Source organism: Diceros bicornis, chromosome 22 (genome assembly GCF_020826845.1).
Source record: "Diceros bicornis minor isolate mBicDic1 chromosome 22, mDicBic1.mat.cur, whole genome shotgun sequence".
NCBI classification, from domain to species: Eukaryota; Metazoa; Chordata; class Mammalia; order Perissodactyla; family Rhinocerotidae; genus Diceros; species Diceros bicornis.
Window position 1 is genome coordinate 58933736 of NC_080761.1, and position 101040 is coordinate 59034775.

At 51.7% G+C, this 101040-nt stretch overlaps 1 protein-coding gene across 3 annotated transcripts; it reads left to right on the top strand.

Moving 5' to 3' along the window:
* The first annotated feature begins 35770 nt into the window (after positions 1-35770).
* On the top strand, positions 35771-91069 carry BICD2 (BICD cargo adaptor 2). Of its 3 annotated transcripts, XM_058566087.1 has the most exons (8): positions 35771-36065; positions 70223-70435; positions 81438-81590; positions 83168-83602; positions 84203-85210; positions 85428-85579; positions 86989-87199; positions 89005-91069. In XM_058566087.1, exons 1-8 carry the CDS (start codon positions 35826-35828, stop codon positions 89008-89010), a joined length of 2418 nt encoding a protein of 805 aa, XP_058422070.1. In that variant the 5' UTR covers positions 35771-35825; the 3' UTR covers positions 89011-91069. The 3 variants fall into 3 exon arrangements, with proteins under 3 accessions (XP_058422070.1, XP_058422069.1, XP_058422071.1); XM_058566086.1 differs by having other exon boundaries at positions 86989-91069; XM_058566088.1 differs by lacking the exon at positions 70223-70435 and having other exon boundaries at positions 86989-91069.
* The last annotated feature ends 9971 nt before the right edge of the window (positions 91070-101040 follow it).

Here is a 101040-nt window from a genome sequence, read left to right on the forward strand (position 1 = left end):
AATTAAAATCAAGACAGGGTGGTATCAGCATAGGCATAGAGAAATAGATCGATGGAGCAGACAGAGAGTCCAGAAAAGGACTCACATTCACACAGTCAGTTGATTTTCAGCCCACGCGCCAACGTGCGTCCATGGGAGAGGAGAGCCATCACAGGAAGTGTGCTGGAACCAGTGGACACGCACACGGAAAGCGAACCCTGACCACCACTCCACCACACACGTAAAAATAACTGGAAATGAATCACAGTCTCAACCTCGAATGCTGAAACTATAAAGCTTCTAAGAACACACAAGCAACAACACTCATGCACTCGAGGCAGGCGAAGATTCCTCGGAAAGGGCACAAGCCACGGAAGAAAAACTCGATAAACTGAACCTCATCAACACGAAAAACCTGCGCTCACCAAAAGGCCCATTAAGAAAATGAAAACACAAGCCACAGACTGGGAGGAAATATTTGTAATATATCCAACTGACAAAGGACTTGTTCCAGAATATATAAAGAATTCCTACAAATCAACAAGAAAAACGATAAATGATCAGTAAAAAAAATTTGAGGAAAAGACTAGACCGGGCACTTGACTAAGAAAGGTTATCTAAAGGGACAGTGAGGGCCGGCCCCACGGCTTAGCGGTTAAGTGCGCGCGCTCCGCTACTGGCGGCCCGGGTTCGGATCCCGGGCGCGCACCAAGGCACCGCTTCTCCGGCCATGCTGAGGCCACGTCCCACATACAGCAACTAGAAGGACGTGCAACTATGACATACAACTATCTACTGGGGCTTTGGGGGGCGGAAAACAAAGGAGGAGGATTGGCAATAGATGTTAGCTCAGAGCCGGTCTTCCTCAGCAAAAAGAGGAGGATTAGCATGGATGTTAGCTCAGGGGCTGATCTTCCTCACAAAAAAAATAAAATAAAAAAAATAAAGGGACAGTGAGCACATGGGAAGGTGCTCAACTTCACCCATCATCGGGGACATGCAAACTGAAGCCACCGAGAGGTCTCCCCACGCCCCATCAGAGCAGCTACAGTGGAAAAGACTGACAACCACGTGCTGGCGGGAAGCAGAGCAAACAGAACTCTCCTGCGTGCCGGCGGAAGCAGAAATCCTACAACTGCTCGGCATTTCCCATGAAGGTCCACACACCCCTGCCCTATGACCCAGCCACTCCTCTCCTAGGGTTCTACCCAACAGAACAGAAAACACCCAGGCACACAAACGTCTGCAGCAGCCTCATTCGTAACAACTCAAAACCAGAACAGCCCAAACTCCGCCCACTGGAGAACGAATAAGCAAAGTGCAGTGTGGCCATGATAAGGAACATGACCCAGCAACAGAAAGAGGTGAACTACTGATACACCAACAACATGGGTAGATCCCAAAAGAAGTCAGAAACAGAAGACTGCATTCTGTGACCTTCAACGAGTTTGCCGACTAGCTGAAGCAGGACCAGCTCGCGGCGTCGGAGCGGTGGTGCCTCTGGGCTCTGGAGGGGTTAGTCTGCTCAGGCTGCCGCAACAAAACACAACAGAAACAACAGACACTTCTAGTCTCACAGCCCTGGAGGCTGCAGTCCAAGATCAAGGTGAGGGCAGGGCTGGTTCCTCCTGAGGCCTCTCTCCTGGGCATGTAGACGTCATCTCCTCCCTGTGTCCTCACACAGTCGTCCCTCTGTGCGTTTCTGTGTCCTAACCTCCTCTTCCTATAGGGACACCAGTCACACTGGATTCGAACCCACCCATATGACCTCATGTTAACTTAATCACCCCTTTAAAGATCCTTCCCCAAATACTGTCACATTCTGGGGGACTTGGAGGTAGGACTTCAACAGAGGAATCTGGGGGGCACAGTTCAGCCCATCACACCCCCTAAGAATGGAAACAAGGCAGGGATGCCTGCTCACGGTTCTTACCCTTCAGCGTGGTGAGGTTCCGGCCAGCGCAGTCAGGCAAGGAACGACGTGCCTACAGAGTGGAACGGAAGAAGCGGACGTCTCCATTCTGTAGTTGACGTGTCTACAAAGAAATCCAAGAATCCACAAAAACACTGCAAGAACTAGTAAGTGAGTCCAGCAGTTCACGGATACAAGATCAATTCAAAATCACTTGAATTCTTTATGCTGGAAATGAAGGTGCAGACACCAAAATTTAAAAAGACAACGCTATTTACACTAAAAAAACCCAAACAAACCTCAAATGTAAATCTAACAAAACATGTACCAAGCTTGTATGCTGAAAACTAAAAAATGTTGATGAAAGATCTAAAAACAAGGCATATTGTGTCCCTGGATTCATGATACAACCTAGTAAAAATGTCAGTTCTCCCCAAATTGATCTGTGGGTTTAATGCAAGTCCTATCAAAACCCCAAGAATGTTTGTGGTAGATGTAGGTAGGTCATTCTAAGCTTTTTGTGGGAAAGCACAGGCCCCAGGCAGCTAAGGTAACTTGGGAAAGAAGGAAGCAGTGGGAGGAGCCACTCTCCCGACATCGAGGCCCCCCTGTGGCCACAGGGGAGAGACAGTGTGGTGCTGGTGGGGGACAACCCAGAGATCAACGGGTCAGAACAGAGAACCAGGAGGAGACCCAGCAAGTACGGCCAATGGTTTTGACCAAAGTGCAAGAGCAGGTCGACGGAGGAAGGAGAGCCTGTCAACAAGTGGTGCTGGGGCGACTGGACGTCCACAAACAGAACGGTGAGCCTCCACCTAAACCACACAGCTTCTACAGAAATGAACTCCAGTGGATCACAGGTGGAAATGTAAAATGAAGACTATAAAACTTAAAGGAAAAAATAGGAGAGAACCCTTGAGATCTAGACTAGTGTAAGGCTTCTTAGACTTGACACCAAAAGCATGATCCGTAAAAGGAAAAATTGACAAATTGGAGTTCCTCACAATTTCAAGCTTCTGCTCTGTGCAAGACCTTGATAAGCAGATGAGGAGTCAAGCCACAGACCCGGAGGAAATGCTTGCAAACCACATGTCCAATAATGGACTAGTTTACAAAGTATGTAAAGAACTCGCAAAGCTCAACAGGAAAACAAAAGAAACAATCCAATCAGAAAATGGGCAAAAGACACTGAGACATCCCACCAAAGAGGATCCAGGGACGACGCAGGCGCACGTGACAGCCAGTCCTCGTCAGCAGCCATCGGGGAAGCGCCGATTAAACGCACAAGGGAGGTCTCTGCACGTGGCTCATAACGGCTGAAGTGAGAAATAGGGACAGCACCAGACGCTGGACAGGATGTGTCAAAATCGGGCCGCGCACTGCTGGCGGGAACGCAAGAGGGGACAGCCGCGCTGGAAGACAGTTGGGCAGATTCTTTAAAAGGAAACATGCGACCCAGCAGCCCCGCCCCCGGACGTTTGTGCCGCAGGGACCGGAGGCCGCGCTCACACGGAGGCCGCGCTCACACGGGGCCCGCGCTCACACGGAGGCCGCGCTCACACGGAGGCCGCGCTCACACGGAGGCCGCGCTCACAGGGGGCCCGCGCTCACACGGGGCCCGCGCTCACAGGGGGCCCGCGCTCACAGGGGGCCCGCGCTCACAGGGGGCCCGCGCTCACACGGGGCCCGCGCTCACACGGAGGCCGCGCTCACACGGGGCCCGCGCTCACACGGGGCCCGCGCTCACAGGGGGCCCGCGCTCACACGGGGCCCGCGCTCACACGGGGCCCGCGCTCACACGGGGCCCGCGCTCACACGGAGGCCGCGCTCACACGGAGGCCGCGCTCACACGGGGCCCGCGCTCACAGGGGGCCCGCGCTCACACGGAGGCCGCGCTCACACGGAGGCCGCGCTCACACGGAGGCCGCGCTCACAGGGGGCCCGCGCTCACACGGGGCCCGCGCTCACACGGAGGCCGCGCTCACACGGGGCCCGCGCTCACAGGGGGCCCGCGCTCACACGGAGGCCGCGCTCACACGGAGGCCGCGCTCACAGGGGGCCCGCGCTCACACGGGGCCCGCGCTCACAGGGGGCCCGCGCTCACACGGGGCCCGCGCTCACACGGGGCCTGCGCTCACACGGAGGCTGCCCACGAGGGTGTCAGAGCAGCTTCGTTCTCAACAGCCCTGACATCACCCCAGATGTCCTCCACAGGGTTCGTGACTGAACCGTGGCCCCTCCACACCACCGACACTGCCCCAAGGTAGAAAGGACGGGCCCCTGATGCCACAGCCTGGGTGAACCCTCAGCGAGCGCTGAGTGACAAAGCCAATTCGGAAGGTTCCATCCTGCAGGAGTCCACTGAGAGAGCCTTCTTGAAATCACAAGATGACAAGCACCAAGAACAGGCCAGAGGGTGTCAGGGAAGGTGGGAATTCGGGGTGCATCTAAGGGCATCAGGGGGATCCCTGGGTGGGGGACGGTTCTGCACCTCCGCCGTGTGGTGCCAACATCCTGGCTGTGACGCGGCACGCCACACTCTGCAAGGTGCTACGGCTGGAGGAGGCTTTACAAAGGGAGCATGGGCTCCCTGCGTGACTTCTTACAGGGGATGTGAACGTACCAGTATTTCAAATAAAAGGTTTAGTTTAGAGAAAGGGCTACTGAGCCCCTTGGCTCTTGGGAGAAATGAGATACGGAGTGAAACACAGCAGTTCCCAGAATCTTTCACGTAACAAGAGATGAAGGCCGAACCCAAGGCCCTTCTGAGCCCCGCCTGCCTCCCAGGCCTGCCCTGGCACCCCCGCGTGACCCGCACCCCCGTGTTACCCAGCACCGTGCCCTGCCTTGCGCGGGCCTGCCCTCTCAGGCCTTTTCCCTCTGCTACTAGGCCACTGGCCAGTCCTCTCTCACCCACTCACACTCAGCTCAAGCGTCTGCGAGGCTGATCACTCCTGCCCTCCAGGCCAGCTCCCTTACCTTCCCCTGTGGCCATTTAGACCTGGTCACTCTCCAGCGGAGTGAGCCCTTGCAAACGCAGAGTGAACCAGGTGAACCTCTGAACCATCTTGCATTCACCATTTCCAGAAGGCAAGATGCAGCTCAGAAGGGGAAGTAACTACCACGGCCGCGTGGCTGGAGCCCTGCAAAGGAGGCAGCCAGGACAGCTGGCCACTAGGACACAGCTTGACGCGCAGAATCTCGGGGGGGTGAAAGCTCTGGAAGTAAGAGTCTTGTTACCAACGAAGAAACTGAGGTTCAGAGATGACAGATGGCTTCATTCAGCCAGTCAACAACCATTGCTGAGCAGGCGCCAGGTACAGAACATGTGGCAGGTTCTGAAAGCAGCTGCCAAAGAGGAAGGCATGTAGAGGCTGCCAGCTCCCCCGGCACAAGTCACCCTGAGCTCGTGCCCCTCTACTAACTGGACACAGGGGCCACATGCACACAGGGCACTGGGGCACCCGTCGGACCCCAAGGATGGGACAAGTGTCCAGGGCTCTCATTCTCTCCACAAGGCAGGTGAGAGCCACAGAAATGCCAAACCAGCTGGGCTGGGAGGCTGGGGTGGGGATCCATGGGCTCTGGCCAGGTGCATGTTTGGGGGCTTTCAGGCCCTGAGACAAATCCTGCTGAACGTCTCCCCTGGCAGCAGACAAGGCCCGGGAGGTGAAAGGGAACCTTTCCAGATGCCCGAGCTGCTGACCCTGCCTCTCCGGGGGGTGGCTTCTGGAAAGTCTCATTTTCCTCTCTGAGCGTCTCGGTCATATACAAATCTCTACAAAGAAGTTATTATATTTGCAATCGGGAGAAAAGCCAACCTTTTAAAAATTTAAAAGTAAGAATAAAAGCTCGACGGTCACTCATTTGAGAGCCCAAACCTGCAGCAATCACAGTCGGAGCCAGCCGTCTCCACGACTGTTTACAGACGGAAACCATAATTTCTACTTAGCTGTCCTCAATCTCTCTGAGCAAAACTGTGGTCAGAGACCGAAAAGAGGGAGGCCGAAGGTCGTTTTGCTTTCTGAAGACGCTCATGCAGAAAGTCCTCCCGGTTCCCTCAAACGGAAGCCGCATTTTGTTCAAAGACGGAAAACACTTCCCAAACGTCGGTGCTGCCTGGAACCCTGCCTGTCCTCAACCCCGGTCAGGCGGCTCGGAGGGCGGACAAGGCCGGACCTGCAGCCTGGAGGCCACGTGTGGCCAGGGGATGGCGGCAGCCCCTCGCTCCACACCGGGCTGCGGGGGATCCCCGGAAAGTGCAGTCAGATGCAGGGGTGAGCGGTGAGGGGCGGATTCATCCCCACTCACTTCACTGCCTTATTACCAAAAAAACACAAAAGTGGAATCTCCTTAAAAATATTTGACGTTTAGTCGTCTCACGAAAGGAGACTGGGAGTCGCACTGGAGAGGCAGGCGCGGCCTCAGACCCTCAGACGGAGTCCCCACGGGACAGGGCAGCCACGGAGGGCCCGGCCTGGGCGCGGACACAAGCCCCAAGTGGAGGCCGCCTCTCTACAGAGAGCCCGGACAGGCCGAGAGGAGTGCGTTGCGTCTGGGGTTTTAACCCCATAAGAAAACATCCCTGTGTAAACAGAGAGAGACATGTGAAAGCGAGGCAGCCAGGGGTGGCTGCGCCCTGCTCCTCAGGCCCGGGGGCCCGAACACAGGGCGACTCTGGCACGTTCTGCCAGCTGCCCGGCCTCGACCAGAGAGTGCAGCTCCCCGGGGAAGGCGGCGTTTGCACGGTCACCTGGATGCACCCTCTCCCGCTCAGACCCTCAGTCTCGGCTCCTGATTAACCCGGGGCTCTGAACTCAGCAGCTCCCTTACGTGGAGGGTGTCCCTTCAGGGCACTGCTGCGCCAGGGCCGCGGAGAGGACAGCGAGAGGACAGACCGAGTGCCCACAGCCACACCGTCCCAGCGGGAAAGGAGGGAGGAGGAGGAGCCTGAGTGTCCCTCCGCAGGGGTCTCAAGCGGGAGTGGGGGGGAGTGGGGAGGGTGGACAGTCTCACCAAGCAACAGCAGGCTCCGGAGAGGCTGCCAGCCCCCAAATAAATTATTTCTTAGGCAGCATAGTTTGTTTTGAAGACAAAATATTTTGGAATTTGGTTTAAAAAAAAAGTGCATGGGGAAGATCAGAGGACCAGAGGCCACCTTTGCCACAGAAGATCTTGGACTCAGATTGCACCTGCCCTGGACCCCACATGTTGGGGGAGTGCCTGCTCTGCAGCAGCTGCTGCCATTGGCCAGGCCGCGGTGTCCATGGTTTCCTGTGGACGCCCCCCTCCCCCGGGATGCACACGCACAGGGGTCGCAGGCCAGCTCCTCGTCCACTCCGAGGTTCCCCCACCAGTCACCCAGGACAAGAAGATAACAGCCACACTCCCCTAGACTCGGCCTCTGGAGAAGCAGCAGAGGCCACCAGAGTCACGGCCTGCTGACCAGGACGCCCCGAGCCCAGGTCTCAGAGACCAGCAGTTTTATCCAATTTGCAGCCACAGCAGCAGCTGCACGGGATCCTTCAGACACGGATGTTTCAAGGACTTAGAAGAGGGGAGTGGACAGAAATAACCCCACAGCTGCACGGGACAGCCGTTTATTACAGGATGTTACACGTTTGGAAAGATGCATTCAACAAAAAATTCTAGCCTCGTCCAGCTCGGTTCAGGTGGAATATTCCGAGACTTGAAACTCCTGTACGGGAGAAGACAGGCCAGGAACTGCTATAAATTAATTACGAGGAAACAAAAGGCCTTCCTCATTTATCCATGCAAGCACGTATCACCAGTAACTTTTCACTTTAAAACCTGCATTGAATCGCTAGAAAGCTGGTTGGAATTCGGTCTCACCCTACTAGACGTGGCCTCAGGGTCTTGGCCCTGGGGCACAGCCCTTACCTCCCAGCCAAGGTGGCGGGGGTGGGGGGGGGTGACGACAGACCTGTCCACCCCAGGGTGTCCCTCTCCCTTGTTCCTGCAGGGGATGAGGACGGACTCTCAGGGGCTGAGCTGCCGGACAGTAGTTGGGGGGTGGGGATGGTGGGGCTTGGGGTGAGCCGCTGCTTCCCCGCTGGAGAGGGAGGGCCCAGTCCCCGCCCTCTCTGCTCTCTCACCATGTGCCTCAGGCCCAGGGAGGGGCAGCACTGTCCCTGAGCCATCCCGAGGTCATTTAGGGGCTCCTGTTCCGCAGACTCCCTCTGTGTGGGCTCATGGGGTACGAGTCTGGGTTCCATTCTTTAGACTGAAGGTCACAGGTGCTCACAAGAGCCCAGCTGAGGGGGGTATGGGGCTCGGACTAAACTGGCCAACCTTGAGCACACAGGTGAGGAGCCCAGCCGTCCCCTGCCTCCTCCCAACAGGCTAGGCTCTTGGAAAGGTCGGCTCAAGCCCAGAACTCGGGCAGGGGCTTCACCGGCCCCCCCACAGGTTCTGTCTGGAAATACACCGGCTCTTACATTGTCCACCTGCCTCTCTTTATCCCGCACACTTCAGACTGAACCACATCCATCCTGGAACAAGATGGGAAGGGAGGAAGGAAGAGGAGGAAGGAGGAGGTTGGCCAGCTGGTTACTGGTTGGCTGGTCTTTAGCTGAGCCCTAACGAGGATTCTGCCTCTGGACCCCGGGGGCAGCGACGCCTGAGAGCCTCTTGGGAGCACGGCAGGAGGATGGGGCGACCACACCCCTTGGCTGCACATGCAGGGCAGCAGTGCACACACGGGGTGGTGCTGGCTTGGAGGGGACGGCCTCTCGGTCCTTCCTGGGCAGATGGCTGCAAACACAGGCACCTCGCCTCTCGCTGGACATAGTGGGCCCAGGCAGACGCACACGGGTTGACAGCCACTACCAGGAGGCCCCAGGTGGGCTGGGAACACTGAGCCACGATGGCAACTCAAACCCACCAGTTCCTGAAGGCCCCTGGGGGCCCCTCCTCCAATGTCCTGGAGAAGGCAGACACCCCTAAAGCTGACCTGAAGCTGCAGGACTGAGCAGAACAGGTGCCCACGAGCATGGGAAGGGTGTCACTGTAGCCAGGGCAGGCGCTTCAGTCGGACAGGCCGTGCGGGGTGCAGAGCAAACTGCTCAGCTCCTTCCCCTGAGCAACCCCACAGGATGGCTGGAGAAACTGAGGCACTGGCCCACGGTCATGCGGCAGGGGTGGGGCCGCCTTACCTCCATGGCAGGCAGGCATGTCCTACTCTGACCCACCAGACGTGTGTGAGCCAGTCTGTTCTTGGCGCCCAGAGCAAAGCCAGGCCCCACAGCGCAGGCTGAGGTGACCGAGCAAGCCCACAAGGGCCAAGAAGGAGCAGTCACGACCCCACGGTGCAGATGAGGGAACTGAGGACCCACCCAAGCTCTGCCCAGTGGTCTCTGTGCTGCGGACATGGCCCAGCCCACTTGCCTGTCACCCCATCACTAACCCTGGCCCTCAGGACCCTGGCCCGGCACAGAGAAGACCCTGTGTCCAAAGCCAGCTGGCCTGCAGCCGACCCACCCACTGGCCCAACACAGGCTGGAGGGAAAGCCACCCGCCGGACGTGTTCAACTTTTCTACAGATGGTAACCTCCCGTGACAGCCTCTGTCGTCTCAATAGTTTAGAAACTGCATCTGTGTGCGGGTGTATAGACACGGCACACACATTCCTTTTTACTCTAAGCTGATTCAGGCAACGATGCTGCTTGCCCCGGACACCCTGGAAATCCACACGTCGGCCAGGACGTTGTCACTGGCCACAGACTAGAGTGTCAGAAACATACTGCCAAGGATCCAGCGACCCAGGATGACCAAAGACCTGGAAGGCGCATCTGACAGCCTCTTTAAAGTAAAAGTCCCCCCACATTGCCGAGGGCTGGTTTCCCAGTGAACCTCTCTTCTACAGGCACCTTCTCCCTGGTTCATTTCCTCCGTGACAAGAGGCGACACTGAGGAGAAATGTTGAGCAGTACAGTAACCAAAGAAAAGAAAGAGAGAAAGACAATCCCAGAACCCTCAACGCACGTCACTGAGAGAAGCCAGCCTGAGGAGGTGACATGTGTGTAATTCCAACTCTGTGACGTTCTGGAAAAGTCAAAACTGTGGGGACAGTGAAAGGACCAGTGGCTGCAGGGAGCTGGGGGGGACTGGGTGGAGCAGAGAGGACTTCAGGGCAGTGGAACTACTCTGTGTGACATTACAGTGATGGGTACACGTCATCACACATCTGTCCAAACCCACGGGAGGTCCAACAGTGAGAGTGACTCATGTGACTGGATGTGGATGACAATGACATGTCACTGTGGGTTCATGGATTATAACAAATGCACCTCGGGTGGGGATGTTGACAGTGGGGGAGGCTGTACTTGGGGGTGGGGCAAGGAGTATATGGGAACTCTCTGTACCTTCTCCTCAGTTTTGCTGTGAACCTAGAACTCTCGAAAATAAGCTCCATTTTTAAAGGAAGACAATCCCGGCACGTGAAATGGAGTCCCCACTGTCAGGCAACCTCAGGCAGTGTATTTCTAAAGCACACACTCTCTCTCCTTCCCATCCATTTAGAAGACATGGGAAGAGGGGATGAGGGTGGGGAATCCAGAAGTAAACCAGGTCCCCTCACAATGCCCACAGAGTCCGTTTGTTCTCTGCATGTCCGGGGCAGTTCTGTTCAAGAGCAGGGCCAAGGTGTTCAGCCTAGACCCTGACCCTGAGGCTGGGGTGTGGAGCCGCCTGCTGGGGAAAACCTCCTCCCAAGTCACAGCAGGCCTCCCCACCACCGCCCTGGGAAGAGCAGGACAGCAGCCCACCCAGGATCTCCATGCCCCCTAGAAGAGGGCAGCCGCCCGGTCTCAGACACCAGCCTACTCACCGCAGTGCCCTGGGGAGGAGGACGATGAAACCCGTCAACAAGCAGAGCCAGGGGCTCCCCGTGGCCCTCTCGCCCGCCCGCTGGGACGGCGGGCGTCCTGGAGGAGGCCCCAGTGGGTCACAGGGGAGTGGGATGTGGCGGGCCTCCTCCCTCGGGCACCGCGGGTGGCTGGGAGCCTGGCTGGTGGTCCCGATGGCCCTGCTCCCGGTTGAGCCCTCCAGGCGCCCCTTTCTTCTCTGCCCCTCAGGCGGCGGCGGGAGACACAGCCTGACAAAGCCGTGGGTCCAGAGCCAGCAGGAGGCGGGAGCACAGCCCGGAGATGCCACTGTCGCCATGGCAACGCAGGCGGGGAGGGCGGGGTTGGGGACCGGAGCCCGGGGTCCCCACAGCCGCCCGGTGGGGCAGGCCGGGGGGCTTTGTTTATTGTTCTGTACACTCTGCTTCCTCCCTCCTCCCTCTGCTCACTTTTTAGAAGGTCCTGAGGCAGCAGAGCAGGCATTTGAAATACTCCACCTCCATGAGGCCCCTTTCGTCTGTGGCGGACGCTCATCACATGCCCGGGGAGGCGAACGGTGGGTACTGTGCGTGTGTGTGTATGAGATGGTGTGTGTGTGCGTGCCAGCATCCCTCACACTCAGGCTCGCTCCCGCACTCACACTTCACCCTCACACTTGCCTGCACCCCCCAGTTTCAGGGGTGCTGACTGACACTCGCATCCCCGGGGCACGTCCGCTCCCCCAGGCCCTGCGCTGAGCGCTGGCCACGGACTTACCTATTTACTCCCTGCCACACACCTGTAACGTGAGCGCTATTATTACTATTATCATACTATTACCATTACTATTTACTATTACTATTACTAATACTATTACTAAGGAAGCCAAGGAGATAAGTGTCCCCGAGGTCACCCCTGTGTAAGTGAGGATCCTGGACACACGGCCGTGTCACACGTTGATGTCAGTGCCAAGACCACAACCAGCGGGCATGGGCAGGCGGCAGGCGGTTCCCGGCCCACTGTCCGCAGGAACGAGCTGCAGGGCTCAGCTTCCCGAAGGGTCCGGAGCAGACTCTGAGTGTCGTCACCCACGTGTCCACCGCACTCCCAGTCTCACCAACTTCTTTGCAATTCAGGAAAACATCCGCAAGCCCCAACCGCCTCCAACCCCAAGACTCTCTCACTAGGGACCTGGTAGGACGCAGAGGGTCCCTAGGATCCTCGGAAGTCCCCACTCCTCACTCTGTATTTGTACACACACTCTGGCAGCATCCACACACCTGGCACAGAGAAGGCTCCAATATGTTGCTTATGAAATTAAGAGTAAACGCAATGAGGAGAAAATCTTCCAAAAGACGAAGACACTCCGCGTGCAGCAGAAATCAGGTTCATGTCTCAGGCCACCCCCACTGGCCGAGGGGCCCATCCCTCATCTGTAAAGTGGAGACTCTGCTGGTGGGGCCCCACCCGCATGGCCAGAGGATTCGTGGGGTCTGCTGCACGCACTTCCGTAAAGGCCCCCCTCACAGCACCTGTCCGCTGACGCCAACATCTTCACGAGCTTTCTGTCTTCCAACCAGAACCCACCACACGTTGTTTTAGAACATGGTTCCCTCACCCCACAATGTACTGCGAACGCTCCCCATCAGTAAATCTTCTCCCGTGGCCCTGTGATTCTTCCTGCTGGCCAGCGCTGCTTCCCTCGCTGAGCTGGTGGACGGCGACCGAGGGCGTCTCTGCCAGTGCTTCTCTACCCTCCGCCTCTGCAGCCCAACGGGGTGGAAATGGGTAGAAACCAGCAATCAAGCGATTTCTCCTTTTCCAGTGGCACCTCTGTCTCCCTCAGCCCCGAACCACAGACCCCACCCTGCCCTGACTGCTGTCCTAACACCGTGAACAATGACTCATTTTACACACTCACACGGACAGAGAAATTACTCCAAAGCCAGGGTACCACCCGCTGCCCAGACCACGTGGACCTAAAACCCTCTGGACCTCGGGGTTCTTCACCCACCCCCAGTCTGGGTCTGTCAGGCTGGACTCCCCATGTGCCCACGTTTCTGGTGTGTTCTTGGGAAGGACAGGCGGTGCAGCAGGCCGCCTGTGTGCAATTCCGCACCCCTGTGGCCGGATCGCCAGCCTCCCAAGGCCACTGTCACGGTCAGTGAGGGACACACGCACACGGGAGGCCCTTGTCGCCGGGAAATGCGTCTCCTCCTGTCCCCTGAAGACTGGTGGCTCCACATGTCCCCATGTGGCCTTTACTTTGCCCGGAAAATCTGTAAATAAAAGCACAGGCTTGTGGTCGAGGAGGAAAGCCGCTGTCTCACTAATGCTCATTCACTCATGGAGCGCTGAGGCTCGAGCATCAAATAACTAGCATCAAATAACTAGGAGGGTTGTGTAGCAACGTGAGGAAACCCCAGAGGAAAAAAGGCAGAGCCTCGAAGCCACAAGTCTGCAAACGAGGAGTCAGAGCCACAGGGCTCTGTGCAAACGTTCTTTTTTCCATGTTGTTGTGATGAAAAATGTGTGATAAACAAAAACCGGGAAAGAAGGGAATTTCCTGTTCTCTGGGTCCTTGTTAGGTCTCAGGCACTTTCCCTACGTGGCTTCATTTAACCATCCAAATCCATGTCTTTTCACCCAAAACTAATACTTGACTGCCTCTCAGAGGAAGTCTCCTTCACAATCTGAAACATGGAGAACCGCCGGCATGGCAACGTTTTCAGGATTCAGCCCCTAGTCCTGCCCAGAAGGAGCCCCTCGCCTGGAGGGGCCCCTGAGGGAGAGCCCGTCCAGGTGTCAGGAGGTGGCTCAGTCCCAGGGGTGGACCCACGTTTGGCATTTTTATTCAAAAACCTCAGCAAAGAAACGGTGTCTTTATTTGAGGGTTGAGCAGTGTGATTTTCCTCTGGCACGTAGAAAAGTGGCAGAAATACTCTAATTCCAAACATTTATCTACTGTGTTTTTTTTTTTTTCTGTGAGGAAGATCAGCCCTGAGCTAACATCCGTGCTAATCCTCCTCTTTTTGCTGAGGAAGACCGGCCCTGAGCTAACATCTATTGCCAATCCTCCTCTTTTTTCCCCCCAAAGCCCCAGTAGATAGTTGTATGTCATAGCTGCACATCCTTCTAGTTGCTGTATGTGGGACGCGGCCTCAGCATGGCTGGAGAAGCAGTGCGTCGGTGCACACCCGGGATCCAAACCCAGGGCGCCAGCAGCAGAGCGCGCGCACTTAACCGCTAAGCCACAGGGCCGGCCCCTCTACTGGGTTTAAAAATATCCAGGCACTGCCCCGTCAATGAACGTTTCTCCTGTGCCCCCAGGAGCACAAGTGGCAGAAGCGCCTGCTCCCTGGAAAGCTGGATGCCCTTTCTTCTCTTTGCGCCTTTGCCCCAACCTTCTGACATTTTATAGAAGCACGCATCGGAGCTTCCTGTCACCCAGCAGGCTTGATCTTGCACCCACTCCTGCCGGCCCCCACCGGGGGTCTGACCCTGGAGAAAAAAGAACAGCAGGTGGTACCAACGTGGTCCAGACTCCAGGGCTGCGCTGATGAGCCGGGACGAGGACACTGGCAGCCCCGGGCATCTCAGACCTACCAGGCCAACAGCCCAGAAAACAGCAGCCTCCCTCAGAAACGCTGAATCAACCTGCCCAGACACACACCGACTGCAATTAAACTATTATTCTATATTAAATAAATATTAAATAAGAACCACTTACTAAATATTGACATACTGAATACATAATGAACAAATCGTTTGAACACTTGGTGTGTGCCAGGCCCTGACGTAAGGACATCATCACTTGCCTCCTGGGAGGGGGGCATTATTAATTCTATTCACAGAAAAAGAAACTGCAAAGTGTGTAAAATGCCTCAGAAAGAGCGGTTCTGGCAGAGAGAGTGCAGCGCCTCCTGACACAGTAGCTCAGGCTCCCTCTGGGGTTCCCTGTCTCACTGACCTCGCACGCTGCCCGTGCGCTCAGGGCCAGCCCACCTGGGTGCCACAGAGGCTCCATCCCAACAGCAGGTGGGCGGGGCCACACCCACGCCCACACAAGTGCACACACACGTGCTCACGTACATGCACATGCTCACACACTTCGTGTGCACACGTGTGACACAAACATGCACACCCACACACACGTGCCCCCACACACTCCTCAATCTCTCACTTCCACCACAACACACCCAGAATTCTCTAAAGGATGGTCACCAGGAAGACAGGACAAACTGCTGGCCTGTCTTAGGCACAGAAGGTGGATGTGAGCCAAACCCATACAGAAACCTCGCCCAGAGGGGCCACAGCTTCCCCCAAAGCAGCAGGACAGACACAGCCCATGCACCTGACCCTAACAGCCCTGAAGTGAAGCCGGTCTCCTGCGTGGCTGGTGGAGGCCAGCATCTGGCCCCCTCCTACCCCGGCTGCAAGACTCAAGGCTGGTGGGTCCCAGGTGGGCAGGACCTGGTGAGCCCCTCTCTCCCAGGCAGGCTCAGGTGCAGCTGCTCACCCCGTCAGCCTGGGGCTTCGGAGACTCTGGGTGAGAGCCCTTCCCCAGATGGCCTCAGAAGCACCCCATACCTGGGGGCCTGGATCCCCCTTGACACGCTCCTGCTCCCTCCAGTGACGGTGGGCGCTGCAGTGGTGCTGAGACCCGAGGATGCGGCAGGATGGATGGATGTGGCCGCCACGGCCTGGGAAATGTTTGCCAAGGCCTCCTCCATAACATGGAAAGGATGCTTCACCGACACCCAGCATCGTCCTGAAAGTGCCTCAGTGGGAACGCCACACACACTTCACCAGAGTCTGTGAAGTTCAGATCTGTGCAGTGTCGCCCCAGGCCCTCCCTGCCCAGTGCCCAGCTCTGGCTATGCTCCAGCACTCTCGGAGGACACAGCCCAGATCTCTGATCCTCTCATTTCAAATTGAGCAGGGTAATCTTAAATCATATCCCACATTAAGCTAAAGAATTTAGGCTTGAAGGTTGGGAAGAAAGTAATCCGTGATAAGGGATCAGACAGAGGTCAAAGACAGAGAGAGCGTTGATCTGCAGGAGAGACGCAGAAGGGCCACTCACACAGAAAGCAGGGATGTGCGTGAGGCCTCAACACACGTTCATGGAACACGGGCCACACACAATGTGCCAAGTGAAGGAGATGCCGCTCTTCCCTCAACGGACTTCCTAACATGCTGTATTTATGACACAGAACCTATTTTCTCAGTGAATCTAAGAAAGAACTCTAATGAACTGATTTATTTCGTAACGATTCAAGGTGTTTGTTGATGCCATAAGACCAAATTCTACTGGTTGGAACTAAGAAAAAAAAAGTAAAGTCAGTACAAAAACCTAAATTCCAAGATGACTTTAACTCTCAGCAGTGTATGAAAAAAGGTCCTACTTCACCACTTGTTAGGAAAAGCCTAAACTCCTAAAGTTCTTACATCTGAATTTGGGGAGATGGCAGCCCTAAGGGTTCTACTTAAACATCCCGGCTTTTCAGATGGTACTGACAAGACTAGGCAAGCTACCAACGTAGATCTTGGTTTTCTAGTAGGTTCTATCAAGAGTTCTTATTGAACAAAATATCCAGCATCTGAATTAAATTTTGTTTGGCCCATGTGGTGCATTATTATTATTATCAATATTCAGCAAGTGGAGGGGCCGGCCCGGTGGCGCAAGCGGTTAAGTGCATGCGCTCCGCTTTGGCGGCCCAGGGTTCGCAGGTTCGGATCCCGGGCGTGCACCGACGCACCACTTAGTAAGCCGTGCTGTGGCGGCGTCCCATATAAAGTAGAAGAAGATGGGCATGGATGTTAGCTCAGGGCCAGTCTTCCTCAAGGAAAAAATGGGAGGATTGACATCAGATGTTAGCTCAGGGCTGGTCCTTCTCACAAAAAAAAAAAAAAAAAAATTCAGCAAGTGGAATGTCTTGATAGCTCCTTCCCAATTAGAAGTTTCGCCCTTCTTAATACTTTACAAATTCTAGACAGAAAAGACAACCTGTAAAACGTAAAACCTGAGTAACCAGAAGAGACCAAGAGAGACAAATAGAGAGACAGAGAGACAGAGAGAGACAGAGAGAGACAGAGAACACTACCTACCACCCTAAAATGTTAGGACAAAAACTGTTCCTTTGATTTATTTTTGTTTCCTTGTAATGTCTGTGGTCTTCAAAAATGAGTCACATATTAAAACCCACACTAAAACACGACATTTTATTTTAACTTAGAAGTAAACATGTGGTTTGGAGTTTTAAAGTAACACGGAACCACGTCTTACTTTCTCCCGGTCCAGTCCACTTCAAGGCCGTGGGTGCTGTGTCAGCACTCATGTGGGTCAGGCATCCACGAATCACGCAAACAAGCTTCACTATGGGAACACTAGAGAAACGGCAGTCAGTAAAAAGTGTGCATCTCAGAAGAAGGTCACAATACTACAGAATTTGCTTATAATTTTTTAATGGAAGTTAGAGGTCGAAAATGGAGTAATCTGTGGAAAGATAATTGTCCAACCTATGAATGCTCAAAGTTCATTTCCTAAATTAAGGTATGCCAAATCCTAATTAGATATTCCCCTCTTGTTGTCTTTAGGCATTTAAACAAAAATACTAAAGCTGTCAGATTTTTAAAACTGTACATAATTTTTAAACTATGCTCAGAATCTGGATCTCTATAAACACTTTTAAAAATAGAAATAGGAAACACTTTTGAAAAGTGATATAGAAATTAAAGTTAAAGTTAAATTAAAATTAAGTGTTTAAAGAATGATTTCCGCTTCCAAGATGTAGTAACACAAAAACAGATGAAGTCTATCACGGAAATTAGTAAAAGAAACCTTAACTAAACTGGGTGAGGAAGGCCTGCAGGGGGAGCCCTCACCCCCATCACACGTGATCAATTGCTCCAAACAGGAAGAGACAGACTTGCATGGCAGGCAGGAAGTACAACTACTTTACTACTGAAGGAAGACTTCTCTCCCCTCCTGGCAACAGCCCAGCCAATCAGACACACCACAGCTCAGCCAATGAGAAGCACAGCAGCTCAGCCAATCAGACACGCCACAGCTCAGCCAACGAGAAGCACAGCAGCTCAGCCAATCAGACACGCCACAGCTCAGCCAATGAGAAGCACAGCAGCTCAGCCAATCAGACACGCCACAGCTCAGCCAACGAGAAGCACAGCAGCTCAGCCAATCAGACACACCACAGCTCAGCCAATGAGAAGCACAGCAGCTCAGCCAATCAGACACGCCACAGCTCAGCCAACGAGAAGCACAGCAGCTCAGCCAATCAGACACGCCACAGCTCAGCCAATGAGAAGCCTTTGCCCCCTGAACTGTTACTCTCCCGTTTAGAACAGCCACTCCCTGCTCCCTCATTTTCTCTATAAAAGCAGCTCCCCACTTTTCTTTTCCAGATTTGCCTATGGTTTGCCACAGCACACACTTTGTGAATCGCAATTCTTTTGGCTATTCCTGAATAAACTCATCTTGAGATAAAATAACAGGCAAATTTGCTTTTTAAGTTGATGCCATGAAACTATTGTTTTCTGACATTGGCTCTCAGGGGTGAAGGACAATGACCCTTAAAAGGGGGAAGCAAGTAAGGGGAGACCTACGCCTGCCCACAGCTCACTGCCTGGAGAAAGCGGCCAGCTGCAGTGGGAGGAGGTGACCCCAAAGGGAGCAGGTGGTCCCCCTGAGTCAAGAAGGAGCTGGGAGCCTGGGGGGACCAAACCGCTAGAGTTCACAGGGCAGAGAGGAGAGCGCTGCACGGACAGAGAGCTCAGAATTCCAGAGGGTCCCCTTCGAGTCTTCAGCTGAGTACTGAGCAGTGTGTGAGCATAGGAAGGCCGCCCGAGGCTGGGGAAGGAACCACCAGAATGGAGCGCTCTCCTGAGAGTGAAGAACACTCTTCTGAGATCTGCAGGGCCGGGAGTAGCTCCTGCTCCACCAGTCAGAGCAGAAAACATTGTGATTCACAGGGTGTCAGATGGGGTCCTTGGAAGGGTCTCCTCGGTGGTGTGGTGAAATCAGCCCTGGAATGAAGGTTGCTCTGGTCCCACATAACATCTCCTAAGAGCAAGCCCTGAAAGATCAGACTGTTGCCCTGAACAATGCTCACTAACAGTCACAGGGGTCTAACAGTAGCCAGCACTCAACAGGGTAAAACTTACAGTGTCTGGCATGCAGAGAGACAGGAAAATATGACCCATAATGAGAAGAAAAAATCAATTAATGAAAATAAACCCATAAATGGCACAGATATTAGGAATTGCAGATAAGGACATGGAAAGAATTATCATAACTGTATTCCACATGTTCACAAAAGATTGAACATATTAGTAGGAATGGGGGAATATAAAAAAGACCCAGGTTGAACTATTAGAGATGAAAATACAATATCTGAGATGAAAAGTACACTGGATGGGGTTAACAGCAGATTAGACAACACAGAAGCAAAGACGGGTGAACTTGAAGAAATAGCTATAGAAGTTATCCAAAGTGAAACACACAGGAAAAAGACTGAAAAAAATTAATGGAGCCTCAGCGAGCTGTGGGACAAATTCAATCCGACTAATACACACATAGTTGGAGTCCCTGCAGGAGAGAGAGAGAAGGGCAACCTGATTGAAGAAATAACACTAAATTTTCCAAATCTGATGACAACTCGGAGCCACTAGTTCTCAACTGGGGGTGATTTTGCCCTCGAGGACATTTGGCCAAGTCTGGAGTCATTTCTGGTCATCACAACTGGGGGATCACCGCCGGAATCTAGTGGATAAAGGCCAGGGATGCTGCTAAACAACCTGCAATGCCCAGACAGCCCCCACCACACCCCGCAGTGCAGAGCCTGAGAAACCGCTCTACACCCGCAGGTCTGAGAAGCTCAATCAGCCCCAAGCAAAAATAGGGGAAGAAAGCAATGCCAAGGCCTGTCATAACCAGATTGCTTAAATCAGTGTAAAGAGAAACCTTCAAAGTAGCTGGAAGAAAGAGGCATATTACGTACAACAACAACGATAAGAATGACAACCAACTTCTCTGTAGAAGCAATGCAAGCCAGAGGCAATGCAGCAACACTTTTAAAGTATTGGGGGCTGTCAGCCTACACGTCTATAACTAGCAAAAATATTCTGAAAACTAAGGCAAAACAAAGACTTTTTCAGATATAGTGAAACTGAGAGAATTTATCACCAGCAGATCTGTAGTGTAGGACATATTTTTAAAAGTCCTTCAAGCAGAAGAAAATGACACGGGATTGAAATCTGCAAGGAAAAATAGACAAATGACAATGGTAATTAGAGATTCCAACACCTCCGTCTGGACAAGTGGAAGAATGAGCAGACAGAAAATCAGTAAGGACACAGAAGACTTGAACAATATTATCAATCGACTTGGCCTAAGTAGCATTTGTAAAATACTCCACACAATACCAGCAGACTATGTGCTGTTGTGAAGTGCACATGGAATATGTGCCAAGATAGACCATATTCTTGGCTATAAAACAAGTCTCAATAAAATTATTTTAATCAAAAAAATTATTTTAATTAATTTAAAATAATTTAAATTGTACCAAGTGTGTTCTCTGATCACAATAGAATTATGTTAGAAATATATATTAGAAAGATATCCAGAAAATCACCAAACACTTGGAAACTAAATCACACACTGCTAAATAACCTGTGGGTCAAAGAAGAAATCAAAAGGGAAGGTATAAAATATTTTGGACTGAGTGAAAAAACAAAAACCCAAAATATATACACACTTGGGGTATACAGTACTCAGCAGTGCTCCCAGAGAAGTTTATAGTAGTAGACTCTCATCACGAAAAGTAGGAGGTCCAAGTCAGCAACCTACTCAACTTCCACCTTAAGAAACTAGAAATAGAAGAGCAAATTAGCACTAACTAAGCAGAAGAAAGGAAATGATAAAAATCAGAAATTAATAAGACATAACACAATATAAAAAATAAATGAAGCCAAGAACTGTTTCTCTGAGAACAAAATTGAAAAACCTCTGGCCACACTGATTAGGAAAGAAAGAGGGAAGTGATAAATTACCAATATCAAGGATTGGAGAGGTGATATCCTTAGAGATTTTACAAATATTTTAAAATAAGAGAATAGTATGAAACACTTCATGTCAATATATCTGACAATTTATATGAAATAAAACTACCAAAGATTTCTCAAGCAGATGTAGATAATTGGAATAGCCCTATAGATATTAAAGAAATTGAATTTGTAGCTAGAAAACCTTCTCACAACAAACAGTGCAGGTCCAAAGGGCTTCAGTGTGGAATCCAACCACGTATTTAAGGAAGAAATAGTACCAATTCTTCACAAGCTCTTCTAGACATGTGAGCCAACTCATTCCACGAGACAAGCATTATTCTGACACCAAAACCATATAAAATCATTCCAAAGGAAGAAAACTACAGATCAATGCACAAAAATTTGTAACAAAATTTTAGAGAACCAAATCAATACAGTCACGCATCGCTTAACGACAAGGATACATTCTGAGAAATGGGTCATTAGGCGATTCGTCATTGTGTGACATCATAGAGTGTACTTATGCAAACCTAGATGGTATAGCCTACTACACACCTAGGCTATATGGTACTAATCTTATGGGACCACTGTCGTATATGCTGTGTGTCGTTAACCAAAATGTCATTTTATGGTGCATGACTGTAGTGTATAAAAAGATAATACATCTTGACCAAGTAGAATTTTGTTCTAAGGATACAAGATTGGTTAAACATTAAAAAATCAATCAATGTAATTCAGCACATGAACGAACTAGGAAATAAAAACTATATGATCATCACAATAGATACAGAAAAAGCATTTGGAAAAATTCATCACTAAAAATTAAAAATTCTTAGCAAACTAGAAATAAAAGGGAACTTCCTCAACCTGATAAAGAACATTGAGAAAAGTACAACTAATGTATTTAATGGTGAAAGTCTGAATGCTTTCTGACTAAGATCAGAAACAACGTGCGCATGTCTGCTCTCACTACTTCTACTCCACATAAAAGACATACATATTGGAAAGGAAGAAGTAAAACTAACTCTATTTGCAGTCAACGTTATTGTCTATTCAGAAAATCTTACATAATCTACCAAAAAAGTACTAGAACTAATAGTGAATTTAGCAAGGTAGTATGACACAAGATCAATATACAGACTTCAGTTGTTTATCTATATAATAGCAATGAAAATGAGAAATTCAAAATTTTAAAATACCATTTACAATAGTACCAAAAATATGAAATACGTAGGGATAAATCTGGCAAAAGATGAGCATGAATTGTGCACTACAAAACAATGCTCAGAAAAATTAACAAAGACCTAAATATTAAAGAGATACTGTGTTCATGGATCAGAAGAGTCAATTCTCCAAACTGATTTATGGTTCAACCCAATCCCAGTCAAAATCCCCGCAGAGCTTTCTGTAGAAACTAACAAGATGATTCTAAAATTCAAATGAATATATAAAGGACATAGAATAACAAAAACAGCCTTGAAAAATAATAACAGAGATGGAAGACTTATACTACCTGATTTTGAGACTTATAAAGTTAACATAATCAGGACAGTGTAGTGTTGGCGTCTTGGAACAGAATCAAGAATCCAGACATAGATCCACATATATATGGTCAACTGGTTTTCCACAAAGTTGCCAAGGCAATTCACTAGAGAAAAGATAGCCTTTCAACAAATTGTTCTCTGAGATAAATGCTTTATGATCAGTTTGTTCTTCTTTTTCTAATGTCTTATGGTGGATGCTTAGGTTGTTGTGTTGACACCTTTTTTGTTTTTTGATATAGGCATTGCAGGCTATAAATTCTCCTCTAAACACTGCATTCACTGAATCCCCTATATTCTGATTTGTTGTGTTTTTGTTTAAATTGAGTTAAATCTTTTAAATTTGAATCTTCTGATGTCTTCTTTGACCCATGGATTATTTACAAGTTCATAATTTAATTTCCAAATATTTGAGGTTTTCCCAGAATTCTTTTAGTTATCGATCTCTATTAATTCCACTGTGATCAGAGAACATACTTTGCATAATTTCTATCTGTTTCAACTCAGTGAGACTTGTTTTATGTCTCAACATATGGCCTATGCTGCAGAATGTTCCATGAATTCTTGAGCAGAATGTGTATTCTGCAGTTGTGTGTATGTTCCACAAATGTTACTCAGGTCAAATCGGTTGACAGTGTTGTTCAAATCTTCTTTACCGTTTCTGATTTGCTCTCTGGTTGGTCTTTCAATTATTGAGGGTAGTGTACTGAAATTTTCAACTATTATTTTTGAATTGTGTATTTCTCCTTTCAATTCTGTCAAGTTTTGCTTCATGTATTTTGGGACTCTGTTGTTAGGGGTGTGTGTGTATATATATATATATATATATATATATATATAGTGTGTGTATGTGTGTGTGTGTGTGTGTGAGGAAGTGTCTTGACATGAGTACAGCCATGTTTGGCTGCTCCATTGACCTACAGTCACCAGCGCAAAAAGAAATATAAAAGCTGCTTTCTGTGTGGTGGGAACTGGCCCTTCTCCCATGGAGATAGTTGCAATGTGTAAAAATTTCAAGGCCTTTCGGGTGCCGCAGCCTGGGGCAGACTGGCCATCTGTGCCGGGCTGGGAGGATAAGCAAGGTAAACAATGCACGTACACAACTACTGGGGTGGGACGACAGCCGGGGGGGGTGGTGGCTCAGTGCCCGTATGCCACTGATAACCATTTGTGCATGGGAACACTAGACGCTTGCTCTGAAAAAAGCTCTGTAACTGCTTACTCTGGAAATTATTGATGCTATAAAAAACTGCTGGAGACTGAGACCTGGTGAGAGTTCCACCTGCGGAAGGGACACCTTGCCCAGGACGTGTGATCCTTGCCCAGCCGTGTGGATTGACAGGACTCTCCCGGCAGTGGGGCGTGGATGTTGTGAGTAACTGATTTATTGTGAAGTAACTGATCTGATGTGTTCTCTTTTCGGTCAACCTGGTGTTTCTCTTTCCAGTTGATTTGTGTCATTTCCCTTCAGTCGATCTTGGTGTTTCCCTTTCCGATCGATCTGATGTTTTTCCCTCTCATTACATGATCTATTCAAATCTGCTGCTATCTCAGCCGATGTGGATGTTTTCCCTTTCCAGTCGAGCTGGTGTTTTTTCCCTCTTATTATTTGACCTATTCAGATCTGTTTGCAGACTATCGCCTTTACTATCCTCTGTATAATAAAATATACCTTCAGTCCATTTGTTTGGAGTGGAAAGTTTCTTTTACCTCTCCAATCGAATCCCTGAACCTCTCATAACAGGAAGATTGGCCCTAGGCTAACATCTGTTCCCATCTTCCTCTGTTTTGTATGTGGAATGCTGCCACAGCACAGCTTGATGAGCGGTGTGTAGGTCTGCGCCTGGGATCCGAACCTGCAAACCCCAGGCCACCAAAGCAGAGCATGTGAACTTAACCGCTATGCCATCGGGCCGGCCCCTAGGTGTGTATATTTTTAAATTTTTATATTTCCCCTGTGTATTGACCCTTATATGATAATGAAATAACTCTCTTTGACTCTAGTAATATTTGTTTCCTTAAAGTCTATTTTGTCTGATGTCAGGACCAACTGGAATATAGCCCTTCTAGTTCTCTTATGGTTATTGTTTGCCTGGTATATGTTTTTCCACACCTATTTATTTGAATCTAAGATGTGTCCCTTGTAGGAAGCAAAGGTCGGTCTTGATTTTCCATCCAGTCTCAGAATCTGTGCATTTTGAGTAGGATGTTTAGTACATTCACATTACTGTGACTATGGATACGGTTGGATTTACAGCTGTCAATTTGCTATTTGTTTTCTGTTTGTCTCATGTCTTTTTTGTTCCTATGTTTCTCCTTTACTGCCTTCTTTTGTTCTAAACAATATTTTTAGAGAACAGTCTTAATTCCTCTATTGATTTTTTTACTATATTTTTTAGTTATCTTATTAATGATTGCTCTAGGGTTACAATATGCATCTTATCACAACGTACTTCAGAATTATACTAACTGAAATATGGCAAAATAGAGAACGCCTGCTCAAATTGATCATCATTTCCTTCCCTGTCCTTTATATCATTATTGTCATATATATTTTACAAATCCAATAATACAGTGTTATAATTAATGCTTTATACAATGTTATGCATTTTAATTAAGAGAAGAAATTAGAAAAAATATGCCTAGGGAATGTTTGATATTTACTCATGTATTCCTTCATTTCTTCCTGTGTATTCAAGTAACTATCTGGTACCATTGCCTTCCAGCCTGGAGGACTTCTTTTAGTATTTCTTGTTATGCTAATATGCTAGCATCTCTTGATCTTTATTTATCTGGAAAAAGCTTATTTCGTCTTCACTTTTAAAGGACAGTTTTGCTGCATATAGAATTCTTGTTTGGCAATCTTCCTTGAGCATTTTAAATATCATTCCACACTTTTATGTTCTCCATTGTTTCTGATGCAAAGTCATCTGTTAATTGTGTTACATTTGAGCGTATGTCATTTTCTTCTTGCTTTCAACATTTTCGCTTTGTATATGGCTTTCAACTGTTTTGGTGATGAAGTGTCTATGTGTGGCTCTCTTTGTGTTTATCCTTCTTGGATCTGTAGATTAATGGTTTTCATCAAATTTCTGAAATTTGTCCCATTATATCTTCAAATATTTTTCTCTTTTTCCTCTCCTGTGAGATTCCCATTATACCTATGTTGGTACACTTGATGTTGTCTCACAGATGCCTGAGGCTGTCTTCATTTTTCCTTAATATTTTTTTCTCTTTATTTTCAGAGTGGACAATTTTTGTTGATCTATTAAGTTTGCCATTTCTTTATTTTGCCATCTTAAATCTGCTTTTGAGCCCCTTTAGTAAAAGTTTCATTTCAGTTATTGCACTTTTCCATTCCAGAATTTCCATTTGGTTCTTTTGTATAATTTCTATATATTTATTGAAATTCTCTATTTGTTGAGTCATTGCTGCAATGCATTCCTGTAGTTATTTAGTTCCTTTAGCTCTTTGAGCTCTTTAGTTGCTCTGAAGGCTTTGTCTGATAAATCCAATATCTGGGAGTAGTCAGAGCCAATTGCTATCGACTCCCTTTTTTTCTGAGTATGGGCCACACTTCCCTGTGCCTTTGCATGTCTTGTAATGTTTTCGTAAATATATAATGTATTGTAGCAACTCTGCATTCCAACTCCCCTCTCTCATCCATTATTATTGTTTTTCTTTTGTTTCTTTGTGAACTCTGCCTCCCCAGCAATGTATGGTTGCTGATGCATCTGCAGAGCTATTTGTTCTTATTTTTATGTTTGAGCCCTGCTTCCCAGGTTTTGTCCCTGTGACTGCCTAGCTTAGCATTCAGACAAGGGTTAGTCAGATTATGCTCAGAGCCAATGAAGCTTCCACCTTCTGCTGAGGGATCTGTGTGTGGGCAGGGAAGCACCTTATAACCTCAGGTGACTTTCAAGTCTGCCCTGGCTTTCACATTCCACTAGGCTCTTTTGCATCTTCTCTCCGTACAGAGCCATACTCTGTTGGTCAGGGATGTGTGAGTGTCTTCAGCCTGCTCTAGTCTTTCCACATATGTGCACACCCTCTGCTCAATCTGGGATATGTGGAGGGTTTATCAAGCCCCATATTGTTGTCCCACCTTTTGGAACTCCCTAGTAAATCTCCAGCTTTCCTTCTGGTCCATTGCTTGCACAAAACAGTCCTGAACTGTTTGCAGAGCTGCTGGCCTTCCCCGAGCACTTGCTGATGAGATCTACTTTGACTGACAAAACTCCAAATCAAGTGAGATCTCTCTGGCAGTGGAATTAATGATGATAGTTTTCTTGACCCGTCCCCATATTTATTAAACTACAGTGATGGGAGGTGATGGCAGCTTCCCCAACAAGAACATCACAGATTCTTGCTGTTTGTAGCTGAATTTCAGTAGTTTTCATAAATAAACACTTATCAGTTTCATGTGTGCATTTGGTGAATTTCCAAGGACTGAAATAGTTTTGGACTCTTTTGATAGTTTTCTCCAACTTTCATAGATGATTTTTGGGGAGAAGATTTGTAGACCTGCTCACTCTGTCATGTCAAAAAACCAAATAGCTTTTTTGTTGCAAGAATTCTCTTTTACCATTGCCATGCGAGACATTGTCTATTCTCACTCATAATCTACTTCTACAACATTTCTTCTCCCACTCCTTGTGCAAGGGCCAGAAGGCTAAAATCTACATTTCCCAGAGACCTCTGCTCTTTGGGTTCTAGATTGGTTGACTTGGGTTCTGCCAATGAGATATGATTGCATGAGATATGGAAAGCAGACGGGAGGAGGGTGCCATTCTCCTGGCAGTGGTGGCACATGATGTGCAGGCTCTGGCTGATATAAACTTTTGCAATGGCCTGATTCCATGTCCCACTGACTTTTCACTCAGTTCACGGGTCTGGGAAGCTGTGACCGTGGCGATGGTTTTCTGTAGCTTCTTGCTCTCTGGATTATAGCTGCTATGGCATGACTTTGAGTTCTAGTCGTAGTCCCGTTGACTTTGACTCTTTCAGTCCTTTCCATGATTTGCAAGCACTAATTCCCTGTATTAAATCCCTTTCTGTTTGAGACATCTAGAGTGATTTCTACTTCCTGCACTACAACTTCATCCACACAATTATACTTTGCAGATTTTGGGGTGATTAAAGTCTTCTTTTAGCCAATGATCACTGTCCCCTGAGGAGCTTTATGCAGACCTGACTGAGGTCACAAATCTCCCACACTTCCTGGGCTGGGATGCAGCAAATGGCTGAGACTTGAGTTGTCTCCTCTGGGCAGGGTTGGTATGTATTTTATGCAGGTATGGGTGTTATTTAAAGTGCGTATGTGGGAAAGGGGTGGTGAGAAGAGCTATTTGCTGTGAAAATCTCAAACATTTCAGCTCAAATGCCCAGACCCCAGCTGCACAGAGCCTGGGAGTGACAATCTGCTCCTTCTTTGGGCTTCAAAACTGGGAAGTCGACTCATCTTCCATCAAGACTCACATGATGGGGACTTCTCTCAGCACAGGAAAGGGTTCTGGTCCCTGGGGCCCAGAGATAGCACAGATCTTCACAGCAGCAGTTAGGGTGACAGCCTGGAAAGACAGGGAGCCCACATGGGGTGAGTTGCGTTTAACGCAGCCTTGGAAATCCAGCTGGAAATGCCATGTTGGCTGGGGATCCAGGAGGACCCAGGGTGAGGTAAGACATGAAGAACAGTTTAGGGGGCAGTAGGGTGATGATGAGTGGGGGTGCAGACTCCTCTCCCCACCTCCCAGAGCTCAGGGGTTCAAACCCATGGCCGTATCATTCTAACTCTGTATCTCGGTTTCTTCATCTGAAAAGTGAGGATAATAGCTAGCCCATAAGGCATTTGTGAAGATTAAATAAGATAAATGCTAGTAGTTTGGAGATAACTTAGAATGAAGTAGGTGCTCAATAAATGATAGCTAATTATTATGAAAATAACAATGGTAGTAAGGTGTCCGGTGTGTGTGGCCTATAGCGTGGAGTCAGTGTGAGCTAGAGTTAAACCACGCTGGCTGCAAGAGCCTGCTGTTAAATCTGCAGGAACGCTGGGGACTGTTGTTAAACTCGGCCTCCATTAAAGGTTCAATTATACACACTTGCAACTAAATAGATTATGGTAAATGCACGGTAAATACACAAGACTCGTCATCTCCTAATGACTTTGCTACGTTTTACTATCACTGTGCTCTCGAGGTTATTTGTGTGTATTTATCTGTGTGGGGAAACACATGTAATAGCTGCTTCTACACATCTCTTTCCAAGGCCATTCAGTGTAGCTCGAAATTGGCCGGGGGGAGTATGCAGAGTGCAGAAATCACAACATCTTGCAAATCAGGGATTTTAGTTTTAACAAGAGAGCAGGTGGTTAAGTATCTACCAGCACACCACCTGATATCTACTCTTCTTGTTGCTATGTACTGAAATGTGTTCCCCTAAAAGTCACATGTTGAGGCCGTAACTCCCAATGTGCCTGTAGAGGTGGGGCCTGTGAGGAGGTGATAAAGTTAAATGTGGTTCTTAGGGTGGGGCCCTAACCCCACAGGAAGAGGAAGAGACACCAGAGCTCTCTCTCCACCCTGTGAGGACACGGGGGAAGCTGGCTATCTACAAGCCAGGAAGAGAGCTCTCACCAGAACTCGACCGTGCTGGCACCTGATCTTGGACTTCCAGCCTCCTGGACTGGGAGAAGTAACTGCCTGTGTTTAAGCCGCCCAGTCTGTGGTATTTTGTCATGGCAGCCCAAGTGGACTAAGACACTTGGTGTGTTGGCCGTAACATTATTAAGTGCAGTGTTTGTACTGGAAGATTTCGCCTCCCTCCTCACCTCTCTCCTCCTCCTCCTTTCCGCTCCCCTCTCCCTCCTGACCCCCTCCTCCTCTAGTCCCCCCAAACGCGCCTACTCCTGCCCCCAGGGAAGAACCCTTCCCTCAAGGCCCTGCCCCAGGTGGGTCCTCCAGTGCAGAGCTGCGTGTGGCCAGCAGAGGGCACCATGCCACCGGCCTGAGAGCTGGGGTGACACCAGGGACTTGGAGGTTGACTTGCAAGTCAATCTGTGCTCAGAGAGTTCTGGATACTAGATCTTACCAGATATATAATTTGAAAATTTTTCTCCCATTCTGGTCTTAATATTGTCCTGTGAAGCACAAATTTTAAATTTGATAAAGTCCAATTTATTTTTTCTTGTTTCTTTTCTTTTTTGCTTGCACTTTTGGTGTCATATCTAAGAAACCATTGCTTAATCCAAGGTCACATAGATTTATGCATGTGTTTTCTTCTAAGAGAATCATAGCTTTACCTCTTCCATTTAGGTCTTTGATCCATTTTGAGTTAATTTTGCGTCTGGTGGGAGGTGGGGTTCCAGCTTCATTCTTCTGTGTGTGGATTTCCCATTGTCCCAGGAGCATTTGTTGAAAATCAACTCACCATAAAGATGTGGGTTGATTGCTGGACTCTCGATTCTATTCCATTGATCAATTTCTGCAAAAAAAAAAAAAAAAACTCAGCTAGAATTTTAATAAAGATTGTGTTGAATACATATATTAATTTGGGGAGTGTGTCAAAGCTTCAAAGGGCGAAAGGAGCCACGTGGAGGAGGAGAGATTCTTGCAGACAATTTTTTTTTCTGGTGAGAAAGATTGGCACTGAGCTACCATCTTCCTCCATTTTGTATGTGGGACACCTCCACAGCATGGCTTGATGAGTGGTGTAGGTCCACACAAGGGATCCGAAACCGTGAACCCTGGGCCGCTGAAGCAGAGCGCATGACCCCAACCACTATGCTCCCAGGCTAGCCCCATTTGCAGATAATTTTGAGTGCTGGACAATTGCCCTGATTAAATGCCCCCTCCAGAGCTGTCCTTGCCACTGGACACTGAGGACAGGGGTGAGATCTTGGCAGGAAAGCCCAAGGACAAAGGTGTGCATTCATCGGTCAGAAGCTGGATTAGGAAAGGCACCCAAATAGCTCCCATCTCAGCAGCTATATCACTGAACAGCTACGGCAATATTTGTTCAACAACTTAACTAACTGAAACGTCCCCCTTCCAGGAACAAGAGATTGTGCAAGCCTCAAAGAAGATGGGTAAGGATGCTTATTTCTGCACTGGTGTGGTTGTAAAAGGCCAGAAACAACCTAAAAGTCCATCAGTGGAGTGGAAGTACAACACACCTATACCATGGAGTACTGTGCAGTCTTAAAAATATATGCTGACAAGAAACAGTGATAAGAAACACAAAGACCATCACACATCACATGCTGATGGGAAATAGTGTGTACCGTACCGCCATCACACATCACGTGCTGATGGGGATCAGTGTGTACAGTACATTATTTTTTTAAATGAAAAGAAATATATTCTTGTATTTCTCCTCGTGGGGGGGTTTGCTTTTCTTTGTATATATTTTTTATGTGCAAATATGTATAGGCACCGGCCTGCTGGCATAGTAGTTAAGTTCATGTGCTCCAGCAGCCCGTGGTTCCTCAGGTTCGGATCCCTAGGGCACACCTACACACGGCTTACCAAGCCACACTGTGGCAGCATCTCACATACAAAACAGAGGAAGATTGGCACAGTTGTTAGCTCAGCGACAATCTTCCTCACCAAAAAAAAAAAAAAGTATAATTTTAATATTATTAGTTTCTTTTATCTCTGACAGAAATGAGCACTTTGGGTTAAAATCTTCCTCATCAAATTTTGGCACACCATATTTTCTCAGTTATATTTCTCGTAACTATCATCAAATATCACAACCGAGAAGCTGGTATTGACACAAGCCACCCTTCTAATTCAGATCCCATGAGGTTTATGTGTACTCCGTGTGTGTGTGTCAGTTCTGTGCAATTTTATTGCCAGCGTATATTCATGTTACATATCACAGCAAGACACAGAACATTTCCATGACCATAAGGGTCCCTCATGTTGCTCTTTTATACCCTCATACACCCTCCCCAACCCAACCCCTAGCCACCACTAAAGTGTTCTCCATCTTTTTAATTTTGTTCTTTCTGAAAGGCCATATGAATGGAATCATACATTGCGTAACCTTTGGGTATTGGCTTCTTTCACTCAGTATGATTCTCTGGAGATTCACTCAGGTGGTTGTATGTATCCATAGTTCATTCTTTTTATTGCTGAGTAGTATTTCATGGTACGGCTGTACCAGTTGGTTCCACCATTAACCCAATGAAAGACTTTTTGGGTTGTTTCCGATTTGTAGGTTTTATGAATAAAGCTGCTATGAATATTTGTATACAGGCTTTTATGTGAACACAAGTTCTCATTTCTCTGAGATAAATGCCCAGGAACGAAACTACTGAGTCCTGTGGTGATGGCATGTTTGGTTTTATAAGAAAAAGCCAAAGTTTTCCAGAGTAGCTACACCATTTTACCTTCCCCAAAGAGTATATGAGCCATCCCATTTCTCCACATCTTCGTCAACATTTGTTGCTGTCACTTTTGTTGATGGTTTTTGTTTTGTTTTTTTCTATTTTAGCCATTCTGATAGGTGTTGTGAAAATTAGTAAAGGAAACCTCAACTAAAATTGGAAACAGGAAGGCCTGTAGGGGGAGCTTGACGCCCTATCAATTACTCCAAACAGGGAGAGGTACACTTGCAACTGGGGCAGGAAGGTGTTTTCTTTTCTACTTGATTACCCAGCCGGAGGAAGATTTCTCTCCCCACCCAGCAACAGCCCAGCCAGTGAGAGACTGTAGCAACCCAACCAATGCCTCTACACTTTGGACTCCCAGTTTCCTCCAATGGATTCTTCGTTTATTACAGCCCCTCCCAATTCCCCCTTTTCCTCTATAAAGCAGGCTCCTTCCTTGTTCTCTGGATTTGTCTATGGTCTGCCATAGCATGCACATCCCTAGTTGCAATTCTTTTGGTTGTTCCCAAATAAACTAATTTTGCGAGTAAAACAACTGGCCAATTTACTTTTTGTGTGTGAGGAAGATTAGCCCTGAGCTAACATCTGTTGCCAATCCTCCTCTTTTTTGCTGAGGAAGATCAGCCCTGGGCTAACATCCATGCTCGTCTTCCTCTACTTTATATGGGATGCCCCCACAGCATGGCTTGACAAGCGGTGCACTAGTGCACACTCGGGATCCAAACTCTCACACCCCGAGCTGCCAAAGCAGAGTATGCGCACTTAACCACTGCACCACCGGGCCAGACCCCCAATTTACTTTTTAAGTTGGTGGTGTGTAGTTGTACGTTTCTTTAAACTGAAATTTTAATCATGTGCATATTACCTACAAACAATAACAGTATTTTAAAAAATAAAGTCATGTAAGCAGACACATGACAGCAACCAATAAAAGGGATACCAGTGGATATCCCTTAAAATAAGGAGTAGCTTGAAGCACGAGGTCAGAATTCATGCCCATTGGTCAGGCACCTAAAAGTCAAGTGGCACTCAGATGGCAGCCTCACACATTCAGAGCAGACAGGTAAATGATTTTTTTTTTTTTTTTGTCTTTTCAGGCTTTATGAAGATAGTGCCATTGCAACATTAAAACATTTGAAAATTTTTATTAAAAAAATTCCAAAATAGACCCAAAAGTCAAGAGCACAGTGTAGCAGTGTGTGCCCCCACCCAGCTTCAACTACCATCAACAACTACTGCTTGTTTCATTATCTCCATCTCTTTTTTCTGGAGTATTTTAAAACAAACGCCAAACATCATGTTCTCCACCTGTAAGTACCTCAGGATGTATTTATATCCAAAAAGGCATTTTCTTACATAATAACACCTAAAATTAACAATAAATCCTTAATTAAAAAATGTTCAAGGAAAAATAATTCCCTACACTCCCACCACCATTCAAACCTCAGTGATTCCACTTCTCCTCCTCCAGCTCTGCAGGAGTGTGCAAGGCCCGGTTCCAGAGCTGCAAGCACAAGGACTCTCCTCTGTTTCCTCCTCTTAACATCGTGTCATGTTCAGTTCCATGTAGCCCCATCATCTTAACCAAGGGAGTTGGATGACTTTCATATACCTTTAAAAATACATTCCTTACAGACCACTTATCCCTTATGAATATTGATGCAAAAATCCTTAACAAAATACTAGCCAACCAAAATCTGCTGCATATTAAAAGGATTACATATGGTGACCAAATAGGATTTAATCCCAGAATGTAAGGATGGTTCAACATATGAAACTCAACCAATGTAATGTTGATGTGTTAATGTGGTCATTGACAGAATGAAGAGGGAAAAAACCATATGATGACCTCAATTGATGCAAAAAACCATTTGACAAAGTCTAACACTCTTTCATGATAAAAACACTCAACAAACTAGGAATAGAAGGTAACCTCCTCAACATGTAAAGGCCATACGTGAAAAACCCACAGTGAACATCATACTCAATGGTGAAAGATGGACAACTGTCCCCCTAAGATCAGGAACAAGACAAGGATGCCTGTTTCTGCCGCTTCTGTTCAACATAGTATTGAAAGTCCTAACCAGAGCAATTAGGCAAGAAAAAGAAATAAAAGGCATCCAAATTGGAAAGGGAAAAGTAAAATTATCTTTGTCCATAGATGACATGATCTCATATGTAGAAACCACTACAGATTTCATGGCAAAAAAACTATTAGAGCTAATAAACAGTTTATTCAGCAAGGTTGTAGGATACAAAATCAACACACAAAAATCAGTTGCATTTCTATACACTAATGATAATCTGAAAAGGAAATTAAGAAAACAATTCCAGTTACAATAGCTTTAAAAAAAAATAGGAATTAACCAAGGAGGGAAAAGACTTGTATATGGAAAATTGCAAAACATTGCTGAAAGAAATTAAAGACGACATACACATGGAAAGACATTCTGTATAAATGGGACTGGAAGACAATATTGTTAAGACGACACTACTACTCAAAAACTTCTACAGATTCAATGCAATCTCTATCAAGATCCCAACAGCACTTTTCGCCAAATAGAAAAACCCATCCTATAACTCATATGGAATCTCAAGGGACCCTGAATAGCCAATAGCTCACCTGGTCCTTCTCCCCTCTTTTCCGAAGGATCTCTCCCACTTAGGCTGAAGGGTGTGCCCAGGCCTGAGCGCTTCCCAGGACTCTGGACTTTCAGTGCTAAAACCAGGACAGTCCCAGGCAAACCACAGTGCTTGGACAACCTACTCCTACTGTGGTTGAACGCCTTAAAAATTATTTTTTAATTTCACAAGTAAAATTATGACACATTCTCCTCATACATTAAACGACTAAACGTAATCAGGCTCCTTGGAGAAATGGTGATTCCAGGTCTGGGATACTGAGAGTATAAGAAGATCCTGGAACAACCGGTGCCAAAGAGCAAGGAAGTGCTAACAAATTATGACCTGCTGAAGGACACGGAGCCAGCTTGGTGGAGCTCCCACCGGCTCAATCTGCCACCATTTGAGCATCTAAGTAAATACGGAGAGTAATGGGTGGTAACTCATGGAGTAAAATAAGAATCGATGGATCCACACCGCTAATGAGTGGACTGTCTTCCCTAGAACGCAAAGCTAGTAAGTGGAGAAGGAATGATGGAAATAGAAAAAAAAAATAGTATGGTAATAATTCATTTAGTGAAGAAACACCAACGAAACCTAGTGGGTTCAGGTCTGAGGCACGACAGGATATTTGCATCGTCTCAAAGCGTCCTCTCGCGGGGTATCAGCCGCGGGAAACCCAGCAGCGACCTCGGGGAAGCAATCGCGCCTCTGCCCGGACGCCGGACGCAGCACCACCTGGCAGAGTCCCGCTCCGGCCGCGAGGACACACGAGTGCACGGCCCGGCCTGCGCGCGACGCGGGGGGCGAGAGGACACGCGGCCCCGCGAGCGTGACCCGGGCCGGACGCCATGTGGTCCTGAGTCGGGTCCCGGGACCCGCAGACCCGCAGGGAAACACGCCGGGCGCCTGTCGCATCCCACTGGCGGTCGTCCCCTGCGTGCCCGTTTCCCCGGATGCGGGTCCGCGCGCGTCCCTACTAGAACCCCACACCGCGCTCGACCATCGCTCCACCCCTACGTCCTGGGCTCCGCCCGCCCCGCCGTCCGAGTCGTCGTGCGCAGGCCGCGGGCGCCGGAAGGTAGCAGTGTTTCCGGCTCTGCGACGGCAGCGGCGCGGGCCAATCACGGCCGGGGACGGGCAGGCGCGAGGCACGACGGGCCTTGTAGTCGGCGAGCAGGCGGGACTACAGCCCCCACAATGCCCCAGGGGCGGGGGCGGGGCGATAGTGATGGGAGGGGCTGCCCAGCGCGGGGCGCGGGCCAATCACGGGCTGGGACGGGCGGGCGCGGGGCACGACGGGCCGTGTAGTCGCGCGGACCGGACCGCCGCCCCCAGAGTGCCCCGCGCGACGGGGAGCGTACTGCGGCTGCGCGGCGGCGGCCCGGGCGCCGTCGGGCTGGGCGGCGGCGGGGACGGGAGCCGGCCGGAGCCTCGGTGCGAGCTGCGCGAGCCGGGCCGCGGCCACCATGTCGGCGCCGTCGGAGGAGGAGGAGTACGCGCGGCTGGTGATGGAGGCGCAGCCCGAGTGGCTGCGCGCCGAAGTGAAGCGGCTGTCGCACGAGCTGGCCGAGACCACGCGCGAGAAGATCCAGGCGGCCGAGTACGGGCTGGCGGTGCTGGAGGAGAAGCACCAGCTCAAGCTGCAGTTCGAGGAGCTCGAGGTGGACTACGAGGCCGTCCGCGGCGAGATGGAGCAGCTCAAGGAGGTGAGGGGCAGGGCCGGCCGGCCGGACCGCGACCCGACCCCGACCCCGGGCCGGGCCGACCCCCGTAGCTGGGCCGAGCGGACCCCTCGCCGGGCCAGGCTGGCCAGCACCGGGCGCCCGGGGCCGGCGTGCCCGGCGGGCCCAGCTGTGGTGTGCAGCGGGCCGTGTCTCCCGCTCCGGCAGGCCTCGGGGCGGCGGTGCGTCCTCTGCGGTGTTGGTCTCCCGGTGGGATGGGGGCGTGGGATGGGTGCAGGTCAAGGCTAGGCCACGGCCGCATCATTTCTAGCAGGTCACCTCTCCTCCTGGGTGCAGCTGCCTTCAGCGGCCTCGATGAGCGCCCTGAGGCCGGGAGGGGTGCTGGCCCTGCATGTGGCCGTCCCCGCTGGCTGGGGTCCCTCAGTCCCCTCCCCAGGCTCAGCGCTGACCTGGGCGCCCTCCCCACGCCCGTAATTCCTTCTCTGGGATCTGTACTTCTCCCACCCACCTCTTGTCCCTGCCGCCCTCCCAGGCCCTTCCTTCTGGGCGGGTGACAGGTCTGTGGGTGTTTGTCGGGAGGGAGCCTTGTGTGGTTTCCACTCCGCAATGGGGAGGTCCGACCCCCGGCTGCTGGAGAGGCTGGCGGGGAGAAAGCCAGGCAGTCCTTCCTGAAGGAGTTCTCCTGGGTGACTTAACCACCCGCTCTCCCAGTCCTCCTGACTCCCCCGCTCTGTGGTAGGGGGTGGGGAGGGAGAAGTGGCTTTCTGGGTGGAACACCCAGGTTTGGACCAAGGCCTAGCCCCTTGCTGGTGATGTGGCTGTGGGCAGGGGCCTTAGCTTCTCTTTCTGCGGCATTGCCCACGCAGAAAGGGTTGGTCTGAGGGTCGTGTGTTTGAAAAGGCCCAGTGTGGTGTCAGGCACGTGGCCTGTCGGTTTCTTTGACAGCGTGCCCCTTCTCCACCTGACTCTTCCCTTGTCCAGGTGGGCTCTTGGCCATTGGTCTCAGGATCCACCATACTTGCTGTTTCTCCAACCGCCCACCTTCCGGCAACTCTGCTGCTAGTGGCTTGGGGCAAGTGCCTGGATTGTTCAGAGCCTCCATTTCTCACTGGAGGACCAGTAGGAACCCATTATGATAGTAAAGAGGAGAGAAAGAATTAATCCTCATAGGTGCCTAAATCCATGCCTGGCAGAGCAGGTGCTCTGTTAGTATCAATAAATGATTTGGCGGGAGTGGGGGCAGGTGGTGGCTCATCTGACCCACGACCCACGGTCCTGTCATCTGTTAGCACGGATTGGCGCCTTCTCTGAGCCAGGCTCTGCTGGTGTTGGATCTACAAGAGGAGTGACATGTGGTCCCTCCTGCAAGGATGTGTGTGGGGTGGGAGGATGCACCCACTGCAGAGGGAGGCCAGGGAGCTGTGAGCATAGGAAATAGCGCACGCTCGCCCCATTCTGGTCTCCTGGGATGGGGCTCACTCTCCGCAGCTCAGAGGCAGGCCCAGCCTTCGCCTTCTCCTCAGGGTTTCTCCTGAGCCCCTGCTGGCAGCGTGCACAGTCCCCTTGTGCATTCACAAGGTCTCATCCATGTCTGCTGTAAGAAGGGACTGTTGCAGATGGAACTCATCCCAGTTTAGGGATCTTTCAGTTGTCAGCTTTTGACTTTCACAAACACAAACATTTTGGCCAATGCAAGAATCTTGGCTCGGTTTTGTGGGATGTGTTTGGAGGGTGGGTCACGGGGAACCAGGAGGAGGCTGGAGTTCTTCAGGCACCTGCTTGCTTAGTTTGGTGTCACCTCCTGGCTCCTGCCCGCACTGGCCGTATGGCCTTGGACAGGTTGCCCCACCGTCCTGACCGTCAGTTTTCCCTGTTGTAGGTGAGGTGAGAACGGTTCACCTAGAAGTTGCGGCAGAAGCTGGAGGAGGTTGCATCGTCTCGGTAGACGTTGTCTGAAAGCTCGCACCAGTTCACTCACACTCAGGCCAGCTCAGGCTCTTGTCAACCTATTGGGTTTTGGCCAGTGTCATGCTTGAAAATGTTAATTCTTATTTTGAAAACCAAGACTTAAGGAGATGATATTCATTGGGTCTTTTCTTTTTTGTCCTGTGAAGTGAACCATCTTTATTCTTTTAAAACTTTATTTCTTGAACTGAAATGGGTCCAGTTACTTACAGTTTGTGCTACAAATGGAGGTGCTGTGCTCCTGCCGGCATTTGTAGATAATGCCTTTTCTGAGGGAGGGATGCTGGCTGGCTGGTCCCGGTTGAGTGGGGTCGTGCTGAGGAAGGTCCAGTGGTGGGCCAGTGGGTGGCAGAGCTGGCACTGCAGCCTTTCTCCCTTGGTGAGTATGTGTACGTCCTTGTCTGTGTCCTGCCAACACCATGGTGTGTGTTTGAGGGGCACCCGCTGGCCCGTTTTGCCTAATCATTTTGCTGGTGATTGAGCCTGGCTTAATAAGGGCCCCCTCTGTCCCAGGTCCCACTGTGCCACTCCCCGCCATGGTGGGGAAGAAAATCGGGTGGACCTTGGTCAGCCACGTGGTATTTCCTGTCCTGAGTGGCCGTGGGACACCCCGCTCTGTGTCCTCAGGTGCACCTTCAAGGGAACAGGTGTGCTGGGGTGGCAGCTCTTGCCTACAGGGCTGAGGCAGGTCCCAGGAGTGGGTGGTCTTTGTGGGTGGGGATGTGAGGGCTGGAGAGCATGCCTCAGGCCAGGAGTGGGGTCCTGGTGCAGTCTCAGCCCCACCCTCTCTGGGCTCCCCGAGAAAGCAGGAAGACCGGGTCTGGACGCCCTCGATGCTGTCTGTGTCACCTCGGGAACTGGTCTGTGCACTTAGGTCTGGGGAAGCAGTGAGTGGAGTTTGGTGAGCTGCAAGTGTCACAGGCTGGGCATGGGGCCCGGCACCCGGCAAGTGCTGACTCAGTAAGTGTCTGCTGGCTGGTGTCGTCGGCTCCTTGCCTCCACCTAACTTGGGCCTGGATCCCCTCCCGGCCGTCCCGGCGGCCACCTGGCCTCTGTTCCTTGTCCTGGCGTGGTCTGGAGCAGCCCTGCTGCCTCTCTCAGAGGGCGGCATGCACTGCTTCCCCTCCTCTGTTCCCTATCCCTGCTGCCTTTGCTGTTGTCACCCTTCTCCTGCCAGAGCTTCAAGGCCTGGACGCTTCTGTGAGCCTCCTCTGCCGCCTGTGGACTTGCCTGAGCCCAGCACCCAACTCCGGGGTGTCCCTTCCTTCCTGCAGGATGAAGGGCTGGGGCAGAGCTGGTGGGAGCAGCTGCTCTGTTCCCTTCGCTCCCTCCCTCTCCTCCCTCTTGTGATCTTCTCTCCCAGGGGATGAGGAAGCAGAGCTGGGGGTGTGTGGGAGTGACTGAGGAGGGCCCAGAGCCCAGACCAAGTTGGAAGGGGTCCTCGGGCACCAGGTTCTCATCCAAGTCCTTGTGTGGAAGTCATGGCTATGAGCCCGTTGAGTCCCACGGCCTCACCCCTGTAGGTGACCTGCTCCTGCTGTAGCCTCCCCACGCCCACTGACTCCTCCAGTCCACACACCAGCCCTCAGGGTCACCACCCCACCGATGCAGGCCAGGCACCTCACGCTTGACTTTTCTTTTTCTTTTTTAAAAAATTGGCGGAGTGCTGCCTTCAGCTGGTGCAAGGCCTGGCTTTTGCATTGTTGGGTCGTTGCCGCCCTCCAGTTCATTTGTTAGACCAGCCTTTGTTGTGTCTCCTCTGCCCGCCCAGGGGCTCATGGTCACCCATCCAGTGTGTCCTGACTGGGACGCCGAGAGGTGCATAGCTGTCTCTGAACCAGGAGGGAGAAGCTGTCCTGTCCCCGTTCCACAGGTGGAAATGCCAGGTCTCAGAGTGAGGGCTGTGTGTCAGCAAGGCATGATGTGACCCTGAGCAGTCCCCTCCCTGAAGCCCTGGCAGTGGAGCAGCTTCTCCCCTGGTGATGGCGTCAGGGTGGCCTGGGACCCCACTCTGCAGGCCCCTGTCATTGCTCCCTGGGCCGCCTGGGTGCTCTCCTCCCTCCTTCCCCTCACACCCTGTCTGGCATGCACTGCAGAGATCCCGGCTTGTCCCCCAGCCTGAGGGATTCCCTGGATGGTCAGAGAGGACACTGACCCCCGGAACGGGGTGCGCCAGGCGGGCTGTCTACAGCTGTGAACCTGCGGCCCTGCCTGCTGTCACCCGGTCGCCTGGTGCAGAGGCTGAGATTATGGACATTCCACCCAGTCAGGCGAGTGCAGACTCACGCAGCAGCTACGAGCAAGTCTGTGTTCTCGCCAGCACAGTGTCCTCCGACGGTCATCGTGGCCAGTGGTGAGGAGAAGTGCTGTCGCGTCCCTCGGGTCTGATTGATTTCTTCTTCTGTGAAGCAGTCTGTTCCGCCATAGCACTTGTTTTGAAGACGGGAGTTTGTTCCAGAGTGGTTGATGTTGGAGGGAACAGCGTGAGCATGAGAATTTAGCATTTGCTTCTGTGCCATTTAGTTCCCAGAAGACACTAGGCGAACACAGAACCTGCACCCTGCCACCCACCCACCTGCTTTCCGTCCAGTTTCAGACACCGCCTCCCCACCGGGACGCCACGCCCAGCGCCAGCCTCAGGGCTTTGTCAAGATAAAGTGCGTTGCAGCATTTTTGTGTTTTAACTATTTAACATGTGTAAAACTCTCCTCCCTTTTTTTGGTAACTTTTAAGAATAAGCTGCTTCAGAATGGTTTTAGATTTGCAGAAAAACTGTGAAGATAGTACAGAGTTCCTGTGTACCCGCGCCCGCTTGCCTGTGTGGACCGCCTTCCATCAGCATGGAACATTTGTTAACAGTCGATGAACCTCCGTCGATGCCGCTTTAGTAACCAGAGTCCATCCTTGATTCCTCTTTCCTGAGTTTTTACCTGCCCCAGGACCCCATCCAGATCCACGTGGCAGTTGGTCCTCATGTCTCCTCAGGCTCCTGCTGTTTCAAGTTTCTCAGACTCTCCTTGTTTTTGGTAACTTTGACAGTGTTGAGGACTAGTCAGGCATTTTGTCGAATGTCCCTCACTGGGATTTGTCGATATTTTTCTCATAATTAGAGTGGGACTGTGGTTTGGGGAGGAGGACCGGCGGTGAAGTGCCCTTCTCCTTGAGCCTGTCAGGGGTCCGTGGCTCGTCCCCGTTGACGTCGGCCTTGATTCCCTGGCTGAGGTGTGAGTTGGACGCCTCCACTGTCAGGGTGCTCTCCCCCTTCAGACTGCGCAGCCCCCACCCGAGGAGCAGGGGTCATGCTCCCTCCTCGAGGGCAGAATCTACATACGTTATTTGGAATTTTTCTGCATGGGAGGCTTGTCTCTTCCCGTTTACTTATTTAGTCTTCTGTTCATTTATATCGGTATGGATTCATGGATGTTTATTTTATATTTGGGTTATGATCTAATACTGCTTTATTTCGTTGCTCAACTTGTTCCAGCTGTGGGCCCTGGCAGCCCTTTCATTTGGCTGCTCTGCCTTTTGACGCACCATCATTGTGATTGTTCCCCTCTCTCCCTCCTCCCTTCTTTCCCTCCATCCCTTCCTTCCTTCTCTCCCTCCTTGCCTCCTTCCTTCCTCTCTCCCTCCTCCCTTCCTTCCCTCCGTCCCTCCCTTCCTTCTCTCCCTCCTTTCCTCCTTCCTTCCTTCTCTCCCTCCTTTCCTCCTTCCTTCCTCTCTCCCTCCTTCCCTCGTTCTTTCCTTCCTTCCTTCCTTCCCTCTTTCCCTCCTTCCCTCGTTCTTTCCTTCCTTCCTTCCTTCCTCTCCCTCCCCCTTCCCTTCATCCCTTTCTTTTTGAGCACCTCCTTACTTTCTGGCACCACGAGATGCTCCAGGCTCATCTGTGTGTTCCCTGCCCCTGGAATCAGCTGTTTCTCCAAGGATCCCTGGTTCCTTTACTGGAGAAAGGTGTTAGAAGCCAAGATGTGGGTGCTGGGTGTGCTCACTGCTGCTGGAGTGTCATTGCTGCTGGACCCTCTCAGCTGACAGAGCCAGGAGATAGATGTGTGTACACTAGCACGTGTTTACACACACATCCAGACCATTGCTAGATGCAGCCACCTCTACGTATACTAAGCTCAGCATGAGTTCACACTGATGCCTCCGGCTCTGATCCCTTCCCACGCGGATCGTTCCCTCCGCCTCCCCTTGCTCACCTCCCTCCAACAGGGAGACCACTAGCTCTCCACCTGCCACAGTCCCCTGACCGCTGCGTTCCAGCGCACCTCACAGTGGGGTCGGAACTGCTGACCTATACCCCTGGGAGCAGTTTCTCAGCTAGAGCGCAGTGCTCATGTGCAGTCCCTTTCGGCTTTGGTCTTAGGTACTCCACTTGTTTCCATGTAAGTTCCTCAAGAAGCACTTTGTTCTCACTCCCATCAGTGAGGTGGTTTCATCCATGGTAAAACAGTTAGATTGTTTTGCCACGTTTTGTTTTCCATTCTGGGATCCCCCGACCTTCTAGATGATTTTTTTTATTTGCATACATTAAGGTTCATTCTTTGTGCCATCAAGTTATCTGAGTTTTGACAAATGCATCGTGTCATTTATCTACCATTACAGTATCATGCAGAATTGATTCACTGCCCTAAAAAAATCCCCTGTGCTTCACCTATTCACCACCCCCCCCACCGTGAACCCCTGGCAGCCACTGATTTACTGTCCCCATAGTTTTGCCTTTATAGAATGTCACATAATTGGAATCATACAGCATGGGGCCCTTTCAGATTGGCTTTTTTGATTTAGAAATAGCGTTTAAGACTCATCTGGATCTTTTTGTGGTTTGATAGCTCTTTTTTCCTAAAGCACAGAATAACATTTTGTTCTCTGGCTGTAGCACAGTTTATCTATTCAAACTGGGCATCTGGATTGCTTCAGTTTTGGATAATTACTAATAAAGCTGTGATAAACATCCATGTGCAGGTGTTTGTGTGGACATAAGTTTTCAGCTCCTTTGGGTAAACACCAAGGAGCATGATTGCTGGATCGTAGGGTAAGAGTATGTTTAGTGTTATAAGAAACCACCGAACTGTCCTCCTCAGTGGCTGCACCACTTTGCGTTCCCACCAGTGAGAGTTCCTCTTGCTCCACAGCCTCGCCAGCATTTGGCAGCGTCATTGCTTTGGATTTGGCCATTCTCATAGGTGTGTAGTTGCATCTCATTGTGGTTTACTTTGCGGTTCCCTTATGACATATGATGTGGAGCATCTTTTCGTGTGCTTATTTGCTGTGTATATATCTTTGGTGAGGTGTCTGTTCTGTCTTTTGCTCATTTTAAAATTGAGTTGTTTTTTATTGTTGAGTTTTAAGAGTACTTTATCTATTTTGGATACACGTCTTATCTTGCAGGTATCTTCTCCCAGTCTGTGGCTTACCTTTTCCTTCTAACAGTGTCTTTCACAGAGCAGAATTTTTACTTTTAATGCCACTTTGCTTTCATGAATCACATTTTTGGTGTTAAGATCTTCATCACCAAACCCAAGATTACATAGATTCTTCTATGTTTTTATCTACAAGTTATGAGTTTTGCCTTTTACAGTTAGATGTATGGTTCATTTTGAGCTGGTTTTTGTGAAAGGTCTAAAGTCTGTGTCCAGATTCATTTTTTTGCATGTGGATGTAGTTGAAGAGACTGTCCTTTCTCTATGAAATTGCTTTTGCTGTTTTGTCAAAAATCAGTTGGTTGTATGTGTGTGGGCCTACTGGGTGCTCTGTTCTGTCCCATTGATCCATGCAGTTATCCTTTCGCCAGTACCCTACTGTCCTGATCGTGTGTTCTGGTTTTGTTAGGTTTCTAGCATTTTATGTGTCACTGATAAGTTTTTCCCTTAAGCCCTGTGGTTTGTGTTGTGTGATCTGCATGCCTGACCGGGGTCTGCTGGCTGGGTCTTCAGCCCTGGACTGGCAGGGTTGGTCCCAGTCACCATCAGTCAATGAGAGTCCCTTTTTTTTAATCTTGAGAAAAAGTAATAGAATGCACATGGTTGAAAAGAAAAATCACTGGTCAAGTTGGTTAGATTCTTTTTTTTTTTTTTTTTGGTGAGGAAGATTGGCCGTGAGCTAACATCTGTGCCCATCTTCCTCTACTTTGTATGTGGGATGCCGCCACAGCATGGCTTGTTGAGTGGTGCATAGGTCGGTGCCCAGGATCGGAACCTGCGAACCCCGGGCCGCCGAAGCGGAGCACATGAACTTAACCACTACACCACCAGGTTGGCCCCTAGATTCTTGACAAAAGATGAGTGTGCTTCTTCTGTGTCTTTGTGCCTTCGTGCTTTAAAGCCGTCCACGGGACCTCCATGTGGGCTCAGCTTGGTCAGTGTCGACCTGACTCCTGGTGAACCTCCTGGTGAGCTGCTTGGCTGACTAGCCTTGTGCATTTGACCCAGGCAGCACTTAGGGGCGGGGTGTGGAGTTAGCCACTGGTCAGACCTGGGGTCGAGTCCTGCTCGGGCGCTCACTAGCTTCTTGCCCCACAGGTCCCTCCGAAAGTGTGATAGGTGCGCCCTGTTTGGGTGTTGGGTGCCTCCGCTGTCATTTCAGGTGCCCACCACCCCCTTGGAGACCCTTTCCAGCCTGCCATGCCCCCAGATCTGGCCCCCCCCCGGGGTGCTAGGGCTGGACTTCACCCCGGAAATGCCCGCTGCTCCTCTTCGCCGGCTTCAGGACAGGCCTGCAGGACCCACTGGATTTATGGTTGGTGTGGGTGGTGCTCCACACGCCAGGCTGGCCAAGTCAGGGTCTCCTGCAGGCTCTCGCTGCCGAGCGCACCTCCTCCCCTGTGCTCTCTGGGCGTCAGTGTCTCGCCTCCGCTGTGGGATGCCCTCCGTGCCCACACCAGCTGAAGTCTGGAATGCCTGCCTGTTTTCAGGGCCCAGACGGAGCTGGAGCTGGAGCTGGAGCGCGCCTGTGCCAGAGGCACGTTCTTCAGCTGCAGTTCACAGGGTGACTGCTGCGACTTTAAGCGGTGCGGGTGCTGTGGGGATTGGGCTGCGATATGGCCCCAGGCGTCTGTATAAGAGGGCGTCCAGGATGCGTCAGGAGCGGTGGGTGGTCAGCCCTTGTGCCTGCGCCGAGACAGAGTGGACGTGTGCGCACGTGCCTGTCTGTATGTGCACATGCGTGGGTCACAGACAGCACAGGAAGGATCCCACAGGCCTCACTCCTCCAGGTGACCCCAAGGTGTGTGGGAGGAGGGGAGAGACCGGGAGACCAGACTCCCGGCTTCAGCACAGCATCTGGCCATCCCGCCCCAATCCTCAAGTTCTCACCTCTTCTCGTGGGCGGAGCAGAGTCCTTGGCTCCTCAGGGTGTGGGAACCCCTCATGGTGGGTGATACTGCATGGGTCCCTTGAGGCTCCTGGGGCTGACCCTGCTAGGGTGACTGTGACAGAACGTCAGACGTGGGGGCACTTGGCCCGAGACCCATTCTCTCACCCTGGCTGCAGCTGCTGACAGGCCCGACTGCCTTCAGAGCCTCTCTGGGCAGAGTGAGCATCGAGTCATCGTCACAGCCCACGCTCGCCTCTCACAGGCTCCTCTCCTGTCCCCACACCCGCAGAACTGTGGGTCCGTGCAGGGACACACTTGACTAAGAGTCCCTGGCCACTTGCTGACCGTGAGGCTTGCTGAGTGTCCCCTTCTAGAACGGGGCTGATGAGTGAGGAGATGTGCTGAGATGAGAGATGAGATGAGAACACCGGCTGCTCTCCTGGTGTTTCCAGCCCCTCGTCGTCCCGCTGGCTGTGCCTGCCGAGCTGTCCTGCACGGCCTGGGGCACATGGGGCGGACAGCTGCCGTGCTGCCCTGACTGCAGGCTGTGGAAGACGGGCTTGTCCTCAGGCGCCAGGACTGGCCTCTGTGTCCCCGGGTGGAGGAGCCAGGGCTCGTGGGGACAGCCGCCAGCCCCAGGACTCAGCTGGCCAGCAGCCTGTCTGCTGACACTGAGGCAATCAGGGTATAATCTTCTCTAAACGGCGCCTGATTCTGGCTAAATCCCTCCCGCCCAGGAGCGCATCCTAGTTTGTAAAGGCAGCTTAGTGCTTGGACGCTGCCCAGGGTGGCTGGGAAGCTCCGCGGGTGATGGGAAGGGCGTGGGGGCGGCGACAGCCACCACAGCCCCACTCTGTCCCTGTGCTGGCGCCGGAACTCAGGTCCCTTCTGCTGACCCTCACAGGAAACTGAGGCCAGAAGCCACACAGTGGGAAGGGTGGCTGGTGGAGGACAGATGTCACACACATGTGCCTGCCTGGGCCTGGGAGGGTCTGGGTGGGGGTGGGCTCCTGGTGTGCTGGGCTGATAGGTGAGGGTTGTCTGCTGGGCAGAGTGTGTGCAGGTGCACCTGCAGCCTCTGTCCTGACCCCGGTTCCCAGGAGGAGCCCCCAGTTCTCAGGAGGCCCCGCCCTCTCCTGCAGGGACCTGTGCAGCCTTCCCAGGCTCCTCCCTGCCCCTCTGCCAGGTGAGGCTGTCGGGGCTCCTTGGGCCCAGCTCCACCTCCAGCACACTCCACCCCTACCCCATCCCTTCCCCAGCACACTCCACCCCTCTCGGACACCCCAGCTATGGGAACCACTTTGCTACAAAGAAGAAAAGTGGTTTTTGAAGTGAGAAGCCCTGTGGTGCTCCTCAGGTGAACTCTCTGGCCTTGCTGATCCCTGGTCTGCTCACCTGTGAAATAAGTGATAAAGGTTTCTACTTTGCAGGCTGTTGTGGAGATCACATGAGGTTCACACCCGCCTCTGTCTCCTTGGGGTGGTAGCCAGCCTCCAAAAATGCCCAGGGGTCTGAGCTGCGCCCACCACCACCGTCTGCTTAGGAAACGCCCTCTGAGCAAGGATGAGGAGTGGGTCTGGGTCTGAGCAAGGATGAGGAGTGGGTTTGCACGGTTTTCTTGGACCCCGCCACCAGGTGGGAATGGGTATAAGAGCTGGCCAAGGGTGGTGAGCTGAGGTCTCATGGAGCACTCCCCGGGGGTCCCTTTGGGTGGTTGGCGGGTCCGTGAGAGCCTGGGTAGCGAACAGGTCTGTTTCCGGTTTCTGAGCTGACTTGGGTTCCAGTGCAAGCGTGTGTGGAGCCAGTGTGGGGCATCTGTTTCCTGAGGTCGCCTGGGAGCTTTCAGAAATTCCAGAGTGTGGGCCACACTCAAGATGGATGGAATCAGGAGCGGTCACGCTCCTGGAGGGATCCATGGGAAGAGGAGTTTGGGAACTTCATCCGGTTGCTGCAGCTAACGCGTGGGATCTGAACCTTCCCTGCCCACTTGAGTGGAGTGTCGCTTTGCTTATATCTGCATGGTTAGAATTTATCCACATCTCTCCACCTGGGTCCACAGTGGGGGCCCAGGAATGCTGCCGGCCCCCGTCCACGTGCTGATGGGTGGGCCCACCCTTGTGTCTGTGTCCCCTGGCTGGGTTGGGGGCCACCAGCCGCCCTGGGCTGGGCCTGGTGAGGACCCCTCTCTGAAGGTGTGTGTGAGCTGAGGGCAAATCCAGGTAGAGGGGGGAGCCTGCGAGCCATTGCTGCTGCCAAGTCACTGGGGGTGTGTCCCTGCTGGCTGGGGAAGAGAGGTAGGGAGGAGACACGTGCAGGGCCTGTTCCCCGGCTCCCTCAGCAGACGCCCAGCACCTGTCCCTTCCCTGGACCTGCTGTCCTGTCCACCCACTTGTGGTGTGGGCCCATTTCCCCCCTGCAGTGCCCCACGTCCTCCTGGTCCTCCAGTCCGTCCACAGGTATTTACTGAGCACCTGTTGCTTGCCAGGCGTGGGTTTGCCCACTCCAGCCCTGCACCTCACAGGAGGCGCACACTCGGTGCCAGGCGTGGGCTGCCCAGAGGCACCAGTACTGGCGTTCCCACACACCAGGCCCGCCCTCCCGTGTGAGAAGCCACCTCGCGCCACCACCCTGGCCCGCACTGAGTAGCTGGGGGTTTTGGCCCTGCCTTTCCCATCCACTCTCTGCATCTGTGAACTGAAATGGTGGCACGCTGGCCAAGGGTGGCGTTGGACTGAGGGAATTCTGCAGGGAAGGAAGAAGCTGCCTGAGTAGCCCCTGGTGCTTTCCCTGCCTGCCCCTGCTGTCCCTGGGGCTGACCACCTGAGCCCCTCTTCCAGTGGCGGGCTGCATTTTTCAGGGCTGCCTCTGACCTCGAGATACAGATGCTTCCGGAGCTACTCGGGCTGTTGCCCAGGTGATTCTGTCTTGTAAGCAGCTCTCATTTTTAACATTGGAGCGTAGTTTGCCTGTAAGAAGATGCAGAGTAGTCTGCGCTCGCAAGGCTGCCCCGTGGTGAGCGTCCCTCGCACGTGCCTTCCAGCCCACCCTGCCCAGGGGGGCCCTGCTGCCTGCCCCGCAGTGCTCAGGTTCTGGTCTAGACGTCTGTATTGATGGTGCAGGGCTGGAGTGGGCAAGCCCACGCCTGGCAAACAGCAGGGCTCAGTAAATACCTGTGGATGGACTGGCCAACCTCTGTCTGCCTTCTCTGAGGGGCATCAGAGTTGTGCGTGTCGATGGTTGGCCTTCTCTCTGAGCAGCGTGCCCGAGTCGTGGTGCCTGGGTCACCAACACCTCCCCTTGGTGGACATCGGAGTCACTGTGTCTGCCTCTTGGGAGCATGTCCGCTGGGAACAGCTGTGTGCAACGCTCTGTGTGGACCTGCGCTCTCACCTTTCTTGGTGATTCCTACGAGCGGAGCCCATCTCCCCTTGTCCCGGAGAGATACGCACAGATGACCACCGTGGTCCCCTGGTGAAAAGGCCAGGCCCTTCACGGGCTCTGCTGCTTCAGTTACCCACCACCCAGGGGCGGCGGGGCTGTGCTGGGAGGGGGATAATCTCTCTAAGTCCTGTGAAGTAGGGCTGGGGACCAGCATGAGCAGCCTCAGCCGGATCTGGGGATTAACAGGCACTGCCCCAGTAAGCCAGAACATTCCAGATTCCAAGGCCTGAGACCTGGAGACCCAGGGACCAGGAGGGGCTGACTGGCAGGTATGCCTGCACCTGCAGTGGGCGTTTCTGGCTCCTGGGTGATTCTGAGGCTCTGGCAGCTGAGCAGCGGGGCCATGGGTCCAGGTCCTGGTTCTGCCTCTGACTTCTTCTACCTCTCTCTTGCCTTTTCTTGCCGCCCCGCTAGTTCTCAGAGTTCAGTTGCTCATCTGTGAAAAGAGATCCCTCCCATGAACGCAGTGACGGGCTCACCTTGTGACGTGCACAGGCCTCGGGTTATTCTCCACCCCCAGCTGTTTCTGGTGGGAGGGCAGGGACTGGGGCACGGGCACAGAGCTGGCCCCGCCAAGCAAGACCATGGGCTGGGCCTCGGAGCTGCTCTGTTTCTGGGTGCTGCATGAGGCCCTGGATGCGTCCCGTTGATTGCTGGCTCTAGCCCGTCTCACACTCCTGTCCCCTGACGCCATCCCGTCAGGCAGTTGTTTCTCTCCAGCTGCCAGCAAGGCCATGCGCCCGTGTGGGGGGATCGGAGGCATATGGCCCGGGGGAACCTGCAGTCCATTTTTTGTCCCATTTCCTGACTGGACTTCCATTCTCATATCAGGTTTTTGCTGAAGTGCATTTATGGAAAGTTGGTCTTTCATTGCGTCTCTGATACCTTGCGTTTCATCTGTAATGAGTAGTTGGGGTCCCTGGGGTATGTGCAGACCTGGGGTACGTTTGGTCTGGGTTCTGTTCATCTCACGACTGATTCCGTGCAGTAGAGCACATGTGTGCACCGTCACTGGGCGCGCTTGCTCATCTGCTGTCTGTTCTCTGAGCGTCTCTCTCTCTAGTGTTGTGCGCTTGGATAACGTTTCAGATACTGTGTCCTTGTTGGGTTGCTTTGGATATTTTTTTTTTCTGAGCTAACATCTGTGCTGATCTTCCTCCATTTCGTACGTGGGTCGCCGCCTCAGCATGGCTGATGAGTGGTTTAGGTCCGTGCCGGGATCCGAACCCGCCAACCTGGGCTGCCGAAGTGGAGCACGGCTTCCGATGTTTTTTATAATGGTTTGATTCTGTTTCAGTATTCAGTTTCAGAAATCATTTTGTTTACTTTTTATTGAGATATAATTTACTTTATTTTTAAACCCTATTTATAGTAGTTTTGATGATTGTTATATTGCACTCTTTTTTTTATTAAAATGAGCTTTTATTGGAGTGTAAGAAAATATAGGAACTACACAAATCATAACTGCACAGCCCGATGCCCCCACGGCCCCGCAGAGGGAGACGCGGCGTGCTGTGAGTGTCCCAGGACTGTTGTCTGACGCCCATCCGGGGTGACGTCGGGCTCTGCCCTGTAGCCCGAGCCTGCTTGTCGTCCACTTACCGTCCACTTACCGACGACAGCCCCACAGCGCTTGGGTCGTGTGTTCACTTGGCTTTTTGTATTGTGGGGCGCCATTGCCTGAATTTGCAGATTGTTGGCACGCGTCACAGGTGGGGTTCCGTGTGGACACGTCATGCTTCCTCACCCGGGTTTGGGCTGTTGGGCCCCACGCGGCTGTGAACACGCGTGTGGATGGCATGGGTTCCTGCCGTGTGGGCGGGGGGCTTGCGCTCTCCAGGGTAGCTGCATCAGCAGTGGGGCACTGCTGCCTCTCGCCACCTGCCCGCTGGCACGGGGGCTGTCCGTGTTAAATCCTGGCCTTTCGGATCCCTGCGTCCTGGGCGCCATCCTGGTGCTGATGGCGTTTCCCCTGGACCTCTCCTGCTCACTGGCCCTTTGGAGGCCCTCTGGTGAAGAGCCTGTTCAGACCTTCACCATGTTTTCTGTGGGGAGTCTGCCTTTTTCTTCCTGATGTGTAGGGTTCTTATGTATTCCAGATACCCTCCTGCCTCCAGCAGTGGTTCTGACGCTCGTGCTGTGGAATGAGCTGGCACAAGGGGGTAGGGACAGCCCTGAGTTTCAGGTGTGCATCTGCCCAGGATAGCTGAGGCCTCGGCCTCTTGGAACCTTAGTTCTTTCCTCTGTAAAGTAGGAACATGAATTCTCCTGAGAACTCTTGAGATAGGCACTAAGGGAAGTAATATACTTATGGAGACTGATAAGAGTGGTAGCTGTTATTGTTACTAGTATGAATTTTTTTTAGTGGGAGGAGACCTCACACCCACTAGGATGGCTAAAATCAAAAGACAGACAATTGCAAGTGTTGACAAGGACGTGAGTGTTGGAACCCACATACCCCGCTGGTGGAGTGGAAAATGGCGCGGCCGCTTTGGCAGACAGTCTGGCAGTTCCTCTGCATGTTGAACACAGAGTTACCATGTGACCGGGCAGTTCACTCCTGTGTGTGTGCCCCAAGGAACTGAAGACATGTCCACATGGACACAGGTACATACGTGTCCACAGCAGCCCCGAGGTGGACACCACCCAAATGTCCGTCAGCAGATGAGTGGAGGGACAGACGTGGTCCGTCCCTACAACGGGATAGTGTTTGGCAATAAAAAGGAGAGAAGTGCTGGTTCACACTACAATGTGGATGAGTCTTGAAAACATGCTCTGTGGGAGACACAGAAGATCACATGTTATGTGGTCCCCTTTTTATGAAATGTCCTAAATAAATAGGCAAATCCATAGAGAAAGAAAGTACCCTGGTGGGTTTCAGGGTCTGGGGGCAGGGAGCTAGGGAGTGATTGCTAATGGGGACAGGTTGTCTTTTTGGGGTGATGAAAATGTGGAGTTAGATTGTGGTGATGGTCGCACAACCCTCTGAATATACTAAAAACCACTGAATTGTGTATGTTAAAAAGATGAATGTTATGGTATGTGAATTATATCTTCAAAAAATTTTCAGTGGAGGAAAAGGCAGTCTTGTTGCTTGCTAAGTGGTCTAGATAAATTTTCTGTGGCTCTGAGCAGTCCCAGAGGGTTTGGGGCAGCTTCCTTCAGTGTCCAGGGTTTTTTGACGTTGAGTTTGTAAATGTAATTGCTGGTAGTTTACTATGTATTCCCTAAGCTGACAGAATTTCTTTTGGAGGGATTGGAGATCTCTAAATGACCTTTCTGGAGGTGCTTCTTAGTGCCCTTTCTAGATAAAGTCACCACCTGCAAACCACATGGACTCCACGTGTCCTCCTCGGCTCTAGTGTGGGGAGAGGCTCTCGCCTCGTTCAGTAGAGGGGCGACTCCAGCGCTTCTCTGCTGTGGATTACTGCTTTGCTAGTGTTTGCCCTCGCTTTACGTCTGTCTAGGGAGCTTTGCTGTAGCTTCGGTGACATTGAGAAAGAAAGTTACGCCACCGTGTTTCTGGAGCTTCAGGTGAGAGGCGAGGCCCGGTCACAGTGAGCGCGTCTGCGTCTTGTGCTCGGTTCTCAACATTAGTCTGTCTGTGGCAAGGGCATCGGTGGCTCGCCTTCTGACACAGCGCATGGTTACCTGCTTGCTCATCCGGATCCCCAGCAGGTGCCAAGTCAGTGTTTTTAGAATGGAATTGAACGGTGCTCCTGGTTTGTGTTCCTGGGCAAGTGAATGCTTCTCAAGGGGAACTGTTGCTCCTGCCTGCTGAGGTCTCCCCGAGCGTGTGCATGCACAGTCTGCAGTGTCCCGAGCCCCCCTTTGAAGGAGAGTTTGGGGCGCTCCTGTACGGTCCTGGCGTGCCCCTTGAGCCTGTGGTGACTGCCCCCACCCCGTCCTGTCTCGTGGACATGGTGTGGACAGGGAACATCTGGGGCCCACCCTGGCCCTGCCACAGTGAGCACCTCTGGCCCCCAGCGCAGGGACGACGGCCCTGGGTGTGTGGGGGCCCAGCCTGCCGTTCTGGGGTTAGGAGCAGGTGCTTCACACCGACGATCAGCCTGGTTAAAATCATTATCAGGTCAAGAAAATACGCTAAATTTGCTTTGCTTTTCCCTTTTTGTTTTGTATTGGGGGTTTTGTTGAGTCACTTCCCTTTGTGAGATTTGTGCCTCGTTACCATGTTCAGTTTCGTGTCTCTTTTTATAGTTCCTGCGTATTTTTAGTATGCCCCTCCCCAAGTCCGGTGCCGCTTTGGCCGAGACCCCACGTCCTGACGGGAGGTGCTTGTTCCGTGTCCTGTTGTGTTCTGTCCGCCCTCTGGATACAGACATCATCCAAGAGATCAATTTCCATGTGTTTGCATGTGTGCTAATATATTTTTTAATAGCTCTTATTTTTTAAAAACAGTTTCAGATTTAGATTGTGAAATCCATTTTTAAATTTTGTTCTACCATGGCACACAACGTGTGTGGTTTCTTCCTTTTTTAGGTTTGTGTGCTGTCCCTCTGTTCTGTTGTGACACATTTCCTTAGGAAAAAGCTCTGTCCTGAAAGGAAGTGGTGCCCTTCATCCTGCTGTTGAGTCTTCTCTACGTTGATGCTAATTCTGATTTATTTGTGTGTTGCAGGCACCCGAGCTCTAGTTCTTTGCCTAGTTGACACATTCCTCCGTGTCTGCCATTATGAAGTATTTTGTACAAGGCTCTTTGGGCCAGTGGATTCAGTGTTGATAGGTTTAATCCACCTTTGACAGAGACTTTAATCTCTTAATGCTATAAAATCTTTATCTCACATCGTAGGGTTGAGCTTGTGTCTCACCTGGGGGTGAGGGGCTCGCACAGAGAGAGCTGGCCACACGGAAACGCCGTGTGCGCCCCCGCGTCGCAGGTCCCCCCGCCTGTCTTCTTTCCAGTCCTCAGAGTTGCTGGGTGCCCTTTGACTCAAGCACGTGGTGAAGCCTGTGGCTTGGATGTACCGGTTCTGGGGGAAGTCCGTCAGTCCATCAGTATCTGTTGAGCACAGCCTGCACGGCGGTGTGAGCTTCCATTGCCGTCTCTTCTTCCCTGACCAGCCCCCAGGGCTGCCCACCCCGCCTTGGGGCAGAAGCAGTCAGTTACAGCCTTTGTGGTTCATGGTTTGTCTGTGCTCTGCAGCAGAGGTGGGGCTGGGCCCGTGGGTCTGGCAGGCACAGGTGTGCCAGCAGATGGTGACCATGTGGAGTGAGGGCGGGTCCTCCTCCCTGAGCAGCTGCCGGGTGACCCAGCCCTGCCCCAGGCCGGCGCCCTGCCCCTTGGGGTTCTCTGGCACACTTGCTCTGAGGAGCTGCTCCCCGGGCGAGGTTCTGGTAGAGACACCACTTTGAACCGGGAAAGAGGCGAGGACGCCTTAGGGGCTCCTCACTGTGGTTGGGGTAGAGAGGCTGCGGTGCTGACCATCACTGTCAGTAATCAGGCCCATTGTGAGCTGAGGGGTGATTCTGGCCATTCTCTGGTTCCCCAGGATGCCAGGCTTTGGGGTCCAGCTGGGACAGAGCTGAGTCCTGGGGACCTGATAGTGTTTGCTGTCCTCACCCCACCGGCGCCCACCTGAGGCCAGGCACGCGATAAGCACGCTATTGCTAAGGGGGCGCTGAAAGCCACCTGGAAAGGTCCTTGTGAAGCTAGTTTGCGCAGGAAGATGGGTGCCAGGCAGGAGTGTCCTGGTCTTCGGAGCAGATGAGGATCAGGCAGGAAGCCCAGCAGAGGGTCCAGCACGGCAGCTGGCGGGACTCCGGAATTCCAGGGATGTTCCCACCCTGGTGCAGGCTGGTGGCCCTTCAGGGAGAGGTGGGACCTGCTGTGGCTGGGCGGGGCTGGGTCAGCCCGGGAATTCCAACAGCAAAGGAGTTGCGAATCCCAAATCCCAGCTCCCTGGTGGAAACTGCTTCCTGGACCGACCTTACCTCATTGGATTTTCTCCTCCTTGACGTGTGTTGTGCCTGCTACTTCAGATGGCCCAACTGGTCTGGGAAGAAAGACCCTCTAGAGCAGCCTTTCCTGCAGGCTGGTTTCACTGTTGCTTCTGCCCTGCTCTGCAGGCCTTGTCCAGGGAGCCAGGCCCTGGCTGGAGGCAGACCGGGCCTTGTTCTCAGTCTCCCCATGCAGACCTGTTTCCGGGCCCTGCCCCTCGTAGTTGTGTCAGAGACTAAGGGTCCCCCTCCGTGAGCTAGGACTGTGACCAGTGCTCATTGCACAGATGCCCACTCTGTTGTCCTGTTGGGGCAGACAGTGAGGCTGCTGCAGAGCAGACACACCGCCCTGTGGGGGCCTCAGGAATGGCCAGGCACCTTGGTGAGGGGCCAGCACTCAAGGAGTCTTTCTTCAAGCCCTGGCACTTCCCGTAAATGGGCTTGATGTGGCTAATTTTGACCGGGACTGGGGTCCCACCAGCTTCTTCAGCACTGGGGTGGGCATTCCACACATAGCCTAGTATGCAGCCAGGCTCAGCGAGGGGAGGGCCTTGCCCCGACTCGCAACCGTTTCGGGGGCCACGTGCGGGCACCACAGTGCCCATACCTGCTCTCCTGCCCACTGGGTGCTGGGGTCTGTCACGGCCGAGGAGGAAGGTGGCTTTTTGTCTAGGGCTTAGAGGCAGGTGTAAGGGCCCGAGTCTCCTCCTGGCCCACTGCCCTGCCTCTGCACTTTTGCCACACCCATCCCTGCACCCGCAGCACCCCCATCCTTCCAGGCTCTGATCCGATGCACATCTCTCGCCTCTGCACCGGGCTCGGGGACGGGCCCTTCCAGCATGCTCTTACAGTGTTTCTATAATGAGCCACAGAAGGTGGGTGCCCGGTGATGATGGGGTGCTGGCCGGTCCAGGGGTCAGCGGACTGCTACCCTCAAGACACATCTGACCTTCAACCTGGTCTTATAAATAACGTTCTACTCATTTTTGCACATGTTGTCTGTCGCTGCTCTCAACAGACAGCCAGCCACTGTGTTGTAACACAGTCCCCATGCCTGTGTGGTGGTTAATTTTGTGTGTCTCCTGGCTGGGCTAAGAGACACCAGCTAGCTGGTGAGACATCACCTGTGTGTGTCTGTGAGGTGCTTCTGGAAGCGAGGACCTCTGATTCAGTGGGTGCTCCCCAGTATGGGCAGGCCTCATCCAGTCCGTGGGGGGCCCACATGGACCAGAGGTGGGGGAGGGCCCATTCTCGCACTCTCTTCTTGAGCTGGAACATCCACCTTCTGCCCTTGGGCGTTGGCGCTCGTGGTTCCCGGGCCTTTGGACACGGGCTGAGCTACACCCGGGCTTTCTTGGGTCTCCAGCTTGCAGAGACCTGGATGCCCCCCCTCAGAGGGACACCAGGCTCCTCTCCTGGGGGTGGGGCAAGGTCTAGGCCCTGGCCTCTCTGAGGGGACCTTCTCTCTCCCCGAGGGGACCTGTGCCCTGAGCTGGGTGGGTTAGGGAGAGGTGGATGGGGCCTTTTGCCTGGAAGGTCCACACACTCCTCGTGGGCACCAGGCTCTCTGTCCCTGTCAGGTTGCTGACCCCGTGTGAGCCTGGGACCCAGCGGCCCTCTCTGAGCCCAAGGCCTCACACCCATGCTCTCAAGGCAGTGGCCCCAGCCTCATGGTGGCTCACATCAGCTTCCGCGTTCAGTTGTGTTCCAGTGCACCATTCCCTGCAGAACCAGGCTTGGGCCCGACATGGCCTGTGGGGCCGCAATGTGCCGACCCCGGTCTAGGAGGGCTTCTCGTCAGGTGGTCAGTGGAAGCCCATTGTCCGTGATTGTTGTCTCTGCTTCTGTCTCTGGATCTCGTCCTTGTTGGGGTGGTGGGGGCCCAGGCCTGGTCCTGGACAGCAGAGCGAGGGCTGGCTCTCTGAGGCTTCCTGTGTGCTGCCTCCTTCCTGGCGCTGTTGTGGATCTCGGCATGTTGATGTCAGTCAGAAATGCCAGCTCTGGAGGTGTGGGTTCCTCTTGAGGCAGGAGGGGCGCTGCCCATCCACTGGGGGGTCCCAGCCTCTGGGGGAGCAGAGGTTTGGTTTGTTGTGTGACTGTCCCCATGGGAGCACCATCCCTGGCCGGACCCCCCCCCTCACAAGTGGTCAGTGGTTGGCGCTGTTGTCTCCAGCCCAGCACACCCCTGGTGGGAACCACAGTGTGGGAGCCCTGCGCTTCCCTCCCATGCTGTGTCCTGCTGTCTGGGTGCCCCGCGTCTTGCGCCACACCACCCTCGGCTCCTGGTCCAGGCTGCGTCCGCCCTCGGGCTCTCTCGGGGTCTCCCCTCCCACCTGCTCCCTGCTTGTCTTTGTCCCTGCCCTGCCAGCACCTCTGGGGCAGCCGCTCCTGCTGCACCCTCGCACGCATCACCAGCGCCCTCCCCAGATTTGGGGCTCACTCAGCCTGGACCTCTGGGTCCTCCCTGATGCCTCCTTGCTCTTGTTGGAGTGGTCTGGGCCCAGCCTCCAGGCTCCTCCTGCCCAGACCTCCCAGACCCCGTCTCTCTACTCCCCCTTGCCCCGGGGACTGGGTTGTTGGATTCAGTCACACGATTCTTACTCAGGGACGGGCTGGGTACGCTGTGAACAACACTGGTCACCCTCAATGCTGGGTCAGGGGCATGGCCTGGGGGAGCTCGGGGAGGGGGAGGTGAGGTTCCTGGGGGAGGCCGAGGCTGAGTGGGGATGAGAGAAGAGCGGGTGGGCTGGGCCGGGGCAGATGCTTCACAAAGAGCCCGGACCTCCTGCCCGGCGTGCCCTCACATGCCGCATGCTGCTCCGTTGCTGTGGGCCCCCTTCCAACCACGCTTGACTTTGAAACCCTGCCCCCGGAGCCCCTACGACTGCCCTGCCGCAGCCCCAGGTGTGTGTGCAGCATCCACATGGGTGTGGATGGACTTGAAGGAAGGCTGGTCTGACCTCACCCCGGGGCTCGCAGGGCCTGGGCAGCTTCCAAGCAGTGGGCAGGGTGTGGGCTGGGAACCTGTCAGGAATGGCGTCAGCCCGCCTGCAGTTGGGGCAGCCCCTGGGGGACATCACAAAGGCGCCACCACAGCCTCCACGCCCAGACGAGTGTCCTGTCGTCCAGGAGGATGTCACCCGTCTTCCCCAGAGCAGCTGGGGCGGTTTGTGGGCAGGGTGGGGTGGAGGCCCAGGGTTTCTGGAAGCCCTCGGTGGGCGCCCTTGGGACACCCACGGCTGGACACCCCAGTCAGAGGGCGAATGCCACTGCTCTGAGTGCTTCCCCTGGCTGGGAGGCAGGTTTTGAGATGGACTCCAGGCTGCACAGGACGGCGTGAGGTGGGACGAGGACACTTTGGTCAGAAGAAATTCCTACGGCTGGGCTGAGGGACCAGGGGCACGGTCTCCACCTCTCTGACCTCCAGCCTCCTGGCCGGTGAGCTGGGGCAGTGAGCACAGGGACGGGGATAGGTGCTTCAAAAACATCCACGTTGTTGTCTTACACAGCTTCATTGAGGTATAATTGTCTACATTGAAAGGATTCAGTTTGGTTAGTTTTCACGTGGGTGTATCCTCCTGAGATCAACAACAGGACGAGGCAATGAAGTTCTCATCACCCCACGTCTCCTCATCCCCGTTTCTAATGTCTCCTCTCCCTGTCCCCAAGCCACCACTGTACATGTTTGTTTGCATTTTCTAGAGTTTTATGTAAATGGAATCATACAGTGCATATTGATTTTTTTGTCTGGCTTTCCACTTAGCATAATTTTGAGATGTATCCATGTTAATGTGGGTATTGATAGCTGCTCCCTTTTGATGGCTGAGTAGTATTCCACTGTGGCTGCGCCACACTTTTTAAAAAAATCCATTTTCCTGTTGTTGGTCACTGGGTGGTTTTCAGCTTGTTTGTTTTGGCTGTTACAAATATATACATTCCTGTAGCATCTGTGTATGGGCACGTGCTTTCATTTCTCTTGGGTAAACACTGAGGAGTGGACAGCTATGCCATCTGTCAGATATGTGCTTACTGTTTTAAGAATCTGCCGAATTCCTTCCCCAAGTGGTTGTACCAGTTGACCTTCCCCACCAGCACTGTCGGAGAGTTCCAGTCGCCCCACACTTGGACCAGCCTTGGTAGGGTCAGGCATTTTCATCCTCAGCGTCCTAGTAGGTATGTAGTGGTGTCTCATGTCATTTGCATTTCCCTGGTTGCTTCCAACGCTGAGCCATCTGTTTGTGCGATTCTTTCCTGTACGTGTATCTTGGGTGAAGTATCTGTTCACTTCTTTCACTCTTTTTTTTTTTTCTGGTGAGGAAGATTAGCCCTGGGCTAACATCTGTGCCCGTCTTCCTCTACTTCATATGTGGGACGCCTGCCACAGCATGGCTTGACAAGCAGTGCATATCCAAACCCGCGAACCCCAGGCCACCGAAGCAGAGTGCACGAACTTAACCACTACACCACTGGGCCAGCTCCATCTTTCACTCATTTTTTACTGGATTGATTTTCTGATTGAGTTTTGAGAGTTCTTGTATTCTGGATACAAGTCCTTTATTAAGTGTGTAATTTGCACAGATTTTCTCCCAGTCTATGACTTGACTTTTTTTTTTTTTGAGTGAAAAGCATTCTGGAGATTAGTTGCACAACAGTGTGAATGTACTTAACATTACTGAACTGTACACTTTAAAATGATTAAAGATGGTAAAATATATGTTGTGTATTTTACCACAATTAAAAGATTCCTGGTTTAAAAAAAAGCTTCCTAAGTTTTATCATTAAATGAATTCTTGTTTTGCCATTATTTTTTGACTCTCTTTATTCCTGGTAATGCTTTTTGTCTAGGAGTCTTATTTTGTATGTTATTACTGTAAGTATGCCAGCTTTCTTATGATTAGTATTGTTTGGTAGATCTTTTTATTTCTGTTTATTTTCAGCTTTCTGTGTCCTTATTTTTGTTCTATATATGTCTCATAAGTAGCATTTAGCTGGATTTTATGTGGGTGTAGTTTCTTATATAGTCATGTGCTGCATAACAACGTTTCCCGTGTGACTGGTGCCATACAGCCGAGGTGTGTAGTAGGCTGCACCATCTCGGTCTGTGTGAGTATGCTCTGTGATGTTCACACATTGGCAGAATCACCTAACAGTGCATTTCTCAGACCGTGTCTCTGTCATTAAGCGACGCATGACTGTTATCTGTGAGCGTGGTTTTTGTTTTTTGTTTTAGATTCCACATATAGAGATTCTAGGGGCCCGCCCGGTGGCGCAAGCAGTTAGGTGCGCGTGCTCCGCTGCAGCGGCCCAGGGTTCGCAGGTTCGGATCCCCTGGCGCACTGCTTGTCAAGCCATGCTGTGGCGGCATCCCGTATAAAGTAGAGGAAGATAGGCACAGATGTTAGCCCAGGGCCACTCTTCCTCAGCAAAAAGAGGAGGATTGGCAGATGTTAGCTCAGGGCTGGTCTTCCTCACAAAAAAAAAAAAAAAAGAGAGAGAGAGATTCTACGGTATTTGTCTTTCTCTGTGTGACTTATTTCACAAGCGTAATGCCCTCGAGCTCCATCCTTCTCTTAACTTGTCTTCCAAGCAGCGTAATTTCTTAGTTTTGAGGTCCAAATTACCAATTTTTTCTTCTGTGGGTCATGTGCAAGGTCACAAACATTTTCTCTTATTTCCCCCTGGAAATGTTATACTTTTAATGTTTAAGCCTATGATCCATTTTTAATTAATTTTCATATATGCTGGGAGGTATGGATCGAACTTCATTTTTTACATACATTCATTTATTCCAGCACCATTTGTTAAAAAATTATCCCTTTTCCACCACATTGCCTTTTTCAAATCAGTTGGCCATCCGTGTGGGTCTGTTTCTGGATCCTCTGTTCTGTTCAGTAGATCTGTTTGTCCATCTTTATGCCAATACTGTACTGTCTTCTTTACTGTAGCTTTACTGTAAGTGTTGAAATCAGGTGGTGTTAGTCTTCCTTCTTTGGTTTTCGTTTTCAAAGTCATTTTGATTATTCTGAGTCCTCTGAATTTCCATATGAATTTTAGAATCAGCTGGTCCATCTCTACCAAAAAATGCTGGGATTTTAATTGGCATCGTAATGAATTGAAAGATCAATTTGTGGAAAATTGACATCTTAACAATATTGAATCTTGTGGCCCGTAAACATTTATTTAATTTTTCTCAACAATAGTTTGTGGGTTTTAGTGTTTTAAGTCTTTTACATCTTCTGTCAGATTTAAGCATAAGCATTTAATTTTTTTTTTTTTTTTTTTTTGTGAGGAGGACCAGCCCTGAGCTAACATCCAATGCCAATCCTCCTCTTTTTTTGCTGAGGAAGACTGGCCCTGGGCTAACATCCGTGCCCATCTTCCTCCACTTTATATGGGACGCCGCCACAGCATGGCTTGACAAGCCGTGCGTCGGTGCACACCCGGGATCCGAACCGGCGAACCCCGGGCCGCCACAGCGGAACGTGTGCACTTAACCGCTTGCGCCACCGGGCCGGCCCCAGCATTTAATATTTTTGATGCTATTGTAAGTAGCTTTTTTCCCTTTCTGATTGTTCTTTCCTAGTATATAGAAATGTTTGATTTTTATATATTTATCTTGTATCTTGGAGCCTAGCTAAACTCACTTATTATTTCTAGTGGCTTCTTTGTGGCTCCCTTTGGGTTTTCTTTGTGGACTGGGGTGTGATTTGTGAATAAACACAGTTCTACTTCCTCCTTCCCAGTCTGGGTGCCTATGATGTTTCTTGCTTCCTTGTGCTGTGGGCTGGGAACTGTGCTAGAGTGTGGAGCAGAAGTGGGGAGACTCAGCTTTTCACCATTAAGTAATGTCAGCTGTAAGGTGTTGGAAGAGGCCCTTTATCAGGCTGAGAAAGCTCCACTCTGTTTGCTGAGAGTGTTCGTCAGGAGTGGATGTTGAGGGGCCGGCCTAGTGGCATAGTGGTTAAGTTCACACACTCCACTTTGGCAGCCCAGGGTTCACAGGTTCCAATCCCAGGTGCGGACCGATGCACCGCTCATCAAGCCATGCTGTGGGGGCGTCCCATATACAAAATAGAGGAAGATGGACACAGTTGTCAGCTCAGGGACAATCTTCCTCAGCGAAAAGAGGAAGATTGGCAACAGATGTTAGCCCAGGGCCAGTCTTCCTCAACAAAAAATAAAAAATAAAATAGGAATGGATGTTGAGTTTTGTCAGATCATTTTCCTGCATCTCTTTTTTTTTTGGTTTGAGGAAGAGTAGCCCTGTGCTAACGTCTGTTGCCAATCTTCCTCTTTTTTTTTTCTCCCCAAAGCCCTAACACAGTTGTGTGTCATAGTTGTAGAGTTGTAGCTCTTCTGTGTGGGATGCCACCTCAGCATGGCTTGATGAGCGGTGAGTAGGTCTGCACCCAGGATTCGAACTGGCGAACCCTGGGCCGCCAAAGCAGAACGCACAAACTTAACGGCTATGCCACTGGGCCAGCCCTCCTGCGTCTTTTGAGATGATCATGATTTTCTTTTTGGCCTGTTAATATACTGAATTACACTGATTTTTTCCCTAATGTTAATCAACCCTATGTTGTTTGAATCAGCCCCACTGTATCATGATTTCTTATCCTTTTTATATAATGGTGGGTTCTATTTGACACAATTTTGTGAAGAATTGTTTGCATTCATGTTCATGGGGATATTGGTCTGTAGTTTTCTTTTTTTGTACTGTCTTTGGTTTTGGTTACAGGGTAATGCTGGCCTCATAAAATTAGTTGGAAAGTATTCCCTCCTTTTCAGATTTCTGGAAGAGTTTGTGTACAGTTGGATTTACTTCTTCCTTAAATGTTTGATAGAATTCACCAGTGAAACGCCACCTGGGCCCAGAATGTTCTCTGTGGGGTATTAACGACAGATTCAATTGCTGTGAGATACAGGACTCTCCAGGTCACCTGTGTCTTCCCAAGAGGGTTCTGGTAGTTTGTCTTCCAGGGAGCTGCCCATTTCACCTGAGTTGTCCCATTTCTTGGTGTAAAGCTGTTGGTGGTATTCCCTTAGTGTTCCTGTTAATGTGTGTAGTGCTGTCACTTTTCTTTCCTCAGGTTGTAATCTATGTTTTCTCTTCACCCCAGTTAGTCTGTCTAGCCGTTTATCGATTTGATTGATCTTTTTAGAGAAGTTGGTTTTGATTTAATTGATATTTCTCTACATTTTTTCTGTTTCTTTGATTTCTGTTGTGATCATTATTATTTCCTTTTTTTCCTTTGGGTTTCATTTGCCCTTGTTCTAGTTTTTTTTGTTTTAGTTTTTACTTTTTATTGAGGAAAACATATAGAGCACAAATCATGAGTGTGAACTTGCACAGGCTGAACACATCCACATGACGAGCCCCCAGATCAAGATTCAGAACATCTCTAGCCCCAGAGCCCCCGCAAGGGCCTCCCCCACCCAGGGGTCTGCATTGCGCTGACTTCCACCCCGTGGGTAGTTTTACTGATTCTTGGAAGTGTGCATATAATTGGAATCACACAGTGTATACTCTTCTGTGTCAGGCTTGTTTCACTCAGTGTCAAGTGAGATTCATCTGTTGTCTGTACAACAGTAGTTGACTCATTTTCATTTCTGTGTAGTATTTCACCCTGTGGCTGTGTGTATCACAATTTTCCTTCTCTTGCTGACAGACACATGGGAGCTCCCTGGTTTGGGGCGTTTGTGAACAGTGCTCCTGTAAACATGTCTCCTCATGCACACGTGTGAAGCATTCCTCTCCAGCCGGAGTGGGAATGCTGGGTCACAGGATAGGTGTGTGCTTAGCGTTGGTACCTACTGTTTTCCTAAGGGTTGTACCAGTTACACTCCCCCAAGAGGAGGAGGGTTCATGAGGGTGTAGGCGGGGTGTGACTGCCTGTGTCCTAGTCTACCATCGATGATGTCCAGTGTTTGTTGAGCACCCGAGTGAGTGAATACACAAGCACCCGGCTGAACGGGGAGACTCTTGTGACTGGGGCTGGCTGTACTCTCGTCAGACACCATCTGGGCTCAAAGACCAGCCGTAAACAGGAAACAGCCCCTCCCCTAAGGAATGCACAGCCTATACGGAAGGTTTAAAACTGTGTTCCAGTGGGGTTTATGGGGTCTGTGTTCGTACAAGGGGACTCGAACTGTCTGGGACTTGGAGGGGAGGAGCATGGCGCCCATGAGGCAGGACTTGAAGGCCTTCATCCCTCGGCCTGGAGGAGGCCTAGGGACTGTTTGGGCAAAGGCCTGGAGGAGTTCTCTGCCACCTGGGGTGCACACGGCCCATCGCGAGCTGTGTGCGGGGGCCCAGGCTCCTGGCCTTGCGAGGCTCAGTCTCCTCTGTTGAAGGGGCTCAGCCTGCAGGGCTGTGAGCTGTGCCCTGAGCTCTGGGCACGGTGCCTGGTCTGGTTTAAGGGTGGGAGCTGAGGTTACAGAGCGGATTGTTCCTTTCTCCTAACAGTCTGTGCTGTAAATATCCTCCTGAGCCCTTGCTTTAGCGGCACCTCACAAATTCGCATGTTCATTTCATTTCCATTCAGTTAAACGTACTCTCTGGTTTCACTTTCAATTTCTTCTTTCACCCATGCCTTACTTAGAAGTGTGTTGTTTAGTTGCCAGATATTTGGGGATTTTCCAGAGATCTTTTCTGTGTTGATTTCTCATTTAATTCCCTGTGGTCAGAGCACATACTTTGTGTGGCCTGAGTCCTTTTAAGTTTGAGCTGCATTTAATGGCCGGAGTACGGTCTGTCTGGGTAGATGTTCCGTGTGCCCCTGACGAGAGTGTGTGTGCTGCTGCTGCCACTAGGCAGGGCTTCTGTCCATGCCAGCTCGGTCCAGGCAGTGCTGTCCTCCGTGTCCTTCCTCACGTTCTGTCCCCTGTTTTGTGAATTCTTGAGAGAGAGTGTTGAACTCTCCCAACTGTAATTTTGGATTTGTCTATTTCTTCTCACAGTTCTGTCAGCTTTTGTGTCATGTATTTTGAATCTCTGTTATTAGGTATATAAACATGTAGAATTGTTATGTTCTCTTTGTGAATTAACCTTCCTCGTTCTTATGGAACGACCCCCTATCTCTGGTAATATTCTTTGCTGTGAATATCCACTGATATTAATAGAGCCATTTCAGCTTTCTTTTGATGAGTGTTAGCATGGTTTATCTTTTTCCATCCTTTAACTTTTTAAAACAGCTTTATTTGTTTATATAATTCACATCCCATACGATTTACTCATTTAAAATGTGCAATTCAGGGGGCGGCTCTGTGGCATGGTGGTTAAAGTGCATGTGCTCCACTGCGGCGGCCCAGGGTTCGCAGGTTTGGATCCTGGGCACACACCGACACACCGTTTGTCAAGCCATGCTGTGGCGGCATCCCATATAAAGTAGAGGAAGATGGGCACGGATGTTAGCCCAGGGCCAGTCTTCCTCAGGAACAAGAGGAGGATTGGCATCTGATGTTAGCTCAGGGCTAATCTTTCTCACCAAAAAAATGAAAAAGTAAAGTGTGCAATTCATTGGCTTTTAGCATATTCACGAAATTGTGCATCTATTACCACACCAATTTTAGAACATTTTCATCAGCCCAAAAAGATACCCTGTACTCCTTGACTGTCACCCCCTGCAGCCTCCCTATGCCACCCCCAGCCAAGGGCAACTATTGACCTGCTTTCTGTTTCTATTCATTTGCCTGTTTTGGACATTTCATATAAAGAAATCATACAATATGTGGTCCTTTGTGCCTGACTTTTTTCACATAGCAGAATATTTTCAAGGTTCATGTATATTGTATAAGTAATCCATGTATCAGTAATTCATTTCTTTTTATTATGAAGTAGTACTTCATTGTATGGCTAGACCACATTTTATTTATCTGTTCATTAATTGGTGGATATTTGGATTGTTTCCACGTTTTTGCTATTATGAACATTTGTGTACAACTTTTTGTGCGGATGTATATTTTCATCTCTCTTGGGCCTGTACCTAGCAGTGGAATTGCAGGACCGTTTGGTAATTGTATGTTAACTTTTTGAGGATCTGCCAGGCTGCAATCCACAGCAGCTGCACCATTTTACATTTCCACCAGCAATGTGTGAGGTTTCCAGTTTTTCCATATCTTTGCCAGACTTGTTATTTTCCCTTTCTTTTGCTTACAGCCATCCTAGTGGGTGTGGGGTGCTGTCTCATTGTGGTTTTGTCTTGCATTTCCCTGATGTCTACTGATGTTGGAGCACCTTTTCACGTGCTTGTTGGCCATTTTGTTTATATTCTTTGGAGAAATGTCTGTTCAAGTCCTTCGTCCATTTTTTAATTGGGTTGTTTGTCTTTTTATTGTTGATTTATAGGAGTTCTTTATATGTTCTGGATACTAGACCCTTCTCAGCTATAAGATTTGAAAATATTTTCTCCTGCTGTATGGGTTGTCTTTTCGCTTGATAGTGTCCTTTGATGCATAAATGTTTTAATTTTGATGAAGTCCAGTTTATTTTTTTATTTTGTTGCTTGTGCTTTTGGTGACATGTTCCCATTGCCAACAAGGTGGTGAAGATTTATCCCTTTGTGTTCTTCTGAGAGTTGTAGTTTTACTTCTTACGTTTAGGTCTCTGATCTGTTTTGAGTTAATTTTTGTGCATGATGTCAGGTCAGGATCCAACTTCATTCTTTTCCTGTGGATTCCATCTGTCCCAGCACCATTTGTTGAAAACCTGTTCTTTCGTCACTGAATTATCTTTGTACCCTTGTCAAAAATCGGCTGAGCACATATGCAAGAGTTTCCTTCTGGAGTCTTCTGTTCCATTGGTCTATATTGTCTGTCCTTATGCCAGTACCACACTATTTTGATCACTGTAGCCTCATACTAAGTTTTGAAATCGATAATTTGAGTCTTCCTGCTTGTTCTTTTTCACTATTATTTTAGCTATTCTGGGTCCCTTGCAATTCCTTAGGAATTTCCATTTCTGCAGAAAAAAAGCCATTGGAATTTTGATGAGGGTTGCATTGAATCTCCAGTTAATTATCTTTTAAAGGGACTTAATAAGAAAAACAAGCCATTTACCCACATGGTTATCATTTCTGGTGCTTTTCGCTTCTTGTAAATCTAGATTTACATCTGGCGTCATTTTTCTTCTGCCTGAAGGATTTTATTTAACACTTGGTGATGTAGGTCTACTGGTGATAAACTCGCTCAGCTTTTGTATGTCCAATGTCTTTACTCCACTTCCATTTGTGAACAGTTTTCACTGGGCATAGCGCTGTGGTTAATGGGTTTTTTGTTTTGTTTTTTCAAGATGTTGCTCCAGTGTCTCCGGGCTTGTCAGAGGAGCCTGCTGTCGTCCTGGTGTTTGCTTCTCCATAAGTGCTGTCTCCCTTTTCCTCTGGCTGATTTTAGTCTTTTCTCTCCATCACTGGTTTTAAACAATTTTGTGATGTACCTTGGTGTGGTTTTCTTCATATTTCTTGTGTTTGGGGGTTGACAAGCTGCTTGTGTTTGTGGATTGATAGTTTCCACCAAATCTGGAAAATTTTCAGCCATTATTTCTTCAAGTGTGTTTTTGTTTTGTTTTGTTTTTTTGTGAGGAGGATCAGCCCTGAGCTAACATCTGATGCCAATCCTCCTCTTTTTTTTTTTTTTTCCTGAGGAAGCTTGGCCCTGAGCTAACATCCGTGCCCATCTTCCTCCACTTTATATGGGACGCCCATGGCCTGCCAAGCGGTGCGTTGGTGCGCGCCCGGGATCCAAACCAGCGAACCCCAGGCTGCCGCAGCGGAACGCACGCACCTAACCGCTTGCGCCACCAGGCCGGCCCCCTTCAGGTGTTTTTTATGTGCTCACTTCTTTCTCTCCTCCGGGACACTCGTTACCCGTGTGTTGGACTCCTTGAAGTTGTCCCCCAGCTCACTCACTCTGTTTGGTTTTGCAGCCTTGTCTTCTCTGAGTGTTTCTCTTTGGGTAGACTTAACTGCTGTTTTTTCAAGTTACTTACCTTTTCTTCTGCCTGTGTCCTCTGCTGTTAGTCCCTTCCAGTGCCTTTTCATCTCACACGCCGTGACTCTGTGTTCTGTGTCTTCCAGTGGCTGCTCGGCCTGCCTCCTGAGCCTGTGGGACTCAGTCCTGCCCTGTCTCGTGGCTGTGACTCGGTCAGTCTGAGCTCCCCTCGTCCTCGTGGACCGTGGACCGGCTTCCCTGCCCCTTTGGGGGCCAGGTCCTCTCTGATTGGGTGCCAGCCTCTGATTCCGCCGTGTTGGGAGAGGGTGCTGTTACTCCTGTGTGTGTCCTCCGCTTTACTCTGGGATACAGTTTGATCCTTTCAGGTTTTGCCCTTTAGCTTCGTTGGTCAGGACCAGAGAGCACTTGCCTGGCTCTGTGGTGGCCGGGCCCCACAAGTGCTCCCCTCTAGCTGGTGGAACAAGCACTGCATTCTGCCTGTGCAGGTGACGGACTGTTCCCTCTGTCTCTCTGGGTGCTCCTTCCCCAGCTCCCATGGCTTCCCCGCAGGCTGCACTGACCGTCCATCCCCTGCGAAGACTCGGGGCCCCTCTGCCCGCAGGTCTGCCTCCTTAGCCACCTTGTCCACCGTCTTCCAGCACCATCCCCCCTGCTCAGGCCTTCTGGGCCGCCTCCGCCTCTGCACCATAGCCAGAGTTCCTTCTGCGGGAGTGGGGGCCGTCGTGGAGCCCCCTGTGCCCTGTCTTATATTACCTGGTGTCCAATAACTTGAACACCGTTGCTTAGCCACGTAAACTTCCCAGTTATTGTTAGTTTTCCCCACAGCCGATAGATCCAGTCCCTATGACTGTCTCGTCTTGGTGGGAGATGCAAGTCTCCACCTCCATTGTCTTTGAAAAACTGCTTGGAGCTCGTGGCCAGGCTGGGAGCTGGACAGAGGTGAAGATTCAGGTGAGGCCAGTAGGCCTGGACGTGGGGGGTGGGGAGGTGGCGTGGCATTTAGCCGTCCCGCCTTGGGACAGCCTCCGATGGTGACGTGATGCCTCATGACGTGTTGGTGCTCCGGTTTGAGGTTCACAAGCGCGTTCTGCTCTGTCGGCCAGGTTTGGCTTGTCTGGAGGTTTGGAGAGAGACCCATGAGCTGGCCGATGCTTTGCAGTGCACTTGACCCGTGGGTCGGGCCCTGCCTGTGCTTCCGGCAGGTTCTGGCATGCCCGGGGCTTGTGTGCAGCCAGGGGTTGGGGCTGCCACCTGGGATGGGGCGGGTCCTGCATAGGCGTGGATTTGTGCTTTGGTCTTTCCCTTGGACCAGTGTGGAGGAGGAGGGCAGAAACCACAGAGCTGAGCTGGCGGTTTGAGGAGAACCCGGTGTCTGCACAGACAGGTTGTGTCGGCTGCGCAGACAGATGGGCAGGACGCGCCCTGGGGGAGCATTTACCCTGACCATACTCTCCTTCATTTAGCCAGATCATCACTGGCAGATAAACAAGTGGCTTTCTACGTTTTGATTTTTTATATTGGAAGCAGTCCTGCTCAGTAACATCCTTGTACGTAGCTTTGCATGTTTCCCCGCTGTTTTCTTGGACTGAATTCGTAGTCTTCGTATTAAATAGTAAAAGTTCTTATTTCTCTCAAGAAATGAAGGCATCCATTTCCTTGCTCTTCAGTGCCCTCTCTCGATTTTATTTGCCTTCCCTGAGCCAGGAGCCCTGTAAAGAGACAGAGTCTCCCCCAGAGGTCTGCTTGGCAGCCGGTGGGAAGGGGGCCACTGGAGAGGACACAGAGGACAGGCCTGTGGGGGTCCCATCCTGGCTACTGGGATAGGTGTGGGGTGGGAGGGAAGGAGAAGCAAAGACGCCTTCTGGGGGCCTGGGCCCTCCCCTTGGGGGACACGACCCGATGGGAGGCCCCAGCTGGGACCTGGGGGGTGGACTGGGGCAAGCCGGCACCATTTCTGGTTACTGTCACCCATGGGGCTCCTCCCCGAGCTCCAAAGCCCTTGCTGGGTCTGGGGATGGCGGCGTCCTCTCCTCTCTGTCTGGCACTTTCAGGCCCTGGGCAGGCGGGTGGGGTCCCCTGACTTGGGCGTGTCGTGGCCCGTCAGCCGGTTCTGAACGTCCCGGTTCATACTCCTGTCCCCTCACTTGGGCTGGGCCTGAATGAGTGAACAGAAGTACCAGGGTCAGGCAGTGGGAGGGCGCCTCCCTGAGCCTCGGTTTCCCCATCTGAAGTGGGCCTCAGACCCACGTTGGTCCTGGGGGCTTCCCTGCCCGGGCCTCAGGACAGGGGCTGGTTCCCCAGAGGGGCTGTGCTGCAGAGATGTCGGCCAGGCCTCCTGTCCCTGCGTCCCGCCAAAGGGGTTCCACCCTTGCCTCACCCAGTCTCCGGGCCGGTCCTTGGCCCACCAGGCCCTGCTTAGTCCCGCCCAGGCCCCCCAGACCTTCCCCACCCCATCTGTAGTCCCCTCTACCCCTCCTGAGCCCCGTCCAGCTCCTCCCGCGACGGCCACAGGGCTGGTGCCAGGCTCTCTCTCACGAGCATCTCGTCTCTGCCAGGCCTTCGGACAGGCACACACCAACCACAAGAAGGTGGCCGCGGACGGCGAGAGCCGGGAGGAGAGTCTGATCCAGGAGTCGGCCTCTAAGGAGCAGTACTACGTGCGCAAGGTGCTGGAGCTGCAGACAGAGCTGAAGCAGCTGCGCAACGTGCTCACCAACACGCAGTCGGAGAGCGAGCGCCTGGCCTCGGTGGCGCAGGAGCTGAAGGAGGCACGCAGCGGGCCTGGGCGGGGGCTGGGCTGGGGTGTGTGCGGCTGAGAGTGGGGGCGGGGGCCTCACCACCCGTCGTCCACCTGCCCAGCACAGCCTCACGTGGTGTGGAGGGCCCCGGTGGCGGGGGCCCAGCTCTGCGCTGGGTCCCAGGGGCAGCCTGCTGCTCGTCTGGAAAACAGGACTGCAGTGTCTGCCTGCTAGCTCCTGACCTCAGAGTCAGAAGGGGCCGCCAGGAATGGCGCTGGGGCCAGCTCAGCCCCTGACTGGGGCCTGGCTGTGCGAGGCTTGGCCAGACGGAGAGGGGAGGGCAGGTGATCGGTGCCCTCCGAGGGAGGTGGAAGGGTGGACTGCCGTCCCCAAGACGGGGTGGGACAGCCACAGGGTCAGCAGGCGTAGCCGGAAGTCCACGAGTACAGTCCTGGCCGTGGCCTTGGGACCCTGGTCCTCGGAGGCCCTGGGTTCTCATCAGGAAGGGCAAGGGGCCTTGTTCTGGGCGGTGGGGAGACCCACTGTCTACCTCTGTTCTCTTGGGGGCAGTGACAGGTGATCAGACGGGTAGACGGTTCTGAACGGTGGGCAGCTCTGAGGTCGCCACCTTAGGCGGGAGGGTGTGTGGTCCTGGTCCCACGGGGCTGGGAGGGGATACTGGTGAGGTTTGGGGCAGAGCCTCAGGGCCGGCAGCAGCAGGACACACACATGCACACACACCAGGTTTGGGGTCAGCCTGTGGCCTTAGAGGAGCTTGGCTTGGTTCCGGGTGGTAGACAGCCCTCAGAGGCCTGGAGCCGAAGTGCGTGATCTTGTTTCCTCCCATGGGATCGCTCTGGTCAGGGCGGGCAGGAGAGGCCGTTGGTGCTGCCGGCCAGGCCCCCTTTTCCAGAAAAGCCGGTACAGGCACTCTGCCCAGCCTGGGCGCGTTCCACCCCATCCCTCTTGCGGGAGGGCCTGTGCCAGGCTGTCAGGAGAGCACCGGGGACCTGCTGACTCCTGGTTTGGGCATCCGGAAATGGGCTCAGCCTGTCCCACACGCCGTGAGAGAAGAGCAGGTCTGGTGGGGCCAGGATTCCTGCTGCTCTTGTCAGTGCGGCAGGAGGAAGCCTGCCACTCCCCACCCCACCAGTGAGGCGCCACCTGTCGCCTTGGGGGTCACTGTGGGATGGGCCACGTGGAGCCATCCCGGGTTCCTGGTTGGGGTGGAGGTGCCCCACTGTCACCTGCTTGGACCAGAGCCCTGGTCAGTGACCCCACCATCACCAGCTCCGTTTGTCCCTGTTGCTCTTCTGCCAGTCCTGGCCCTGTCACTTCTGCCTGAGCTGCCCAGCTCCTCCGTGGCCTCTGGCATGGCTGTCTCCCCACCATGAGGCTCATGCCCAAGGCTCCAGCCTGGCTGAGGAGCTCGGACCACATGGACATGATGCCAGGCACTGTCCTCGACAAGTACCAGCCCATGCCTGCCTTGGAGTGACCCGGCCACGCGGGCCATGCGGGGTTGCATCAGGAGATGCCCCTTCCATGAGGAAGGTGTTTGCGTCCCGGGGCCCAGTCCTGCCACCATCCACGGTCAGTGACTGATGTGCTCTGCAGTGCTGTGCCCTCTGACCCACTGCTGTCCTTCTCTATGACGACCAGCTCAGGTGTTCATCCCCCCATGCCCACCTCTCCAGGTAGACCCTTTGTCATGTGGCCCCTGTAACAAACATGCTCAGCATGTGGGACAGTTCTGGCTGCCCCGTAACGTCCCCTCAGTGACCCTGTGGACATCCGGTTACTTCCCTCATCTCACAGGTGGGGAAACAAAAGTGCAGGAGGTTTTGCCATGTTCCTGAGGTCACTGGGCCAGTAGCTCTGGGGTCCTGACCTCTGACTTCTGCATTGTGTGTGGACAAGCCTGGCCAGCTTCTGTCCTGGACGTGGCCTTGGGCCCCATTTTGCAGATGGAGAAGTGGAGTCCCAGGGAGCCAGCTGGAGGCAGTCAGATTAGGAAGAACAGGCTCCACCAGGACAGGGTGATTGGTCCGCTGTGACTCCGCCCTTGCTGTCCTGGTGGACCCTGCCCTCCCTGTCTTGGGAGACCCTGCCCTCTGTGTCCTGGGGGATCCAGTCCTCCCCGTCCTGGGGGACCAAGCCCTCTGTGTCCTGGGGGACCCTGGCCCCATGTCCTGGGGGACCCTGTCCTCCGTGTCCTGGTGGGTCCTGGTCTTGCTGTCCAGATGGAGCTTGTGTGCCTCAGGCCCTCTACAGGCCCAGGTGTGACAGAGATGTCACAGCAGAAGTTCCCTCCCTCGCCCAGCCCAGGAGCCAGGAAAGGGCTTGTTTCCTGCCTGGTGGCATCTGGGCTACCAGGAGCCTGCTGGGAGGAGGCTGAGTGTCTGGTGTCCACTGAGGCAGCTGGTGGGTCCAGAGCAGCAGTGCCAGGCAAGCTCTGCAGCGTGGGGTGGATGAGCTGGGGCAAGACACCCGGGTTTGGAGCTGGGGGATGGAGAGGCAGGGACTGTCACATGGGTGGACAGCCTGGAGGCAAGAGGAGGAGACCCAGGTATCTAGAGGAGGCAGCAGGGATGGGGTCCCGCAGTGGGAAGAGGAGCTGGGGGGGGGGGTCCTGGATGGGTCCCAAGGTAACGGACCCCACTGGAAGCACATGTTTCTCCTGGGGAGCAGGGCCGGACCTGACTCACTCGGGAGGACATCCAGCATCCCCCAGGAGATCAGGGGAGTCAGCGAGGGAGGGACCGCAGGAGGCAGGGTAGACACCCCTGCCTGGGCAGCCTGCACAGGGTGAGCTCACTCCACCACCTGCCTCTGAAATTACACATGAGAAACACTCACTGCCCTGGCATATTTGGGGTTCCCCAGACCCTCAGGATCCCCAGGAGAAGGTTCCCCCCGTCCTGCTCCCTCTTAGACCTGGCCTGCGCCCACAGTTGCAGCCGTGGGCACCAGGGCTTCCTAGGAGCTGAATTCTAGTTTATTACATTCACCTAATTTTAATGACATGTGATCAGTCCTGCGTGCCTCATGCCTGCAGTGTGCACACAGCTGAGCTCTGGAACCTTCCACTGCCCTGCAGAATCTGCACTGCCTGGCCCATCCCGGGACTCTGGTCAGACCAGCTTCAGCGTCTGCCTTGGGGCAGAGGGTCCATCCTGGGCAGTCACCTCCCTGAACCCAGTGGAAGAAGGGTGACGGGAGGTGCAGCGGGGCCCAGGCCCACGGGGCCAAGAGGAGAGAGCCCCCACCCATGGGATCGCTGCCCCTGCCACACGTCACTATGCCATCTGACTTGAGTGGTCATCACTGGTCCCCAGGTTCCCTCCCCTGATGCGCTCTTCTGTCCCTTGTCTCCTTGCTCCCTGCTCCCCCTGCCACAGTCCCTGTGGCCACAGCCCAGGCTGCAGGACTCCACGACCCAGAGTGTCACATTGCTGCTCCAGAACATTCCGGGCAGGGAGTCCCCCCACTGTGGGCCTTGGTCCCTCTGGGGGTGGACTGGCAGAGTGGACGGAGGCCTGGCTGGAAGGACAAGGGCCTGACTTGGCCTGGGTCCTGCCCCCGTGACCTGCCGGGACCTCCTGACCTAGAGCCACTTGTCTGCGGTCTGAGGACAGCCGTCCCCTCTGGTGTGAGTCCCGTCTGCATGTTCCTCCGTGGGCCTCTGCATGGTTTCCTGTCGAAGGGAAGTGTCTGCCCCACACCCCTCAGGGCTCCAGGAGGGCCGAGGCGTGGGTGCTGGGTGGACGGGGTCGGGGCTCTGAGAGGCACATGAGAGGGCGATTGACCCCGTCAGGTGCCTGCTGGGCCCCCAAGGCTGGCACTGTAGTCACCTCATTCTGAGGTCCCGGGGTCCCACAGAAGGGGGAGCTGAGATGGGACCCCATGCACCCACCTTCTCCGTCTGGCCTGTGCCCTCTTGGCAGGCCTCCTGTGTCTGCTGTCGCTGCCCATCATCAGGGCTATGTCGACAGGCTCACCTAGGGAAACCAAACCCCACGAGGGCCAGTCAGAGCTTGCCTGAGCGCTTGGTGGTTGGGCGTGTGCTGGGCACGTGCCCCACCTGTGGTGAGGGGTGGACGCTCCGTCGTCATGGCAACCACACACGGTGTTTGGGTCCTGCAGCATCAGCGAGGGCGCCCTCACCCCTCACCTGCCGCGTCTTGTCCCAGGGCAGCTTGTGACCAGGGTGCCTCACCTCACTGCCCTCGGGGGGTCCTGCACGCCCTCTGTCAGCCCCGGTGCCTACGACAGGAGCCTGTGCTCAGGACCTGGCGATGGGGCGAGGCAGGACAGGACTCCTGGGGCTCTGGAGGCCCCACGGGCCCCACCAAGGGCACATCCGCCCTGTTCTGAGTTGGGGAGGTCGAGTCTGCCTCAGCCACAGGGAAGCTGCCCAAGTCTGTCTTTTCGCAGCCTGGAGGGCCTTCCGGGTCTGCTGGTCTTGATGCACACAGCTGTGGGGAGCTTGTGGTTTCAGAGCCTCCCGCGGGCTTCCGCCTCGCCAGGTGGCTGTGTCGGGGCATGCGCATGCGTTTGGGCACCTCCTGCACTCCAAGCCATGTGACTTAGGGAGGAGGTGGCCAGACGTCCCTGGCAGAGGGTGAGCAAGCCCCCGCGTGTGCGTTCACGGAGAACGCAGAGGCTCCTGTGGGCAGCAGGAGGCGGTGGGGTAGGGCCTCAGCAGGCAAGCAGGGACTCTCGGCACAGCATGCTGGGAGCAGTGGGAGCCAGTGAGGGGCGGGACAAGACAGACAGAGAGCAAAGCTACTTATGTGAGCATCTCCCAGCTGACTGGAGGTGGGAGGAGTAGTTGGGCAGACTGGCTGGTGAGGGCCGCCTCTGTGACCTGTAGCAGGGCCAGATGCTGTGTCGGTTGGGTGCACACAAAGGTCGCAGCTTCCCCACCAGGTACCCTCACTGCTGTCTTCAGAGCAGAGCGGAGGCCCTGCCAGGTGAGCTGAGGTGTGGCGACCAGGCTGGGTGTTTGCTTCCCAGGCACCCTGCCTGGCCCCTCCATGAGTAGGCAGGGCTGAGTCACTGCCTCCTGTGTCCTCTCAGCGGCCCCACCTCTGCCTGAACCCGTCTGAGCTGTCACAGCCTTCACCACAGCCGGTTGCCGCCTCTCCAGGTGTGGGTCCCTGAGGGGGCGAGGCCACCCCCTGAGGGCAGAGGCACCAAGTGAGGCTGTCTGGGGTCACATCCCCTGCCCTTTGGCAGCTTTCAAGGGTGGGTGACCCCAGCACCCTCCCCACAGGAAGTGGACGCCTGGTGTGTGGTGCTGATACGCTGGGGCCTCATCCGTCCTCTCGTTCTCCCAGGTGGGCGCTGCACTCCCATTCCCTCTGTCCAGGTGCTCTGGACTCTCCCCCTACCTGACCCCAACTTCCATGGGGGCAAGACCAAAGTCTGTGTTCGTTTCCCATGGCTGCCGTAACAAAGTACTGTAACCTGGGGGCTTAAGACAACAGAAATTCATTCTCTCATGGTTCAGGAGGTCAGAAGCCCAAAGTCAAGGTGTCAGGAGGTTGGTTTCTTCTGGAGGCTCTGCGGGGGCGTCCATCCCCTGCCTCTGCCAGCTCCTGGTGGCTGCTGGCCGACCTCGTGTTCCAGATGCATCAGTCCAGTCTCTGCCTCCATCTTCCCAGGGCCTTCTCTCGGGTGTCTGTGTCTCCAGCTCTCCCTCTTCTAAGGACGCCAGTCATTGCATTGAGCCCACCCTAATCCCCCTCAATTGTGTCTGCAAAGGCCCTATTTCCAAATAAGTTCCCCTTCACAGGTTCCCGGGTTAGCAGTTCAGCGTATCTTTTTGGGGAACACAGTTAAACCCATAACAGTCAACCCTCTGGCCCCCAAAAGTCATATCCTTCCCATGTGCAAAGTATATTCACCTCATCCTAACGTCCCCAAAAGTCTTAGCCCATTCCAGCATAGACTGAGTCCCAGATCTCACGTAAATCCTCTGAATCAGGAGGGCTGAGACTCGGGGCTCGTTGTCCTGGGGTAAAATTCCTCCCTGTGCAGACTGTCTGCTTACAGAATACAGTGGTGGGACAGGCAGAAGAGAGACGTTCTCATTCTAGAAGAGAGAGAGGGGAAGGCATAAAGGACCGCGGGCCCAACCGTGCGAAGCCCAGCCGAGGGGGTGCCCCGCTCTCAAGCCCTGAGAACTGTCTTGGGGGCTTCGTGCTCCACCTCCTGGAACCCCGGAAGAGTGGGCCTGTGGCTGGGCTGTGAGCCACACCCTTGGCACTCTCAGGACATGCTTCCTCACCTTTTACAGTAAGGACAAGCTGAGAATTTTCCAGATCTTCAAGTTCTGGTTCTTTTTCGCTTAGCAGTTCTCTACTCAATTTCTCCTCTCACATTTTATTATAAGCAGCAAGGAGAAACCAGGCTGCACCTTCAATGCTCTGCGTGAACATCTCAGCCAGGCGTCCAGCTCAGCCAGGTTTCTGCTGCTTCACGACAAGGCCACCTTTTCTTGGTCCCTCACCCCCCAGGGCCTCAGCGGGAGCACCTTTATCTCACGTCCCCTCCCCGTGTTCTTTCCTGAGACAAGGGCGGCTCTCTCTGCAGCTCTCCTCACTCCCCCGAGCCTCCCCAAAATCACCAGAGACAGTTCTGTCGTGATCCTCAAAACTCTCCCAGCCCCTGGCCCTCCCTGCTCTGCGCCACATCCACGTCCACATTTTCAGGTGTTTGTCACAGTAGCACCTCCTTCCTCGTGCTAATCCGGTGTTTGTTTTCTTGGGCTGCCATAACAAATTGCCACTGACTGCTAGCTTCAAACGACAGAAGTTCCTCCTTTTAGAGTTTACGTCTGCAGCGAAGGTGGTGGCAGGGCAGTCCTCCCTGTGGAGCCTCTCCAGCTGCTGGTGGTAGCAGCCTCGGCGTTTCTTGTCTTGTGGCCGCATCGCCCCAGTCTCTGCCTCCGTCAGCACCTTCTCCCTCTGCGGGCTCTATGGCTCTGGCAGGGCTGGGCTCGGGCTTGGCCTCCTGGCTGGGCGCGTCCTTTCCCCCGAGGGAGAGCACACCAGCTGCCGGCTGCTCCTGTGCGGGCGCTCGCCCTCCCCGCGCCTCGGCCCCGGCTGTGCAGCGATGGGCCTTCTGTGGCACAAGGAGCTGGCTGCTCTGCGGTCCAGACTCCAGCCCTGATTCAGTGCGGCACCCCTCCCCACCTCCTCAGGGCCTTCCTCCGTGGCGTCTGACGCCAGCTGGTGACATGCGTGTTGTCCGTGTGCAACTTTAGGGAGCCTCAGGGAACAAGACAGAGCCCAGAGCAGCGCCCACTAGTGAAGGAGCACGGGGTGCCCTTCGGCGTGGTCAGGCGCTGAGCACAGTGCCCATGCAGAGATGGTACCAGCGGAAGCTTCCTGGAGCAGGCGGACTCCATGCATCGTCCAGGTCCGTTTCTGTGAACATCCAGAGACTGAGAGCAGGTTGGTGGGTGCGGCTTGGTGTGCGGTTTCTTTTTAGGGTGATGAAAACGTGGAACTAGATAATGGTGCACAACTCCAAATAAACTAAAACCACTGAATTGTACACTTTCAGCAAATGGATCCTTTTTTTGTGTGTGTGAGGAAGATCAGCCCTAAGCTAACATGCTAATCCTCCTCTTTTTGCTGAGGAAGACCAGCCCTGAGCTAACATCTATTGCCAGTCCTCCTCCTTTTTTCCCCCAAAGCCCCAGTAGATAGTTGTATGTCATAGCTGCACATCCTTCTAGTTGCTGTATGTGGGACGTGGCCTCAACATGGCTGGAGAAGCGGTGCGTTGGTGTGCGCCCGGGATCCGAACCCGGGCCACCAGTATCGGAGCGTGCACACTTAACCACTAAGCCACGGGGCCGGCCCAGCAAGTGGATCTTACGGTGTGTAGTTACGTCTCAATAAAGAACAAAGACGACCCCCATGCAGGAAAGCTGTGTGTGGGTTCAGCTCAGCAGAGGTTCCTGGGTGCAGCCCGGGCACACCGGGTCAGGGGAGCAGAGGGCTCCACCCTGGGCAGTCAGCCTGGCTTGTGCCCTTGTCTCCCTCTGTCCTCTTTCCGTCCACTTCAGGGCCACTTTCTGAGGAGAGTTGTTGAGTTTTAAATAAAGCCCATTTACAGGGACAGGAATGTAACTTGCTCATGGCCAACCCCGCCCCCTCTGTGTGTCACCTCCTGTGTCCTTCCACGCTCAGTGGGCAGGTGCTCCCAACAGGTGTGTTGGGCTGAGCTGCTGGTGGGGAGCGCCCAGCTTGCCTTCCCACAGTGGTGCAACAAGCACATGGTCATGTTCTTACGTATCAGTCACTGTGTTAGTGAGGGCTCTCCAGAGAGGCAGGCCAGTAGTGTGAGTGTGAGTGATGGAGGGGGTGTGTGTGTGATGAGGGTGTGTGTGAGTCTGTGTGTGTGGAGAGAGAGAAAGAGATTTCTGGTAAGGAATTGGCTCCATGATTATAGGGCCTGGCAGGTCCAAAATCTGCAGGGTGGGCCAGCTGGCTGGAGACCCAGGGAAGAGTCGATATTGCATCTCGAGTCTAAAGGCTGTGTGGAGGCAGAATTCCCTCTTCCTGAGAATTCTAGTCTTTTTTTTAAAGCCTTCAACTGATTGATGGGGCCTACCCATATTGTGGAGAGCAGTCTGCTTTACTCCAAGTCTGCTGATTTAAATGTTAATCTCATCTAAAAAATACCTGCATGATGACATCTAGATTGGTGTTTGACCAAATATCTGGGTGCTGCGGCCTAGCCCAGTTGATACTAAAACTAACCCTCACGATCAGGGGGGCGATAACTGAAGGAGGTAGCAGAGCCGGGTTGTGGGCAGAATGTTGTTGGAGGTTCCGGCTGCCTCTTAGATAAGTGGAAGCGAGTGTTTCCTCACATGGCCTTGTGCCTGTTTCTCGGGAGCCCTGCTTTCTTGGGGGCCTTCCTTTCCTCCAGTTGGTAACTTGGCGTCTGTCTCCTCTGGTGTTGGCTCTCGAGCACCTCCCAGGCCACTCAATGAGGGGCCATGTGAGTCCACGTGCTGGAGGTTCAGGCAGGAAGCGTGTGTCTGGTGTGCTGGCTGTACATGGCGACCGCCCCTTTGCTTTTCTTTTTCCATTTTACCATTCCAGCCTTACTGTTTTGTGTGGATTTGCATGGAATCCTGGACTCGTGTCTGCGTGGATGCGATCCCAAGAAACCCTGGCACCATCGAGGGGCAGCTTGCTGGGAGAGGGCAGAGCGGGCCGTGGGGCCAGCTGGTGACGGCACTTCTAGCTGAGGTTCTGGGTTGGGGGGCGTGGGCCTGGGGGTGCCAGACCTTTGCAGATATGTGTGAGGCCACTTGGAGTGGTGGGAACAGGGGACATGCGGGGAGATGGAATTTGTCTAGGGGCGATTCTGCCTCCAAGGGACGTTGGCCATGTGTGGAGAGTTTCAGTTGTCACAACGGGGGAGGGCTGTGTCAGGTGGACGGGTCAAGGAGCCACTAAATAAATATCCTGCACATACAGGATGGCCCCGGAATGTCGCAAGGATGGAGGCCGAGGGACCCAGGTCCCACACACAGTGTGTGGCAGCAGCAGGTGGAGAATTCCCAACAGTCTTGGTTGCACAGTGCACGCCACATCTACGCCTGCCTCACGCTGTGTGATGTCTGGATCCTCAAGGCAACTCGGAGGCAGGAACTTTTTTTTTTGGTGAGGAAGATTGGCCCAGAGCTAACCTCTGTTGCCAATCGTCCTCTGTTTTTTGCTTGAGGAAGATTGTCGCTGAGCTAACATCTGTGCTGATTTTGTATATGGGATGCCACCACAGCATGGCTTGATGAGCAGTGTGTAGGTCCGCACCCAGGATCTGAACCCACAAAGCCTGGGCCGCCAGAGTGGAGTGCTCAAACTTAACCACTATACGGCTGGGCCGGCCCCAGGAGCTTTTTTTTTTTTTTTTTTTGGTGAGGAAGATCAGCCCTGAGCTAACATCCGATGCCAATCCTCCTTTTGCTGAGGAAGACTGGCCCTGTGCTAACATCCCTGTCCATCTTCCTCTACTTCATATGGGATGCCGCCACAGCATGGCCTGACAAGCAGTGTGTCAGTGCGCACCTGGAATCCGAATGTGCGAACCCTCGGGCTGCTGTGGCAGAGCGCGCGCACTTAACTGCTGCACCACCGGGCCGGCCCCCCCAGGAACTATTTTTTAATGGCTTTATTGAGAGAATTCACATCCTTTACAGCTCACCCACTTAAAGTGTACAATTCAGTGGGTTTTAGTATATTCAGATTTATGCACCATCCCAAATCAATTTTAGAACATGTTCTCACTCCAAAAAAGAAACCTCTTAGCAGTCCCTCTCCATCACCCCCAGCAACTGCTGATCTGCCTTCTGTCTCTGGCTCCGCTTGATCTGGACACTCAGATCAGTGGAATCATACAACACATGGCCTCTTGCATCTGGGTCCTTTTACTCAACGGTGTTTTCAAGGATTGCGCGTGTTACAGCGTGTCAGTACGTCACTCCTCGTCATGGCTGAGTAACACCCGGGTGTGAATGTAGCACGTGTTGTTATCCGTTCAGCAGGTGGTGGACAGTGGGTTGTTTCCACCTTCGGCTTGTGAGTGGTGCTGTCTGAGCATCTGTGTACAGGTTTCTGTGTGGACGTGTATTTTTCTTTCTTGGGGGTGCGCTGAGGAGGTCGGGTGGTCACTGCACTGATCTGTTGGATCAGCTACAGACTGTTTGCACTGCTGCACCACCGCACATCCCACCAGCAGTGTGTCAGGGAGGAACTCCTTCCAGCCCTGTGTTACAGATGAAGAAACCGAGGGTCAGAGCAGGCAGAGACCCCTTGCTGTTCACCCCCACACCGCACTGCCCGGGGCGTTGGCTCCCCTCCGGACAGCTGCGCCGGGCGCCGCAGTGGGCCTGCAGCCATCACGGTGGGCCTGGCCACGCTGAGCCCCCTGTGCCCCAGGGGTGGTGGGGCGAGCTGGGGCAGGCTGCTCACTGCCCGCTCACCCGCCTGCCTCCCGCCAGATCAACCAGAACGTGGAGATGCAGCGTGGCCGGCTGCGGGATGACATCAAGGAGTACAAGTTCCGGGAGGCCCGCCTACTGCAGGACTGCTCCGAGCTGGAGGAGGAGAACATCAGCCTGCAGAAGCAGGTGTCTGTGCTCAGGCAGAACCAGGTGGGTGTCTGGGCCGGGCGGGCAGGTGGGTTGGCTCTGGGCCACAGCCCTCACTCCCCTCACTTTGCCATCTGCATGGTCAGAAGGCGTCCCCGTGCCTCCTCATGCCCCCGAGCCCAGGGCCACACGCTGCTGTGGACCAAGAGAGTGACAGCAGGGCCTGGCCCTTGCAAGACCACAAAAACAAGGCCTGTGGCTGTAGTATTGGCTGACCATTGGCCTGGGCAAGGCGTCCTGGCCAGTAAAAATGGAAAAAAATACAGGAGGTGATAAAAAGGTGACACCAAAAATCCTCAGGGGCTGGGTGTCCAGCTGTGTCCCCTTCAGGTGCCGATGGGAGGCCCGAGACAGCCCCATGCCCTGTGGGGCCCTGGAGCTGTCGGCGTCCATCCCTCCCACTGTTTCAGATGTGCCAGCCCCTTTGTTCCCCATGTGGTCCTGGGCCTTGGGGTGACCCTGTGGGTGACACCAGGTGGGCTGTGAGGAGCAGTATGGTAACGTCCGAGCTATTATCGTCTGCCCCTGAGTAACCCCAGCAACAGTGGGACGGGGGGGGGTCACCTCCACCTTGACGGGACACGTAGCTGCTCCTGGGCACTCCCGCCTTCTCAAGGCCTGCTCTTGCCACCTTTCTCTCCAAGAGCCACAGGTCTGCAGAGTGGGGACGGGGGACCTTTCTCCCAGGAACCCAGACCTCAGGGACCTGGGTGCTGAAATCTTGCGTGAGGAAGCGTGGGCCCACGTGTTTTGCCAACAACAGAGTCTGTGTGTTTGCAGAGACAACAGGGAGTGGGTCTCCTGGAACGCAGGCCTGCTGTGGTGCTGTGCTGTCAGCGGTCACACACAGTGTCCTGAGGAGCGGGAGACCCAGCCCTGGGTAGCATGTGGTGGAGTCTGGCCCCCTCCCTGGGCTGCAACCCACAGAGATCCGCTCGGTCCTGCCTCTGAGTTGTTTGTTCCTTATTTCTTGCACAGATATTACAGAATAATGGAAGCGTTTTTAAAAATTGCCTGTAGACGCTGAGCCCCAACATCAAGCATCGGTTTCTGTCTGTTCCACCTCGTACGCCTGTACATATGGTTTTCGTTGGTGCAGCTCGTGCCCTTCCCACTTGGCCAGGGCTCCCCGGGCCTGGGTGCCTTGAGCCGCTGCTGCATATCCCTCTCAGTGGAGTCTAGTCCCTCGTGCTGAGATGTGAGCAGGCATAACAGTCGTAGCACACATCTAGATATGTATTTTGTGTATCTTAAAATATCTAATCAACTTAATGTTAATTAAGTAGTCTTGTAGAATTTAAAATCAGTATACACTTGGTAACATTTTAAGTAACCTAACAGATCTGCAGTGTGGATGTCTTTGTTCTGATTTCCACAGCGTCGCCGGCCCTGAGCAGATCTCACACTTCTGCGCTGCTCACACCACGTGCACACGTGTCTCAGACGTGGGCTGAGCGTTTCCTGTGTGCACCACGTGTGCGGAGCCTCCTAGCATCCACACGCTCCTGGCTGTGGAGTCTGTGCGCTGGGCTTCCTCCCAGTGGTGCGGGCATGGACGAGTGTTGACCTCTCTTTCTCAGGTGGAGTTTGAGGGCCTCAAGCATGAGATCAAGCGTCTGGAGGAGGAGACCGAGTACCTTAACAGCCAGCTGGAGGACGCCATCCGGCTCAAGGAGATCTCGGAGCGGCAGCTGGAGGAGGCGCTGGAGACGCTGAAGACGGAGCGTGAGCAGAAGAACAGCCTGCGCAAGGAGCTGTCGCACTACATGAGCATCAACGACTCGCTGTACACCAGCCACCTGCACGTCTCCCTGGATGGCCTCAAGCTCAGCGACGACGCCGAGGCCCTGGCCAATGGTTTCGAGCACGGCACGCTGGCAAAGCTGCCGCTGGACAACAAGACCTCCACGCCCACCAAAGACGGCCTCACCCCGCCGTCCTCCAGCCTCGTGTCTGACCTCCTCAGCGAGCTCAACATCTCCGAGATCCAGAAGCTAACGCAGCAGCTGTTGCAGGTGAGCGGGTGGGTGGCATGGGGATCCCGCCCCAGCCAGGTCTCCTCACAGCTCCGGGCCTCCACTCCCGTCCCTTCATGGTGTTGTCCAGACCTGCTGGCCACAGGACGGTGCTTGTCTGACACTTTGTTGATGTTACACACCTCTTTGTACCTACATTTATTTTAAATTCCACGTTGTTACCGTAAGTGGACCTGCAGTGTTGCAGGTGGAAGGTGCCCAGAGAAGTAGATTCCTGGTTACGAGATTGAAGTTTTGGCACCACCGGAGGTTCTCATGTCCCTCTGCGGTGCCCACGTGCAGTCTCCTATGCCGTGTCCTATGGATGCGGCACGTCAGGGTTTCCTGCCCTCGGTTGAATGGAATCCCAGGGTCTGCACTGCGGCCCCTCAGTTCGCTGTGCATCCTAAAGAGGGCCCGCCGAGCCCCCCAAGCCTCTGGGCAGGAGAAGGACTCATCATGGCCCCACACGTGACACCCCCGCCTGGACGTGTCACAGGCCAGCAGGGTAACAGCCATGGCACGGGCAGGGTCACTGCTGGGTCTGTCCGGGCGTGGGCCCCTGCACGCTGTTGAGGGGCCCTTCCTGTGCCTTTGCAGATGGAGCGGGAGAAGGTGGGCCTGCTGGCGACGCTGCAGGACACGCAGAAGCAGCTGGAGCAGGCGCGGGGGGCCCTGTCGGAACAGCACGAGGAGGTGAGCCGCCTCACGGAGAACCTGAGCGCTCTGCGGCGCCTGCAGGCCGGCAAGGAGCGGCGGGCGGCCCTGGACAGTGAGAAGGAGCACGACAGCCGAGAGGACGGCGACTACTATGAGGTGGACATCAACGGGCCCGAGATTTTGGCCTGCAAGTACCGCGGGGCCTTGGCGGAGGCCAGCGAGCTCCGGGAGCAGCTGAAGGCCCTGCGCAGCGCGCAAGAGGCCAGCGAGGCCCAGCATGCCGAGGAGAAGGGCCGGCACGAGGCTGAGAGCCAGGCACTCAGTGAGAAAGTCTCCCTGCTGGAGAAGGCCAGCCGCCAGGACCGCGAGCTGCTGGCCCGGCTGCAGACAGAGCTGAAGAAGGTGAGCGACGTTGCAGGCGAGACACAGGGCAGCCTGAGCGCGGCCCAGGACGAGCTGGTGGCCTTCAGCGAGGAGCTGGCCAGCCTCTACCACCACGTCTGCATGTGCAACAACGAGACGCCCACCCGCGTCGTGCTGGACTACTACCGCGAGGGCCCAGCCGGCCCTGGCCGCTGTAGCCCTGAGGCCCGCGGGCGCCGCTCACCTGTCCTACCCAAGGGGCCGCCAACCACAGAGAGCGGGGCTGGGGACAGCAGCCCCTCACCCGGGTCCTCGCTGCCTTCGCCCCTGAGCGACCCGCGCAGGGAGCCCATGAATATCTACAACCTGATCGCCATCATCCGCGACCAGATCCGGCACCTGCAGGCGGCCGTGGACCGCACCACGGAGCTGTCGCGGCAGCGCCTGGCCTCGCAGGAGCTGGGCCCCGCCGCGGACAAGGACCGGGAGGCGCTGATGGGGGAGATCCTCAAGCTCAAGTCGCTGCTCAGCACCAAGCGGGAGCAGATCACCACGCTGCGCACCGTGCTCAAGGCCAACAAGCAGGTGCGCGCGGCGCGCGGGCCGGCAGGGCGGTCGGGCGGCGGGGCTCCTCACGCTCCCCAGCCCCCCGGCCCTGCTGTGCTTCCTGCTGAAGGAAAGACGCGGGAGCCCCCTCGCCTCAGGGCTGCGGGGGGCAGGGGCGTCGAGGGCCGGGCCCTCGCTGAGGCAGGCGCACGCTCTCCGCGCCCCTCACCGCCCCCTGCATGTCTCTGACCCCCAGACGGCCGAGGTGGCCCTGGCCAACCTGAAGAGCAAGTACGAGAACGAGAAGGCCATGGTGACCGAGACCATGATGAAGCTGCGCAACGAGCTCAAGGCTCTCAAGGAGGACGCGGCCACCTTCTCCTCGCTGCGCGCCATGTTTGCCACCAGGTACCGCTGTGCTCCTGTCGCGGCTGGTGGCCCCGGAGCCTGCCCTGCTGTGGGTGACACCCCAGAGGGCCCGGCTCTGTCTGAGTTTACACGTGGGGTGGAGGGGCTGGAGGCAGAGCTGAGGGTGGGTCCCTGGTGGCCGGGCTGCAGGCGTGAACCTCGAGGAGGGAGCGCGCGGGTCGGCAAGTCACATGACCTGTGTCTGGGGCCAGTAACCCACAGACCAGGAGTTTGCCCGCAGAACTTGGCGGGAAGTTTGCAGATTCAGAAGGAAGGTTCCTCTCCTGGCGGTGGTGGGGTCACAGTGCACACCATCTGACCCTGCAAGTTGGGGATAGGGAGGCAGCGGCCTTCTTTCCAGTCCTGAAGGTCAGTCGGATGCAGGCGTATGGCCGGGAAGCCTCCCTGGAAAGTGCATAGCTGGAGGCTGCGTTGGGGCCTGGGTCTGGGTCTTTCCGCCATCCAGAGGGTCATGGCGCCCTCTGCTGGCTGGGTCGGACAGGCGTGGGGGAGCAGGCCCTGGATGGTCCAGGCCTGTGCTCCTGGAGGGTAGGAGGCTGAGGCTCTGGGTTAAATGGGGTTGGAACCGAGCTCAGGGCCTGCTCCTTGCGCTGGGGTGCTGGGCGCTCCGCTCTTCTCAGCGACATTGGAGGAGAGGGGCAAGGAAAGAAAGTTCCAGGCTTCTCCGGAAGCTTCCTTTCCTCCAGGGCAAAGTGCTGGGGAAAGGTCTCAGTCAGTCTCTCAGCACGTGGTATGTTGATCCTTGCTTTCTCAGCTTGTTTCATAAAAGACCTGATTTCTCAAACGGAGCTGAGATCGCAGACCTGCTCGTCTCTGGACAAGGGTTAAAACTTGCTGTCGGCCCTCAGCCCCTGGAGACAGAGGGCTGCGGCGGGTGGGGGTGCGGATGGGCATTTCTCTCTCCCAGCCCCAGACCTGGGTGGGGGGCACGTGTCACAGTGAAGTAGATGCCAAAATGGGGCTGTTTACAGCATCCACAAGTGCTGTTCCCAGGGTCTGGCTGCCACCATCACAGACTTACTAAGCACCTACCTGGCGCACCCAGTGATCTGGGAACAACCGAGTCCTGCCCTCGGGTTGACCCTGTACCCTGGGAGCCAGGATGTCACACCTCCAGCCGGCTGTCCTGGGCCACCTGGAGGCCTTGAGGGGTAGCCATCAACTCTTTCAGTGAAAACTGGCTTTGGAGAGCCCCTCCCAGAGAAGGCTGAACCACCGAGGGACACGGCTGCTTTGCTTCCAGCCCAGTGAGCAGGGTGACCTGATTGGGGTCCCCTCACCTTCTGCCCAGGTGTCCCCTGCCTGGGCCCTTGGTGTGGGGCCTTGGTCACACACACTGCCCGCTCTCCCGGGTCCTTCAGCTGTGCTCTCGTCTCCCGTCCCCACAGGTGTGACGAGTACATCACGCAGCTGGATGAGATGCAGCGGCAGCTGGCAGCCGCCGAGGACGAGAAGAAGACGCTCAACTCACTGCTGCGCATGGCGATCCAGCAGAAGCTGGCGCTGACCCAGCGGCTGGAGTTGCTCGAGCTGGACCACGAGCAGACCCGGCGGGGCCGCACCAAGGCCACCCCCAAGGCCAAGCCCAGCACCCCGAGCGTAAGTCATACCTGTGCCTGTGCCAGCGACAGGGCCGAGGGCGCAGGGCTGGCTGCCCAGGTGCTCTGCAGCGAGAAGTATAACATTTACTGCGATTAGGGCCGCAGGGCCGCACGCTGCAGCTAACCCGCAGCACGTCACCCGCCCGCTTCACCTCGACTAACCAGCCGCAGCAGGGCCGCGGTGCTAGGCTGCTCTTAACGTGACTAATGCACGGAGGGCAGGATCTGGCCGAGGCGGCGTGCGCTCCACCTGGACACTGCGAGCTTTGTGTCTGCTTCCCACCCCTCGGGACCACCCTTCACAGCAGCTCTTCTCTTGGCGGGGGTCAGGGTGGGGTCTGAACTGCTGTTCTTGCGAAAACATGGCTCCCTGGGGTCTGGGTGTCGTCAGCTCCCACAGGGAGGGGCAGAACCTGATTTGAAACTTGCATGTTCCCTGCACGTGTCTGATGTAGTCGGGCTGCCCCAGCACCAGAGAGAGCGTTCGAGGTTCTGGCCTGAGTCCCAGGCGCAACCTCAGAGGACGCTCTGCGCCTGGCACCGTTTACGGAGAGAATTACTTTGTGGTTTGTGCAGCATCTCACTGCAAATCGTATTCGGGACACAAATACAGAATTCCTTGCCCCAAACCCAGAGAAAGAGCAGCCCTGAGCCTTGCGGTCTCCAGCCCGGGCGCACCCTGAGACCAGAGCTGAGCAGCCTCAGCTTTGTTTTCTGAGACCTGCACACTGCTCTGGTGGCCTGCACAGTGACAGATCGGCAGGCCCAAGGCCTGGGGTGTTTCCAGTGAGGAAGACAAGTGCCTGGCCGGACCCCTGTCCTCGCAGGAAGCATGTCCTTTTGTGCTTAGGGTGTCCCCAGCTTGTGGGGGGGGTTTCTCCACCCTCTGCTCATTATCAGGCCCTCCTCCAGGGGGCTTCAGACCCCAAGAAATGGGGCTCTAGAAATCCCCAGCCTGAGCCTCCATCGCTCCAGACTCCCACAGCTGTAGCTGAGCCCAGCGCGGTGTGGGAAAGGAGCCTTGCGTGGGCCCAGGGCTGTTTCCAGGAGTCACCGTAGGAGGAATGTGGTTCTCCTCGGTGTGGTGCCAGGGGTGGTGCAGGCGGAAAGGCAGCCTGGGCCTCTCCTGTCCCCAGAGGCTGCACCCCACCCTGTGCTTGGCCTCAGGCCATCCGAGGTCACGCGTTTGGAAGCAGGACTTCTCTTGGTATTTCCCTCCCTGTCACCCCTTGGGTGCCGCCAGGCGTGAGGCTACGGTCCTCTCCCTGAAGGGCTCCTTGCTTCGTCTCTCCGTGGCCCGGGGGGGGGTCTGCGTTGCTCCCTCACACAGCTGTCTGTCCCTGCTCCACTCTTCCTCTTGGTTCCTGAGTGTGTCTCAGTCCCACGAGACTCCAGGCGCCATACAGACGGCCTTGGGTTTGGCACACCGCTGGCATGGAGAGATGTGGGACGGGCCGCGCCTGTCCCTGGCTCCGGGCGGCTTTGCTGATGGGACGTCGGGTCTTGGATGGACTCCCCTCCCACTGGAGAAGGGGTCAGGCCATCCCTCTCTGCAGGCAGGACTTCTGGGGGCACGGCAGCCTGCTGGCACCGCGCGCTGCTTCTGCCCTCCTCACCGAGCCCAGCACGCAGCTTCTCCCTGAACTCGTAAGGGGTCTTCACGAGGCATTCAGGGCTGGTGGCCCCTAACACACGCAGGTCGTCTCTGCTGCTGACTAACGCGCCCCCGCCCTCACAGCTCAGCGAGAGCTTTAGTGTCTGACGGGGGACCCTGCTAACTGTCTTTTTTTCTCCCGTTTTCAGCTGTAGAGTAGCTGCCGGGAGGACTCAGCTGCCGGCCTGGTCACAGTGCAGCTCCCCCCCCCTCCCATGGGCCCACGCAGAGGAAGGAAGGGCAGCCTAAAAGTCCACTTAGAAACATTTTTGGATGTGCCACTGCAGTTCTTTTCAAAATAGCACTCCCCAAGTTTATAATGGCAGAGGAAAAAAGCTTTAATGTTGAGAAAGCCGCCAGCTGCTGCTTGGAAAGGCGTTTGTACAAGCGCCGAAGAAGTTACTTGGACAGCGACCGCCAGGCTCGCTTAGGAACCCGCTAGAAACACTCACCACTGGGGTCTCCCTATTACAGATACTCGTTTTTTATCTGATCAACCTGTGCACTTTTGATGTTTTGATATTATATTTGCTTCCTTAATCCCTCGCAGAGAGATGGTCTCAGATGCCGTGGTCTGTCTCGTGGTTCCGTAGCCCTCTGTCTTAGCTCCCAGCGTGTTGATTCACATCAGCACCTGGCACAGATGTGTCACTCTAGGCTGTTTAGATGAAGTCTTCGACCTGGCAAGGAGCTCGGCTAAACTGTGGTTCTGCAGCCTTTTAGATAATACGGCATTGTGGTTCATGTTTGAAATTACAGATTTTAAATGCCATGTTCATTAAGAAATCCAGGGTATTCGAATTCTGGGGCTTTTCATATTGTATTATTATTATTCTTAGGAATAGTTCAATGTAACAAGAAGAAAACTTGACCTTTGCTCTGGTTAAACAGTAACGGGCACTTGAAAACAAAGATAAATTATTGAAATGAGTAGTATTACCTACAGATGCCAGAGTTTTCTGGGTTTTAGGACATTGTGAAGCATGACCGATTAACAGAATTTTATACAACTGTACCAGTGAAATTCCAAATTGGAATTGTTTTGTTACTCTGGTTGTTGTGCCAAATTGTGGTACACTTAGAAAATTCTACAGTCATTGATTTTTAGGGTGTTCTATTTCAACGCCTTTTTGTTAGTAATCATTGCCAGTAGTGCCTTCATCAGGGAAGTGTCCCAGCGTAGTTCGTTCTCGAAGACAGAGAGTGAAGAGCTAGTTGGGAATGTTGAAGGCTGGTGTGGATCAGTTGGTGTGAATGAGCACACACCTTCACACCTGTACCTGGGCGTCTTCACGGGGGAAGAAAAGAGCAATTGTGCAAAATTCTGTTAGTCAGTGATTCTTCACTGTGCAGCTTCAGGGGCTGAGACGATGAGCGTGAACACAACCCTTGAATGTGCTCTGGGAACCAGACGGACTTGATGGGACAAGCTAAGCAAGCTGTGTGAACAGCACGCCACGTGTGTGAAGAGCAGGGCGGCAGGGAGCCGCTGTCCGCCTCATGCGCTGGGGTGAGGGCTAGCCATAGTATTCTTTGCAAATGTGAGAAAGAGACGTTATGTATTCTCTTGCTTGGTATAACTAATCACTGTTCATTTCAGGAAACGGGATTCGCTAAAGCTCCTTAGCAAACCAGGTGTGCATCCTGTCCCATTTGCTGAGTGAGGCTGTGCGAATGGTCAAATTGGTACTCGCAGAGGAAGAAGAAAAAGTGTGTGTCCTCCTCCAAAATAAAGGTCAAATTATAATAATATAAGTAGCAAGAACAAAAGAATTCTGTTTCCTGGAATAAGCGCTTCTTATTCCTAGTTGTAGGGACCCCTATTTTTATCTTCTGTTACAGTGTTGATTTATAAGAAATAATGTTACAGTTACAATAACTTCATCTGTATGGGGTATTTATTTGCAATGATGTCTGAGTACTGTATTTTTTTCTGTGCATTACCTTAGTGTCAGAATGTTGTCTTTATTTTAAGATCATATGCATGTTCTCCTGCCAAGGAACCTCTACACAGACCCAAACAAACAAACAAAAATGCCTTCAGATTTTGAGAAAATGAGGCAGAGAATGGAAAAGAATAGGAAGGAGAAATCAGTTGTCATTTGGAACACAGACATGGCGCCAATGGCTTCAAAGCCAGTGCACGTAGGAACGGTGGGCCTGGGTCCAGGGTCATGTTGGTAGGACCAATAAATAAAAAGTAATAAAGAGAAAGCACATGGCTTGTTCTCTGTGGCTGCTCTGGGCTCCCAGCTACAAACGACTGTGGGTCCAGCAGTGCACCATCATTCCACCGCCTAAAACAACAACAAAAGCAGCCTGTCAGTAACCCGGGTGGTGGGAGCTGGAAGCAACCTGGGGCCCATCTTGGGGGTGGGCAGGAGGGGGGGCGTGAGGTGCCTCCCTCGATGGGCGTCAGGTATTGTGAGCGTGGCGGTGAGAGTGTGTTGCCTCGCACTGTCCTGCCCAGGAAGCAGAGACTTGGGTCACATGGGGTCACTTCCTGTCCAGACTCCTGCTCTCTGAACTCAGGAGTGAAGGTGCAGCAACAGGCGTTACCTGTTTGCCAACACAAAACCACGTTCATCTGCAGGAATGTGTGCAGGGCACGCCGCACTCGTCCAGTGAGTGCCTGGGGTGTGAGCATAGGGGACGCGTACTTGCTGAGGGGACAGAGGTCCCGGGGACAGTCTGCCACCTCCCCTCCAGCCTCAGTCAGGCCTGAGTGACTTTGCCCAGACCTCAGGGCTTCCTTCGGGGAGGCTTTCTTTGGCCAGGGTCTTGCTGCCCTGGCATCTCCCCAGGACCTCTCCCTTCACCCAGGGTCTCCCCCAGCCTCGTGGTCACTGCGGGGCCCCTCCCCCTGACGGTCTCCCTCCCTGAGGTTGTGGACCCGTGTTCAGTGTGAAACTTTGTTTCAAAAGAGATGTGTTTTTCTACCTCAGTAGCTAGAAGGAATCTTTCTTCCCTGCTGGCCCATGTTGCCCCAACAGGCCCTTGGAAGAGGTTGAGAGGAGAGCCCATGCAGATCTGGAGGAGACCACCAGGAGGACGGGGTGTTGGCATTGTGGCCCCACCTCAGTCCCTACTATTGAGGTGTTTGATTTGCACAAGCACAAATGTGAGGCCTCCCCTCCTCCCCTGTGAGCTCAGGGTTCTTCACCTCAGGGTAGAGAGGCAGCCTCCCAAGTGGTGGATCCCAGGAGCCTGTCGGGGGGGCAGTCGGCTGGAAGGCCTCCCACTCAGCCTTCCCTTCCAAGAGGGAAGTCCCCATTCCCAGCACCACCTCCGTCCCCTGCAGCAGTTTCCACCAGCACCCAGCAGGACCCAGAGCTGGGAACCACAGCGCCAGCCTGGAGACAGACCTTCAGCTGAATCGCCCCCTTCCGGTTGCCGACTTATCCTGTCAGAGCCTGTTTCCTCTCTGTAGTTTGAGGGCAGTAGTGCTTTGCTCAGAGGTTGTTGTGAAGCTCCAAGCCCTAGGTATGTGTCATGTAGCAGGTTCTCAACAGATGACCGTTGCTAATACGGTCCTTGCTGCCATTGTCATCATCAGCAAGGTGTCGGATGCCAGGCCATGGAGCTGGGCCTTTGTCCTGTGGGGAGTGAGATTTTAAGTCAACTTACTACCAAAGCATAATTTGTATTCCGGAAAGTGCACACATCCTGATATACTGTCCAGATTTGCACACAGTGAACACAGCTGTGTAACCAGCAGCCACAAAGTTTTCTGGGCCCCCCAAGAGTGCTTTTTGGGGCACACATTAATGGGATGCCTTTGCCAGCCCTGGCTAGGCACCGGGCTGCCTTCTGCCCCTGGGAGCCTCTTGGAAGATCAGACGTGTCTATATTCTGACATTACCTGGTGTGGGATTTCGGCAGGGATGGGCTAACATCAGCTTTGCCTCTGTGTGTGCTCACCTTTCAGCTGTGTCCAGACAGTGGAGTGGGAAGGGCTTTGTGTTACCACTTTGTTACATTTCTTGTGGGCAAGCACACTGGCTTTTGTGAGTTCACCTCTTTCATCCATGAACCTGCCTGTGTAAGCCCGGATCCCTGGGTTGAAGCGCCCACCCCCACCCCCCACCACACACACAGAGCACTTCCTCCTAAGCAGGAAATGGCAGTACCTCACCCACAGAAAAGCCCTCTCTGCATGGGCCTCCTAGGAGGAGAGAACAGTAAGAATCGATGATCACACACACACACACACACACACACACACACACACACACACACACACCCCAGGATCCCTTTGTTCATCTCACTCAAGGAATTAAGATTTTCATTTATCCTAAAGTGTGGGGGAAGGATAGTGCACATGTGTAAGAGTGCAAACAAGTGTCCACTGGCTGCATTGTTCCCAACTGAGCACACTGTGCAGCCACCATCCAGAGAAGAAGTAAACGAGCAGCCCCCCAAAGTGGGGCTGCACACCCCCTGATCTGCACACCCACTCCTCCCTGCAGGGGTACCTCCTCAGTCAGTGCAGGTCACTTGTGCCTGTCTCTGTACTTTATATATGTGGAAGCATACTATAGAGACTCAGAGCTTTGACAGATTTACTTACCAAACTGCACTGATTTCTCATGCCAGGATTGAACTGTGCGTTTACAGGTGACTCGTTTTAGATGCAAAGATACAAATCAGTTGAATGTAAGAGAATGGAAAAAGATACTCCGTACAAACAGTAGCCAAAAGAGAACAGGAGTGGCTATATTAACATCAGACAAAATAGACTTTAAGACAAAAATTGTTACAAGAGACAAAGAAGGACATTATATAATGATGAAAGTCAATTTACCAAGAAGATATAACAATTATAAACATATGCATCAAACAACAGAGCTCAAAAATACACTTTGCAAAAACTGCCAGAATTGAAGGGAGAAATAGTTCAACAATAGAGACTTCAGTTCTCCACTTTGGATAATAGAACGAGACAGAATATCAAAAGAGAAGTAGAATATTTGAACAGGACTGTGAGCCAGCTAGACCTAGTACATCTATGAAACACTCCAGCCAACAACAGCAGAAGACATGTTCTTACTAAGTGCATATGGAACATTGTCCAGGATAGACCATATGTTAAACCACAAAACAAGTCTCAATAAATTAAAGCAGATTGACGTTATACAAACTATATTGCCCAATGACAATGGAATAAAATTAGAAATAATAAGGAAATGTGGGAAATTCACAAATATGTGTAAATGAAACAACACACTTAATAATCAATGGGTCAAAGAAGATATCAAGAGGAAAAACCTCAAATCAATAACCTAACTTCCCACCTTAAGAAACTAGAAAAAGAAGAACAAGCTAAGTTCAAAGCAAGCAAAGGAAAAGAAATAGTAACGATTAATTAAATAAAGATTAATGAAATAGGGAATAGGGATAAAATAGAGAAATTTTTTAAAAAGTTGTTTCTGTGAAAAGATCAGCAAAAATGACAGACCTTTAGACCAAGAAGAAAGAGAAGACCACTAAAATCAGAAATGAAAATGGGGAAATTACTTCTGATTTTACAGAAATATGAAGGATTACAAGAGAGTACTAGAAACAGCTATACACCAAAAAAATAGATAACAAAAACCCAAACCAAGCAGAGAGAAAGAAATAGTAAAGATTAGAGCAGAGATGAATGAAATAGAAAATCAGTAAAATCTACAAAACTGAAAGTTGTTTCCTAGAAAAGATAAACAAATTGACAAACCTTTAGCTAGACTGACAAAAACAGAGATGACTCAAATTACTGAAATCAATAATGAGAGTAGGGACATTTTACTAATGACCTTACATAAATAAAAAGGATTATAGGACAATGTTATAACAATGCCAACAAATTAGATAAACTTGGTGAAATGGCAAATCACTAGAATCACACAAACTACGAAAACTGACTCCAAAGGAAATAATCTTGATAGAGCTACAACAAGAAATTGAATCAGTAATCAAAAATCTTCTAACAGGACTTCTAGTTTCTGGTCCAACATGTAAGGAGCTTTGAAGCCATTATTTTATCCTAACAACAAGTAAAAAGCTGAACAAACTGAAAAGCCAACAACTCTTCTTAGATCCATCAGAGAAGTGAGGTCACAGGGCAAACCACTGCCCCCCAAATTGTAGAGACAGACACAGATACAGAGAAGCACAGCTTACCAGAGAGTTGTACCAGTGCTGGTAGGAAACCTGAACTGTAATTTACCAACTGTTGGAGGCTCAGTGGACAAGTCTGAGAGAGAAAAACTCCAGGGCACCCGTTGTAGGGGAACCCTCACACTTATGTGAGCTTTGCCTCCAGGAGCTCTACCAGGTTCTCACAGTGAAGATCAGAGAAAAATCCCCTCAGGCTTCCAGCAGCAGAGGGAAAAATATAGCCATTTGAAATACACTAGAAAATTCTATTCTTAACCAAGCCTGCTCTCAAGACAAACTATTTTACCACAGCCTAACCAACTGGGGGAAGGGCATTACCCAACTCCAGTTCCCTTTGGCCATACTTTACCTCCTAAGAGGGTGAAAAGAAGAAAGAACTGAGATGCACTTGTGAAGTTCATAGCCCAACGGCACAGGTGCACTAATAACACCTAATCATAGGCCTGTAGAACACCTCCCCTCCCCTACACCTTACTGTTATGTTACTAAATGCCTATTTACTGCAGTTCCCGTTCTCCAGTACATAATGTCTATGTTTCAACAAAAACTTAGGCATAATAAAATGGAAAAAAAAATCAACAAACCAGAACACACTGAAGAGACAGAGCAAGCGTCAGAACCAGACTGAGATATGGCAAGAATGTTGGAAATATCAGGCCAGGAATTTAAAGTAACTTTGATCAGTACACTGAGGGCAGTAAAGGAAATGTAGACAACGTGTAAGAACAGATGGGCAATGTCAGCAGAGAGAAGGAGTGATCTCAGAAAGAACTTAAAGATGCTGGAAATAAAAACAGCTGGAACAAATAGTCTCTGACGGGCTGATTAGTAGACTGGACGTGGCTGAGGAAAGAAGCTCTGAGCTTGAGGATGTGTCAATAGAAACTTCCAAAGCTGAAGAGCAAAGAGAAAAAGGCTGAAACAAATGGAAAAGAATATCCACAAACGGTGGGGCAACCACAGAAGGTGTAACGCACACGTCAGGGGAATTCCAGAAGGAGAAGAAAGAGAGAGAGGAAGAGAAGCGGTATCTGAAGCCCCAGAGACTGAAAATTCCCCCAAATTGTCAGACACGAAACCACGGATCCAAGAGGCTCAGGGAACACTAACCAGGATAAATGCCAAAATAAAACTGCACTTAGGCATATGACATTCACACTGCAGAAAATAAAATTGAAGTGTCTTGAAAGAAGCCGGGGTGGTAGTGGGGGAAGCTTCCCTATAGCGAAGAAAAGACAAGAGCTGCATTCAGTGTCTCCTCAGAAACCATGCAGACAAGAGGCGAGTGCAGCAAACTAGTCAAACTGGAGAGAGACAAAAACGACCAACTTTAGAATTCTGTATCCTATGAAATTATCCTTGAAAAGTAAAGAAAAAATAAAGACTTGCTCAGAAAAGGAAAAATTAAGGTAATTTGTTGCCAGTACACCTTCCTTGCAGGAAATGTTAAAGTTTTTCAGAGAGAAGGAAAGTTATATAGGTCAGAAACTCAGATCTGTATGAAGAAAGGAAGAGCATTAGAGAAGAAATAAATGAAGATAAAATAAAACCTTTTATTGTTAATTGATCTAATAGATAAGAGTTTGTTAATAAAAAGCAATAACGTATTTGATGATTATAGTTTATAAGTGAGTGGATGACAACAACGATACAAGGAAGAGGAGGGAGGAATTAGGAGTTTTGTTATTGTGAGGCACTTGCACTCACCAAGAAGTGGTGCAGTGTTATTTGAAAGTAGACTTGCATTTGTCGTAAATGTATTTTGCAAACTCTAGAGCAACCACTAAAAAAGTAAAAAATAAAAAGACGTATAATTCATATACTAAGAAAGGTAGACGATGAAGATAGGAACAAAGAACAAGGGCAGTAATCACTTTAAACTTCAGTGGTCTAAATACACCAAATGAAAGACGGAGACTGCCAGGGTGGGTTAATAAACAAGACCCAACTATGTGTTGTCTCCAAGAAATTCATTTTAAATAGAAAGATACATATAAATTAATAGTAAAGTGATGGAGAAAGCTATACCATGCTAATGTAATGAAAGGAAAGTGGGTGTAGCTATATTAATTTTAGACAGCAGTCTTCAGAGCAAGGAAAGTTATCAGGGTTAATGAGGGGTATTACATAATGATAAAGGTCAATTCTCCAAGAAAACATAACAGTTCTTAATGTGTACGTGCCTAACAGTGCATCAAACTATGTGAGGCAGAAGCTGAGATCGAACTGCAAGGAGAAATAGATGAATCCACTATTATAATTAGAGACTTGAACATCCCTCTATCAGAAATGGACAGATCCAGCAGTCAGAAAATCATTAAGGACATAGTTGACTTAACAGCACCATCAATCAATTGGATACAGTTGAAAACTGTAGACTACTTCCAGCTACTCCAACAACCGCATAATACACGTTCTTCTCAAGTTCACATGGAACATTTACCAAGATAGACCATATTCTGGGCCCTAAAATATATGTAAACAAGTTTAAAAGGAAGTGAAATCTACAATATATGTTCTCAGACCACAATGGAATTAAACTGGAAATAAATAACAAAGAAGGATAGAAAATCCCATCATACTTGTAAACAACACACTTCTAAATAACACATGGGTCAAAGGAGAAATCTCAATAGAAATTAAATGAAAATGAAAATACAGCTTACCAAAATTAGTGGGATGCATTAAAGCAGTGCTGAGAGGGAAATTATAACATTGAACACATATTAGAAAAAAAGAAAGATCTAAAACCAGTAATCTAAGGTTTCACTTTAGCAAACTAGAAAAAGAAGAGCAAATTAAATCCAAAGTAAGCAGAATAAAAGAAATAATAAAAATTAGAGCAGAGTCAATGAAATTGGAAACGAAATCAATTTTAAAAGATCAATGAGGGCCGGCCCCGTGGCTTAGCGGTTAAGTGCACGCGCTCCGCTGCTGGCGGCCTGGGTTCGGATCCTGGGCGCGCACCGACGCACCGCTTCTCTGGCTATGCTGGGGCTGCGTCCCACGTGCAGCGGCTAGAAGGATGTGCAGCTATGACATACAACTATCTACTGGGGCTTTAAGGGGAAAAAAATAAGTAAATAAAATCTTAAAAAAAAAAAAAAAGATCAATGAAACCAAAACCTGATTTTTTAAAAAGATTGGTGGATGATAAGCTTCTAATCAGGCTAAGAGCAAAAGACAGAAGTTACTAACATAAGAAATGAAAAAGGGGGCATCACGACAGATCCCATGGACATCAAAAGGATACTAGAGGAATACTATGAACAATTATATGCCCACAAATTCAATAACCTAGATGAAATAGACCAATTCCTTGAAAGACACAATCAACCAAAACTCACACAAGAAGAAACAGACCATCTGAATAGGCCCATATCTATTAGAGAATTTAAGTCAACAATAATCTAACAAAGTAGAAAGCACTGGACCCAGATGTGTTCATTGGTGAATTCTACCAAACATTTAAGAAAGAAATTATACCAATTCTCTATAGTTTCTTCCAGAAGACAGAAGCAGGGGGAATACCAACTTAAAGATTTACTGTAAAGCTACAGTAATCAAGACAGTGGAGTATTGGCAAAAGAACAGACAAACAGATCAATGGAATAAAATAGAGAATGGTAGTGGAACAACTGAACATCTACATGCAAAAAATGAATCTAGACACAGACCTTACACCCTTCACAAAAATTAACTCAAAATGCATTATAGACCTATGTGTAAAACTCAAAATTAGAAAATTCCTAGAAGATAACATAGGAGAAAATCTAGATGATCTTGGGTTTGGCAATGACTTTTTAGATACAACACCAAAGGAACAATCCATGAAAGAAATAGTTGATAAGCTGGACTTCATTACATTTAAAAAGTTCTGCTCTGCAAAAGACATTGTGAAGAGAATGAGAAGACAGCCAAAAATTGGGAGAAAAATTTTGCAAAAAACATATCTGATTAAAAAAACTTATCCAAAATACAAAAAGAACTCTTAAAACCGACAGTAAGAAAACAAGTGACCCAATTAAAAAACAAGCAGAAGATATGAACAGACTCCTCACAAAAAAAGGTATACAGATAGTAAATAAGCATATGAAAAGATACACAACATCCATCAGTAGGGGACTGCATATTAAAACAACAATGAGATGTCACTACACACCTATTAGAATAGCAAAAATCAAGAACACGACATCATCAAATGCTAGCCAGGATGGAGAGCAGCAAGAACTCTTAATTGTAGGTAGTGGGAATGCAAAATAGTACAGCCATTTGGGAAGACAATTTGGCAGTAAACATACTCTTCCCATATAATCCAGCTTTTGTGCTCCATGTTATTTACCCAAATGAGTTGAAAACCTATGTCTACACAAAAACCAACTTTATTCAAAATTCCAAAACTTGGAAATAAGCAAGATATACTTCAGTAGATGAATAGATAAACTGTGGTACATCTGGACAATTGAATATTATTTAGTGCTAAAAAGAAATGAGCTCTTAAGCCATGAAATACTTGTAGGCATCTTAAATGCACATCACTAAGTGAAAGAAGCCAATATGAAAAGGCTACAAACGGTATGATTCCAACTACATGACATTCTGAAAAAGCAAAACTATGGAGATAGTAAAAAGATTAGTGGTTGCCAAGGGTTAGGGGGAAGGGAGTGATGAATAGGTGGAGGACAGAGGATTTTTAGGGCAGTGAAACAATTCTTTATGATACTGTAATGATGGATACATGTCATTGTGCATTTGTCAAAACCCATAGAATGGACAACACCAAGAGTGAACCCTAATGTAAACTATGGACTTGACATAATAATGATATGTTGATGTATGCTCATCGGTTGTAACAAATGTACTACTCTGGTGCAGGATATTGATAGTGTGGAAGTCCTTGCATGTGTAGGGGTAGGGAATATATGGGAACTCTGTACTTTCTGTTCAATTTTCTTGTCAATTTAAAACTGCTCTGGAAAACAGTATATTTTTAAAAGAAGTCTTCCAACAAAGAAAACCTGAGGACCAGATGGCTTCACTGATGAATTCTACCAAACATTAAAAAGAATTAACACCAATCCTTCTCAAACTCTTCCAAGACAGGAACAGGAACACTTCCTAACTGGTTCTAGGAGGCCAGTATAATGCTAATACAAAAGCCTGACAAAGACATAACAAGAGAGGAAAGCTAAATACCAGTATGGTCTTATGAATATAAAATCAAAGTCCACAACTTTGGCACACCAAATCCAGCAGCATGTTAGAGTGATTATATACCATGACCAATGGGAATTTATTCCAGAAATGCAAGAGTGACTCAAGATATGAAAATAAATCAATGTGATAAGCCGTATTAATAGAATGAAAGAAAAAAAGCCTGATGACCATTTCGTAGATGCAGAAAGCATTTGACAAAATCCAGCACCCTTTCATGATAAAAAAATATTCAACAAATTAGGAATAGAAGGGAATTTTAGCAACCTGATAAAGGTCATCTATGAAAAACCCACAGCAAACATCACACCACAATGAACTTAATGTTGAAAGTTTGAGAGCTTTCCCCTTAACATCAGGAACAAGCCCACAGTGTCCACTCTCAGCACTTCTACTCAACATTGTTCTGGAATTTCTAGCCATGACATTTAGGCAAGAAAGTGAAAGAAATCCTGGAGCTGAAGAGTACAGTAACTGAAGTGGGACATTCACTAGAGGGATTCAAAGGCAGATGTGAGTAGGCAGAAGAAAGAATTGGCCAGCTTTAAAACAGGACAATTGAAGTGATTGAGTCTGAGTAACAGGAAGAAAAAAGATTGAAGAAAAGTGAACAGAGCCTAAGGGAACTGTGGGGCACTATCTAGCAGACCAGCGTCCACACTGGGGGAGGACTGGGAGGGGAAGAGAGAGAAAGGGACAGAGAGAACACTTGAAGACATAATGGCCAAAAACTTCCCAAATTTAATAAAAAACATGAATATAAACTCCAAGTATGATGAACTTAGAGACGTATACTGATACGTGTTACAATC

Excerpts from the sequence above, each read along its gene's own strand:
- BICD2 (XM_058566086.1), top strand. The coding sequence starts at position 35,826 with ATGTCGGCGCCGTCGGAGGAGGAGGAGTACGCGCGGCTGGTGATGGAG. Across the intron at positions 70,436-81,437 it reads TGGCGCAGGAGCTGAAGGAG|ATCAACCAGAACGTGGAGAT; the intron begins GCACGCAGCGGG and ends GCCTCCCGCCAG. Across the intron at positions 85,211-85,427 it reads TGCTCAAGGCCAACAAGCAG|ACGGCCGAGGTGGCCCTGGC; the intron begins GTGCGCGCGGCG and ends TCTGACCCCCAG.